This window comes from Oncorhynchus kisutch, linkage group LG1 (genome assembly GCF_002021735.2).
Source record: "Oncorhynchus kisutch isolate 150728-3 linkage group LG1, Okis_V2, whole genome shotgun sequence".
In the NCBI taxonomy this organism is placed as follows: domain Eukaryota; kingdom Metazoa; phylum Chordata; class Actinopteri; order Salmoniformes; family Salmonidae; genus Oncorhynchus; species Oncorhynchus kisutch.
The window spans coordinates 55,105,178-55,249,356 of NC_034174.2; the positions used below are offsets into that span (position 1 = coordinate 55,105,178).

General features: G+C 42.0%; 3 protein-coding genes across 3 annotated transcripts; 2 read left to right on the forward strand and 1 right to left on the reverse strand.

The window, feature by feature from the left end:
* The first annotated feature begins 10,487 nt into the window (after window positions 1-10,487).
* LOC109891161 (serine/threonine-protein phosphatase 4 regulatory subunit 1) lies at window positions 10,488-60,995 on the forward strand. Its single transcript, XM_020483499.2, has 20 exons — window positions 10,488-10,643; window positions 11,610-11,654; window positions 12,243-12,372; window positions 13,033-13,139; window positions 13,467-13,609; window positions 17,038-17,184; window positions 17,940-18,047; window positions 18,591-18,656; window positions 19,167-19,325; window positions 19,543-19,667; window positions 19,829-20,301; window positions 33,062-33,369; window positions 35,487-35,576; window positions 45,150-45,335; window positions 49,808-49,969; window positions 52,059-52,159; window positions 56,353-56,473; window positions 57,239-57,373; window positions 57,967-58,108; window positions 58,830-60,995. Exons 1-20 carry the CDS (start codon window positions 10,637-10,639, stop codon window positions 58,973-58,975), a joined length of 2,901 nt encoding a protein of 966 aa, XP_020339088.2. The 5' UTR covers window positions 10,488-10,636; the 3' UTR covers window positions 58,976-60,995.
* Window positions 60,996-96,359: 35,364 nt separating this feature from the next.
* ccndbp1 (cyclin D-type binding-protein 1) lies at window positions 96,360-114,270 on the reverse strand. The gene is made up of 11 exons (XM_020483466.2): window positions 114,068-114,270; window positions 113,673-113,732; window positions 113,446-113,525; window positions 112,932-113,013; window positions 111,630-111,726; window positions 108,669-108,742; window positions 106,298-106,374; window positions 105,611-105,864; window positions 99,275-99,335; window positions 98,900-98,946; window positions 96,360-97,059 (listed from the first exon to the last, which is right to left on the reverse strand). Exons 1-11 carry the CDS (start codon window positions 114,153-114,155, stop codon window positions 96,951-96,953), a joined length of 1,029 nt encoding a protein of 342 aa, XP_020339055.1. The 5' UTR covers window positions 114,156-114,270; the 3' UTR covers window positions 96,360-96,950.
* A 20,123-nt stretch (window positions 114,271-134,393) lies between these two features.
* pck1 (phosphoenolpyruvate carboxykinase 1 (soluble)) lies at window positions 134,394-138,836 on the forward strand. The gene is made up of 8 exons (XM_020483458.2): window positions 134,394-134,510; window positions 134,997-135,259; window positions 135,619-135,803; window positions 136,055-136,258; window positions 136,442-136,629; window positions 136,814-137,201; window positions 137,341-137,568; window positions 137,713-138,836. The coding sequence occupies exons 2-8, from the start codon at window positions 135,036-135,038 to the stop codon at window positions 138,171-138,173; spliced, it is 1,878 nt and encodes a 625-aa protein (XP_020339047.1). The 5' UTR covers window positions 134,394-134,510; window positions 134,997-135,035; the 3' UTR covers window positions 138,174-138,836.
* Window positions 138,837-144,179: the final 5,343 nt, after the last annotated feature.

Sequence of the window (144,179 nt, forward strand, 5' to 3'; positions counted from 1 at the left end):
AACACAGTTACCTCAGGAAAAGCACACATTCCGTGCAATTACAGTTGTTACTGGCCCCGAGACTACCGGAGGGAGTCCAATTTGGGATACTTGGCAGATGGCGGGAACTGGATGCTGCCTCTGACTGGCTAGCGCTGTGTAGCTTGCTGCAGTTCAGCCAGTACCTGACAGCATAGACAGTCTTGTGTGGTCCCTCGCAAAAGTGTGCCCTGGGAGCATTTTGCAGCGAGAGCTAGACCAGACAGCTCTGGCCACCCTGGAGCTGTAAAAAAGCATCCCTTATTTTGCTAAGCGTGTGCAGGTTAATTACTGAAATTATGAGCATGGCACCCAATGAAAGGTGTCTGTCCGTGCCAGGGAATGCAGAGCGAGGGGAACCCAGCTTCTTCCCGGAGGGGCATCAGATTGTGTAGGAGCCTAATCACAACTCTTTCTCATTCCATCTCCATCAGCTGCTCCTAAATCTCTCAACCAAACTCCACTAACTGTTAACTTCTTTGGGACTGGGGGGCAGTATTGAGTAGCTTGGATAAAAAGGTGCCCAGAGTAAACTGCCTGCTACTCAGTCCTAAAATCTAGAATATGCATATAATTAGTAGATTTGGATAGAAAACACTCTGAAGCTTATAAAACTGTTTGAATGATGTATGTGAGTATAACAGAACTCATGTGGCAGGCAATAACCTGAGAAAGAATCCAACCAGGAAGTGAGAAATCTGAGGTTTGTGGTTTTTCAAGTCATTGCCTATCGAATACATAGTGTCTATAGAACCTTGTTTGATGCTTCTACTGTGAAGGAGGGGGGAATGAGAGCTGAATGAGTCATGGGTCTGCCAGAGTGGCATGAGCTGATCATGCACGCTCACGTGAGAGCGACCTGCTTTCTATCGCATTTCTACAGACAAAGGAATTCTCCGGATGAAACATTATTGAAGATTTATGTTAAAAACATCCTAAAGATTGATTCTATACTTCGTTTGACATGTTTCTACGAACTGTAATATGACTTTTCATCTGAACTTTCACCTGGACTTGCCCGCGGGTCGTGAGTTTGAATTGTGTACTAAACGCGCGAACAAAAAGGAGGTATTTGGACATAAATTATGGACTTTATTGAACAAATCAAACATTTATTGTGGAACTGGGATTCCTGGGAGTGCATTCTGATTATGATCATCAAAGGTAAGTGAATATTTATAATGCTATTTCTGACTTCTGTTGACTCCACAATATTGGGGATATCTGTATGGTTTGTTTTCTTGTCTGAGCGCTGTACTCAGATTATTGCATGGTGTGCATTTTCGGTAAAGCTTTTTTGAAATCTGACACAGCGGTTGCATTAAGGATAAGTTTATCTAAAGTTCCATGCATAACACTTGTATTTTCATCAACATTTATGATTATTTCTGTAAATTGATGTGGCTCTCTTCAAAATCACCAGATGTTTTGGAAGGAAAACATTACTGAACATAACGCGGCAATGTAAACTGAGATTTTTTAACTATAAATATGAACTTTATCGAACAAACCATACATGTATTGTGTAACATGAAGTCCTATGAGTGTCATCTGATGAAGATCATCAAAGGTTAGTGATTAATTTGATCTCTATTTCTGCTTTTTGTGACTCCTCTCTATGGCTGGAAAAAATGGCTGTGTTTTTCTGTGACCTAACAATCGTTTGGTGTGCTTTCGTCGTAAAGCCTTTTTGAAATCGGAGACTGTGGCTGGATTTACAACAAGTTTATCTTTAAAATGGTGTGAAATACTTGTATGTTTGAGGAATTTTCATTATGGGATTTCTGTTGTTTTGAATTTGGCGCTGTTGTTTTGAATTTTTCTGTTGTTTTGAATCCTGCACGTTCACTGGCTGTGTTGAGGTGGGACGCTTGCAACCCGAATATCCCAGAGAGGTTAATATGCCAACTGGTTCTGATGTCCACAACTTCTCAAGAAGTGATCAACTTAGAAATACAGCTGCTGCCACTTACAATAAAGGAAAACTGCCAGAAATGTTGCTACCTTTTCGCTCACAGCCAGTTAGACTGGGAGAGACAGAGTGTTTGTGTGTGTGAAAGAAAGAAAGAAAGAGTCCCAGTTCATTCCCTACCCCTTCCTCTTGGCCCTACCCTTTTAAGACTGTAGCTCTGTAAACCTAAGCAATGTGGTGTAGGCTCTACCACTACCCTGAATAGACCTATCCAGAGAGAGAAAGAGTGAGAGAGGAAGAGAAGCTGGCAGGGACAGTGGCAGTGGATCAGTCGGGACTGGGGAGCAGGCAGAGACAGCTCGGGTTTCATCAGTCTGTCTTATCTTAAACAAAGCTTCATTTCATTTTACCTCAACGCCATGGCCCCGGGCAAGCTCAGAGAACAGAAGACAAACACGGTTTTATCTCACCCCTCTCCAGAGGACAACAGAGGGGAATAGACCATTGTACTAGCAGGAGATTGTAGATGAAAGGCACACACAAAATAATAACAGGACAGGATAATGAGCGGTACTGTTTAAAGCCTACAACTAGCCTGGTCCCAGATCTATTTGTGCTGTCTTGCCAAGAAATTTGCCTCAAGGACCCATAAAGTCTGCCATGATGGATTTTCCGCGATTTGGAATTTTGTGAAAAACACTTAAATGACATCTCCTCTGGAACCACTGGGACAATCTTGGTGAACATTGACATATGGCATCTATGGACCAAGGTCTCTAAGCGCAAATTTTCCAAGACTAGTATGTCAAAAAACATTAATATGGGCGTGGTCTGGCACATTAATGCATATAAATCAGACACAGATATTTGTATTGTAGATACACATGTTCCAAACACTGTCAAAACTCAACATATGCAAGCACATTCAGATCCACCACATGGTGGCACTAAAACTGGCATATGTTTATATAGATCTGTTTGACTCAGAGTGATGAAATTCGGCACACATGCTAAGGGGTATGAGTCAAGCTAATCTGTAAAGTATGGAAAAAATCATTGGGTTATTGAGACCATATTGTTTGAGCAAGAGTCTTGAAGATGTGCATCCATAGATGCTATGGAGAAGAAGAGATTTAAAGTAGTCAACATCATTGAAAATAGTCCAGAATATGCATATGCATATGCATATATGCATGACCTGTTTAATTTTGAGTTGTGATATTTGGCATGTGTGGTAAGGAGTACAGAATTACAGTGCCTTACAAAAGCATTCACCCCTACGAGTTTTTCCTATTTTGTTGCATTACAACCTGTAATTTAAATTTATTTTTTATTTGGATTTCATTTAATGGACATACACAAATATGTCCAAATTGGTGAGGTGAAATTTAAAAAATTACTTGTTTAAAATGTTTTTACAAATAAATTTAAAAACGGAAAAGTGCATATGTATTTATCCCCTTTCCTATGAAGCTCCTAAATAAGATCTGATCTAATTAGTATCACATGATCTGTCACATGATCTCAGTATAAATATATATACACACATACATATATATATACAAACATACACACACACGTGTGTATATATTTATACCTGAGATCATGTGACAGATCATGTGATACTAATTATTTGACTTCTGAAGGTAATTGGTTGCACCAGATCTTATTTAGGAGCTTCATTTATATACATATACACACACCTGTTCTGAAAGGCCCCAAAGTCTGCAACACCACTAAGCAAGGGGCACCACCAAGCAAGCGGCACTATGAAGACCAAGGAACTCTCCAAACAGGTCAGGGACAAAGTTGTGGAGAAGTACAGATCAGGGTTGGGTTATAAAAAGATATCCTAAACTTTGAACATCCCACAGAGCACCATTAAATCCATAATTTAAAAAAATGGAAAGAATATGACACCACAACAAACCTGCCAAGAGAGGGCCGCCCACCAAAACTCACAGACCAGGCAAGGAGGGCATTAATCAGAGAGGCAACAAAGAGACCAAAGATTACCCTGAAGGAGCAGCAAAGCGCCACAGCAGAGATTTGAGTATCTGTCCATAGGACCACTTTAAGTCATACACTCCACAGAGCTGGGCTTTACGGAAGTTTCCAGAAAAAAATAAGCAAACATGTTTGGTGTTCACCAAAAGGCATGTGGGAGACTCCCCAAACATATGGAAGAAGGTACTCTGGTCAAATGAGACTAAAATTGAGCTTTCTGGCCATCAAGGAAAACGATGTCTGGCGCAAATCCAACACCTCTCATCACCCCGAGAACAACATCCCCACGGTGAAGCATGGTGGGGGCAGCATCATGCTGTGGGGAAGTTTTTCGTCGGCAGGGACTGGGAAACTTGTCAGAATTTAAGGAATGCTGGATGGTGCTAAATACAGGGAAATTGTTGCGGGAAATCTGTTTCAGTCTTCTAGAGATTTGAGACTTGGACAGAAGTTCACCTTCCAGCAGGACAATGACCCTAAGCATACTGCTAAAGCAACACTCGAGTGGTTTAAGGGGAAACATTTACATGTCTTGGAATGGCCTAGTCAAAGCCCAGACCTCAATCCAATTGAGGATCTGTGGTATAACTTAAAGAATGCTGTACACCAGCGGAACCCATCCAACTTGAAGGAGCTGGAGCAGTTTTGCCTTGAAGAATGGGCAAAAATCCCAGTGGCTAGATGTGCCAAGTTTATAGAGACATACCCCAAGAGACTTGCAGCTGTAATTGCGGCAAAAGGTGGCTCTACAAAGTATTGACTTTTTTTTGGGGGGGGGGGTAAATAGTTATGCACGTTCAAGTAGTTTTTCTGTCTTATTTGTTTGTTTCACAAGAAAAAATATTTTGCATCTTCAAAGTGGTAAGCATGTTGTGTAAATCAAATGATACAAGCCACCCCAAAAATCTATTTTAATTCCAGGTTCTAAGGCAACAAAATAGGAAAACTGCCAAGCAAGCCACTGTAGCTCCTCCTATGTGTGAAATTTGTCCTGGCACAGTGGGCCCCCAGCATTGCTGCTTGCAGCTATATTTTTGTATACTTATTTTATAAATCCTTAGCCCCTCCTATGAAGGCATAGAACACCTTCATTGTTCCCCACTGTGTTTGGGTTAGTAATAATTTGTAGAGTGGCTCTATTTGCCTAGAGCATGCATTTATTTCACTGTTATGAATGTCTAAAGACTCCGTATGTTCTTCTGAAATATGAACACAGAAATACTGGACATTTTGAACTCTTATTATGGCGGCATGGTCTTTTTTTCTGGCCTTGGACCCCTCGTTCCCTTCCCGGTCCTGGTCTTAACTCAGTCTCGTCTCCCCCCCCTCTTCCAGTCTTGGTGTTGACTCAGACTCAACTTGCTCCGTTCTTAGTCTTGAATCGGTCTCGCTTCAGGTGGTCTCGAACACAACACTGGCTAGCTCTAATTGGCTGTATCTGCACGAAAACTCAGATATTTTTAATCCTATAGCTTGTTCTCCATCTTCTTTTTAAATAGTGAGACAACATGTTTTCAACACTTTTATTTCCATGACTCAAAACTCATTTTCTCATGCTCGCTCTCCTCTCACTGCAGCAGACATATCGTGAGCAATATGTTTGGAACATAAAATTGCAATACAATCGCAGTATTGTATCTCTATACATACACTGTGCCTTCAGAAAGTATTCATACCCCTTGACTTTTTCTACATTTTGTCAGGATACAACCTGAATTAAGATTAAATTTAGATTTTTGGTCACTGGCATACACACAATACCCCATAATGTCAAATTGAAATTATGTTTAGACATTTTTACAAATTAATTAAAAATTTGGAAACTGAAATGTATTGAGTCAATAAATATTCAAGCCCTTTGTTAGGGCAAGCCTAATTAAGTTTAGAAGTAAAAATGTGCTTAACAAGTCACATAATGAGTTGCATGGACTCACTCTGCACCTATTGGCAAAGCATTTAAAAAAGCAGACATTGAATATCCCTTTGACCATGTTGAAGTTATTAATTACACTTTGGATGGTGTATCAAAACACCTAGTCACTACAAAGATACAGGCGTCCTTCCTAACTCAGCTGCAGGAGAGGAAGGAAACCGCTCAGAGATATCAACATGAGGCCAATGGTGACTTTAAAACAGTTAGAGTTTAATGGCTGTGAAAGGAGAAATTGACAGAGTGAAAAGAAGGAAGCCTGTGCAGAATAAAAAATATTCCAAAACATGCATCCTGTTTGCAACAAGCACTACAGTAATACTGCAAAAAATGTGGCAAAGCAATACACTTTTTTGTGCTGATTACAAAGGGTTGTGTGTGGGGCAAATACAATACAATACATTACTCAATACCACTCTCCATATTTTCAAGCATAGTGGTGCCTGCATCATGTTATGGTATGCTTGTAATCGTTAAGTACTGGGGAGTTTTTCAAGATAAAAAATAAAGAAAATGGAGCTGAGTACAGGCAAAAATCCTAGAGGAAAACCTGGTTCAGTCTGCTTTCCACCAAACATTGGGAGAATAAATCACCTTTCAGCAGGACAATAACCTAAAACACAAGGCCAAACCTACACAAAAGTTGCTTACCAAGAAGCCAGGGCATGTTCCTGAGTAGCCGAGTTACAGTTTTGACTTAAATCTACTAGATGATTTATGGCAACATCTGAAAATGGTTGTCTAGCAACAATCAATTTGACAGAGCTTGAAGAATTTTGAAAAGAATGGGCAAATGATACACAATCCAGGTGTGGAAAGCTCTATAGAGACTTACCCAGAAAGACTCACAGCTGTAAGCATTGCTAAAGTTGCTTCTACAATGTATTGACTCAGGGGTTTGAATACTTACAGTACCAGTCAAAAGTTTGGACACACCTACTCATTCAAGATTTTCTTAATTTTTACTATTTTCTACATTGTAGAATAATAATGAAGACATTAAAACTATGAAATAACACATATTGTGGTAACCCCCCCAAAAATTCAACAAATCAAAATATATGTTATATTTGAGATTCTTCAAAGTAGCCATCCTTTGCCTTGATGACAGCTTTGTACACCCTTAAAATTCTCTCAACCAGCTCCATGAGGTAGTCACCTGGAATGCATTTCAATTAACAGGTGTGCCTTGTAAAAGGTTTTTGTGGAATTTCTTTCCTTCTTAATGCATTTGAGCCAATCCGTTGTGTTGTGACAAGGTAGGGGTGATATAGGGAAGGTAGCCCTATTTGGTAAAAGACCAAGTCCCTATTATGGCAAGAACCGCTCAAATAAGCAAAGAGAAACAACAGTCCATCATTACTTTCAGACATGAAGGTCAGTCAATGCGGAACATTTCAAGGACTTTGAAAGTTTATTCAAGTGCTTTCGCAAAAACCATCAAGAACTACGATGAAACTGGCTCTAATGAGGACCGCCACAGAAAAGGAAGACCCAGAGTTACCTCTGCTGCAGAGGATAACTTCATTAGAGTTACCAGACTCAAAAATTGCATCCCAAATAAATGCTTCACTAAGTTCAAGTAACAGGAATATCTCAACATCAACTGCTCAGAGGAGACTGTGTGAATCAGGCCTTCATGGTCGAATTGCTGCAAAGAAACCACTACTAAAGGACACCAATAATAAGAAGAGATTTACTTGGGCCAAGAAACACGAGCAATGGACATCAGACCGGTGGAAATCTGTTCTTTGGTCTGATGAGTCAAAATGTGAGATTTTTGGTTCCAACCGCCATGTCTTTGTGAGACGCAGAGTAGGTAAACGGATGATCTCCGCATGTGTGGTTCCCACTGTGAAGTATGGAGGAGGAGGTATGATGGTGCTTTGCTGGTGACACTGTCTGTGATTTATTTAGAATTCAAGGCACACTTAACCAGCATGGCTACCACAGCATTCTGCAGCGATATGCCATCCCATCTGGTTTGCGCTTAGTGGGACTATCATTTGTTTTTCAACAGGACAATGACCCAACACACACCTTCAGGCTGTGTAAGGGCTATTTGACCAAGAAGGAGAGTGATGAAGTGCTGCATCAGATGACATGGCCTCCACAATCACCTGACCTCAACCCATTTGAGATGGTTTGGGAAGAGTTGGACCGCAGATTGAAGGAAAAGCAGCCAACAAGTGCTCAATATATGTGGGAACTCCTTCAAGACTGTTGGAAAAGCATTCCAGGTGAACCTGGTTGAGAGAATTCCAAAAGTGTGCAAAGCTGTCATCAAGGCAAAGGGTGGCTACTTTGAAAAATCTCAAATATGTTTTGATTTGTTGTAACACTTTTTTTGTTACTTCATGATTCCGTATGTATTATTACATAGTTTTGATGTTTTCACTATTATTCTACAATGTAGACAATAGTAACAATAAAAGAAAACCCTTGAATGAGTAGATGTGTCGAAACTTTTGACTAGTACTGTAGTATTGGTTTCAGGTTAGGAGTCAATTTTGACAGAATTAATTTAAATATTTCATGACTTCTACTTGAACATAAAGCCTTTATTTGAGACACTTCAGTCAGTTTCAAAGTAAAGTGAGTTCAATTTAGCTAGTGCACAAAACTTTTAGCAAGCAAGATGGAGGCTTCTGTCACTTGTCACTTGACATACTGTAATCTCGGTTACCCAAAGGCAAAATGATGTTGCCAAAGTTAGTTATTTCCTGTTTTACTACTGGGGGGGAATGCCGTTAACAATAGAGGGAAATAGTAACGGCGTACTTTTTTTGGGCACCAACTCCGTCATGGTTCATTGGACAAAGCCTACAGGGACAATAATGGCATTTTTTGAGAAACTTTGAAAATAAGGTCTGTGGTAAACACAGGCATAGGAGATCATATACGTTTTGTTCCATGAGATAATCTTCATCAGCTAACTTCACTGTGAATTTTGAAGAATTGATGTAATAATAAAAAAAATCAAATCAAATGTATTTATATAGCCCTTTTTACATCAGCTGATATCTCAAAGTACTGTACATAGATTCAGCCTAAAACCCCAAACAGCAAGCAATACAGGTGTAGAAGCACAGTGGCTAGGAAAAACTCCCTAGAAAGGCCAAAACCTAGGAAGAAACCTAGAGAGGAACCAGGCTATGAGGGGTGGCCAGTCCTCTTCTGGCTGTGCCGGGTGGAGATTATAACAGAATGGCCAAGATGTTCAAATGTTCATAAATGACCAGCATGGTCAAATAATAATAATCACAGTAGTTGTCGAGGGTGCAGCAAGTCAGCACCTCAGGAGTAAATGTCAGTTGGCTTTTCATAGCTGATCATTAAGAGTATCTCTACCGCTCCTGCTGTCTCTAGAGTTGAAAACAGCAGGTCTGGGACAGGTAGCACATCCGGTGAACAAAAACAAATAGCTCATAAAGGCTTCATAATTCATAAAGGTCATGTTAACTGAATTATATTATCTTGTAGAACAAAATGTATAAGATCTCGAAAGCCTGATCTCATAACTTATTTTCGGCGTTTAACCCAAAACCCTATTCTTTCCCCATTAAGTTTCCACATTAATGGCTAAATGAACCAGAGGTAAGTAATTTCAAGTTTTTGGGACTACAAGCTGGAGAGTTCTATTATGTTTACCTTTGTTCAAAGGAAGGAAGCAAAGTATCCTCCCTTGCAAATGCAAACTCTAGGCCAAACCCTTCCCATCCACTAATTTCACCCATGTTTATCAAAAAGCTAATTTTTGTTTTCATTAATTGTTATGATACAGACAATCTTTACTTTTGGTTATGGAATCTGTTTACATCACAGGAGGCTGCTGAGGGGAGGACAGCTCATAATAATGGCTGGAATGGCGCGAATTGAATGGCATCAAACACATGGAAACCATGTGTTTTTGTGTTGGATGTATTTGATAGCGTTCCACTACAGCCATTATCACGAGCCCATCCTCCTCAATAAAAGGTTCCACCAACCTTCTGTGATCCACACATGCGTTTGAAAATCACCGCACCAGTTCACGCACCGCCTTAGAACCCCACTGAAGAAGACGCATCGCCTTCGCCCAATCCTTATAGTCCAAATAATCAATGACGAAATCCCCAAACCAGGAACTACTGCTGCTCGTAATCACATAATTCTACGTGAGTTTTGAAAGAGTCTCGTTGTTTCACCTGTCCACGAGAGATTAGACATATTGCAATCTGAATGAACAGAGAATCGATAGTTCAGTCACATGAATACAAATACGTTTGGCTTACCCCAAGAAGGCACATTTTTAACTCTCTGCGCCATATCGATCTCCAAATTAATAGAACGTTAATGAACATTCCAACCACGTGACTGATTGCTAGCTAGCAGATGTTTCAGTTACTGGCAAATAACTTAACTTCATCAAATAACATACCGCTCGAAACAAATACAAAGTAAGTCCTCAACTTGGGAACGTTAAAACTCATTGATATAATTTGCCATATGTTGATTAATGTAGCTAAGAAGGTATAAAATAGTACCGCATCGACTCCATCTTGAACTACGATCCAATGTGTCACGTGACAGTTATGTTTATTTTTGGTTTGGAAATATAGCAATGAAGCCATTATGTTCGTTGCAATAATCATGAAGTAGATTCCGTCACAAATAAAATTATTGTTGATGAACACACACAAAAAAAACATCAGGAAGTACTTTCAGGAAGTAGTTTTGCTTACGTTGAGTGACAGCCCACACGGTAGCTCGTCGAGCAGATAATCAAGATGGCAGGTAATGTGGCTGTCATAATAACATCTATTCGAAACTTGAACAAAATAGTTGTTGTAAAAATAAGTATTTTCTGAAAAGTTTCATGTATTGGCATGTCATTTCTGGTTGTGTGTGTTGTTTTCGATCAATTACAAAACCTTGGCAGCAAGCTGGGTTTTTAAGCGAAAATGCTAGCTCGTTAGCTATAGCTAACTGTTAGCTAATGTCGGCTAACTCTGCTTTCTAGCTAGCCAGTTCTAGTATTTCTAACTATATGTTTGTTGTTGACAACACTAACACTGTAAATGTTGTTTCTAGGTATTGGTTGTAGCTATAATGTATTTTGTATTCGGTCTAGCTACTAGCTAGGTAGGTAGCCGATGTTAGCTAACCTTAGTTAAATATGTCAGGTAGATTTGCTTTCAAGCCTAAGCTAGTTAGCTACGTTAGCCGGTTGACCTAGCAAGCTAGCCTCTACGCCGATATCTTTGCATACCAAATCCAGCTCAAAACCAAAACAAAGACCTATAGTAACGTTAGCTAGCAAGTTACCTTGTGATTTGGCAACCTTATATACAGTAGCTTGCTAGCAATGTTAACGTGTGTTCGATCATTTCCTTGGCTGAAACAGCATAAACAAGAGTTGTTATGGGACGGATTTGTTTTTTAGTTTAGTTATAGAATTAGCCCAGAAATGTCCCTATGTTATATTTTGGCAGCTAGCCACTGCACTCTGTGGTCTTACTTATTACCACTGGATTAGGCTAAAGTTAGCTAGCTAGATGTCTCCTTGGCTTCAACCAAATCAAATGTATTAACTAGCTAACGTTAGATCATTGAGGCACTTGGCCATTTTCTCCTACATAGTAACAGTTGACGTATTAGCCAACCCTCTGATCCCCAGGGAGCGATGTAACTATATGATGACTGACGGTATGTTGATAACATATTTGTAAAAGCAGTACTCTACACCATTCCATTTTGCAGGTCTGTCTTTATATTTTGAAGATAGTCATGATGATTTGGATGACTGTGAGTATTCCCCCTCCATCAATATGTTTCAAACGCCATGTTCAATTCTTGTGTAGTTCATGTAGAAAGAGTTACTGAGACTAGGAAACATATGATGCAGGCTGTTCTGACACCTTCCACAGTTTGAAGCTTTTAGGGAGCCTGCAGTTTCTGGTTGACCCTTTTCATCCACATGAAGTGTAACACTTAACAGTCACCCCCTAATATTATATGTCAGATGCCTCCCCCTGGGTTCAGGCGAGCTATTATTAGCAATATAGACCATATATTCCTCTTGTTTAGGGCAATTAAACATCATACTAGACCCCCTTACGCAGGGCTTTCACATAGCCTACCAATTTTGTAACTGAAATAGACAGTGGTCACTTTTTCACTTGCTTACTCCGGTTAAAAGTCTTACTACTTGTGCCCGGATCACTTCAAAGCTCACTTATACCAATATGATAATTGCAACCCAGAGCTTATTTTGACAGCAGTGGTTCCTTGTTTAAATTAATGTGCTTACTTTCCTGATCTCCTCACTCACTAACTCAATCTCGAACAATTCTGATTGATTGATTCTGAATTTGTGATTTTCAACCTGGACAGTTGGGTTCGATGACTATGGATCAGAGTGTGACGGAATTCGGATCACAGCTTTCCTGGATGCAGGGCAGGACAATCTCACCCCCCTGGGGAGACTAGAAAAATATGCCTTCAGTGAAAACGTCTTCAACAGGTAAGACTGAATATGATGACTCACTTGGATACATGCCACAGGGAAGCAATAGGAAATATTTAGAGATAATGTGATGTTCAAGATGACTGCCATTTGTTTTTGCAATGTTTGACCGCAATACAGTGTTGACTGAAAAGTTCTGGTTCTATGTGTTCTTGTGAATTCAACAGACCTGCGTTCATGGCTTGGCATGGCAAGAATGTAACAAATTATGTCGGGGCGTTAATGAATGGGCTGAGTGAAGGCCGGGCATTCGGTACTGCCAGGTCTCTCACTCACACTGCATCAAGACATGAACTTGTTAGGGACCACTCTTGTTAAGACGGGCCTGGTTTGACCTAAGTGTTTCTGATGTGGGTTCTTGCTTTCTGCCCATTGAAAGATAAAAGCTTGCCAGATGCCCTCAGTGGTTTTAAAGACCTCAGTGTGCTTTTGGCATAGCTTGTGCACATCGCCTCTGCAAACCTTTAACAGCACCTCATCAACAGCCCTCCATTGCCCCCAGTTGAATTCAACTCATGGAAAGGTTGTTTTCATGCTCTGCTTGTTGAGTTCAAGTCCTCAGTCGGGTGATTTCCAAGTTTGTCAGTTATGGGCCATTATGCTGCTTTGGCTAGATGTTGGCACAGACATTAACTTGGGGCTTGTGTTGCTTTCTAGGCAGATCGTGGCACGCGGGCTGCTTGATGTGCTTCGAGAGTTCAGTGAGAATGAGAATGACTTTATTAGTGTCATGGAGACAGTTGCCCGAATGTCAGAAGACGGAGGTAGATGTTTTTTTTTTTATCTGTCCCTCATATTATCTCATTATTTTACAATTATGTCATTTGTTTGTGAGATTGGGGTCAATTCCATTCCAATTGCGGTCACTGGAATTGGACATGGAAGGTTAGCTATCAATTGGAGTGCAATTGAATCATTTAATTGACATTTACATGTCTGATTTGATCCCCAAATTGACATATATGTGCAATTGACCCTAAACCCCTAATACAAAATAAATTGTATTGTTAGGACTTTTTTTATGCATGTTTGTGATCATCATCTCCCTATGTGTGTGTCTGTGTCATCTTCGTGCATGTGCATGTCCTCAGAGCCCACAGTGCGCGCCGAGCTGATGGAGCAGGTGCCCAACATCGCCATGTTCCTGCACGAGAGCCAGCCCAACTTCCCAGCAGCCTTCTCCAGATACCTAGTGCCCATCGTGGTGCGCTATCTCACAGACCCCAATAACCAGGTAGGACCAAATGACTCTCACTCTAACTGCAAACGATGGACCACAACGAAATGTTGATATTATCTTAAGCAGTTAAGACATTTCTGGATCCCTGTTCCTGTCATTTGTGTTTTTGGATTATAAAGGTGGATTGTTAGGGCTAAATGTAATTCCACAAGTTAAACGCAACATGCAAGAATATCAAAGATTTTACAGAATTACAGTTCATATGAGGAAATCAGTCAAAATGAAATGCATTCATAAGGCCTTAATCTATGGATTTCACATGACTGGGAATACAGATCAGCATCTGCAAATAATACCTTTTTTTCACTATTGGTTTGAGTAAGCATTCCACTGTAAGGTCTACACCTGTTGTATTCGGCGCACGTGACAAATTAACTTTGAGTTGATCTGTTGGTCACAAATACCCTAAAAGTAAAGGGTCTCAGGATCTCGTCACGGTATTTCTGTGCATTCAAATTGACATCGATAAAATGCATTTGTTTGTTTTCCATAGCTTATGCCTGCCCTTATCATAACCACACAGCCACCATGGAGCACTCTGTTCACAATGTTGGATATACTGCCAAATAATCTAAAATGATGTTGGAGGAGGGTTATGGTAGAGAAATGAATGTTCAATACTCTGGCAACAGCTCTTGTGGTCATTCCTGCAGTCAGCATGTCAATTGCACACTCCCTCAAAACTTGAGACATCTTTGGCATTTGCACATTTTAGAGTGGCCGTTTATTGTCCCCAGCACAAGGGTAATGATCATGCTGTTTAATCAGCTTCTTGATATGCCACACCTGTCAGGTGGATGGATTAACTTGGCAAAGGAGTAATGTTCACTAACAGGGATGTAAACAAATTTATGCACAACATTTGAGCAAAATAAGCTTTTTGTGCGTATGGAGAATTTCTGGCATCTTTTTGTTCAGCTCATGAAACATGGGACCAACACTTTATATTTTTTTCAGTGTAGTTAATGTTCGTTTTAACTTGTTAGCATTTAGCAAACAGTGTCTGGCATTTTGCTATTAGTTTGTGCTAATTTTGTTAGCATTATAGTAATAGAGGCCCAATGGTTCTTTTAGCTCCCCTTGTGTGCTATGCCACTGCACTGAAGATAGGAAACACTGTCACCACTGATAAATCCACCATAATTGAGAATTTCAATAAGCATTTTTCTACGGCTGGCCATGCTTTCCACCTGGCTACTCCTACCCCGGACAACAGCACTGCACCCCCAACAGCAACTCGCCCAAGCCTTCCCCATTTCTCCTTCTCCCAAATCCATTCAGCTGATGTTCTGAAAGAGCTGCAAAATCTGGACCCCTACAAATCAGCCGGGCTAGACAATCTGGACCCTTTCTTTCTAAAATTATCTGCCGAAATTGTTGCCACCCCTATTACTAGCCTGTTCAACCTCTCTTTCGTGTCGTCTGAGATTCCCAAAGATTGGAAAGCAGCTGCGGTCATCCCCCTCTTCAAAGGGGGGGACACTCTTGACCCAAACTGCTACAGACCTATATCTATCCTACCGTGCCTTTCTAAGGTCTTCGAAAGCCAAGTCAACAAACAGATTACCGACCATTTCGAATCTCACCATACCTTCTCTGCTATGCAATCTGGTTTCAGAGCTGGTCATGGGTGCACCTCAGCCACGCTCAAGGTCCTAAACGATATCTTAACCGCCATCGATAAGAAACATTACTGTGCAGCCGTATTCATTGATCTGGCCAAGGCTTTCGACTCTGTCAATCACCATATCCTCATCGGCAGACTCGACAGCCTTGGTTTCTCAAATGATTGCCTCGCCTGGTTCACCAACTACTTCTCTGATAGAGTTCAGTGTGTCAAGTCGGAGGGTCTGCTGTCCGGACCTCTGGCAGTCTCTATGGGGGTGCCACAGGGTTCAATTCTTGGACCGACTCTCTTCTCTGTATACATCAATGAGGTCGCTCTTGCTGCTGGTGAGTCCCTGATCCACCTCTACGCAGACGACACCATTCTGTATACTTCCGGCCCTTCTTTGGACACTGTGTTAACAACCCTCCAGGCAAGCTTCAATGCCATACAACTCTCCTTCCGTGGCCTCCAATTGCTCTTAAATACAAGTAAAACTAAATGCATGCTCTTCAACCGATCGCTACCTGCACCTACCCGCCTGTCCAACATCACTACTCTGGACGGCTCTGACTTAGAATACGTGGACAACTACAAATACTTAGGTGTCTGGTTAGACTGTAAACTCTCCTTCCAGACCCATATCAAACATCTCCAATCCAAAGTTAAATCTAGAATTGGCTTCCTATTTCGCAACAAAGCATCCTTCACTCATGCTGCCAAACATACCCTTGTAAAACTGACCATCCTACCAATCCTCGACTTTGGCGATGTCATTTACAAAATAGCCTCCAATACCCTACTCAACAAATTGGATGCAGTCTATCACAGTGCAATCCGTTTTATCACCAAAGCCCCATATACTACCCACCATTGCGACCTGTACGCTCTCGTTGGCTGGCCCTCGCTTCATACTCGTCGCCAAACCCACTGGCTCCATGTCATCTACAAGACCCTGCTAGGTAAAGTCCCCCCTTATCTCAGCTCGCTGGTCACCATAGCATCTCCCACCTGTAGCACACGCTCCAGCAGGTATATCTCTCTAGTCACCCCCAAGACCAATTCTTTCTTTGGCCGCCTCTCCTTCCAGTTCTCTGCTGCCAATGACTGGAACGAACTACAAAAATCTCTGAAACTGGAAACACTTATCTCCCTCACTAGCTTTAAGCACCAACTGTCAGAGCAGCTCACAGATTACTGCACCTGTACATAGCCCACCTAAAATTTAGCCCAAACAACTACCTCTTTCCCAACTGTATTTAATTTTTATTTATTTATTTATTTTGCTCCTTTGCACCCCATTATTTTTTTATTTCTACTTTGCACATTCTTCCATTGCAAAACTACCATTCCAGTATTTTACTTGCTATACTGTATTTACTTTGCCATCATGGCCTTTTTTTGCCTTTACCTCCCTTCTCACCTCATTTGCTCACATTGTATATAGATTTGTTTATACTGCATTATTGACTGTATGTTTGTTTTTACTCCATGTGTAACTCTGTGTCGTTTTATCTGTCGAACTGCTTTGCTTTATCTTGGCCAGGTCGCAATTGTAAATGAGAACTTGTTCTCAACTTGCCTACCTGGTTAAATAAAGGTAAAATAAAATAAATAAATAAAATGCCGGTAATACCGTAAATGCTGGAATAAGAGAACGACGGAATGACAATATGAAAATCTGCATACAGTCCAAGCCTAGAAACAAATGTGTGCAGTACAATAACCGCTAGCCCAGAACTGTCTGGATTTCCAGGCTCAACAAACACTTTATTGTAAAGATGTCTGTACTGACAGATGTCGTCTTTTCCCTAAGGTGCGGAAGACCAGTCAGGCGGCCCTGCTAGTGCTGTTAGAGCAGGGGCTCATCTGCAAGGGCGACATGGAGACCAAAGTGTGTCCTGTTTTACTAGACCTCACCGAACCCAGCAGCGACGATGACTACAAGATAGAGGCCGTCGCGGTAATATTGCTTTGGGTTTATTGATTCAAGCTCACATTTTGATTTAGTTCACTGAAACTGAAGAAATGCAGAATTTACTTTAATTAAATGTAATGTAAAATGCACTCGGAGCGCAACCAGAACCACTAATCTTGCCTGTATCCATTGATCATTGTTTGTAATCCCTGTTTGTCTTTATGTCCTGTAGTCTGTTACCATGTTTTTCTTTAAGTGTGTGTTTTTTCCCCCTAACTTTGATAAAGATATACCGAGCAAAAAGACATACAGGGTATAAAGATGAAAGATTAGTGGTTCTGAGCCATAATACCAAAAACAAATGTAAAAACAAAAAGGATATAGGCTGATCTCAAGAAAGAGGATAGTTGTTAGTGGACCCTAGCCAAAATATTTAGGTCAATATGAGATCAATACAGCTGCAGTGGATGGGCAGTGGCTAGACAAGGGTGCATTAATCCATGGTCACTAGCAGTACCATATGTGTTATAGAGGCTTTTATTTTTTTTGTAACCTTGACAGGTGCAATAGTGTTGTTTTTTTAGAACCAAGCAATGTGCGTCCTTTATGCTTAGAACCATAGGGTGAAGTTGACACTAAATGCTGATCTTTGGTCAGTTTTAGTAATTTCCCACTAATGGTTAAGGTTAGGATTGGGGAAGGGAGATCTGTACCTAGGGAAAACTTCATCCTCGAGCCCCTGTGGATTCCGTTACAATAGCATTGATTCCCGTGTCCTCTTCTCTCTCCTTGTTCTGTAGATCATGTGTAAGCTGGTAACCATGCTGAGCAAAGACACAGTGGAGCACCTGCTGCTGCTGCGCTTCTGTGAGCTGTGCAGTGATGCCAGGCTCTTCCAAGTCCGCAAGGTGAACACACACACACTTCTCTGTATCCAACTTGAACCCGCAGAAAACATGCTCCCACATTACATCACACTTTTGACAATAAACATTGCACACTGTTTATGGTAGTCGACAAAGGATTGTGTTTCCCATCTCGATTCATCCAACATTTTTCACAAACTGAATCATTGCAGTTGCCCAAGAATGTGATTCAGTATGAAGGCCTACAGTAATGTTGTTTTCTGTTTGGAATTTTAATCCTCTCGTGAAGTTGGTGCCAGTTGGGAAGTTGTATTTGGGTGTAGGGAAGTTGTATTTGGGTGTAGGAAAGGGAGGATTTTATTTGAACCCCTGTGGATTTCCCTGAGTTTGTGATGCCTGTAAATGTGCCTCAAAGACTGTCCCCCAATGATGCCCACTTTGTACTGTTGTATTGGAATAAGACTGACATGCATAAACATTTTATTGGATAAAACATTCAGCAAAAAATGTCTGGTACTCCAGAATTTGTGAGCCACAAAAAGGTTACATGAACAACTTTTTTTTATTATTACTCTTTTCCTTCAGGTTTGTGCAGCCAATTTCGGAGAGTTCTGTTCCATTGTGGGTCAGGATGCCACAGAGAAACTACTGGTGAGAAACATTTGAAAAAAATGTCACTAGAATGTTTGTTTATTTCCTCCTCACAATCTCAAAGATATGTACATGTCTATCATTACACAACATACTGTTGTGGTATTGGTCGTAAATTACTAGTGGTTTTACCGCCATTGTGTTTTTCACATTCCTTAAAGGAAAATTCCACCCAAAAAACTATCTTGGTATTTGTTTCATTAGCCCATTGTTGACCATAGTCCCAAAATGTTTTTCTTACGTTAACAATAGGCTAATGAAACCAATACCAAGAGTTTTCCTTTAACATATGTTCATTGGGACACATCATAGCAAAAAGTTAACAGCTAAAATATATTTGAATTTCACTCTGTTGTAGTTAGGGAAGTGGGGTATATTCATTAAGAGCCTAATGGAAGCCAACTGGATGAAACTGGGAGGGATCTACCTGAATTGGACTGATGAGAAACTTGTTTGCTACAGTCTCCACTAATGAATACATCCCTGGTAATCATTATCTTTTGTCACCAGATGTCCAAGTTCTTTGACCTGTGCTCGGATAGCCTGTGGGGCATCCGGAAGGCGTGTGCAGAGTGCTTCATGATCGTCTCCAACTCCACCTCCCCAGGAGTGCGACGCACTAAACTGTCCCCCCTCTTCATCAGCCTCATCAGTGACCAGTCTCGCTGGGTAAGAGCCTACGCCAGATGCACACATATAAACACCATACTATTCTGGTGATGTTTGTATGAAACATATTTTCTGCGAGAATGGCCTTAAATTACAATGATAAGTAATTCTCTTGATAATGAATTGATGGTGAACATCATAGAGATGCATATTAATTATGTGTGTGTTACTATGTACTATTCAATGATGTGGTAAACATACTCTCTTGACCCTCCAGGTGCGCCAGGCTGCCTTTCAGTCTCTGGGACGCTTCATCTCCACCTTTGCCAACCCCTCCAGCACAGGCCTCTACTTCAAAGAGGACGGCACACTACTGGAGGTCCCCAGGTGTCCCTTTGACAGGTTAGGGTTAGGGTTTGACTCGGGGGGCCGAAAACAATATTCAAAATGGACCATATTAGTCAAATGTAACAAAACTTGTTGTGAATTTTTTTATGTATAAAACAATGTTTGTAATTGAAAAGGAAAATTAAGAGGGCTCTCTGGTTGGCTCTCTGTTGCAGAGATTCCCCCCTCAGTATCGAGTCCTCCATGCGCTGCTCCTTCAACGGCCCCACAGAGAGACCCTCGCACCCACCCATCAACCAAGATGGCCGCTCCACCCCAACTCTAGAATGCATGTCCGGGGGAGACCGCGGGAGCGACTCCACACACACTCCTCCCCGAGGCCGACACGAAGTCCAGGAACGCAACAACAACCCTCCCACAAACAACGAGGAGACGGAACAAACGGACGAGAATTTTAACTCTTTCCACTACTGGAGGCCTCCGTTACCGGATATCAGCGAGGAGCTGGAGATGTTGAAGGACCAGGTTCCTCTGCAGAACCAGACGGCGGGAATTAAAGAGGGAGAGAAGGAGGAGATGGTGGTGCTAGAGGACGGGGAGATGGCTAGTCTGAAGCCAGTCACCAGCTCTCAGATCCAGAAGGTGTTGGACTGCCTCCAGCCCCACATGGATGACCCCGATGCACAAGGTGAGGGTTGAGGAAAGCATCTTTTCAAAGGTTTTTAATAAAGTAATTTTTTCATTATAATTGGTGCATAATTAAGAACAAAGTGTTGAATGGTGACACAATGGGCTGGATATCATCCACAATCACAGCATTATTTGACTCAGTGATCTTATTGGAACTGACAGCAATTTAGCAACATAAAATCATATACACCCCCAGGAAGAATGACGCCTTTAAATAATTTGAAGCAAGCACTTCAATATTGACATTTTCAGGTTTTCATACTGTCATCGATTGTTTAGAAATGACGTAGAATAAGGCATTTTTGAAAATTCTATAGCAATAGAGTGGGAGAGCGGCCGTGCGATTGGACAGTTGATAGACACTGCAGTAAATAAAAACCAGGACTGGACTCTACACAGACCTATATGCAAATAAGCCATACAGGCCTACCATCATTCTCTTTGAACTGGACTGCGTGTTTACGGGTAGCAGTAGCAACAGCGCGACTTTAGATCGTTAGAGAGCATTTGCCAAAAGCCACAAAATAAACCTGAAAGGATTTCTGCAAATATGTATATACCACAGGAGTCCTCCTACATTTGAGACAAGGCTGAGTTTAGCCCACAAATCTCCACCGCGCGAGCCCAAGGGGACGTAACACCGGACAGGAAGATCACGTCGGTGACTCAACCCACTCAAGTGACGCACCCCTCCTAGGGACGGCATGGAAGAGCAATAGTAAGCCAATGAGGCAGAATTCCAGTGGAGAGAGGAGCCGGCCAGGCAGAGACAGCAAGGGCACTTCGTTGCTCCAGTTCCTTGCCGTTCACTTTTTCATCCCTGGGCCAGACTACACTCAATCGTAAGACTCACTGAAGAGATGAGTCTTCAATAAAGACTTAAAGGTCGAGACCGAGTCTGCGTCTCTCACATGGATAGGCAGAACATTCCATAAAAATTGAGCTCTATAGGGGTTATAGGAGAAAACCCTGCCTCCAGCTGTTTGCTTAGAAATTCTAGGGACAATAAGGAGGCCTGCGTCTTGTGACCGTAGCGTACCTGTAGGTATGTATGGTAAGACCAAATCGGAGCGATGGGTAGTAGCAAGCCCATTTAATGCTTTGTAGGTTAGCAGTAAAACCTTGAAATCAGCCCTTGCCTTAACAGCACTGGTGTACAATAGTTTGAAGTCGGAAGTTTACATACACTTAAGTTGGAGTCATCAAAACTACTTTTTCAACCACTCCACAAATTTCGTTTAGGACATCTACTTTGCATGACACAAGTAGTTTTTCCAACCATTGTCTAGACCGATTATTTCACTGTATCACAATTCCAGTGGATCAGAAGTTTACATACACTAAGTTGACTGTGCCTTTAAACCGCTTGGAAAATTCCAGAAAATTATGTCATGGCTTTAGATGCATCTGATAGGCTAATTGACATCATTTGAGTCAATTGGAGGTGTACCTGTGGATGTATTTCAAGGCCTACCTTCAAACTCAGTGCCTCTTTGCTTGACATCATAGGAAAATCAAAAGAAATCAGCCCAGGAAGACCCCAGGGGAAAAAATGTAGACCTCCACAAGTCTGGTTCATCCTTGGGAGCCATTTCCAAATGCCTGAAGGTACCACGTTCATCTGTACAAATAAAAGTTTGCAAGTATAAACACCATGGGACCACGCATCCACCATACCACTCAGGAAGGAGATTGTTCATCTCTAGGAGACAGAACACTACTTTGGTGCGAAAGGTGCAAATAAATCCCAGAACAACAGCAAAGGACCATGTGAAGATGCTGGAGGAAACGGGTACAAAAGTATCTATATCCACAGTAAAACAAGTCCTATATTGACATAACCTGAAAGGCCGCAACGCAAGGAAGAAGCCACTGCTCCAAAATCGCCATAAAAAAGCCAGACTACAGTTTGTAACTGGGGACAAAGATCGTACTTTTTGGAGAAATGTCCTCTGGTCTGATGAAACAAAAATATAACTGTTTGGCCATGATGACCATTGTTATGTTTGGAGGAAAAAGGGGGGTGCTTGCAAGCCAAAGAACACCATCCCAACCGTGAAGCACGGGGGTGGCAGCATCATGTTGTGTGGGTGCTTTGCTGCTGGAGGGACTGGTGCACAAAAAAGATGGCATCATGAGTTGGAAAATTATGTGGATATATTGAAGCACATCTCAAGACATCAGTCAGGAAGTTAAAGCTTGGTTGCTAATGGGTCTTCCAAATGGACAATGACCCCAAGCATACTTCCAAAGTTGTGGCAAAATGGCCTAAGGACAACAACGTCAATGTATTGGATTGGCCATCACAAAGCCCTGACCTCAAGCCTATAGAAATTGTGGGCAAAACTGAATACGCATGTGCGAGCAAGGAGGCCTACAAACCTGACTCAGTTACAGCAGCTCTGTCAGGAGGAATGGGCCACAATTCACCCAATTTATTGTGGGAAGCTTGTGGAAGGCTACCCAAAACATTTGACCCATGTTAAACAATTTAAAGGCAATGCTACCAAATACTAATTGAGTGTATGTAAACTTCTGACCCACTGGGAATTTGATGAAAGAAAAATGCTGAAAATAAATCACTCTTATTCTGACATTTCACATTCTTAAAATAAAGTGGTGATCCTAACTGACCTAAAACTGCATTTTTACTAGGATTAAATGTCAGGAATTGTGAAACACTTACACCGTAGCCAAATAAGCTGAGTTTATGTAAACCTCCGACTTCAACTGTATATTTATTTTTTGGGGTTCTAGTCAGGATTCTTGCAGCCGTATTTATTTAGTGCTTTATCCGGGTAGCCGGAGAGTATAGCATTGCAGTAGTCTAATCTAGAAATGACAAAAACATGGATGAACTTTTCTGCATAATTTTGACCAAACGTTTGATTTTTGCAATGTTATGAAGACAGAAAAAAGCTGCCCTTGAAATTTTCTTGATATGTTTTCGTCAAAAGAGAGATTAGGGTCCAGAGTAACGCGGAAGTCCTTGTAGTTTTATTTGAGACGACTGTACAACCTTCAAAATTAATTGTCAGATCCAACAGCAGACCTCTGTTTTGTCCGAGTTTAAATGTAGAACATTTGCCGCCATCCACTTCCTTAAGTCTGAAACACAGGCTCCCAGGCTAGGCAATTTTGGGGCTTCACCATGTTTCATCGAAATGTACAGCTGTGTATCGTCCGCATAGCAGTGAAAGTTGACCTTGTGTTTCCGAATGACATCACCAAGAGGTAGAACATATTGTGAAAACAGTATTACCACTAAATGGAACCTTGAGGAACGCCGACACGTACTATTGATTTGTCAGAAGACAAGCCATCCAGAGACTAACTGACATCTTTGCGACAGATAAGATCTAAACCAGGCAAGAACTTGTCCGTGTAGACTAATTTGGGATCTCTCCAATGTGGTGATCGATGGTCAAAAGCAGCACTAATGTCTGGAGCACGAGCACAGATATAGAGCCTTGGTATGACACCATGAAAAGGTTATTTACCGCCTTCGAGTGTAGTCTCAGTGCTATGATGGGCTCTAAAACCAGACTGAAGCATTTTGTATACAATGTCTTCAGGAAGGCAGTGAGTTGTTTTTTGTGAACTTTTTTGTAAAATATTTGAAAGGGATGGGAAATTCGAAGGTACGTTTTTGTTTTTTAACATTTTCCAGGTCACGGTTTGGCCTTTTCAAGAGAGGCCTTATTACTGCCACTTTTAGTGAGTTTGGTACACATCATGTGGGTAGGGAGCCATTTATTATGTTCCACATAGGAGGGCCAACCACAGGAAGTAGCTCTTTCAGTAGTTCGGCTGGAATAGGGTCCAGTATACAGCCTGAGGATTTATAGGCCATTGCCATTTTCATGAATGTGTCGAGATCTAGGATAAAACAATTAGTGTCTCCATTGATCCTAGGTCCTGGCAGTTTTGTGCAGCCTCAGGATAACCGAGCTTTGGAGAGGTATGCAGATTCAAAGAGTAGCCCTTAATTTGCTTTCTAATGATCATTAACTTTTCATCAAAGAAGTTAATGAGTTCATCACTGCTGGAGTGAAAGCTTCCCTCTCATTGAATGCTGCTTTTTAGTTCAGTTTGCGACAGTATTGAATAGACATTTTTGATTGTTCTTATTCTCCTCAATTCGTTTGGAAAAATATGATCGAGCAGCCGTGAGGGCTTTGATATTGCACGGTACTGGTCTTGCCAAGCTAGTCGGTAGACTTCCAGTTTGGTGGAGCGCCATTTCCGTTCAGATTTTCTGGATGCCTGCTTCGGGGCTCGGGTATTTTCTGTATAATTTTTAGGGGTGCGACTGCATCTAGGGTATTACGCAAGGTTAAATTTAGATCCTCGGTTAGGTGGTTTACCAATATTTGTACGTCCTTGGGTCTGGAAGGGCATCTATGAATCTTTGGGTTGTCCGAGAATTCATACCACGGCTTTTGATAATCCTTGGTTGGGGTCTGAGCAGATTATTTGTTGCGATTGCAAACATAATAAGATGGGGGTCCGATAGTCCAGATTATGAGGAAAAACATTATGAGCCACTATTTATTCCACTGGACAAAACTAGACCAGGGTATGACTGTGACAATGAGTAGGTCCAGAGACATGTTGGACAAAACCCACGGTGATGGCTCCGAAAGCCTTTTGGAGTGGGTCTGTGGACTTTTCCATGTGAATAATAAGGTCACCAAAATGTGAATTATCTGCCATGACTACAAGGTCCGATTAGCAATTCAGGGAACTCCGTGTGGAACGATGTATACGGCCCAGGAGGCCGGTAAACAGTAGCTATAAAAAGTGATTAAGTAGGCTGCGTAGTTTGACTAGAAGCTCAAGACGAAAACGCAGTATTCTTTGGAGGGGTAAATTAAAATGTGCAACACCTCTGCCTTTGCGTGATGTGTGGGGGATGGTCACTCGTGTAACCAGGAGGAGAGGCCTAATTTAACACAGTAAATTCATCAGGTTTGAGCCATGTTTTAGTGAGGCCAATCACATCAGGTTTATGATTAGTTTATTGACTGACTGCCTTGGAAGTGAGGGATCAAACATTAAGTAGCCCTATTTTGAGATGTGAGATCACTCTTTCAATTATGACAGGAATGGAGGTAATTTATTCCAGTGAGATTGCTAAAGCAAACACCATCATGTTTAGTTTTGCTCAACCTAAATCAAGCCACAGACTGTCTCAATGGTCAGCTGAGCTGACTACACTGACTGTGCTAGTGGCAGACTCCACTAAGCTGGCTGGCTAACAGCCTGCACCCTCTCTCATTGTGGAGCTAGAGGGGTTAGAGCCCTGTCTATGTTCATAGATAAGATGAGAGCACCCCTCCAGCTAGGATGGAATCCGTCACTCCTCAGTATGCCAGGTCCTGTTTGTGGGTGAGTCCTAGAAAGGGGGCCAATTATCTACAAATTCTATCTTTTTGGGAGGGGCAGAAAACAGTTTAACCAGCTGTTGAGTTGAGACTCTGCTGTTAAGCTCATCACTCCCCCTAACTGGGAGTGGACCAGAGACAGTTACTTGATGCCGACATCTTTCTAGCTAATTTACACTCTAGAGCCATGTTGCGCTTGGTGACCTCTGACTGTTTCATCCTAACATCGTTGGTGCCGACGTGGAAAACAATATCCCTATAATCTCTACACTTGCCTGTTTTAGCCTTAGCCAGCACCATCTTGGGGTTAGCCTTTACGTTGGTAGCCCTGCACAATGTGTATGATTTCTGGATGATTATTTTTAAGTCTAATATTGCAGGTAATGGAGTCACCAATGACTAGGGTTTTCAATTTGTCAGAGCTAATGGTGGGACGACTGAGAAGGTTCGGTCTCTGACTCGTTGCTTAGTGGGGAGAACCTGTTGAGCGACACCGGTTGAGTATACCAACAGCATTTCCTTCCAGAAGCCTTGAGAAAATTGTCCGGCTGCAGGGATTTTGCAGGGGATTTATACTACTGTCTGTACTTACTAGTGGCACAGATGCTATTTCATCCTTTCCTACACTGAAATTGCCATTGCTTAACGATTGCATCTGAAGCTGTGCTTGCAACACAGCTATCCTCACTGTAAGGTGATAGTTGTCATGTATGTTATGAGTTCAGCGACTGCAATTAGATGTTAATGTTACTACTTAGGTTTTTCTGCTGGTGGAGGTCCTATAGAACCATGTCCAGATAAAGCGTCCGAGGTAAAAACCGAAAAGTTTGGCAGATAGCCAAGTCACAACAAACAACACAGCAGCACGGAGACAAGTCCGGAAGTGTTGGCCAGAACGAGATGAGGTAAAATCTACTGAGTGAACAGTAGATGAACCCTCAAACTTTTTTAGCTTATAGTTGGCTGTCAAAATTGGACTGATCAACGTTGTGGAAAAGTAGCCTGCTCGCCCTTCTGCAGCTTGCCTGCTAATGCATACTTGTATCAAGCCACATTTTGGCAACTGAATGAGAACTTGCCAGCCTACCCTCCCATTTGATCGATGCCAAATACATTTGATTGACAACTAAGAGATATGTTACCTGTGGATAACAGTCCAAGTGTAGCATAGCTAGCTAAGTGATTCACATTTCTTACTAGTGGAACGAACCGGCTCATAGCCCGTAACAAAGAGAGACAATGTGGAGATCAAGGAATAAAACATGAACTAAAGTAAACTATATACAATAAACAATGGTGTGTGTGTAGTGTAAGTGAGTGGTTGTGTGCATAGTTGGTGAGGGGTGTTGAGGTGCCAAAAAAGCCACAAACTGCCGCAACCAAAAATAAGTGTCTGCATGGAGAGTCTCTTCAATGAATGGGGGAAGGTGTGCTTATCCACGGGACACACCTGAGGCCAGGTGTCCCATTTCGCTGACGACCCTCCCAGCTCCATCCACCAACATCCTAATAAGGAAAGCAAGGCAAACAAACAAAATACTGCTCTGGTTAACACTCTAACTGCCCCAGCCAACCTCGTCCTCTCCAGACCTCAGCAACCTTTGCGCACAGGAAGCAACCTTTTAAGAGTAAAGAATAACGAGGACAGCAGGGAACAAGACAATAAAAAAATAAACAGTGGTCTGTCATGTGGATGACACGCGTGCTCGGGGGCCACGCATATGAGAATGCGTGTCCACCGATCAATAGGACCAGATGCGTTCAGGAACAGGGTGCACGAGAGAGCAAGTCAGCAAAGACATTATCAGACCCCCTGCACATCGAGATGGAATGCCTGTAAAAAACAAACACTATCTCCTTGTCCTCGGGTTAGGACACATCATAAACCTCAAGGTAAGAGGGTTATGGTCTGTGTAGACCACAATAGGTACTACACCCGAGCTGATGGTTAAACTTCTTGGAAAATAAACTAACAGGCCTCGCAACACCAGACACATCTGCTTGCAGCAGGACTGCACCTGCCCCCACGTGACTCGCATCCACCTGCAAGGTGAATGACAAATCCATGCGAGGCGCAGCCAGCACCGGAGTTGAGGTAAGCAACCTCTTTGCATCCTCAAAAGCCTGTTGACAGAGGGGAGACCAGACGTAAACCGCATTAGTTGCTCCCCTGACAGATTTGTTGAAACATATGGTAGAGAAGTTCCTATAGAAACCACGGTAATAACCAATCATTCCCAAGAAAAGAATCACTTCCTTTTTAGTAGTTGGTGGTGGAAAAGCATCAATAGCTACCACTTTAGCCCGAACAGAATACACTTCACCCTGCCCAACCACCTTACTCACATTTAGCCAGATCGATAGTGAGGCGACCCGCAGCCAGGCAGTCGAACAAGGCTTGAATACGGGACAGATGCTCCTCCCAGCTATCTGCGTAAACCATTATCTAGTCCAGAAACCAGCACAACCCTGTTCATAAGGTGTTGAAAAGAGGCATGTACATTACGCAGGCCAAAATTCATAACTGAATAAGAGTACAGACTGGAGGGGGTAGTAAAGGCAGAGATTTCACGTGCCTACTCATCGGTGGCACCTGCCAATAGCCCTTTAACAGGTCAAACTTGCTCAAACTTTGTTTCTCCGACCTGATCAATGCAGTCCTCCATCCGAGGAAGAGGAAATGAATCTGGCTTAGTGACACTGTTTACCTTACGATAGTCCGTACAACATCTGTTTGTCCCATCCGGTTTACTGACCAAGATACAGGGAGACGCCCAGCTTGAGAAAGAAGGCTCTGCAATATCACTCTCCAGCATGTATCTGATCTCAGCATCAAAACGATGCAGTTTCTCTGAAGAAACTATAGAACCGCTGACGGATGGGGTCAGCGTCCCCAACGTCAATATCGTGTTCTATTAAGTTAGGTGTATCAGGAAACTCAGAATCAGACCGACCAACTCGTCTCGCCTATCAGCAGGTAGATGAGTGAGAAGGCTGTCCAAAGCATCCAGTGACTCTGACTTTTTCAATCTACCTTGCAGTAGGTCAGGCCCGGGCAAAGGCCGGCCCGGGGCCGTATGCGGCCGGTGACCTGATTCAATATGGCCCGCGAAATCATGCGCACATCCAAAGTTTTGAAACATGAATTTGTTCAAATTAAATGCCCAATGACTACTCGCCTTTGTAATTGAACTCTCACTGCTTGTTGGACATTTATTTTGAAGGCATGTATAAATAACTGCACGAGGAGACTGACTGACAGGCTGACACATGTTACAAATAGCTAGCTAGCTAGAAATTGCTCAAATGATTTTAAAGGAAAGTAGACAATGGGGAATGTAGGGTGTTCCTGCAAGAGTGGACATTGAAATATTAGCTTAGTGTGCAAAGAGAGCATCACTGTTTTGAAGACTGCAACTTGTCCCGACACTTCCAGACAAAGCATGCCTAGAAATATAGGAATGTCTTCTGAGCAGAGGGTGAGTCCATCGAAAGAGTTGCTTTCTCAGTTGCAAAAGCAGCAAGGACTTTTCACAGAACTGCATTCAGCAAATAACAGAATTGTGAGAGCTAGCTATGTACTGTCCCACAAAATTGCTAAACATAGCAAGCCATTCGCTGAGGACAAATTCATTAAAGAATGTTTAATTGACTCTGCAGCAGTACTTTGCCCCAACGAGCTGTTTGAAAATGTTTCCCTTTCAAGACAAACAGTGATACTGCATGTTGAGGACATTGCAGAGAATATTGATATTCATGAAATCACAAGTGAAATATAGCGAAACACAGCTTAGCCTTTTGTTAATCACCCTGTCGTCTCAGATTTTGAAATTATGCTTTATAGCGATAGCAAGACAAGCGTTTATGTAAGTTTATCGATAGCCTAGCATAGCATTATGTCCAGCTAGCAGCAGGAAGCTTGGTCACGGAAATCAGAAAAGCAATCTTTTTTTGATGATCTTCGGATGTTTTCACTGACGAGACTCCCAGTTAGACAGCAAATGTTCCTTTTGTTCCATAAAGATCATTTTTATACCCAAAATACCTCTGTTTGTTCTTCACGTTATGTTCAGAAATCCACCGGAAATAGCAGTCACGACAACGCCGAAAAAAATCTAAATTATATCCATAATATCGACAAACATGGCCAACTTTTTTTTATAATCGATCCTCAAGGTGTTTTTCAAATATCTATTCGATAATATATCAACCGGGACAGTTGGCTTTTCAGTAGGACCGGGAGGAAAAATGTCTACTTCTCTCTATTACGTAAGAATCACTCTGAGAGCCATCAGCTGGCCACTTACGCAATGTATTAGTTTACGCTCATTCTTCAACATAAAGGCGTGAAACTACGTCTAAAGGCTGTAGACACCTAACGGAAGACATAGAAAAAGGAATCTGGTTGATATCCCTTTCAATGGGCAATAGGGATGCATAGAAAGACAGGGGTTTCAAAATAAGGGTCACTTCCTGATTGGATTTTTCTCAGGATTTCACCTTCAATATCAGTTCTGTTATACTCACAGACAATATTTTTAGAGTTTTGGAAACTTGAGTGTTTTCTATCCTAAGCTGTCAATTATACGCATATTCTAGCATCTGGTCCTGAGAAATCAGCAGTTTACTTTGGGAACGTTATTTTTCCAAAAATAAAAATAGTGCCCCCTAGCTTCAAGAGGTTAAACTGAAAACTCTCGTGCAAACTCAACATGAGTCTAACAGATTTTTTTTAAGGTTCTATATCGTTGGCGGTAAGCCTCAGGAACAAATTCATAAATCTGTAACAGCCATTTTAACCTTATCATAGCTGACACTGTCGGCTACACCAAGAGCTGAAAATGATTCCTGCCCTTTACCTGTCAACACACTGCAACATTTAAAGTACGATCAGAATCAGGCCAACTCCTAGTGTCAGCAACATGCTCAACCAACGAAAATAACATCTCAGGATCCTTATAAAATTTTGGCAACAACCGTAACTTTACAACATTATGAAAATTGTCCGGAGCACTAACAAGAGAGAAGCGACCCCCTAGGTAAATCTTGGTCACCTTCCTGGAGCAAACTCTCCTGAGTTAGTACACTCCAAATCCTGTTTAAATTCCAATTCCTTTTCATACTTAACACGATCATGCTCACTATCATGCTCCAGCTTAACACAATCATGCTCTAGCTGTAACAGAAGCAGTTCTTTCTGCTGTTAAAAAGACTACTAGGGCTAACAGTCGGAGGGGACATTCTAACAAGACGGTGAGGTGGCATGTCCTCGGCAGAGGCTGCCCCAGTGGCAACTTCTTGTATACCCCTCTCCATAAAATTGTCCTTCAATATCAACCAAACATAATGTTTTTAGACGTTTATCACTAATTTCAACCTGGTAGTGTTCAGCGATCTTCCAACAGCTGTTTTAGTACATTATTTTAAGTTCCTCTGTTGGAACGCAAATGAACTACATTAGACGCCATAGTCACAAGTAACTACTAAAAATAATCTCGCTCTTCGCCTCTGCTGAACAGACCAGACCACAACAAGAGAAACGCAAATCCCACAATAACTCAACCCTAGTCTTTGTGCGGATTCGTGGTGGATTACGCACTGTACCGCGCTGGCATGGGAAATAAAACAGCACGCTGGCGGATTCCCCCCAAGCCACAGATGTACCCCCGAGACAACTGCTAAAATAACCATGCCCAATGTATTCTAAAGTGAAACCTGTCACTAAGCCTAACAGCGGAAAAGTAAGGCTCTAGCTCCGGGTAGCAAATGGCACTACGCTACCCAAATCTCCCACTGAGGTACACAGCAGATTGTACTCACCTCCTTGGACCGATGTCCCAACAGCAGGTAGAGCAAGAGTTTCCAGCCTGGGCAGGGGCCTGGAAACTAACCAATGTTACACTCTCCAACGCAGCACACAACCAGCCACCCACTGCTGTGGAAAGTTTAACAAAGGCAACCAACACTGGGCCTACCAAACAGCGCAACAAAATGTTTTGTTTTACAAAAGATGCAAACAAAGCACCTAGCTCCAGTTTTTCTCACAAACAAAATACACTTACCAGTTAGCTTAACAACACTAGTATTTTGCCTACTGGCATACTTTTTCATGCAGCGCACCATGTGATGTCGTCACCGGACTACTAAAGTCACTGATGTGTCTGCAAGGCACTATACCAAACACTTAAGACAATGCAGTGAATACCAACCAGTGCGCATCCCAAATAGCATTAACCCATCATAATGCAACAAAAAAAAACTATCCACCAAAATGTCTAGGAACCAACCTTATAATCCCGGACGAGCCCCCACAACTGGCTGGTAGCCCATAACACAGAGGGTGACAACAAGGAGATCAAGGAATAACAACACATATTTATTAACTGAAGTTAACTACATACAATTAACAATGTGTGTAGTCAGTAGTGTAAGTGAGTGGTTGCATGCATAGTTGGTGATAAGGAGGGGTGTTTGTGAGGTGCCAAAACAAACAAGCCACAAACTGCCACAACCAAAAATAACAGTGTGTCTGCGTGGAGAGTGTCTCCTCAATGAATGGTGATAGGTGTATTTATCCACGCGGCACACCTGAGCCCAGGTGTGTCCCATTTCGCGGTCTATCCTCCCAGCTCCGCCCACCGACATCCTATTAAGGAAAACGAGCAAAGAGAGAATTTGGCTGACACAGTGGGAGGGTTGCCACACCAGCTAACCAAATAACACTTGCATCTCTAGCTTTAGCCACCGATAAACGATATAGGGGATAAAGTCGACCACTCGCTAGCTTAGCTAGCTAATGTTAGGCTCTGTGTTTCTAGCTTGCTAAATAAATAATGATAAATTGATTAAACTAGCCTATTTGCCATATGATTAACTCGTGGTCATTCCCCATGCTAGTTTGATTGTATTGACATTTCCAGCCTTAGTTACATTTGTCTGTTTTTGTGCAAAACATTGAGTCATTGAAACTAAAACAGTGCATTCTGAAGGGCTGGAGGCAGCACAAATGTACTCTGCCAGCTGTGATTTACAACCTGATAGCAATATTTGTTGGACATCCAAGAAAGGTATTGGTGAATTAACTATATTAATCATGCGTTGAACTGCATCCATCTATACTGCCAACAAAGCATTATTTTACCCCATTTGACATTTTTGTCAAATATAACTTACTTTATTACCTCTTATGAAGTTGGTTTTGTAGCATAAACTGGGAATTTTATAGTTTTGCCTAATATTATGATTGTCTGTTTGTCTCTTATCTGCAAAGTAGTTAAAACGCTGTCAGTTCCACTTTAATAGTCTTTGACCTGTGTATTCAAGACCATGAATTTGTGTCTTTGTGTCTGTCTTTCCGTATGTGTCTCCCAGCCCAAGTGCAGGTGCTCTCAGCTGCCCTGAAGGCTGCCCAGCAGGAGAGACAGTCAGAGGATACAGAGGGTCAGTCAGAGAGCCAGCCTCCAGAGGATGGGAATGGGGAACCAGATGAGGAGTTCTCCCAGAACGAAGGGACCGCAGAGGAGAAACAGACACCTAACGAGCCTCCCCAGCAGACCACAGATTCGGCACCCATAGAGGAACTGAAAGAGACCGAAGTGGAGTCGGAGCCTCCGGTGTCTCCGGAATCATCCCCCGACTCGCCTGTCCTAGTACGGGACGACTCGGACCACAGCAGTGTGGTGAGTAGGAATGTGCAGCTCTCCTTACAAGCATGATTCAATACACATCTAGATACATGGGCTTCGATACATTTACTTTTAGCTTGAAGGGATTTGATTAGTGGAATGAATCGATGCAATGCACTAACAAATGTTGAATGAACACATTCATTTTCCATTCTAAATTAATATCTGATACTGATGGAGCTGAGCGTGCGCGCATGTGTGCACAGAGTGGGGTGCCTCATAAGGATCCACAGAAGGCGAATGGGAAATCTGACGTTACCGTCAATATTATTAGCCAAAGTACAATCATTGGACAATAAATTAGATGAGGTACGATTATGAATATCCTCCGAACGGGACATCAAAAACTAACATCTTATGTGTCACGGAATTGTGACTGAATGATGACATGGATATTCAGCTAGCAGGATATACGCTGCACTGGCTAGATAGAACAGCACTGGGAGAAAAATAAGACGAGGGGGGGGGGCGGTATGTGCATATTTGTAAACAACAGCTGGTGCGCATTCACTGTAAGGTCTACCTACACCTGTTGGATCCCGCGCACGTGACAAATACACTTTGATTTGATTTAAAGTATTCAACCCCCTGTGTCAATTCATGTTAGAATCGCCTTTGGCAGCGATTACAGCTGTACGTCTTTCTGGGTAAGTTGCAACGAGCTTTACACACCTGGATTGTACAATATTTTCACTTTATTTTTATAATTCCTCAAGCTCTGTCAAGTTGGTTGTTGATCAAGTCTTGCCATAGATTTTCAAGCTGATAAAAGTCCAAACACTCAGGCACATTTAATGTCGTCTTGGTAAGCAACTCCAGTGTATTTGCGGCCTTGTGTTTAGGTTTTAGTCCTGCTGAAAGGTGAATTTTTCTCCCAGTGACTGTTGGAAAGCAGACTGAACCAGGTTTTCCTCTAGGATTTTGCCTGTGCTTGGCTCTAATCATTAATATTTTTTTATCCCCCCCCCCAAATGATCTAGTCCTTTTATTTAACCTTTTATTTAACTTGGCAAGTCAGTTAAGAACAAATTCGTATTTACAATGACGGCCAAACCCAGAAGGCGCTGGGCCAATTGTGCGCTGCCCTATGTGCGCCGCCCGTGCCAATGACAAGCATACCTATAACATGATGCAGCAATCACCATGCTTGAAAATATGAAGAGTGCTACTCTGTTATATGTTGTATTGGATTTGCCCTAAACAGAACACTTTGTATTCAGGGCATAAAGTGAATTTTACTTTAGTGCCTTATTGCAAACAGGATTCATGTTTAGGAATATTTGTATTCTTTACGGGCTTCCTCCTTTTCACTCTTTCATTTTAGGTTAGTATTTTGGTGTAACACCATGTTGATCCATCTTAAATTTTCTCCTATCGCAACCATTTATCTACTGTTGTCATGTCACCATTGGCCTCATGGTGAAATCCCTGAGCGGTTTCCTTCCTCTCCAGCAACGGAGTTAGGAAGTGTCTTTGTAGTGACTGGGTTTATTAATACACCATCCATAGTGTAATTAATAACTTCACCATTTAATGGCTACTTTTTTTGTTGTTGACCCATCTACCATTAGGTGCACTTCTTTGTGAGGCATTGTAAAACATCCCATGTCATTTTAGTTGAATCAGTGTTTGAAATTCACTGCTCGATTGGGGTATAGAGAGAAGGTAGTCATTCAGAATGAATGTTAAACCCTATTGCACACAGTGACTCCATGCAAATTATTATGTGACTTGTTAAGCACATTTTTACTCCTTAACTTATTTAGGCTTGCCATAACAAAGGGATTTAATACTTATTGACTCAAGACATTTCCATTTTTAATTAATTTGAAAAATGTCTTCCACTTTGACATTATGGGGTATTATGTTTAGGCCAGTGACCCAATTCTCTTTTTAAATTCAGGCTGTAACACAACAAATTGGAATAAGTCGAGGTGTGCGACTACTTTCTGAAGGCACTGTATCTCCGTATATGAGTTCATCTCTGCTAATTGTCTATATGTCTGTGTGTGTTAGCTGACTTTGTGGTTTGTGTCCTAGATGACTGGTATGTTTGTATGTGTGCTAGCTGACTGATATGTCAAACTGTGTGTCCTCCCTGTTTTGGATAGGAGTCGGAGCTGATCGAGAGTGTGGAGGAAGAGGGGAGGGAGGACTCGGCTCCCAACCAGCTGTGTGAGGAGGAGAAGTCCATGGTCCAGGTCAGTTCTACCAAACACTTTCTAAGCCTTTCTACTTTACATATTGTACATACATCGAGGGGACATTTATTAACATGTATGATTCAGTCAAGTCTGGAGTACAACTACCTTTAAGCTGCCATACGTTTTGTCTGAGAATAGTTAAAGCGATCCAATGTCCAATGAATTGCGATTGACAAGATCTAGGGCCAGTTTTCTGATACCAGATTTAGCTTGGACTAAAATGCATGCTCAATGGAGAAGCTTATGCCCAGTGCAGATCTAACAGCTGACATAAGGAGAGATGTTGCGAGACCAATGTTTTAAAATGTTTAGTTGTAGAACAACTGACTAGAGAAGTGTGGTTGAGCCTGGTTCCACTGTCACGCGGAAGCACAATGTATATATTTATGCAGGTTCTTTAAAAGTTGCTAGCTACTTTTAGCAAGGTGTTTAACAAACAGGTTTCATGAATTACATGCAGCCACTGTCTGGGTCACTAGAAAACACATCACCAGCCTCCTGCTCACAAGCCCAGTGCCTAGAGGAGCTGAAGAGAGGATCATCAAGCTAGGATAGCAACAACAACAAAAAACCTTACTCTTCAATATTGTGATGGGAAATGCATAGCACAAATAATTAGGTTTTGCTGGATATTATTCATCCCGATCAAACAATTTTTTTTTTTACATGGGCAATACATTGACGATAATACACTGCTCAAAAAAATAAAGGGAACACTTAAACAACACAATGTAACTCCAAGTCAATCACACTTCTGTGAAAACAAACTGTCCACTTAGGAAGCAACACTGATTGACAATAAATTTCACATGCTGTTGTGCAAATGGAATAGAGAACAGGTGGAAATTATAGGCAATTAGCAAGACACCCCCAATAAAGGAGAGGTTGTGCAGGTGGTGACCACAGACCACTTCTCAGTTCCTATGCTTCCTGGCTGATGTTTTGGTCACTTTTGAATGATGGCGGTGCTTTCACTCTAGTGGTAGCATGAGACGGAGTCTACAACCCACACCAGTGGCTCAGGTAGTGCAGCTCATCCATAATGACACATCAATGCGAGCTGTGGCAAGAAGGTTTGCTGTGTCTGTCAGCGTAGTGTCCAGAGCATGGAGGCGCTACCAGGAGACAGGCCAGTACATCAGGAGACGTGGAGGAGGCCGTAGGAGGGCAACAACCCAGCAGCAGGACCGCTACCTTCGCCTTTGCATTTGCCAGAGAACACCAAGATTGGCAAATTCGCCACTGGCGCCCTGTGCTCTTCACTGATGAAAGCAGGTTCACACTGAGCACATGTGACAGTCTGGAGACACCGTGGAGAACGTTCTTCTGCCTGCAACATCCTCCAGCATGACCGGTTTGGCGGTGGGTCAGTCATGGTGTGGGGTGGCATTTCTTTGGGGGGCCGCACAGCCCTCCATGTGCTCGCCAGAGGTAGCCTGACTGCCATTAGGTACCAAGATGAGATCCTCAGACCCCTTGTGAGACCATATGCTGGTGCGGTTGGCCCTGGGTTCCTCCTAATGCAAGACAATGCTAGACCTCATGTGGCTGGAGTGTGTCAGCAGTTCCTGCAAGAGGAAGGCATTGATGCTATGGACTGGCCCGCCCGTTCCCCAGACCTGAATCCAATTGAGTACATCTGGGACATCATGTCCCGCTCCATCCACCAACGCCACGTTGCACCACAGACTGTCCATGTGTTGGAGGATGCTTTAGTCCAGGTCTGGGAGGAGATCCCTCAGGAGACCATCCGCCACCTCATCAGGAGCATGCCCAGGCGTTGTAGGGAGGTCATACAGGCACGTGGAGGCCACACACACTACCGAGCCTAATTTTGACTTGTTTTAAGGACATTACATCAAAGTTGGATCAGCCTGTAGTGTGGTTTTCCACTTTAATTTTGAGTGTGACTCCAAATCCAGACCTCCATGGGTTGATAATTTTGATTTCCATTGATCATTTTTGTGTGATTTTGTTGTCAGCACATTCAACTATGTAAAGAAAAAAGTATTTAATAACTTGTTGTGTTTGGAGGACAAAGAATGCTGAGTTGCACACCATACCTACTGTGAAGCATGGGGTGGGGACATCATGCTTTGGGGCTGTTTTTCTGCAAAGGGACCAGGACGACTGATCCGTGTAAAGGAAAGAATGAATGGGGCCATGTATCGTGAGATTTTGAGTGAAAACCTCCTTCCATCAGCAAGGGCATTGAAGATGAAACGTGGCTGGGTCTTTCAGCATGACAATTATCCCAACACACAGGGGATTCAGAAGCATTTCAAGGTCCTGGAGTGGCCTAGCCAGTCTCCAGATCTCAACCCCATAGAAAATCTTTGGAGGGAGTTGAAAGTCCGTGTTGCCCAGCAACAGCCCCAAAACATCACTGCTCTAGAGGAGATCTGCATGGAGGAATGGGCCAAAATACCAGCAACCGTGTGTGAATACCTTGTGAAGACTTACAGAAAATGTTTGACCTCTGTCATTGCCAACGAAGGGTATATAACAAAGTATTGAGAAACTTTTGTTATTGACCAAATACTTATTTTCCACCATATTTTGCTAATAAATTCATAAAAAACCCTACAATGTGATTTTCTGGAATTGTTTTTCTCATTTTGTTGAAGTGTACCTATGATGAAAATTACTGGCCTCGTCTTTTTAAGTGGCAGAACTTGCACAATTGGTGGCTGACTAAATACTTTTTTGCCCCACTATATACAAAAAATGCACTGAAACCAAAATACCTTTTAGTTTTGGTGATCGTCTCGGCTCTGGGTCATTTTCAAGTCCTCTGGTGGTTACAGTCTAACTTTGGAATGGGTAGCACCATAGAAAGAAGCTTTCTTGATAAACCGTCCATTTCGTCTGTTCTCTTTGGTGGCAAATTCTTTTTTTTAGATAAACAACTCATTTTTGAATGGTAACTGTGTTACCTGTAGTTGTGAAGCTGGGGGAGAAGTACAACAAAAATGTAGTTTTGAAAGTCTTTTTTTACATTTATTTTATTAACCTCTCTTGGGTAGGAGGCAGTATTTTCACCTCCGAATGAAAAGTGTGCCCAAAGTAAATTGCCTTCTACTCAGGCCCAGAAGCTAGGATATGCATATAATTGGTAGAGTTGGATAGAATCAAATCTAATTTATTTATAAGGCCCTTTTTACATCAGCTGATATCTCAAAGTGATGTACAGAAACCCAGCCTAAAACCCCAAACGGCAAGCAATGCAGGTGTTGAAGCACGTTGGCTACTCCCTAGAAAGGCCAAAACCTAGGAAGAAACCTAGAGAGGAACGAGACTGAGAGGTGGCCAGTCCTCTTCTGGCTGTGCCGGGTAGAAAACACTCTAAAGTTTCCAAACGGTTAAAATAATGTCTGTGAGTAACAGAACTGATATGGCAGGCGAAAAGCTGAGAAAAATCCATCCCGGAAGTGGAATTATTTTCATGTGGCTGTTTTTCAACTCCATGCCTATAGAGAATACAATGGGTTAGGAATCAGATTGCAGTTCCTATGGCTTCCACTAGATGTCAACAGTCTTTAGACATGGTTTCAGGCTTTTATTTTGAAAAGAGACGAGTAAAAAGCCATTTTGGTCAGAGGACAGAGGAAGTATGCAGACCTGATTTGGGTGCACTCACGTTTGTTATTTTTCCTTTCTATTAAAAACCGTATTGTCCGGTTAAAATATTATTGATTATAAAGATAATAAACAACCTGAGGATTAATTCTAAACATCGTTTGACATGTTTCAATGAACTTTACCGGTACTTTTAGTATGTATTTGTCTGCCTGTTGTGACCGCCTTGGAGCCATTGGATTACTGAACAAAACGCGCCAACAAAACTGAGTTTTTGGGACATAAAGAGGGACTTTATTGAACAAAACAGACATTGACTGTGTAAATGGGAGTCTTGTGAGTGCAACCATATGACGATCATCAAAGGTAAGTGGTTAATTTTATCGTTATTTCTAACTTTAGTGACTCCTCTACTTGGCTGATAAATGTTTGTATGTCCTGCACGCACAGGTGATACAGGTGCCCTTCCTAATGCCGTTGCTGTAAAGGAAGGAAACTGCTCACGAACATGACTGTTGTTTTGCTCTAGGACGCCCACAAGCCTCATAAGACTTGTCTGAAGGTAGCCTGTTACCAGTTTAAAACATTTATGGAAGTGTATATATAGATGTCATTTAGTGCCAATTTTTTTTTGTTAAATATGAGTCAAAAAATAATAATCATCCTCATCTTTCTTATATCTGATAGAGGACAGGGCCCGGTTGCACAAAATATCTTAAGTATATTTTCCCTTGACGTTTGCTGAGCTTTAAGTCAGTTGCACAACACATTTTAAGACAAATTTCCACCTTTTAATTAAGTGAAAAAGTGCTTCATTCAGTATAGATATCAAAGTAAACAGAATTTGTGGAGGTAAATACTGTAGCTAAACGATGAAAGGTCACAATCCATGGCTACAAAGCTTGCTTTCTAGCTAGCTGCCTACTCTGTGCTAGCGTGACATGCTAAAAAGTAATAGAAAAAAGTTGAGAAAAAATAACTACAATGTTTTATCTAATGAATCAATTTGTTTCTCCTGTCTTAAACGTAGAAGTTCTATTTTGCGATCTCAAAATAAATGTGATCTCTTTGAATGAATGTGTCTCCATGTATGAATCTGTTGTTCAATGCATTTCTATGGGCTAATAGCAGTAAGGCAACATTCTATGTTTCATTTTTTGATACCTAAAGGGGTCCTAAAATTAAAAATAAAATAGCTAAATGATCCTCGGTATGACCATCCAAAAACGATTCCATATGCTAGCTTAATAGAACTCTTAAGGATTAATATGATTTTTAAATGACTTCCTGATCTCTGCACCCCACACATACAATTATCTGTAAGGTCCCTGAGTCGAGCAGGGAATTTCAAGCACAGATTCAACCACAAAGACCAAGGAGGTTTTCCAATGGTTCGCAAAGAAGGGCACCTGGTCGATGGGTAAAAAGAAAAAAGCAGACATTGAATATCCCTTTGAGCATGGTGCAGATACTGTATTTCTTACACTTTGGATGGTGTATCAAAACACCCAGTCACTACATGGATACAGGCCCCTTCCTAACTCAGTTGCCGGAGAGGAAAGAAACCGCTCAGGGATTACACCATGAAGCTAATGGTGGCTTTAAAATCAAATCAAATCAAATCAAATGTATTTATATAGCCCTTCGTACATCAGCTGATATCTCAAAGTGCTGTACAGAAACCCAGCCTAAAACCCCAAACAGCAAGCAATGCAGGTGTAGAAGCACGGTGGCTAGGAAAAACTCCCTAGAAAGGCCAATACCTAGGAAGAAACCTAGAGAGGAACCAGGCTATGTGGGGTGGCCAGTCCTCTTCTGGCTGTGCCGGGTGGAGATTATAACAGAACATGGCCAAGATGTTCAAATGTTCATAAATGACCAGCATGGTCGAATAATAATAAGGCAGAACAGTTGAAACTAGAGCAGCAGCACAGTCAGGTGGAAGTTGAAACTGGAGCAGCAGTATGGCCAGGTGGACTGGGGACAGCAAGGAGTCATCATGTCAGGTAGTCCTGGGGCATGGTCCTAGGGCTCAGGTCCTCCGAGAGAGAGAAAGAAAGAGAGAAGGAGAGAATTAGAGAACGCACACTTAGATTCACACAGGACACCGAATAGGACAGGAGAAGTACTCCAGATATAACAAACTGACCCCAGCCCCCCGACACATAAACTACTGCAGCATAAATACTGGAGGCTGAGACAGGAGGGGTCAGGAGACACTGTGGCCCCATCCGAGGACACCCCCGGACAGGGCCAAACAGGAAGGATATAACCCCACCCACTTTGCCAAAGCACAGCCCCCACACCACTAGAGGGATATCTTCAACCACCAACTTACCATCCTGAGACAAGGCTGAGTATAGCCCACAAAGATCTCCGCCCCACGGCACAACCCAAGGGGGGGGGGGCGCCAACCCAGACAGGATGACCACAACAGTGAATCAACCCACTCAGGTGACGCACCCCCTCCAGGGACGGCATGAGAGAGCCCCAGCAAGCCAGTGACTCAGCCCCTGTAATAGGGTTAGAGGCAGAGAATCCCAGTGGAAAGAGGGGAACCGGCCAGGCAGAGACAGCAAGGGCGGTTCGTTGCTCCAGAGCCTTTCCGTTCACCTTCCCACTCCTGGGCCAGACTACACTCAATCATATGACCCACTGAAGAGATGAGTCTTCAGTAAAGACTTAAAGGTTGAGACCGAGTTTGCGTCTCTGACATGGGTAGGCAGACCGTTCCATAAAAATGGAGCTCTATAGGAGAAAGCCCTGCCTCCAGCTGTTTGCTTAGAAATTCTAGGGACAATTAGGAGGCCTGCGTCTTGTGACCGTAGCGTACGTGTAGGTATGTACGGCAGGACCAAATCAGAGAGATAGGTAGGAGCAAGCCCATGTAATGCGTTGTAGGTTAGCAGTAAAACCTTGAAATCAGCCCTTGCTTTGACAGGAAGCCAGTGTAGAGAGGCTAGCACTGGAGTAATATGATCAAATTTTTTGGTTCTAGTCAGGATTCTAGCAGCCGTATTTAGCACTAACTGAAGTTTATTTAGTGCTTTATCCGGGTAGCCGGAAAATAGAGCATTGCAGTAGTCTAACCTAGAAGTGACAAAAGCATGGATTAATTTTTCTGCATCATTTTTGGACAGAAAGTTTCTGATTTTTGCAATGTTACGTAGATGGAAAAAAGCTGTCCTCGAAATGGTCTTGATATGTTCTTCAAAAGAGAGATCAGGGTCCAGAGTAACGCCGAGGTCCTTCACAGTTTTATTTGAGACGACTGTACAACCATTAAGATTAATTGTCAGATTCAACAGAAGATCTCTTTGTTTCTTGGGACCTAGAACAAGCATCTCTGTTTTGTCCGAGTTTAATAGTAGAAAGTTTGCAGCCATCCACTTCCTTATGTCTGAAACACATGCTTCTAGCGAGGGCAATTTTGGGGCTTCACCATGTTTCATTGAAATGTACAGCTGTGTGTCATCCGCATAGCAGTGAAAGTTAACATTATGTTTTCGAATAACATCCCCAAGAGGTAAAATATATAGTGAAAACAATCGTGGTCCTAAAACGGAACCTTGAGGAACACCGAAATGTACAGTTGATTTGTCAGAGGACAAACCATTCACAGAGACAAACTGATATCTTTCCGACAGATAAGATCTAAACCAGGCCAGAACATGTCCGTGTAGACCAATTTGGGTTTCCAATCTCTCCAAAAGAATGTGGTGATCGATGGTATCAAAGCAGCACTAAGGTCTAGGAGCACGAGGACAGATGCAGAGCCTCGGTCCGATGCCATTAAAATGTCATTTACCACCTTCACAAGTGCCGTCTCAGTGCTATGATGGGGTCTAAAACCAGACTGAAGCATTTCGTATACATTGTTTGTCTTCAGGAAGGCAGTGAGTTGCTGCGCAACAGCCTTCTCTAAAATTTTTGAGAGGAATGGAAGATTCGATATAGGCCGATAGTTTTTTATATTTTCTGGGTCAAGGTTTGGCTTTTTCAAGAGAGGCTTTATTACTGCCACTTTTAGTGAGTTTGGTACACATCCAGTGGATAGAGAGCCGTTTATTATGTTCAACATAGGAGGGCCAAGCACAGGAAGCAGCTCTTTCAGTAGTTTAGTTGGAATAGGGTCCAGTATGCAGCTTGAAGGTTTAGAGGCCATGATTATTTTCATCATTGTGTCAAGAAATACAGTACTAAAACACTTAGAGCGTCTCTCTTGATCCTAGGTCCTGGCAGAGTTGTGCAGACTCAGGACAACTGAGGTTTGGAGGAATACGCAGGTTTAAAGAGGAGTCCGTAATTTGCTTTCTAATAATCATAATCTTTTCCTCAAAGAAGTTCATGAATTTATCACTGCTAAAGTGAAAGTCATCCTCTCTTGGGGAATGCTGCTTTTTAGTTAGCTTTGCGACAGTATTAAAAAGGAATTTCGGATTGTTCTTATTTTCCTCAATTAAGTTAGAAAAATAGGATGATCGAGCAGCTATAGTTTAATAACTGTGATAGGAAATAACTGAGGATGGATCAATATTGTAGTTACAATATTGGGGGATCCTAATAAAATACCAAATACTCCACAATACTAATAAAAATGTGAAAAGAAGCCTGTACAGAATAAAAATATTCCAAAACATGCATCATGTTTGCAACAAGGCATAGAAATTAACTTTTTGTTCTGAATATACAACGCATTGTGTTGGATTTTCCCCAAACATAACACATCACTGTGTACCACTCTTCATATTTTCAATCATGGTGGTGGCTGCATCATGTTGTGTTTGTGTGTATGCTTGTCATCGGCAAGGACTAGGGAGGTTTTTAGGTTAAAAAGAACGGAATAGAGCTAAGCACACACAAATCCTAGAGGAAAACCTGGTTCGGTCTGCTTTCCAACACACTGGGAGACATTCACCTTTCAGCAGGACATTAACCTAAAACACAAGGCCAATTATACAATAATATACACTTGGAGTTGCTTCCCAGGATACCATTGAATTTTCCTAAGTGGCTAAGTTACAGTGTTGACTTAAATCAGCTTGAAAATCTATGGCAGGACTTGAAAATGGCTGTCTAGCAAGGCCAACAACCTACATGACGGAGCTTCAATCCAGGTGTGCAAAGCTCTTAGAGACTAAAGGTGTCTGTCCGCCTGTTTCCCAGCCGAAACCTTTTGGGAGAGTTTGTGCATATATTATGACAACATTTACATTTTTGACTTTGGCTAGTTTTTTGGGTGGGGGATGTTCGGGCACATAAAACATTCTCTGGAGGCAATCACAGTAGGTGATTGGTCAACAGTAGGGATTCTTCAATAAAGTCTTGTCATTCAATGAGAGATGACTCTTTTTTATTTTTTTATTTTTATTGAAAAATACTGCACCAAACTTACTTAAATGTAAAATTTGTTGTATACTTAACACTGATATATCTTGATTAGATATCTTTTTTATTTTATGTCGATTGTTGACAAAATGACGACAAACACAACAAAGTGTGGAAAAGAGAAGTGGTGTGTGGTGAGTTTAGAAACAAATAATACTTTTTCAAAAGTTTTATGTATGTGTAATTGTAATAAAAAATGTAAAAAAGCTAGGACAGCTCACCGCAGCTTAACCCCTCAGAAATTGATAGTTGGCTGTCAGCTTGACTTAAACACTTAACTGTAGCGCACTGTTCTCTGATTGGCTAAACGGACTGTCTCCCCTCAAGTCTTTAGCTAAGATTTGACATGTTGCATTTTGGAAACTCCTCCAGCAGCCGACATGAGATGTCCTAAAACTACACCATTCAGATCAAGCAAACTTTGTTCTAAATCTGCATAAAACTGTCTCGGCTGTTAAATGTGAACCGGGCTTTAGTCTGTGTCCGGGAAACCAAACCAGCCTCCTGACATTTTCTACTGACCGCTGCTGTTGCCATGGCTATGATATTGACAGGTTTTAACCACTCCTCTTACTCTTGTCCCCCCCCCCCCCTCCTCTCCAGAATGTGATTCCCCAGCAGCTGCTGGACCAGTACCTTTCCATGACGGACCCGGCACGGGCCCAGACGGTGGACACAGAGATTGCCAAGCACTGTGCTTTCAGCCTGCCCGGCGTAGCCCTCACCCTGGGCCAACAGAACTGGCACTGCCTCAAGGACACCTACGAGACCCTCGCCACTGACGTACAGGTGTGTGCTTTTTGGGGGCACTCCCATATCTTTATTTTGGGCTATACAGGTGGGGCCCTGACCGGGGTTGTGTTCATTAAGCACCAAAACTGACTGAAACAAGAAGGGTACAATTTCTTGTTCAATAAGAAACACAATTTTTTTTAAATACACGTTTTCAGTTGCGTGCCCTAATGAACATAACACAGGACACTGGGTTCTAAAGGCACTGACAGTGGACGGGGTGACCCATTCATTTTCGATGAAGCCTATGCAGGGGTGCAATTATTTCGAAGCGGAGTGGTCAGTGGTGCGTGTCCCTATACCAGTCTGCTGTTCCCACATGCTTCAAGAGGGCCACCATTGTTCCTGTTCCCAAGAAAGCTAAGGTAACTGAGCTAAACGACTACCGCCCCGTAGCACTCACATCCGTCATCATGAAGTGCTTTGAGAGACTAGTCAAGGACCATATCACCTCCACCCTACCTGACACCCTTGACCCACTCCAATTTGCTTACCGCCCAAATAGGTCCACAGACGATGCAATCTCAACCACACTGCACACTGCACACTGCCCTAACCCATCTGGACAAGAGGAATACCTATGTGAGAATGCTGTTCATCGACTACAGCTCGGCATTCAACACCATAGTACCCTCCAAGCTCGTCATCAAGCTCGAGACCCTGGGTCTCGACCCCGCCCTGTGCAACTGGGTACTGGACTTCCTGACGGGCCGCCCCCAGGTGGTGAGGGTAGGCAACAACATCTCCTCCCCGCTGATCCTCAACACTGGGGCCCCACAAGGGTGCGTTCTGAGCCCTCTCCTGTACTCCCTGTTCACCCACGACTGCGTGGCCACGCACGCCTCCAACTCAATCATCAAGTTTGCGGACGACACAACAGTGGTAGGCTTGATTACCAACAACGACGAGACGGCCTACAGGGAGGAGGTGAGGGCCCTCGGAGTGTGGTGTCAGGAAAATAACCTCACACTCAACGTCAACAAAACTAAGGAGATGATTGTGGACTTCAGGAAACAGCAGAGGGAACACCCCCCCCCATCCACATCGATGGAACAGTAGTGGAGAGGGTAGCAAGTTTTAAGTTCCTCGGCATACACATCACAGACAAACTGAATTGGTCCACTCACACAGACAGCATTCGGAGGAAGGCGCAGCAGCGCCTCTTCAACCTCAGGAGGCTGAAGAAATTCGGCTTGTCACCAAAAGCACTCACAAACTTCTACAGATGCACAATCGAGAGCATCCTGGCGGGCTGTATCACCGCCTGGTATGGCAACTGCACCGCCCTCAACCGTAAGGCTCTCCAGAGGGTAGTGAGGTCTGCACAACGCATCACCGGGGGCAAACTACCTGCCCTCCAGGACACCTACACCACCCGATGCTACAGGAAGGCCATAAAGATCATCAAGGACATCAACCACCCGAGCCACTGCCTGTTCACCCCGCTGTCATCCAGAAGGCGAGGTCAGTACAGGTGCATCAAAGCTGGGACCGAGAGACTGAAAAACAGCTTCTATCTCAAGGCCATCAGACTGTTAAACAGCCACCACTAACATTGAGTGGCTACTGCCAACACACTGTCAATGCCACTGACTCTACTCCAGCCACTTTAATCATGGGAATTGATGGGAAATGATGTAAATATATCACTAGCCACTTTAAACAATGCTACCTTATATAATGTTACTTACCCTACATTATTCATCTCATATGCATACGTAGATACTGTACTCTATATCATCGACTGCATCCTTATGTAATACATGTATCACTAGCCACTTTAACTATGCCACTTGGTTTACATACTCATCTCATATGTATATACTGTACTCGATATCATCTACTGTATCTTGCCTATGCTGCTCTGTACCATCACTCATTCATATATCCTTATGTACATATTCTTTATCCCCTTACATTGTGTATAAGACAGTAGTTTTTTTGGGAATTGTTAGTTAGATTACTTGTTCGTTATTACTGCATTGTCGGAACTAGAAGCACAAGCATTTCGCTACACTCGCATTAACATCTGCTAACCATGTGTATGTAACAAATAAATTTGATTTGATTTGGTTTGATTTGATTTGATTTGCCTATGAAAATAATAGGATTATATCAAATAGGAGGTGGAGAAAATAGGATTCTGCTCTATTTTTAAAGCTGTTGTTATTGAACAATCACAGTAGAAAGCGTAGCCTGCGTGATGATACGTCAGAACGTACCTGTACTTCTAACAGCAGGACCAGCTAACTTGCCCGCTAGCTAGCTGGCTAACACTATCAGTTTACAGAGTCACGTTTAACAATAAAACATTTAAAAATGTTTTCTAATCCATTTTTGATTTATAATTAGTGTTGCATGTAAATACAGTTGAAGTCGTAAGTTTACACATATGTTGGAGTCATTAAAACTTGGAACATTTCCAGAAAATGAGGCCTACCTTCAAACTCAGTGCCTCTTTGCTTGACATCATGGGAAGATCAAAAAAAATTATAGACCTCCACAAGTCTGGTTCATCCTAGGGAGCAATTTCCAAACGGCTGAAGGTACCACGATCATCTGTACAAATAAAAGTTTGCAAGTATAAACACCATGGGACCACGCATCCGCCATACCACTCAGGAAGGAGATGTGTTCTGTCTCCTAGAGATGAAAATACTTTGGTGCGAAAAGTGCAAATCAATCCCAGAACAACAGCAAAGGACCTTGTGAAGATGCTGGAGGAAACGGGTACAAAAGTATCTATATCCACAGTAAAACGAGTGCTATATTGACATAACCTGAAAAGCCGCTCAGCAAGGAAGAAGCCACTGCTCCAAAACTGCCATAAAAAAGACAGACTACGGGTTGCAACTGCACATGGGGACAAAGACCGTACTTTTTGGAAAATGTCTTCTGGTCTGATGAAACAAAAATAGATCTGTTTGGCCATAATGACCATGGTTCTGTTTGGAGGAAAAAGGGGGAGGCTTGCAAGCCGAAGAACACCATCTCAACCGTGAAGCACGGGGGTGGCAGCATTATGTTGTGGGGGGTGCTTTTCTGCAAGAGGGACTGGTGCACTTCACAAAATAGATGGCATTATGTGGATATATTGAAGCAACATCTCAAGACATCAGTCAGGAAGTTAGAGCTTGGTAGCAAATGGGACTTCCAAATGAACAATGACACCAAGCATACTTCCAAAGTTGTGGCAAAATGGCTTAAGGACAACAAAGTCAAGGTATTGCAGTGGCCATCACAAAGCCCTGACCTCAAGCCTATAGAACATTTGTGGGCAGAACTGAAAAAGCTTGTGTGAGCAAGGAGGCCTACAAACTTGACTCAGTTACACCAGCTCTGTCAGGAGGAATTGGCCAAAATTCACCCAACTTGTGGGAAGGCTACCTGAAACTTTTGACCCAAGTTAAACAATTGAAAGGCAATGCTACCAAGTACTAATTGAGTGTATGTAAACTTCTGACCCACTGGGAATGTGATGAAAGAAATTAAAGCTTATTCTGACTTTTCACATTCTTAAAATAAAGTGGTGATCCTAACTGACCTAAGATGGGGAGTTTTTACTCGGATTATATGTCAGGAATTGTGAAAAACTGACTTTAAATGTATTTAGCTATGGTGTATGTAAACTTCCGACTTCAACTGTAGCTCGTCTATTTTGTTATCCATTGATTAAACGTTGTCTAACAGATTACACACTCGCCGTCGGATCCTTACACGGCCCCCCGACCTATGTCGTTGATATCTCCGTCTCTTTCCCATGCGGATAACAGAGATTTGGACCTTGTCGGGTGTCTGAAGTAAATCCTTTGCGTCTGACTTGTTAAAGAAAAAATCTTAGTCCAGTTCGAGGTGAGTAATAGCTGTCCTGATGTCCAGAAGCTCTTTTCGGTCATAAGAGACGGTGGCAGAAACATTATGTACAAAATAAATTACAAGTAATGCAAAAAAACACCCACAATAGCACAATTGGTTAAGAGTCCGTAAAACTGCAGCCATCTCCTCCGGCGCCATTCTTTTAATGGTTACTGCTTGGTTTCCAACAAAAATAAATACAGATTTTTAAACATTTATCAGACAGTGAGGTGTGAAAGTGAACAACACACCATGTGTTGACATAATCTCATCATTAGAGATTGATGCACTGATACCCAGTATGTATGTTGCTATGCAAATGACAAGTTCAGTGACTGCTTGGTAACCGCGCTCATGATGTAATATGGAGTTATTAGTTTGCAACCAATACAGCTTGTCATTTTCACTTAAAGCTTAACTTCAATTACTTTTGTGAAGAATAGTGGATCGTTAGATTCATTATTCAATGAGTGGTATTGCAGCTTGGCTGTGTTAGTCTGTGTAGTCATTGACCGAGGCATATCAGCCATTTCCTTTTTTACTCCCTGACATGTGGAAAAGTTTTGGTGTAGGGCCAACCTGATCTTCTGTCTTTATATTCATTACCACTACAGTGGAAGGTGCGCCGTACGCTGGCGTTCTCCATACACGAGCTGGCGGTGATCCTAGGAGACCAGCTTACGGCGGCCGACCTGGTGCCCATCTTCAACGGCTTCCTCAAGGACCTGGATGAGGTGCGCATCGGCGTGCTCAAACACCTCTATGACTTCCTTAAGGTGAGACCACCATACATGTAACAAGCAAACTGTGAACCGACTCAAAATCATCTATCTACATGTTGGTCCACTAACTGTGCTGTTTTACTAGCCTGGTCCTAGATCTGTTTGTGCTCTTGCCAACGCCATTCCTCATTGTCAAGCCAAACATTGACAATGAGTTAGTATGGTAGCACAAACAGACTGGAACTTTTAGCTGCCACATAGTTAATCTACATTGGATTTATACTGAACCAAAAATAAACTCAACAATTTCAAACATTTTACTGAGTGTACAGCTCATATAATGTTTTTTTTTTTTTTTTAACAAGGTAAGTTGACAGAACACATTTGTCATTTACAGCAGCAACCTGGGGAATAGTTACAGGGGAGATGAGTGATAAATTAGCCAATTGTAAGCTGGGGATGATTTGGTGACCAGATTGGGAATTTAGCCATGACACCAGGGTTAGCACCCCTACTCTTACGATAAATGCCATGAGATCTTTAGTGACCACAGAGAGTCAAGACACACGTTTAATGTCCCATCCAATAGACTGCACCCTGCAATGGGATATTTTTTAGACCAGAGGAAAGGGTGCCTCCTACTGTTCCTCCAACACCACTTCCAGCAGCATCTGGTCTCCCATCTAGGGACTGACCAGGACCAACCCTGCTTAGCTTCAGAAGCAAGCCAGCAGTGGGATGCAGGGTGGTATGCTAATGGAATATAAGGAAATCAGTCAATTGAAATACATTCATTAGACCCTAAACTATGGATTTCACATGACTGGAAATACAGGTATGCAGCTGTTAGTCACAGATACCATTTAAAAAGTAGGGGTGTGACCACATTTGCCACATGCAGCACGACACATCTCCTTCACACAGAGTTGATCAGGCCTGTGTAATGTTGTCCCATTCCTCTTCAATGGTTGTGCGAAGTTGCTGGATGTTGGCTGGAACTGGAACACGCTGTCATAAACATTGATCCAGAGCATCCCAAACATGCTCAATGAGTGACATGTCTGGTAAGTATGCAGGCCATGTAAGAACTGGGACATTTTCATCTTCCATTAATTGTGTACAGATCTTTGCGACATGGGGCTGTGTATTATCATCCTGAAACATGAGGTAATGGCGGCAGATGAATGGTACAACAATGGGCCGCAGGATCTCGTCATTTTATTTCAGTGCATTTTAAATCGCCATCGATAAAATGCTATTTTGTCCGTAGCTTATGCCTGTCCATACCATAACCCCACCGCCACCATGGGGCATTCTGTTCACAACGTTGACATCGGCAAACCGCTCGCCTACATCACACCAGTTGGCCGTACTGCCAAATTCTTTAAAACAATGTTAGATGTAGAGAAATGAACATTCAATTCTCTGGCAACAGTTCTGGTTGACATTCCTGTAGCCAGCATACCAATTTCACACTCCCTCAAAACTTGATACATCTGTGGCATTGTGTTGTGTGACAAAACTGCACATTTTAAAGTGGTATTTTACCCATCAGAAGGTGCACCTGTGTAATGATCATGCTGTTTAATCAGCTTCTTAATATACCACACCTGTCAAGTGGATGGATTATCTTGGCAAAGGAGAAATGCTCACTAACAGGGATGCAAACAAATTTGTTCATGTAATTTGAGAGAAATAAGCTTTTTGTGCGTATGGAACATTTCAGAAACATCTCATGAAACATGAGACCTACAATTTACATGTTGCGTTTTATATTTTTGTTCAGTGTAGATTTAGATGGCTATCTGATGCACTGCATGATAGTCACCTATTATGTGAGGAATTTGTAGAATGCTGCCTGACTTGACCTGTGTACTGGGTTTATACGGTTGTCACAACAGATTGTCTTTCACAATAACAATGTGGTTGGTCTAGAGGTGGAGAGACCTTTTGTATTTGTGTCTCTTCACTCTTAAACTGGTTGCCTCCATTTCTTTTGATAAATGTGCCTTTTGTCACTAATAAAAGAGAATGTGTTGTCCAGGGGTTTTGTAACAATGAATACTGCTCACTTTGGTGAGACATGATAACTTGGATCTGTGGTAATTTCAGCTGTCTGTATCTTCTGTCTTGTCTGTGGCAGTTACTCCATGCTGAGAAGAGGAGAGAGTACCTGTACCAGCTGCAGGAGTTCATGGTGACAGACAACAGCCGCAACTGGAGGTTTAGATACGAGCTGGCCGAGTAAGTCTCCGGTTAATTTAGATCAGGGCCAATCTTTGTCATTCATTTAGGATTGAGTCCTCCATATTTCTCTCTAGAGGGCCCACTTGCCACAAGTCTCTGATGGCATGCACCATTTTAGTAGTCAACTTGCATGGGCCTTTCAATGGCTTAGGGAGGGATCACAGCGTTCCATCCAGCTGCGTCCTCAGAGAATGCGCAGACCAGCTGGCAGGAGTGTGTACGGACATATTCATGTTACTTTCCCTAACAAGAGAAAAAATGTTGCTCAAACAGAAGGGGGAACTGAGTCACTGACAACAACCAAAACAAAACAGGTGGTGTTTTAGGAGGGGTTCTGAAAGACAGTTATGTGGGTGTCCACTTAACTAGCCACCACTCCTGGAACCTAAAAGACACCCACCATGAGCACCTACTGAATTTGCCCAAGAAGTGGCAATCAAACTAAAAACCCACACCAATCGTAGACAGGAAGCAAACCAAAAAGGTGGCGCAAAACGAAAATCAGGGAAATAAGATAAAGGAATGTTTATTGAGAAATCACAAATAGGGAGAGCCAACTAAAGGTGTTAACCCTCTGCATCTACACTATACAGTGCATTCGGAAAGTATTCACTCTTTTTCACTTTTTCCACATTTTGTTATGTTACAGCCTTATTCTGAAATGGATTCAATTATGTATTTCCCCTTCATCAATCTACACACTACTCCATAATGACGACGCAGTATTCAGACCTTTCGCTATGAGACTCAAAATGGAGCTCAGGTGCATCATGTTTATTTAGATTGATCATCCTTGATGTTCCTACAACTTGATTGGAGTCCACCTGTGGTAAATTCAATTCATTGGACATTATTTGGAAAGGCACACATCTGTCTATATAAGGTCCCACAGTTGACAGTGTGTCAGAGCAAAAACCAAGCCATGGGGTCGACGGAATCGTCCGCAGACCGCCAAGACAGGATTGTGTTGCACATATCTGGTGAAGAGTACCAAAAAATGTCAGCAGCATTGAAGGTCCCCAAGAACACAGTGGCCTCCAATCATTCTTAAATGGAAGAAGTTTGGATCCACCGAGACTCTTCCAAGAGCTGGCCGCCCAGCCAAACTGAGCATTCGGAGGACAAGGGCATTGGTCAGGGAGGTGACCAAGAACCCAATGGTCACCATGGCAGAGCTCCAGAGTTCCTCTGTGGAGATGGGAGAACCTTCCAGAAGGACAACCATCTCTGCAGCACTCCTCCAATCAGGCCACCAACAGGACAACGACCCTAAGCACACACCCTTAAAAAGTCATATGATTCTTGAATAGTTTCCAAATGCACTGTAAATGCAGCAGCAATACCACCCTGCATCCCACTGCTGGCTTGCTTCTGAAGCTAAGCAGGGTTGGTCCTGTTCCATCCCTGGATGGGAGACCAGTTTCTGCTGGAAGTGGTGTTGGAATGCCGGTAGGAGCACCCGTTCCTCTGGTCTACAAAAAGATCTCAGGGCAGTGATTAGAGACATTGCCCCGTGTAGAGTGCCATCTTAAACACGTTTCCTGACTCGCTGTGGTTTCTAAAGATCCCATGGCATTTATCGTAACAGTAGGGGTGTTAACCCCGGTGTTCTGGCTAAATTCCCATTCTGGGCTTAACACCATCATGGACACCTAATCATCCCCAGCTTACAATTGGCTCATTCATCCCCCCCTCCTCTCCCATGTAACGATTCCCCAGGTCGTTTTGTGTAAATGAGAATGTGTTCGCAGTCAACTTAGCTGGTAAAATAATAATAAAATAATAAAAAATCCACTTTGATATTTTGTGTAGGACAGTGACAGTGACCAGAAATATAAATGTAATCAATTTTAAATTCAGGCTGTAACAACAACAAATTGTGGAAAAAGTCAAGGGGTGTGAATACTTTCTGAAGGCATGTTTACATACTGTTTTACCCACTTTATATGTATATACTGTATGGCTCATCCTATATACAGTTGAATTTGGGAAGTTTACATAGACTTATGTTGGAGTCATTAAAACTACTTTTTCAACCACTCCACAATTTTTTTTGTCAACAAACTATAGTTTTGGCAAGTCGGTTAGGAAGTCTACTTTGTGCATGACACAAGTCATTTTTCCAACAATTCTTTACAGACAGATTATTTCACTTATAATTCACTGTATCACAATTCCAGTGGGTTAGAAGTTTACATACACTTAAGTTGACTGTTCCTTTAAACAGCTTAGAACATTTCAGAAAATGATGTCATGGCTTTAGAAGCTTCTGATAGGCTAATTGACATAATTTGAGTCAATTGGAGGTGTCTACCTGTGGATGTATTTCAATGCCTATCTTCAAACTCTGTGCCTCTTTGCTTGACATCATTGGAAAATCAAAAGAAATCAGCCAAGACCTCAAGTCTGGTTCATCCTGGGGAACGATTTCCAAACACCTGAAGGTACCACGGTCATCTGTACTAACAATAGTACACAAGTATAAACACCATGGGACCACGCAGCCATCATACCGCTCAGGAAGGAGACACGTTCTGTCTCCGAGAGATGAGCGTACTTTGGTGCGAAAAGTGCAAATCAATTCCAGAACAACAGCAAAGGACCTTGTGAAGATGCTGGAGGAAACGGCTACAAAAGTATATATATGCACAGTAAAACGAGTCCTATATCGACATAACCTGAAAGGCCACTCAGCAAGGAAGAAGCCACTGCTCCAAAACTGCCATAACAAAGCCAGACTAGTTTGCAACTGCACATGTGGACAAAGATTGTACTTTTTGGAGAAATGTCCTCTAGTCTGATGAAACAAAAATAGAACTGTTTGGCCATAATGACCATTGTTATGTCTGGAAGAAAAGGGGGAGGCTTGCAAGCCAAAGAACACCATCCCAACCATGAAGCATGGGGGTGGCAGCATTATGTTGTGGGGGTGCTTTGCTGCAGGAGGGACTGGTGCACTTCACAAAAAAGATGGCATCATGAGGTAGGGAAATTATGTGGATATATTGAAGAAACATCTCAAGACATCAGTTAAAGTTAAAGCTTGGTCGCAAATGGGTCTTCCAAATGAACAATGACACCAAGCATACTTCCAAAGTTGTGGCAAAATGGCTTAAGGACAACAAAGTCAAGGTATTGGAGTGGCCATCACAAAACCCTGACCTCAATCTCACAAATTTGTGAGCAGAACTGAAAAAGCTTGTGTGAGCAAGGAGGCCTACAAACCTGCCTTAGTTACACCAGCTCTGTCAGGAGGAATGGGCCAAAATTCACCCAACTTATTGTGGGAAGCTTGTGGAAGGCTAACCAAAACGTTTGACCCAAGTTAAGCAATTGAAAGGCAATGCTACCAAATACTAATTGAGTGTATGTAAACTTCTGACCCACTGGGAATGTGATGAAAGAAATACAAGCTGAAATAAATCACTCCCTCTACTATATTATTCTGACATTACACATTCTTAAAATAAAGTGGTGATCCTAACTGACCTAAGACAGGGAATTTTTACTAGGATTAAATGTCAGGAATTGTGAAGAACTGAGTTTAAATGTATTTGGCTAAACTGCAGACTTCAACTGTAACTACTGCTGTACACACCTTTTCTATTCATATACTGTCTATACACACCATTTATTTATATTCCGGACTCTGATATCGCTCTCTCTGATTTATAGTTTTTTTGGGGGGGGGATTGTGTGTGTGTGTGTGTGTATTGATATTGTATTGTTGGAGTTAGAAACCTAAGCAGTTAGCTGCACCCGTAACAACATCTGCAAATCTGTATACGCAGCCAATGAATTATACTCCTTAGCAGCAGGCGTATGGCAGTAAATCACTAACCTAATTTTTTTTTGAAAACTGACTACTTTTAAAATGGAGAGCCCTCCATCGTGCCTGCCTGATCCCGTAACTGATAGTACTCTTTCCCACTCCATTGCACATTGTCAAGCCAAACATGAAAATGAATGAGTGACAAGGACTTGGTATGATAGCACAAACAGACGGGTAACCTGGCGACATTCATGCTGTCACAAAAGCAGTCAATGGAAATGATGGCAGGTGCGCCATCTAACTTTGTGCTCCCAAAACATATAGCAATATTGTTGGGCCTCTTTTGTGGAATGAAAAGGATGACCCCTATACATTAGAGCCCGTGTGTGTGTATGAATTTCTCCATATGTGTCCACAGGCAGCTTATCCTGATCATAGAGTTGTACAGCCACTACGATGTGTATGACTACCTCAGACAAATAGCATTGACCCTTTGCTCAGACAAAGTGTCGGAAGTTCGGTGGATCTCTTACAAGCTGGTAGGCATACCGTTATGTTCTTGTGTTATTGAAACTGTAACTGTTGAATGATCATGATCAGTTTCTTTTTTTTATTGAACAACTTAAAGTAGTAATTGTGCTGAATGATATGAGGTGTGAGTATGTCTGTATTGTGTCAATTGGGATATTTCTGATGTTGCAAACTTCTGTGGAAGTAGACCGTTATTATCTCTTAATGCAGTGGCCTGCCTGCCTGCCTTTAGAATGGAAAGCACCAAAACGTTGCTTGTGTCCCAAATGGCACCATAGTATTCCCTATAGACGGGATAGCGGACATGTGTTGTTGTGATTCTGGATGGCCAGATAACTAGCAACAATGAGAAGAAGCTGCCATGTGGGGAATCGTAGGTGGCTCGTTTCGGTTAGTTTGATCTTGTTCTTGATACCATGCCTTGTTTTGAGGTATTTTGACTGATGTCATATCTATGCTAATATGGCCAAAATTCGCTGGCTAGTTAACCAATAACTAATGATGTATTCGAGAGACAAGTGCTCAGTGTGCAAATGTATTTGTTTTCAATAGACAAAATATAGTTTACATATTGTCAACAATCTAAGCCAACCCTGTCTGTTTTGCCCCATAGTTGCACACGCGTCGGTTTTGTTGCTAAACAACCATCCCGTCTATAATGCAGTACTTTTGACCAGGGCCCATTAGGCTCTGGTCAAAAGTATTGTACTGTATAGGGATTAAGGTGCCATTTGGGACGAGCCTCTGTCTCATCTTTGTCTCGTCCATCCTAGGTGGTGGAGATCTTACAGAAGATGTATGCATGTGGAGCCCATGACCTGGGCCTGAACTTCATCAACGAGCTCATCGTCCGCTTCTGCCACTGTCCCAAGTGGGTGGGCCGCCAGGCCTTTGCCTTTATCTGCCAGGTCAGGACAATGTTTTGTTCACGAAATGTCAATATATGTACAAACACTATTTCCAATAGCTGCTGCGTTCAGAATTATTATAATTTTTTTTTTTTTGTGAAATTGCGTCAGCTGTGCTTGCCATAGCACTATTCTGAAAGAATGCAGGTGTGAAGATTGTATGGCCATGGTTGACTGCTGGGTCATGTTCATTAGGCACCAAATGGAAATAAACTGACTGTAACAGGGAGGGACTACCTAGAGCGGGGGTGTCCAACCCTGTTCCTGGAGAGCTACCGTCCTGTAGGTTTTTGTTCCAACCTGTTGTAACTAACCTGGTTCAGCGTATCAACCAGTTAATTATTATAATCAGATGTGGTAGATCAGGGTTGGAGTGTGAACCTACAGGATGGTAGCTCTCCAGAAACAGGGTTGGAGAGCCCTGACCTAGAGTAGTCCAATAAGAAACTCTAATATTGTTTTCCATTGGAAAATAGTCAAACAAACTATTTAGCATTCCCTAATGAATACGACCCTGCTCTCCATGTGTCATCTGTCTTGTCTCTCTTATTTAAGTTGGTTTGTATTAACTCATTCTCCGCTGTGTTCCCCAGGCCATAGTGGAAGAGGACTGTATGCCAATGGACCAGTTTGCCCAGCACCTCCTCCCCAGTCTACTCAGCCTATCGTCGGACCCAGTCGCCAACGTTCGTGTGCTGGTGGCCAAAGCACTGCGTCAGAGTGTAATGGAGAAAGGTAAAGACTGGGTGGTGTAGGATGAAGTTGCCCCTAGATGCTGATATGTGGTCAGTTAAGCATTTTCCCAACTAATGGTTCAGTTAGGGCTGGGGGATGGGAAGCTAATCCTAGATCTGTACCTAGGTAGCCATCTATGCACCCAAGAATAAAATACATATTTATTTGCCCCCGAGAGGGAATATGTCTTGTACATTTTTAAGCATTGGCTATATAAAAACCAATGGCACACATTCAAGCTATTGCTTGACAAACTCCTGGGTATAAGCTAAAGACGGCTAAATTGGACACTGATGCTAGTTGTAGTACGTTGTCTTTCCCAGTGCAACAAATGCATTTCTCGTGGCATAGTGGTGTTTTGGCTCCTCCCAAAATGTGTGATACAGTATTTTCCATTATCCAAACGAGCAAACCACTTAGAATATTGTTTTCCCTCTCTCTTCTGTCGACTATTTGCTCCCTTCATTTTGTTGGTAATGTTTTCCCTCTTTTCCTCATTGTTCCTCTTTTTTTTCCATTCTTCATATTTCCCAATTTTCCTACGTTCGTTCTTATATTCCTTTTTAATTATGCAAAGTGTGTTGTGACCATAGAAATATAATTACTCATTGATGGCCTCATTGATTTGAATTGAATGGGGGTACACGTTCTATTTCTAGGGTTGTGAAGCATGTAAAATGCGCTTTAAATAAATGCTGACTTTACCTGGCTCTCTCTGCAGCGTACTTTAAAGAGCCAGGCAGTGCCTACTCAGATGAGCTGGAGGAGACTGTGATGGCCCTGCAGGCGGACAAGGACCGAGACGTACGCTTCTTTGCCAGCCAGGATCCCAACATGGCCCTTATGGACACGGCTGCCTTAATCTAGACCAAGCCAGCCAGCTCCGCGCGCACAAAACAACTATCACCAGCAGCACTGATACCACTCAAACATACATGCATATACTTACATACATACAATCATTCATGTTCTCTCTCTCAAACATACACACACACAATCATACATGCACACTCATGTGAATACTGACATCTATCATACATACATGCATGCTCACCAACACACACACACACGTACAGATGCACATACCCAAGTGTTTGCACATACACATCATGTGAAACAAGCACTCTAATCTCTGGGACTCCTCCCATTAGAGAACAATGAACAGGGATGGGGGGCTAGATGGAGCCCACTGTAGTAGCAAACAGTGTGACGCATCTTCCGGGACTCAAATTCTGCTCCTACCCACATTAGCATCCTAAGACTGAGACCCTGTAATCACAGACCACTTGTCGCTAAACCCGACAAGCATTCTCTCTCTCCAAAGCTAATAGTACATTTGTGATAATTGTGTGTTTGATTTCTATTTCCCGCTTTTCTCTGTGGATTTCTAAACAACTACAAAACGACAACTGACAACCTGATTATTCTGATGTGCGCTTAAACTCAGGGGGACTCGGTCTGAAAACGGCAACTAGTTAAGCTAAACCAGCCACTGCAAAATGGCGTTGGATCCCAGGTGGAAATTAACCCACTGAGCGGCTCGGCTCTTGTCCCATCGTCGCTTCACCTCCACCCCTCCGTGTCCAGGCGGCTCTCTCAGGTCCTTTTGACTCATCTCGGTTTATCTCTCTTTCTTCCTCTCTCTTCATCTTGTCTTCATGGGCCACTGTAACCACTACTGCTCAGGAGAAGGAACAACTGCATCACTCGGCACTCCTAAGTCATATTGGACACTTTATTGGCAGAACAAAAGATCATAATGAACTCATGGCTTCTTCCCCCTCTGTGTTTTACCATGCCAATAATGTGTCCCAATTTTGGCAGAGACCAATGAAATACCTCTGTCCGGACATGGCTTAGGACAGTTTTGTCGTGGAAGTGGAGTTTGGGGCTTTTAGAATTGGGTGCAATGTTTTACAATGTTGCAGATATAAATATAATGTATGGACAGACATGAGAAAAATGCTTACACAATGCATCACAATCTGTACATTATATAAGGTTGCTGTCCCTGAAAAAGCCCCTGGTGTCAGCTGGACTTGCAAGTCCTTGGCTGCATCCCAAATGACTTGCAGAAAAAGAGAATTGATAGCACAATGTTGGGTATGCATGTGTTTTTTTCAATGGTCGAAAAGGTTAAAGCCCTGTGAAGCGCTCCCCCTTATCCACTTCCACTTTGTGGATTCCAATCCCATTTTGGTCGACACCATGATAGCAAATTTATGGTCAAATGGTAGCTTTTTCGGTAAGTCGGACCACTGACCACAATTGTACAGTATAGGAATGGTTGTGCACCCAAGGTTTGTGTTCCAAGATGCTCTGACCGTTATGTACGTTCGAGAAGAAGTAACTTCCAAACATTGGCAAGCATTGTATAGCTCAACCAATGGAGCCAGTTTTTTTGAGGACCCAAGGCCAGTTTTAGGGGTTTCTGTAGAGACATGAGTGTGAATATAATGGGAGCAGTCACCAAGTCACTTTTGTAGTAGTTTGAATCTATTTTTTTTTCTCTCCTGTGTTCATGGCAACTAATTTTTGACCATAGACACGACTTGAGAACTTAAACTGATTTTGGTGTGGCGTGCATCACACGCCTCTCTTCCATGTTATGGAATAGTTCACTGCGCTATCGCAGTAGCCTACCTAACTCATCTCATCTGTCTGCAATTTGTGCCCATCTTGTTTTTTTTATGTGGTAGAACTGTTAATATATGCATTTTATGAAATGTATTTTTATTTTCAATTATGTACCATTGTTCAAAGATTTTATATCCTAACTTTGCAATTCAACCTTTGTAATATTCAATGGTTTCTTTTAAAGACGTTTTATGTATTGTTATTTTTAGTATTCTGTAATTAAAATGATAATATAAATCAGAAAAATCAAGATGTGGAATGTGTAGCCTGACTCCAAACTAACCTTGGAAAAACAACAAATGAGTGTTACAGCATTCTGTCACACCTGCGACACATTTTTTATAGGCCTACTTTTTGCGTTTTATATTCTATGTTCTGACCGTAATATTGCAGCTATTTTCAGATCAATATAACTAAACATAGTAAGAATCAGTTGACCTTAAAACATTAATGTTTTTCAACTATGAGGCTGTGTTATTGTTGCGCATCCACAAAATGGATGAGGGGTGTGATTGCGGCTTGCAATTCAAGGCATTCTTGCTGTTGGGCGTTTCTGCATCTGCAAGAACCCCCTCTATACTTCTGTATGCTGGTAAAGTGGAACGTACCAACGTGTTCTAAACAGCTCTGGGGTGACAAAAAAAACGTTGCCCTGTCTTCAACTATCTACATTTTGGCTGCTTTGCTACCACTTGTGCAATCTTCCTGATGTTTTCATTATTTAGTTTTTTCTAAGGACACAAACGGAGGCAGTGAGAAGCTATTCAAGTACATATTTATGTAAAACAAATATTGCATTAGCTACAGTAGTGTGAATGCTAACTCAAATTAGCTGCTAGCATAGGTAGCTAACGTTGGCTAGCTAAGCCCAAGTTAAAATACCGCTCCATTGCCACACAGAACAAAAATATTTCAATTTTAGGACATCCCTACCCTAAACCCTAACTTTAACCCCTATCCTTACCGTAACCATTTTAAATGTCAACTTGAGGTAATGTCTGAGTTGGGATGTCCCAATGATCCCGGATAACAAGAACCCTGAAACCAAGCTGTGCGCCTCCTCAGACTTTTGAGAATAGATTGTCAGCCTCTGCCAATATCCGTGCAGGTGAAGCACGCCTCCGTTTCATGCAGCGTGCCAGAACAGTTCTTCCACTGTCGGGAGAAATGGTAACGCTTGTCGTGCTGCCGCGGCGCTCCCTCACTTTATTGGAGCTGCTAAAACTATTTCTGTAAAATGTATTCAAACAAATATGTAATTACTACAACAATTCTATTAAAACATTATAGAATGACAAACCAAATAAATAGCCTATGGATAGCAGCCTAGAGAAATTGTGGTTTCTTCCCTGGTGGTGGTGAGAATGATGAACTGTAGGCTGTGTGCTGACTGTGTATGCACATCAGAAGCTTGGCCACTTTGGCCAATCAGAGCGTTGAAAATGATCACCCCTAAGTAATGGCTGGGCCACTCTAGGACATTGAGACTTGTCTCTAAACCACTCCTGTGTTGTCTTGGCTATGTGCTTAGGGTTGTCGTCCTGTTGGAAGGTAAACCTTAGCCCCGGTCCTGAGCGCTCTGGAGCAGGTTTTCATCAAGCTCTGTCAGTGAATATCGGGCTCTTGGTCACCTCCCTGACCAGGGCCCTTCTCCCCCAATTGTTCAGTTTGGCTGGGTGGTCAGGTCTAGGAAGAGTCTTGTTGGTTCCAAACTTCTTCCATTTAATTAAGGACGATGGAGGCCACTGTGTTTTTTGGGATCTTCAATACTGCAGAATTATTTGTATGTGCCTCGACACAAACCTGTCTCGGAACTCTATGGACAATTCATTCAACCTCATGGCTTGGTTTCTGCTCTGACATGCACTATCAACTTGGTACTCAATGTAGGTTCTGAATGAAATTTGAAAATACGTATTTTCCAGACTTTGAAATCAGGTTCATTTTCAGTTCTGAATGAAAGTTGAAAGGGCCAAAATCAAGTCCAGAAAGGAATAAATATGAACCAAACAAAGACGTCTATTGACGTGAAAATCAAGGCTGGTCCAGACTGCACCAAAAAAAGACATTCAGTCCAGACAGGATCAAAAAAAGATGTCGAAAAGGCATATGGCCTACAGTGTCACCCGCAATGGAATTTTATGAATGCCCATCAATGTGGTAGGCCCACTGTTTGTTTAACAGGCTGTTGGATTGGCTTTATTAGTCCTGATTCCTGTGACTTATCAATTTGTCTCTGAATAATAAGCCTTCCAACTTTATCACAGTTGCAAATGCAGAAGTATTTCCCCCCCAAAAAAATTAAGGATACAAACTTCATCCACTGATCATGACAATTTAACCCACGAGATGAAACTCCTGGACAGCAGTTGTGAGTAGCCCGATTGTCCATTCCATATTGTCCATTTTACTTTGACCTGTCCTGTTTTTAGGATATGTTTGTTAACATGTCAATGCATTTTTTGTTGTTGATTGGGCGCTATTTAGGTTAGGCTATTTGAGAAACCTGATGAAAAAAAGTTTGTCTCATTGTCATATATTCTATCTCCAGCCTGTGGGCTACAGAAAAGGCCACATACTCTTTCTACCATATGTTATTTCTGCTACATGATTCATGTTAGATAATTTTTTTGACAGAATGTTGATGATACATCTCTCCAACAGCACCCTGGAGAGGCCCGCTGGGAATGGACAAGATCATTATTTTGTGTCCCTGCCTTTGACAAAGTGGGCACTGCATATCACAGGGTGGCATCGGTGCACGCCTAAAAAGCCCATACGCCACTGGTTGAGTGAAATTGTCATTGTTTTTGGACAGAATTATGTGAGGTTTTTGTGTTGTTTGAGAATCGTCTTGGTCAGTTTAGCTCAGAAAATGCTGCCCTTGTCAATCTGCCGCCTAACCCTGCCTAATGAGTGGTCCCGGCCCTAGTGGTAGGTAGCATAAACGTACCACATGAAACATATCGATTTGCATTAGTATATGTATCAAAAGTCCCAATGCAAAGTTACCTCACTTTTTTTCACTATAATGTAAACTATAATGTAAAGCAAATCATTTGCACTCATGACAACTGGTGTTTTAAATACATTTTTCAGCCAACTTACAAGTAAATACTTTGAATTTGTTATAAATCAACTTGCAAGGTTGCATTAGCACTGAGTCAGCAAGTTGCTGTCAACACCTAGCTTACAGCTACATTTAAAGTAAAACAAAGTTTTGGAAACACAATGCCATCTAACCAGTTATCAACGAATGTTAACTGCATATAGCTATCTTAGCCAGCAAGCTAGCCAGCCAACGTTGGCTTTGTAGCCAATTAGCTATTAGTCTGGCCAGCCTACCCAACCACCATGGCTATGGTCTGCAAGCTTACAGCCCAACTACTGGAAACCAGCTAGAACACAACCCGCGATTAAAAGCAGAGAGAGAACAGAGACTTACAGATTGATAGTTGAGGCCCGTCTGACAGTAAACTTTGAAAAGAAAGCAGGCGGACTACGCTGCCAAAGCGAGGGGGAGGTGTGATCTTCACCGGGCAGAAATCCAAAATAGATACATGTCAGTCAGCTAACGATAGTTAACGCACTTTTGTACATCGTACTGTTCCATACATTTGACCTTACTTCCAGATCAACTGTAATATGAATACCATTGTGAAGAATAATTTCTCCCCTTTCCAACAAAATCAATGATGAGACCTTCATGCTGCCGGGTATGATTTTCTTTAATTTTGAGCCCACGGCAAAAAGGCACCAGAGCCTGCCGAGCTAATGCGTTTCCACTAGATAGCACAGCCACAGAGTCCATGAATAGCATGAGATGTGGCTAACGTTAGCCAGCTTTAGTTAGCTATCGAGCTAGTATACGAACTAGATCCTCCATATGATGTTGAGAAATAGTGCATTGTGGGTATCCGGAAATAAGTTAATAAATATGTAGTTAATAACCAAAAAACATAACTATGTTTGAACTTATAGGTAACCAGATCGTGACTACAATGTGTTACATTGGTGAGTAAAAACTCATGCTTCCTACCCTTTAATAAAGGCATGTCTGCAGGGGACCAGGCCGCAGTCTGAGTACGAGTGAGAGAGCTGGCCAGAGCCTCTCACTCTGGGATTTGGAGACATTTATATCCTGTACCAACACTTCTCCATCCCGTGTGCCTCCACCATCAATGGCTTTTGGGACTTTTTTCACAGTAAGGGAGAACGTGCCACACAAGCTGAAACCACTGCTTAACTGTACATATTTCATTCCCTGCAGCGTGGCAGTGTGAGAAGGGGTTTAGCCCCATTAACCTTATCACGCCAACATGATCTAGGATCCAAATTCACTGTCTGTCTGCCTTGATGATCATTAAATTCCACTGACCCCGGACTCCCTCTTGAGCAATGGAACCCAGAATGATATGTGACCACTTGGCTTACAGCGACACAGTTCTGCATAGGACACCCAAACCAGAGAGACCACTGCAAAGCCCAAGGAGCCTTATGCGCTCTGAAAGTTGCTGTAGCCCTGGTTGGGATATTTACCCTATATTGGCTATTGGATGAGATGCAGGGCCCGTTCCAGCTTGGTATGTCAGGGTGGTAAATTGGAAATGTGAATTGGGCCAAGTTGGAGGTAATCATTTATTGCAATTCTACTGTCATGACTGGCCTGTTCGGGTCAGGTTACTGTGGATCACAGTTCTACAGAGACATCTCTCATCCCTGGAGAGGGATTGATGAGGGGGGGGGGGGTGTTTATGACACCTAATGCCCATTGTAAATATAAAGGCAAGCAGACAAATCCTTTGTCCTCTCAATGTGGAGGATTGGGATGTATGGTGTGCCTATGGAGAATCTACCTCAGAATGGTAACATGCTATAAATGGAACTGGGGACATTATATTTCATCAGCCAAAATGGTGGTAGCAATGATAGAATATGAAAATGAATGTCATTTTTGTTATGTTATTAAAAGTTATAACGAAAACATTAACAGAGTTTTCATAAAATGTACATGATGTTTTATCTAGGTAGAAAATATCCAGATAAAAGAGAATGTTTTTGTAACAATGAACTATGATTTTTGTTGTCTAATGAGATCGTAGTACATTGTGATACCTTGCCTCGTAACTAGATACGCCCCAGAGAACTTGCCATAATGACGGAAACGCCCCTTTGTGACCCGGGGGTATAAAACATGTGAGTTAAGAATTGACATATCAGACTAAAACGGACCACAGCTGCAGCGTGATCTAAAATAGAGTCGCAAACTCACAAACGCAAAACGAGGAGGACAAAACAAAAAACAAACAAGGCTACGGTTGATTACTGTATCTAAGATGCATCAATCTGACCGAGCTCTAGAGTTCATCTGTGAAGATGGGAGAACGTTCCAGAAAGAAAACCATCTCCGCAGCACTCCACCAATCAGGCCTTTATGGTAGAGTGGCCAGACGAAAGCCACTCACTAAAATGCACGACAGCCTACATGGAGTTTTCCAACAGGCACCTAAAAACTCTCAGATCATGAGAAACCAAGAGTGAACTATTTGGCCTGAATGCCAAGCGTCACGTCTGGAGGAAACCTGGCACCATCCCTACGGTGAAGCATGGTGGTGGCAGAATTATGTTGTGGGGATGTTTTTCAGCAGTAGTGACTGGGAGACTAGTCAGGATCGAGGGAAAGATTAAGCAAAGTACAGAGAGATCCTTGATGAAAACCTCCTCCATAGCGCTCAGGACCTCAGACTGGGGGCGAAGGTTCACCTTCCAAAGGGACAACGACCCTAAGCACACAGCCAAGACAACGCAGGAGTGGCTTCGGGACAAGTCTCTAAATGTCCTTGAGTGCCCCAGCCAGAGCCCAGACTTGAACCCGATCCAACATCTCTGGAAAGACCTGAAAATAGCTGTGCAGCGACACTCCCAATCCAACCTGACAGAGCTTGAGGATCTGCAGAGAAGAATGGGAGAAACTTTGAGGCACCATAGATCACGCAAGAGGATTGGAGAGCTCCAATGCCCGTGGTAACATACGTAACCTTCGTTATGTAGCACTATATTGGAACACTCCAACATGGTATTACAATACCAAATTAAATGCTGTAGTAATAGTGTCCTCAATCCAAAGTGAGAGTGTTTCGATAGGCTCTTCCCCAGAACTCTGGTTAGGCCGGGGGATAACACTCCTCTTGTCTGCACCCATTTGGAAAACATTCAGCTCTCACTGAAATAGCATGAAGTTCACCAGCCCTCGAAGTAGACATAATAGTAAACAGGAATGCCACCTTCATGGATAGGTGCTTCAAAAACGTTAATCCCAGGGGCTCGAAGGGTGGATTAGCAAGTGCTGACAGCACCACATCAAGGTTCCAGTTTGGCACCGAATGGGCCTTCGCTGGACGCAGATTTCTAATTCTCTTCATAATCTTGGAAAGCAATGGGTGGCCACCCATGGGTCCCTCCGGACCATGGTCATGGCAAGCCGAAATTGAATACACTCTCAAAGTAGGTGCTCCTAGGCCCACATCAAGCAGTGATTGTAAAAAGTGTAAAACTGTTTGTACATCACACGTATTGGGGGCAACATTATGACCCTCGCACCAAGTACAGAATATGCCCATTTTAATGGCGTATTGTTGGAGAAAAGCCTGGCATTCTGCAACGTGTTCACCACATTGTCCTGGATGCCTAGACTTGCCCATTTGACGCCTCTTAAGCCCAAAGCTGGAGGTGGCACAGGTCCAGATGCCAGAGCGTCCCCCGAGCCTGAGAGAGCAGGTCGGGTCTCTGTGGCAGCTGCCATGGGGTCCCAGAGAGGAGGGACAACATGAGGCTGTACCATGGTCATCTCGGCCAGTATGGGGTTATCAGGAGTAGCCGGTGTCCTTTAAAACTGACCCTGTCTAGCGTAGCTGTGATCAGGGGAAATGGTGGGAACGCATAAAGTATCGTTGCCAGCCAATCATGACCGAGGGCATCCAAACGCAGAGGGCCTGAAGGGTCCGACATCGAGAATGAGCTAGGACAATCACTGTTCTCCTGAGATGCAAACAGGTCCACCTGCGCTCTCCCGAACCTTTCCCACAGCTGTAACACCACCTGAGGGTCTAGACTCCAGTCCCCCTCCAGCGAGCCATTTCTCGAAAGCATGTCCACTACCCAGTTCAAGACCCCGGGAATGTGTGCTGTCCGCAGCAACGGTAAGCGGGTCTGAGCTCACAAGAGCCCCACGGCACCTCCACAAAATGGCTCGGATCTCAGTCCCCCCGATGAATAATATACGCCACTGCCGTGGTATTGTCTGATCTGACCAGGACATGCTTCCCCTCCAAGTAGGGCAGTAACTGTTGGGAGTGCCTGGCGAACCGCCCTGAGCCCCAGCACATTGATGTGCTTGCCACTCTATGGGGGGCTACAGCATCCACTCGCTGCCATGCCTCTGAACACTGCCCCCCAACTTGCTAGCGAGGCATCGGTGCACACTAGCTCCCTGCGGTGGACTCTCTCCTACAGGAAGGAGTGAGAGTGACATTTCAAAACGATTGTAGAATAAAAAGGCACGGCCCAGGTCTGGCCTACTTACTGCACAAAGGTATGGCTGAGATCCCGCCTAGGTCCCCGGTACAGAGGTGGGCCAGATGCAGGCTGCCACACAGACCTTATATGGATTTACATTAAACCAGCTACTCCACAAGTTAAAGGGGAATTTCACCCTGGTGGAATCTGGGCTTGTTGTCATCATTTCTGAGGCATTTCTAGGACAGTGAGATGTGTTTCACACATAATTGCCCAGGAGGAAGGCAGGTCAGGGATTCACGCACTGCATGATACACCCTATGATGGCTTCCAGTGTATTGATGAGGAAAGGGGGTGAGATAAAAAAATACATGTGATCTTGCTTTGTGCCATTTCGAAGGCTCTATCTGTTTTTGTGGGTTTAGATATGGTTGTCCTTGTTTGATAGGAACATAGCTGAAAGACGTCTAATGGCTCTATCAGCGGATTCATTGCTATATATACAAGCAGACAAAAAAAATATTCTCTGAAAGACTACAAGTTGTGATGGGCAGTGCTTCGTGCTCTGGCCCACGTCCCTCAATGCAGACTTTAAAAAAAAAAGGAGGCAGACACTAACAACAATCCTTTGGATAAAACCGAATGAACTGACAAAACGCAATGGCTTCAACTGAGTCCTCTCATTAACACGATATTTTGTGCTGCTGCTATGTTGTTGCTACCATGTTGTTGTCATGTTGTGTTGCTACCATGCTGTGTTGTCATGTGTTGCTGCCTTGCTATGTTGTTGTCGTAGGTCTCTCTTTATGTAGTGTTGTCTCTCTTGTGGTGATGTGTGTTTTGTCCTATATTTTTATTTTTAATCCCAGGCCCCGTCCCAGCAGAAGGCCTTTTGGTAGGCCGTCATTGTAAATAAGAATTTGTTCTTAACTCGAATCAAATCAAATGTATTTATATAGCCTTTTTTACATCAGCTGATATCTCAAAGTGCTGTACAGAAACCCAGCCTAAAACCCCAAACAGCAAGCAATGCAGGTGTAGAATCACGGTGGCTAGGAAACTCCCTAAGAAAGGCCATTTAACTATTTAACTTTCCTAGTTAAATAGAATAAAAATGACGGAGCATCTATTAGCTACATGGTGACATTCAACCATACATGTTTCAACCAGAATATATAATTGGATTTAGCTAATGTTAGAAACTCAGCTACAGCTGATATTAGCACCAAGAGGGCAGATGACAAATACGCTGCCTAGCTAAGGAAGTTATTTTTCCTGCAAGCCTCCGAGCTAGCTATGTACCTTTTTTAGTTTATCTACTGAAACCCATATTGTGTATTAAAGTGGGAGGGAAATTGTTCTGTTTGCTAACTAGCTTAGTTAGCTAAACAACTACTGGTAGTCATATCTATGACTAAAAATAGAAGAGGTTTTACAAATTGGAGCTCTTTTGTAAGGCTAGCTACTAAACAAAAAGATATAACGTTACAACCAGCCACCTAAAGCTAGGTTCACCAGTAAATGTCTGACTGGAGCTGGCTAGCTAGTTAACCTGGTGCCTACTAATTTGTTATGCGCCATGCCTCACATTTGTAACTTGTTAGCAAATATGTGGAACATAAGCAACAGTACATTTTACTAGCTAGCTATGTAACATAATTGATGAGGGTTGACATTGGTTATGATTATGACCTTGGATACATTTCAATCTCACAAAATTATAGGCATGACGCAAGATAGGATTCCAAACAGATGGAAATAACAAGTATTGCATATCCAGCAAGCTAGCTAGCTAAGTCTACGAGCAAACATCTAGGAGAAACAATAATACAACAATTTACTGTTGTAAATCTCTACAACTGAAGCTGGTTTTACTATAAAACAATTGCTGAAGCATCCCTGACAGGCATGGCTGTAGGTAGTGGTGGAAAAAGTACTCAATTGTCATACTTGAGTAAAAGTAAAGATGCCTCAATAGAAATTGACTCTAGTGAAATTGAAAGTCACCCAGTAAAATACCACTTGAGTAAAAGTCAAAGTATTTGGTTTTAAATATACTTAAGTATAAAAAGTAAAAGTATAAATAATTTCAAGTTCTTTATATTGAGCAAACCAGACAGTACAATTATTTTTTTTATTGACGGATAGCAGGGGCACACTCCAACATTCAGACATAATTGACAAATGAAGCATTTGTGTTTAGTGAGTCTGCCAGATCAGAGGCAGTAGGGATGAACAGGGAAGTTCTCTTGATAAGTGTGTGAATTGGACCATTTTCCTGTGAAAATGAAAGTATAAAGTACATTATTTATATTAGGCTAGATATTATTGTAAATATTATCTCTGTGCCTGTGCACATGTATGCATGTTCAACTAGACTACCCTAATGTTGGTGATATGCTGGGGCACGGTTCAACTGTTGTTCAAACTGTACAATGGAGTATATTTTTTGTAGTTGTCTTACATTCCAATACCGTGGTGCCTGGGCTTCTTCCTGGATTGGATTCTAGATACAGAATTCCCTTGCCTGTGTGTATCATTGTAGCAGAACTGTATCCCTGTCGAGGGATTAGACATTATGCTGGATTTCAAGCAGGTGACTCATGAGGAACTGGATGGCAGTTTTGTCATGACAACACACCTCCCACAGCTTTGCAAGTATTCCCTGAATTTACTATTTTTCTTTGGAATGCCAATTTCATAATGACCACCTCTCCCATGTGCTGATCACCCGTTCTCTTAGCTACAGATGATGTGATTTCACCAAAAACAAATGTTCAGCTGGAGAAGCTGAAACTCATGCTTATGACGATGAGCTTGTCCTGTCTGCGGTGAGTCTGCCGAACGCTGGGACAGGACAGCCCCCACTCCGACATCTGAAGCATCGGCCTCCACCACAAACTGGCGGGACGGGTCAGGGTGAACTAAGATGGGAGCTGTGGTGAAACGGTGTTTGAGATTCCGGAACGCCCGGTCAGCAGCTGGGGAACACGTGAACGGAACCTTGGGAGAGATGAGTGCAGACAGGAGGGAAGCCAGGGAGCTGTAACCCCGGATAAAGCGGCAATAAAGTTGGCGAATCCCAGGAAACTTTGCAGCTGTACCTTGGACGTAGGCTGTGGCCAATCCACCACCACTCTCACCTTCCGGGGATCCATCTGTACACTCCCTGCACAGTGATGATGTAACCCAGGAAGGGGATGGTGAAGCGATGGATTTCGCACTGTCCTGCTTTCACAAAAAGCTGGTTCTCCAGGAGGCATTGGAGAACCTGTCGGACATGGAGCACGTGTTCTTGGGCAAAGCGGGAGAAGACAAGGTTGTCATCGAGGTAGACTAAGACGAACGGGTTCAACATGTCAAGGAGAACATCATTAACCAGAGCCTGGAACACAGCTGGGGAGTTGATAAGGTCAAATGACATGACCAGATACTCGTAGTGACCGCTGGCTGTGTTGAAGGCAGTCTTCCACTCGTCCCCTTCCCGTATCTGCACCAGGTGGTAGGCATTCCGTAGGTCTAGCTTGGAGAACACGGTGGCCCCCTGGAGTAGCTCGAAGGCCGAGGAGATGAGTGGTAGCGGGTAGCGGTTCTTCACCATGATGTCGTTGAGGCCCCGGTAGTCGATGCCGGTGGGGGAGGCAGAAGGACAGATGAAACCTGCAGCTAGGGAGTCCTCAATGTAGGTCTCCATAGTCTTGGTCTCCGGACCCGACAGAGAGTAAAGTTGTCCCCGGGGCAGAGTGGTGCCTGGGAGAAGGTCTATCTCACAGTCAGGGTCGGTGCGGCGGAAGCGAAGTGGCCCGGGCTTAACTGAACACCTCCCGGAGGTCCTGGTACTCCGTGGGAATGGCGGAGAGGTCCGGGGCAACTTCCGAGCCCACAGGAAGATGTCCCGGGGCAGGCTGCGCTGACTTCAGACAATGGGCTTGTTAGAATGGACTCCAGCCCATAATGGCACCAGCAGTCCAGTCTATGATGGGATTGTGTTGCTGGAACCAAGAGAATCCCAATACCACGGTAACCTGAGGGACTTAAATCAGCATTAATTGGATTGCCTCGCAATAGTTCCCTGACACTCGTATGTTGATGGGAGTGGTATTGTGAGTGACCCGGCCTATACAGCGCCCGTCCAGCACTCTTACGTCCATGGGAATGGAGAGAGGCTGAGTGGGGATGCCCAGCTTGGATGCCAGGGTAGCGTCCAAAATACTCTCATCGGCCCCAGAGTCGAACGAGTCCCCAGAGTGATTTCGATTGGTTCCCCCACAGCAGGGTGGCATGGAAAGGGGTGCGAGTAAGGGTAAAGAAAAAGTTATCCCCTTCTTGATGAGCCTGGATTTTTAATGGGCAGGCTACAAAATGTCCCATTGCTTAACAATATAGACAGCTCTGGGTGTGGAGTCGGCGTAAGCGCTCAGCCGGAGTCAATCTAGCTCTGTCCAGGTGCCTGGTCTCCGAAGGAGGCGAGTCGGCAGCCCTCGGTGACTCCCCGAGAGAACTCGGGTGACGTTGGTTTCACTCGGACATGTAGACTTCGGGGGACTCTGGGATTCTTCGGAGGGAAGGTAGGAATCGAGGGCAACAGGGCACAGATTCCCTCTCCCTTCTATCCAGATGGTCAAGGCTTACAGGGAGTCAAGGTCCATGGGCAGCTCCCGGGCTGCAAGCTCATCTTTGACCACCTCCGATAATCAGTGAAGGAACCTGTCGAACAATGCTTCCGGGATCCAGGAACTCTCAGCCGCCAACATGCGAAAATCCACCGCGTAATCTGCAACACTACGATAGTTTTGACATAGCTGGAGCAGCTTACGAGCAGCCTCTCTCCCAGACAACGGAGAATCAAAAACCTTCCGAACCTCCGCCACAAACTCCTCTAGACTGAGGCAGATGGCGGACTGTTGCCCCCACACTGCCGTAGCCCAGGCGAGTGCCCTCCCGGACATCAGCATTATTATATACTCTATCCTTGAGCGGTCCGAGGGGAACTAAGAAGGCTGCATCTCGAAAATGAGGGAGCACTGGGAGAGAAAAGCCCGACAGGTTCCAGAATCTCCAGCATAGAACTCATGAGGTAAGCGGGGTTCTCGGAACACTGGGGTAGGCTGGGTGATTACGAGTGTGACCCGCTGCCTAGTGGGGAATCCTCAGAATTGCTCCAGCAAAGTCTCAAATGCCTGGTCATGGAGTCTGCCAGAGTATGGAGTCTCTCCGTAAGACATTGCAGTAATTCATCGTGTCGTCTAATGGTGGCTCCTTGCAGGGAGACAGCATTGTGGAGCTGGTCTGAGTCTGCTGGGTCGGTCATGGCCAGTTCGTACTATCACGTTTTAGGGAAGAACCAGATTCAGACCGTACCTTCTCCACTATGCAATCTCGTTTCTGAGCTGGTAATGGGTGCACCTCAGCCATGCTCAAGGTCCTAAATGATATCATAACTGCCATCGATAAAAGACAATACTGTGCAGCTCTCTTCATCGACCTGGCCAAGGCATTCGACTCTGTCAATCATCGCATTCTTATTGGCAGACTCAATAGCCTTGGTTTCTCAAATGACTGCCTCGCTGGTTCACCCACTACTTCGCAGATAGAGTTCAGTGTGTCAAATCGGGGGGCCTGTTGTCCGGACCTCTGGCAGTCTCCATGGGGGTGCCACCCGGGTTCAATTCTCGGGCCGACCCTTTTCTCTGTATAAATCAATGATGTTGCTCTTGCTGCTGGGGATTCTCTGATTCACCTCTACGCAGACGACACCATTCTGTATACATCTGGCCCTTCTTTGGAGACTGTGTTAACAAACCTCCAAACGAGCTTCAATGCCATACAACACTCCTTCCGTGGCCTCCAACTGCTTTTAAATGCTATTAAAACTAAATGCATGCTCTTCAACCGATCGCTGCCCGCACCCGCCTGCCCGACTAGCATCACTACTCTGGACAGTTCTGACGTAGAATATGTTGAACTACAAATACCTAGGTATCTGGTTAGACTGTAAACTCTCCTTCCAGACTCACGTTAAGCATCTCCAATCCAAAATTAAATCTAGAATCGGCTTCCTATTTTGCAACAAAGCATCCTTCATTCATCCTGTCAAACACTCTCGTAAAACTGACTATCCTACCGATTCTTGACTTCGGCGATGTCATTTACAAAATAGCATCCAACACTCTATTCAGCAAACTGGATGTAGTCTATCACAGTGCCATCCGTTTTGTCAAAAAAGCCCCATATACTTCCCACCACTGCGACCTGTATGCTCTCGTTAACTGGCCCTCGCTACATATTCGTCGCCAAACCGACTGGCTCTTTACCAAGTCTTTGCTAGGTAAAGTCCCGCCTTATCTCAGCTCACTGGTCACCATAGCAACACCCACCTGTAGCACGCGCTCCAGCATTTATATTTCACTGGTCATCCCCAAAGCTAACACTTTCTTTGGCTGCTTTTCCGTCCAGTTCTCTGCTGCCAATGACTGGAACGAATTGCAAAAATCACTGAAGCTGGAGACTTATCTCCCTCTCTTTAAGCATCAGCTGTCAGAGCAGCTTACCGATGGCTGTTTAGCACACCCAACTACCTCATCCCCATATTGTTATTTATTTTTGCATTTTGCACCCCAGTATCTCTACTTGCACATCCATCACTCTAGTGTTAATGCTAAATTGAAATTATTTTGCATCTATTTATTGTCTTACCTCCCTAATCTTCTACATTTGCACACACTGTACATATAGATTTTTCTATTGTGTTATTGACTGTACCTTTGTTTATGTGTAACTCTGTGCTGTTGTTTTTGTCGCACTGCTTTGCTTTATCTTGGCCAGGTTGCAGTTGTACACCGTGCATCTACACCTGCATTGCTTGCTGTTTGGGGTTTTAGGCTGGGTTTCTGTACAGCACTTTGAGATATCAGCTGATGTACGAAGGGCTATATAAATACATTTGATTTGTAAATAAGAACTTGTTCTCAACCAGCATACCTGGTTAAATAAAGGTGAAATCATTTTTTTTTTTTATGAAACCGGTCAAACCTCAAAATTCTACCTAGTGTTAATAGGGTTAATGTATATTTTCCAAGCTGCTGGAAGGAGAGACAGGAAAGATGTCTATCCTCAGCGTCGGATGGACACATCCTCCCCATCTCTACCCCCAGTAGATCGCACATACCATCCCTCACTCCATACCATTCTCCACCCTCAAAATACACCCCTCTTCCCAAGTCCATCATGGCGCAGGTGCCTCCGCACCCCTGGCTCCTCCCCTCTCCCTCCTTTCCAGTCTGCTGATTGCTGCAACCGCCGTTTCATGCCATTTCATGACCGACTACTTCGCTCTCGGATGCTTCTGGACGGCAGCTGATGAACAAGAGCACAAATGGTTGCAAATTTGTGAAAATGCAGTTGCAACAGGGTGAATGGAATACTGTAAAATGTAATCTTTCAAAACGAGTTTTAGATACAAAGTTGAATGAGACTTACCAGTATCAGTTTGAAATCAGCCCCCTGTAGTTTGATTTCTACTCGTCAAAACCAGTATGTAGGGGATCTACTTTCAGGCGTTTATGTTATACCTGCTATTTTAGGTTAACGTTAACGCTACCATGATTATGCATTATGGTTCATTATGAATTAATTGTGAATGATCAACAGTGAGGAAGTTACAGAGGGACAAAGAGCATATCCCTCCCAAAAAATGTAAACAAACCATACTAATATCCCTTGTCATTGGTAATGGTGAGAGGTTAGCATGTGTTGTAGCTTCTGACTTTCTCACTCATCATTATTCATACCTAATTTTTCTTAATCATGACATTATCATGATTTAGAAGTGTTCAGAAACATCTTAATTTATATACTCACTTAAAAATAAAATTAGTAGTCATCATTCAGTTCAATGGGCAAAACATAACATAACCCAAAACAAACTGCAAAAGTCTAACGAGTGTGTAGTCACAAGCTTAATGTAGTCATTGCGTGCCAGAAATATTGGACTATTAAACTTTGAGTGAATTTGTCCAAATATGTATGAGTTCTTCAAATAGGGTTACTATACTGAACAAAAATAAAAACGCAACAATTTCTAAGATTTGACTGAGTTACAGTTCATATAAGGAAATCAGTCAATTAAAATGAATTCATCGGGCCCTAATTTATGGATTTCACATGACTGGGCAAAGGCGCAGCCATGGGTGGGCCTGGGGAGCTGTTGGCAGCCAGGCCCTCCTACTGGGGAGCCAGGCCCATCCAATCAGAATGAGTTTTTCCCCACAAAAGGGCTTTATTACAGACAGAAATACTCAGTCAGGCGATCCCGCAGGTGAAGAAGCTGGCTGTGGAGGTCCTGGGCTGGTGTGGTTACACGTGGTCTGCGGTTGTGAGGCCGTTTGGAGGCACTGCCAAATTCTCTAAACGACGTTGGAGGTGGCTTATGGTAGAGAAATTAATATTCAATTATCTGGCAACAGTTTTGATGGACATTCCTGCAGTCAGCCTGCCAATTGCACGCTCCCTCAAAACTTGAGACGTCTGTGGTGTTGTGTGACAAAACTGCACATTTCAGAGTGCCTTTTATTGTCCCCCAGCACAAGGTGCACCTGTGTGATGATCATGCTGTTTAATCAGCTTATTGATATACCACATCTCGGCAAGAAGAAATGCTCACTAACAGGGATGTAAAAAATTTGTGCCCCAAATTTGAGAGAAATAAGCTTTTTATGCATATGGAAAATGTTGGATCTTTAATTTTAGCTCATGAAACATGGGACCAACACTTTACATGTTGCCTTTGTTTTTCTTCAGAATAGATATCTAAAGTGCTTTCATATGTATATAGTGGATATGTACAAATTAATATGATATTTGAGGCTCTCTTTCCCCAATTGATAGTACAATGTACTACACACAAACACTACCAAAAGTATGTGGACACCTGCTTGTCGAACATCTCATTCCAAAATCATGGGTTTGGAGTTTGTTCCCCCTTTGCTGCTACAACAGCCTCCACTCTTCTGGGAAGGCTTTCCACTAGATGTTGGAACATTGCTGTGGGGACTTTCTTCTGTTAAGCCACAAGCATTAGTGAGGTCGGGCACTAATCGGCATTCCAATTCATCCCAAAGGTGTTCGATGGAGTTGAGGTCAGGGCTTTGTACAGGCCAGTCTAGTTCTTTCACACCGATCCCGACAAACCATTTATGTATGGATCTTGCTTTATGTACAGGGGGCTTTGTCATACTGAAACAAGAAAGGGCCTTCCCAAAATTGTTGCCACAAAGTTGGAAGCACAAAATCATCTAGAATGTCATTTTTTGTTATAACGTTAAGATTTCCCTACAGTGGAACTAAGGGACCTAGCTCGAACCATGAAAAACAGCCCTAGACCATTATTCCTCCTCAACCAAACTTTACAGTTAGCACAATGCATTCGGGCAGGTAGTGTTTTCCTGGCATCCGCCAAACCAAGATTCGTCCATCGGACTGCCAGATGGTGAAGCGTGATTCATCACTCCAAAGAACTGCTTCAGAGTCCAATGACGGTGAGCTTTACACAACTCCAGCTGACGCATGGCTTTGCGCATGGTGATCTTAGGCTTGTGTGTGGCTGCTAGGCCATGGAAACCCATTTCGTGAAGCTCTCGACAAACAGTTATTGTACTGATGTTTCTTCCAGAGGCAGTTTGGAACTCGTTAGTGAGTGTTGCAACTGAGGACAGACGATTTTTACACGCTACATGCTTCAGCTACTTCGCAGCTGAGCATTTGTTACTCTTAGACGTTTCCACAATAACAGCACTTGCAGTTGCCTGGGGCAGCTCTTGCAGGGCAGAAATTTGACGAACTGACTTTTTGAAAAGTTGGCATCCTATGACGGTGCCACGTTGAAAGTCACTGAGCTCTTCAGTAAGTCCATTCTACTGCCAATGTTTGTCTTTGGAAATTGCATGGGTGTGTGCTCGATTTTACACACCTGTCAGCAACGGGTGTGGCTGAAATAGCTGAATCTACTCATTTGAAAGTGTGTCCACAGGTGCATATCTGTAATCCCAGTCATGTGAAATCCATAGTGTTAGGTTCTAATTTTGAGTAAATAACTCAGACACTAGAGAAGCTTAAACAAGTTGAATTCTTCCCAAAGGGTCGATACAGCTGTAAGTAAAATCAAATCAAATTTATTTGTCACATACACATGGTTAGCAGATGTTAATGCGAGTGTAGCGAAATGCTTGTCCATCTAGTTCCGACAATGCAGTAATAACCAACGAGTAATCTAACCTAACAATTCCAAAACTACTACCTTATACACACAAGTGTAAAGGGATAAAGAATATGTACATAAAGATATGAATGAGTGATAGTACAGAACAGTCAGACACAGACATGGCTTCCCCCGTGGTAGTATACATACCCCACTTGGGGTGGAGTCTCCTCCTTATCGCTACACACTGCATCATTATTGCTAAGCAGGGAGCTAAGTGATATGAGCCTTCAACGGTTTCTCCCCTTATCAGTACTGCCACATGCAATCGTTTCCCTGCACTCAACACATTCCAAACTTAGTTGCACCCACTATATACCTTCCTCCTATAACACTTAACTACTGGTGTAGACCCTCTAAACCTTACCACTCCATCAGTGACATGAATAAGTATATTTCATATTCTCAGAACCCAACAATAGATTAGGACCTAATGAATGTATTTCAATTGACTGATTTACTTATATGAACTTTAACTCAGTAAAATCATAGAAATTGTTGCATGTTGCGTTTATATTTTTGTTCAGTGTAGTTAGATTGCATCATATCACCTTTCAAAATGAATTATCAACTAATATATCATGTTGAACATCAGTGTGTTTTAATATATGCACAGGTGTGATAGTTGTGTCAATTAATCACAATGCAAGCCTACTCCATTAGAAAAAAACATTAGCAGTACTAATGCAATATTAGCTTCATAGTGAAACACCACTATTCTGACTATTAATCATTCTTAAACAGTCAGTAAGAACTTATTTACCTTAAAAAAATCATAGCCTGTATGATATCATGCATGCAAGCTTACCTGTCATGTCCACAGCGATTGATGTATTCAATGTGATATGGCTTAGAGGAAAAACATAGAATAGTACACATATTGCATGCAGTCATATATAGAGAGACAAAAAAAAGAACCACCAGCAACAAAAATGGTAATAGCAATACTGTATTTCTAATACTGAAGACTTGCTGTTACCTCCTTATTTGACGTGATGTGTAGACCTATACTATACTTTATTATACTGCACATCATAGTATCTAAACAACAGTCATTACAACCTGTTAACCTTATTAACGTCACTATTCAATTTTTTATTATTAACAAATTACATAATTTATTTTAAACAAAATTACTTTTCACTATATCAAAATCAAATACAATTTTATTTGTCAGGCCTCCCGAGGGGCGCAGTGGTCTAAGACACTGCATCGCAGTGCTAGCCGTGCCAGTAGAGATTCTGGGTTCGAGTCCAGACTCTTTTGCAACCGGGAGACCCATGGGACGGGGCACCAGCGTCGTCTGGGTTAGGGGAGGATTTGGCTGGCAGGGATGTCCTTGTTCCATCGCGCACTAGCGACTCCTGTGGCGGGCCATGGCGCAGTGCACGCTGACACGGTCGCCAGGTGTACGGTGTTTCCTCCAACACATTGGTGCGGCTGGCTTCTGGTTTAAGTGGGCATTTTGTCAAGAAGCAGTGCGGGCTGTGCGACCTTCGCCTCTCCCGAGTCCGTACGGGAGTTGCAGCGATGAGACAAGACTGTAACTACCAATTGGATATTGGGGCGGAAAAGGGGTAAAAAAAAAACATGTATTAGATATTATATATTTGTTAATACATGTAAATATTATATATTATATATTTGTTGCATGCTTCGTAAACAACTTGGCTATATACACAGGGTATCAGCACTGAGTTGATGTGCATGGTTACGAGATGTTTGAGATAGATATGTACATATATACATGGGTAGAGTGACTCGGCAACAGGATAAATAAGCACTAGCAGCAGTGTATATTGTTGGTTAAGGGCTTGTAAGTAAGTATTTCACTGTAAGGTCTACACCTGTTGTATTCGGGGCATGTAACAAATACAATTTGAATAGATTTGATTTGAAAAGGGGCTCAATGCAGATAGTACGGGTAGCTATTTGATGAACTATTTAGCAGTCTTGTGGGTTGGGGGTAGAAGCTGTTCAGGTTCCTGTTGGTTCCTGACTTGGTGCATCGGTACCACTTCATGTGCGGTATCAGAGAGAACAGTCTATGACTTGGGTGGCTGGAGTCTTTGACAATTTTTAGATCCTTCCTCTGACACTGCCTGGTATAGAGGCCCTGGATGGCCGTACGCACTACCCTCTGTAGCAGCTTGCGGTCAGATGCCAAGCAGTTGCCATACCAAGTGATGATGCAGCCAGTCAAGATACTCTCAATGGTACAGCTGTAGACCTTCTTGAGGATCTTTTTCAGCCTCTTGAGGGGGAAAACATGTTGTCGTGCCTTCTTCACGACTATGTTGGTGTGTGGACTATGTTAATTCCTAGGTGATGGGGATACCTAGGAACTTGATGCTCTCGACCCGCTCCACTACAGTCCCATCGATGTGGATTGCTCAGCCCTCCGTTTCCTGTAGTCCACGATCAGCTGACGTTGAGGGAAAGGTTGCTCCCTGGCACCACACTGCCAGGTCACTGACCTCTTCCCTGTAGGATGTCTCATAGTCTTCGGTGATCAGGCCTACCACCGTCGTATCGTCAGCAAACTTAATGATGGTGTTGGAGTCATGTGCCGCCATGCAGTTGTGGGTGAACAGGGAGTACAGGAGGGTACTAAGCACGCACCCATGAGGGGCGGTAGTGTGATACGAGGCAATAGTCATTTAGACAGGTTACCTTTGCATTCTTGGCCACAGGGACATTGGTGGTCTGCTTGAAACATGTAGGTATTACAGACTGGGTCAGGGAGAAGTTGAATATGTCAGAGAAGACACTTCTGTGCATGCTCTGACTACACGTACTGGTAATCCTTCTGGCCTTGTGAATATTAAAAGTCTTACAATGCCTATCTAGAGCTAGATCACACAGTCGTCCAGAACAGTTGGTGCTCTCATGCATGGTTCATTGTTGCTTGCTTCGAAGCGAGCATACACGGCTGGTTTACCTATGAAATCTGGGATAGTTTGCAAGCCCTGCCACATCCAACAAGCGTCTTTATGGTGGGGGGGAGATTATCATACTGATCAAACTGGATTTTGTAATAAATTAGTAATTAAAGAAAAGAGAAACAAAGGAAGGTGGCCCTACACTCCCAACTCCCCATTCCATTCCCCCAGCCCAACACGTCTCCGTTCAACTCCCTGCATTTGCCAAAGGGAGGGTGAGGGAGAGCCTTGTATGTGTTTCTGTTGTGAAGTAAAGGTGATCAAGAGTTTTGTCACCTCTACTTGCACAGGTGACATAAATGAGGTAAAACAGATGTCAGTTTCCCTGCATTAAAATCACTAAAGCCACACGAAGCGCCGACTCTGCATGTGCATTTTCTTATTTGCTTAGTCTTAGTGCCAGCATCGAAAATATAGATGAAAACTCTCTTGGTCAATAGTATGGTATGCAGCTTATCATGAGGTATTCTAACTCTGCCGTGCAAAACCTTGAGACTTCTTTAACATTAGAGATTGTGCACAAGCTGTTGTTATCAAAAGAGACACACCCCTCCCCCTTACCAGAGGCTGCTGTCCGGTCTAGATGATGCATGGAATAACCAGAGAGATGTACCAGTCAAAAGTTTGGACACGCCTACTCATTCCAAGGTTTTCTTTATTTTTACTATTTGAGAATCTCATTCTGGATAATGTCTCTGCACTCAATTTAGGAATTATTTCCCCCTGCCATAAATCCATGTTCGAATGGTGCTGTTTACAACAGCAACAAAAATATGGATTTATGGAAGAGTGGACATTTTTTTCTAAAATTGAGTGTGAACTTCCCCATTAATGTCTATCACTGACGTATGACTGAAATAATCAAAATTATGTTTTCTATTAGTGTACTTTAGGATCACCACCTCTGAACCTCAAGATGGCGCTCAATACCTTTTTCTGCCATTCTAACACCTGAATATGTTTATTTTTGAACCATTCCATTGTAGATTTTGCTTTATGTTTTGGATCATTGTCTTGTTGGAAGACAAATCTCCGTCCCAGTCTCAGGTCTTTTGCAGACTCCATCAGGTTTTCTTCCAGAATGGTCCTGTATTTGGCTCCATCCATCAATTTTAACCATCTTCCCTGTCCCTGCTGAAGAAAAGCAGGCCCAAACCATGATGCTGCCACCACCGTGTTTGACAGTGGGGATGGCGTGTTCAGGGTGATGAGCTGTGTTGCTTTTACGCCAAACATAACGTTTTGCATTGTTGCCAAAAAGTTCAATTTTGGTTTCATCTGACCAGAGCACCTTCTTCCACATGTTTGGTGTGTCTCCCAGGTGGCTTGTGGCAAACTTTAAACAACACTTTTTATGGATATCTTTAAGAAATGGCTTTCTTCTTGCCACTCTTCCATAAAGGCCAGATTTGTGCAATATACGACTGATTGTTGTCCTATGGACAGAGTCTCCCACCTCAGCTATAGATCTCTGCAGTTCATCCAGAGTGATCATGGGCCTCTTGGCTGCATCTCTGATCAGTCTTCTCCTTGTATGAGCTGAAAGTTTAGAGGGACGGCCAGGTCTTGGTAGATTTGCAGTGGTCTGATACTCCTTCCATTTCAATATTATCGCTTGCACAGTGCTCCTTGGGATGTTTAAAGCTTGGGAAATCTTTTTGTATCCAAATCCGGCTTTAAACTTCTTCACAACAGTATCTCGGACCTGCCTGGTGTGTTCCTTGTTCTTCATGATGCTCTCTGCGCTTTTAACGGACCTCTGAGACTATCACAGTGCAGGTGCATTTATACGGAGACTTGATTACACACAGGTGGATTGTATTTATCATCATTAGTCATTTAGGTCAACATTGGATCATTCAGAGATCCTCACTGAACTTCTGGAGAGAGTTTGCTGCACTGAAAGTAAAGCGGCGGAATAATTTTGCACGCCCAATTTTTCCATTTTTGATTTGTTAAAAATGTTTGAAATATCCAATAAATGTCGTTCCACTTCATGATTGTGTCCCACTTGTTCACAAAAAAATACAGTTTTATATCTTTATGTTTGAAGCCTGAAATGTGGCAAAAGGTCGCAAAGTTCAAGGGGGCCGAATACTTTCGCAAGGCACTGTATGATACATTTAGTGTTGAGGAACCCAAACTTGAGTATATTTCCCCCACGAAAATGTCATTAAGTTAAATGTAGATGTAAGTGATAAAATTGTGTGAAATACATTTTCAACATTTAAGCTGTATTTTGTCACAATAACCAGGTTTCCAATCCAACCTTTTTATGCACGTAAAGTACATGCCGGATAAACAAAAATGTATGACAGGCCTGATGGAAACAGCAAATTTGTCATAAACTTTCCAAATGTCGACAAAACAAAATACGCTAGACAAGGTAGGATCTTTTTGTCTCTAAAATTAATTATGAAAACGCTCTTATGTGCAAATATTGATATAATAACCATCATATTGAAGTAAACTTGAAGTCACACGATGACATGTTGTGTGGTCCTCCGACTATGACTCGGGGAATGTTTATTAGGCTACAGATGTAAATAAATGATGATGAACTTCACAGGGTGGTGAAAGTGCAAGGTGATGATCTTGATGCTCCTTTCCAATAAATATCGAGGATCCAGTTCTCTGCTGCCAATGACTGGAACGAATTGCAAAAATCACTGAAGCTGGAGACTTATATCTCCCTCTCTACCTTTAAGCATCTGCTGTCAGAGCAGCTTACCGATCTCTGTACCTGTACACAGCCAATCTGTAAATAGCACACCCAACTTCCTCATCCCCATATTGTTATTTATCTTCTTGCTCTTTTGTATCTCTACTTGCACATCATCATCTGCACATCTATCACTCCAGTGTTAATGCTCAATTGTAATTATTTCACCTCTATGGCCTATTTATTGCCTTACCTCCCTAATCTTCTACATTTGCACACACTGTACATACATTTTTATATTGTGTTATTGACTGTACTTTTGTTTATGTGTAACTCTGTGTTGTTGTTTTTGTCGCAATGCTTTGCTTTATCTTGGCCAGGTCAGAGTTGTAAATGAGAACTTGTTCTCAACTGGCCTACCTGGTTAAATAATGGTGAAATAAAATAAAATGTAAAAACAAATCTGGTGACATGATGATTGATGCTTGGCTGCTGTTTGACAAATGAAAATAATCTCACTCTTTTCATTACAGACAGAATCTCAAAACGCTTGTTAAGCAAAATAAACGAGCAATTTAAAAAGAAATATAAAACAGTAGCTAGATCAAGTCTGTTTGAGTGCTTCTTGAAGCCTTCAGATGATGGACAGCCGCAGTCATGAGAGGATCTGATGATCTGGAAGGATCTGATGATCTGATAGTCAGCAGAGGTGGGGACCGGAGTTGGTGGCAGGGCGTCTCAGCCTTTTTCCAGCTCTTCTTTACTGGGACTCTGTGATGAACTCCTCACAGAGTACAGTCCACTCCTTACTTCAGAAGTACCCCCTAAACAATGAAAAAGCTGGCCCCCTGTCAACTCTGTATGCATAGCCTCCTCTTGGGTCACCATTGTTGAAAAACAACCCAAAGGTGTTGTAATGGAACATACACCTGCGAGCTAGCATCAGCTAGCTTATTGGCCTTGCTGATTTTCATCAAGATACAGGCAGGATTCCAATTCATGATATCAATACTTGATCTCTGACCTCTGAGACTAACACAGTGCAGGTGCATTTATACGGAGACTTGATTACACACAGGTGGATTGTATTTATCATCATTAGTCATTTAGGTCAACATTGGATCATTCAGAGATCCTCACTGAACTTCACTGAAGTTTGCTGCACTGAAAGTAAAGGGGCTGAATAATTTTGCACGCCCAATTTTTCAGTTTTTGATTTGTTAAAAAAGTTTGAAATATCCAATAAATGTCGTTCCACTTCATGATTGTGTCCCACTTGTTGTTGATTCTTCACAAAAAAATACAGTTTTATATCTTTATGTTTGAAGCCTGAAATGTGGCAAAAGGTCGCAAAGTTCAAGGGGGCCGAATACTTTCGCAAGGCACTGTATATCATGTTAAGTGACAGAGGGTCATATAGTACAGTGACTGGGCAAATGGGTGACATGAAAAACTAATACTGAGTATGGTAAAGGTGTAGAATGTTACACCAATAAAGATTAAAATATTGTGGATGTTCTGTTCATTTAATGATTTCTGACAGCTGTCATTTTAATGTTTTTTTATTATATTTTTTTTACTAAGCCTTAAACAAAACGTTTTTAAAAGGCCTGTACAGTATATTGCAGAGACCTATATACTATTTAAAGATATGGGCAGATCAGCAAATTATGTTATAGCAGGACATAACATGCGGATTTGTTCCTGTGTCTGTACATATTTTGTATACAGTTACACTGTAGTTCATGATAAAATGTTATCAGTACAACCTTCCATTTTTGGATACTTCCTGCTGTTTAGGGCCCTTAATTTCCTCACTGTCATAAAAAAAAAGTTTTAACTTGAATTAAATGTCATGGGCTACTCTGCAAAAAAAGTGTAAAAATAGATTGCTTTTTCATACTGTCCCAAGGTTCTCTTTCAGCTATTTTTATGCATATTGTGCATGCATTAACTTCTTGGATATAGGGGGCGCTCTTTTAATTTATGGATAAAAAGAACGCCCGTTTTAAGCGCAATATTTTGTCACGAAAAGATGCTCGACTATGCATATAATTGGCAGCTTTGGAAAGAAAACACTCTGACGTTTCCAAAACTGCAAAGATATTATCTGTGAGTGCCACAGAACTCATGCTACAGGCGAAACCAAGATGAAACTTCAACCAGGAAATGGGCAGAATTTTTGAGGCTCTGTTTTCCATTGTCTCCTTATATGGCTGTGAATGCGCCGGGAATGAGCCTGCCCTTCCTATCGTTTCTCCAAGGTGTCTGCAGCATTGTGACGTATTTGTAGGCATATCATTGGAAGATTGGCCATAAGAGACTACATTTACCAGGGGTCCGCCCGGTGTCCTTTGTCTAAATTGGTGCCTAATCTACAAGCAGTCATCCAGTGATTGAGAGGAGAGAGGAGGCTTTCAACGAACGATATATCATGAAGAGATATGTGAAAAACACCTTGAGGATTGATTCTAAACAACGTTTACCATGTTTCAGTCGATATTATGGAGTTAATTTGGAAAAAAGTTTGGCGTTTTGATGACTGATTTTTCAGGTTTTTTTGGTAGCCAAACGTGACGCACCAAACGGAGTGATTTCTCCTAAACAAATAATCTTTCAGGAAAAACTGAGCATTTGCTATCTAACTGAGAGTCTCCTCATTGAAAACATCTGAAGTTCTTCAAAGGTAAATGATTTTTTGAATGATTTTCTGTTTTTTGTGAAAATGTTGCCTGCTGATGCTAACGCTAAATGCTACGCTAGCTGTTACACAAATGCTTGTTTTGCTATGGTTGAGAAGCATATTTTGAAAATCTGAGATGACAGTGTTGTTAACAAAAGGCTAAGCTTGAGAGCTAGCATATTAATTTCATTTCATTTGCGATTTTCATGAATAGTTAACGTTGCGTTATGGTAATGAGCTTGAGGCTGTATTCACGATCCCGGATCCGGGATGGCTCGACGCAAGAAGTTTTAAGCATGATGAAAGGCGAAATGTTTCTCATTCCAATGGTCTCAACCAACCTGACTGACAACCTGTTTCTGCTTTGTTGCTGTCAGGCAAAACTTTGACAAATATTAGGCAAGACAATAGAGGTCGACCGATTATGATTTTTCAGCGCCGATACCGATTATTGGAGAACCAAATAAAAGCCGATGCCGATTAATTGGCCGATTTAAAAAAATGTATTTGTAATAATGACAATTACAACAATACTGAATGAACACTTATTATAAATTAATATAATACATCAATAAAAATCCATTTAGCCTCAAGTAAATAATGAAACATGTTCAATTTGGTTTAAATAATGCAAAAACAAAGTGTAAAATGCAATATGTGCCATGTAAAAAAGCTAACGTTTAAGTCCCTTGCTCAGAACATGAGAACATATGAAAGTTGGTGGTTCCTTTTAACATGAGACTTCAATATTCCAAGGTAAAGGTTTTAGGTTGTAGTTAATATAGTATTTATAGGACTATTTCTCTCTATACCATTTGTATTTCATATACCTTTGACTATTGGATGTTCTTATAGGCACTTTAGTATTGCCAGTGTAACAGTATAGCTTCCGTCCCTCTCCTCGCCCCTACCTGGGCTCGAACCAGGAACATATCGACAACAGCCACCCTCGAAACATCGTTACCCATGCAGAGCAAGGGGAACAACTACTCCAAGAAACACTATTAGCGTGCACCCCGCTAACTAGCTAGCCATTTGACATCGGTTACACCAGCCTAATCTCGGGAGTTGATCGGCTTGAAGTCATAAACAGCGCAATGCTTGAAGCACAACGAAGAGCTGCTGGCAAAACGCATGAAAGTGCTGTTCGAATGAATGCTTACGAGCCTGCTGCTGCCTACCATCAAACAGTCAGACTGCTCTATCTAATATTAAATCATATCACAATAACACACAGAAATACGTGCCTTAGGTCATTAATATGGTCGAATCCGGAAACTATCATTATCAAAACATTTTATTATTTCAGTGAAATAATATTTTATCTAACGGGTAGCATCCCTAAGTCTAAATATTCCTGTTACATTGTACAACCTTCAATATTATGGCATAATTACGTAAAATTCTCGCAACGAGCCAGGCTGCCCAAACTGTTGCATATACCCTGACTCTGCGTGCAATGAATGCAAGAGAAGTGACACAATTTCATCTGGTTAATATTGCCTGCTAACCTGGATTTCTTTTAGCTAAATATGCAGGTTTAAAAATATATACTTCTGTGTATTGATTTAAGGCAGGCATTGGTGTTTATGGTTAGGTACAGTCGTGCAACGATTGGGCTTTTTTCGCAAATGTGCTTTTGTTAAATCATCCCCCTGCGTTGCATCGATTATATGCAACGCAGGACACGCTAGATAACTACACATGGTTGATGATATTACTAGTTTAACAAGTGATTATGATTGATTGATTGTTTTTATAAGATAGGTTTAATGCGAGCTAGCAACTTACCTTGGCTACTTACTGCATTCACGTAACAGGCAGGCTCCTGTGGAGCCTCTTGTGGAGTGCAATGAGAGGCAGGTGGTTAGAGCGTTGGAATCCCGGAGCTGACAAGGTAAAAATCTGTCGTTCTGCCCCTGAACAAGGCAGTTAACCCACCATTCCTAGGCCGTTACTGAAAATAAGAAAGTGTCCTTAACTGACTTGCCTAGTTAAATAAAGGTGTAAAAAAAGTTTTCCAAAAATACAGATTTCCAATTGTTATGGAAACTTGAAATCCGCCCTAATTAAAGCGGTCGACCTCTACAAGACAATGACAAGAACAGATTGATGTCCACAATGCACATTTTATGTGTTTGCAGACCACATTCATGTTAAACATTGCATTTGTTGGCTCAATCAGAAATTACCTTTAAATGGTGCATTGTCCAAATCATCAATCGGATTGAATCCAGACCTACATTTTATGATCAGGAGGACAATATAGAATCAGTATTTTGGCTAAGGGATACCTTTCAATTATATGCAGGATAAATGTCAGAAAAGCAGGAATTCATGATCAATTTCTACTTTGGTAGTTGCGACAAAAAAAAAGCCTATCTTTTTATTAATTTTCTTTTTTGAAGACTTTGGTAAAGTGGAGCTCCACTGTGAGAAGAACAACAAAGCCCACAACACCAATGACATCTCAGTGGTCCTTCCTGGTCACCTTTGACCTCCATGGCCCCTTCAGGCCCCCTGTGTTGACCATGGAGACAGGTAGTAGCAAGCTCTGCTATACTATATATAGTATTGCTGAGATCTAAGTAACACGGACAGAAAATACGGTTTATTTTTGGACAGATAGTACCTCACCATTTCATCCATTTTTGAAAGTTTTCCATTTCGTGCCTGCTGAGCACAACCTTAAACTAATCCCCCACCTCCATCCAGGGCCCCAGCTTTCAGAAACGTTGGGGAGCAAGTCCGTGTTTGGGCTCCCTGAGGCCGTGGGAAGTGTCAGTCACCTTAAGTGTAACCAGCCCAGCAAACACCCCAGTGGGAGAGTACAGCCTGTATTTAAAGACAGGGGCCACTGCCACAGAGGGCACCACCCTGTAATGGTTTTACTATTTAATACATTTGCAAAAATAAAAAATAAACTGTCTTTGCTTGGTCATTATGGGGTATTGTGTGTAGCTTGATGAGCAAAAAAAAACTTTCATCCATTTTAGAATAAGGCTGTAACGGTAACAAAAATGTTGAAAAAGTCAAAGGGTCTGAATACTTTCCAAATGCATTGTAAGTAAAGTTTTACAGTATTAGCACGTTCAATGTAGATTCCCCACTGAGCATGGTTTTTAGTCCAAGGCTTAAATCAGGTCCGGGAAAACAGCCCTTAACTTACATTTTTAGAAACAAAACAGATTCTTAAGGAAACGTTATCATTTCAACATTATTTTCCTTGCCCAGATCAGCGCTAACGATGACAGAGGTGTCCTGATGGGGCGGTGGGATGGTCAGTACATTGGTGGCATATCTCCCACTCACTGGAACGGCAGTGTAGAGGTACTAAGGTGTTTGGCTCAAATATGGCGGCCATCCAGTCAAGTATGGCCAGTGTTGGGTGTTCGCAGGTGTAATGTGCACAGGTAGGCCAATCACTGTCTCTAAACCCTCTAGACATAGACATATCTGACAGTCAACTACTTTTGAATCTGATCCCATAAGGCCCATGATAATGTATGGTAAGTGCTATATGAGGTCATTATGGCTACAATTGAGGTGTCAATTGGATAAGGTTTTAAAGACTGTTGTGTTTCTGGTCAGGACATACCATGTGTGGATGGAGACTGCCTGATCTCTCTGGAGACTCCTTATGACGGCTGGCAAGCTGTAGCCTCCACCCCACAGAAGAAAAGCACTGGTACGGTCCAACTTCCATATCATCTCACGCTAACACACTCCTGGGGTATTTTGTGTTATTATTGCGCAGATTGACCTCAAGCTTGTACTGAAAAGCAACCACTGTGTGACTCAGATACTACTAATCCATGTCAACACTCAGGTCATAAGATACACTGTCATCCCATCCTTCCAGATAGACCGAATTGAAAGAACAGGAGATCCGTCCTAACCAAGGTAGAGTGACAATGTCGCCTGAACTCTTATGAGTAGGCCATTGGGAAACTCTTCTCAAAACCACATTACAGCTATTAACTTTTAGAAATCTTTGTCAACATCCTGGGTTTGACGCATGCATCAATCTCAATGATTTATTATGACAAAAAGGTGGTGTATTTCAGGAGGGCAAATAGTTAAGGTCTTGAAAAGGTCACTAACGTTGTCCTGTGACCTCCACAGTATGTTGGCCTGTGATGCCATGACATTGAAATACATCATCTGTGGACAGATCTGACTATCCCCATCTCCTTCTGTGTACGTTGAGCACATGCTGGAGAACAACAGCATCAAGGTTTTGGCTGTGGTCACAGACAAGGTCAATAGTGAGAAAGTGTACATCACAGAGAAAGACATTGCGCTAGAGAGGCCTTCCCTCGCCATCAAAGAGTACAGTCCCGACATTTTGTAATTTCGCAATCTGTCAGATCCTTCAGCCACTCCAATAACTTCCCTAGAACAACAACATTCTCTAAGTGACATTATGGAACAAGCCCCAAGGCTCTTTACATACTCTTAGGTAACCATTTTAATTTGTAGGTGGCAAACATTCTAGTAGCGAGAAAAACAATTTGCAAGGGAAATAAACGGTTGGCCTGTGAATAAAGTTGTTGCGAGACTGAAAAGACTGAAAATCAAAATAGTGTGTTAGACTGTCATCTGAACAGTTGATCTAGTAAATACCATTCCAATATCAGTAACACCCACTAGATAAATGGTTTATTCAGTGTGAGTTTATTCAGTACTTCAAAAAAGTCGCAGGTGAAAGACATTGATTTATCCCGGACCAGGGCTTAAATACTTGAAAATGGCGCTATAGGAGATTGGCGTGCGGGCACCCTGATGAAATTACGGTGGCGAATGAATAAATCACCTCTATTCTCTGTTCTATTGCTGAATGTGCAATCACTAGAGAATAAACTGGACAAGTTCCATTCGAGACTATCCTATCCACAGGACATTAAGAACTAATACACTATGCTTCTCTGGACATGGCTAATATACATCTAGCTGGTTTTTCTATGCATCGGCAAGACAAAACTGGTTAGTTTGGAGTCTGGTAAGATCGAGGGGGGGGGGGGGGGTCCCTTAACAGCTGGTGCGCGATCTCTAATATTAAGGAAGTCTCAAGGTTCTTTTCGCCTGAGTTAGAATACCTCATGATACGCTGTAGAACATAGATGCTAAAACCTTTTATGTAGCTGTCTATTTACCACCAAACTGATGCGGTCATTAAGACCGAACTCAACGGGCTGTTGAGTGGAGGCAACGCTCCTAATGGCCAATAATTTTTATCAGCATGTCACCTGTGCAACTAGAGGGATAAAAACTATAGATCACCTTTACTCCGCATACAAAGCTGTCCCCACCCTCCATTTGGCAAATCGGACCATAACTCTATCCTCCTGATAAGCAAAAACTCAAACAGGAAGTACAAATGAAGCGCCAAATATGGAAGTGGTCCGATGAATGGGATGCTAAGCTACAGGCCTGTTTTGCTAGCACAGACTGGAATATGCTAAGGGATTCATCTGATGGCATTTAGTTCAGCACTACCAGTCTGTAATACCTGTAATACCTACATGTTTCAAGCAAACCACCATAGTTCGTGTGCCTACAATTGCCAAAGGTAACCTGTATAAATGACTAGCACTCACATCTGTAGCCATCAAAGGCTAGTCATGGCTCACATCTACACCATCATCCAAAAAACCATGGATCCACCCCAATTCGCATACCGGCCCAACAGACCGACAGATGACTCAATCGCTATTGCACTCCACACTGCCTTTTCCCACTTGGACAAAAGGAACACTTGCATGAGAATGCTGTTCGTTGACTGCAGCTCAACACTATAGTGCCTGTTGGAGAATAATGAGAATTAGGTGGTAACATAGGTAAGATGTTTTATATTCATCACATGTTTGTAAGTTACTTCTCATCAGAATGTGTTTGTATAATACTGTGGCAGGGTTGCAGTATCTGTTCTATGTCAAGACTAAGTTGTTTGGGCCGGGGAGAGGTCACGCGTGTATCTCTTGGCTCCACAATGTCTGTGTGCCAGTCAGTGTGTCTCTGTGATCTTGTCAAGATAGGATGGATTTGATATATGCCTGTTGATATGGAGAATTGGTTGTATCTAAATGACAATTTTGATATATATCATAGGGTGGGGGTAATGTCTTGGTACCATTTTGTACCAAGGACAAAATAAGAGCTTTGTTTAGGAGAACAAACTGAACGATAATTTATAGCCAACTCTGTCTGGCTAGGGGATACTCCTCTCTGAAGTAAAGTATTTTCTTTGTGTAAGTTCCTAAGACCTGTGGTTTGTCATGTCGTCTAGGGGGGGGGGGGGGGGGGGGGGGTGGATCTTTGCTATTAAAGGATCTCAGTTGCAATGTAGAGGGGGCTCTCAGAGAATTTATTGATAGACACTGAATTGATCTGAGAGTCACAGGGTTGTGATACAGCTCATATAATTAAAGATGGACTTTGATAACTAACTCTGACTTGGTGGTGGTTTGCGCTCATGATTTGGTAAATAGAGGAAATTTCCACGACATGCCCTCCAAGCTCATCACAATTCTGACTTGTGCTCGGATTTCTTCGCTCATAAAAGCCTGGGTTTTCAATTGAAAGTGTGGGTTCACAGCTCCAATTTAGATGTTGGCCATTACTGAGACGTGGTTAAAGAAGAGTGCTTTAAATGTTGATCTTAACCTTTCTCGGCAAGATAGATCGTTAACAAGGATCATCTTCAGCGCTCGGTTGTCTCCACCAAGTCTGTCCAAACAATTTGATTTGCTGGTTTTAAGCATTAAACTTTTAAATAGCTCTTTGTTGACTGTTGTTGGATGCTATTGTCCTCCATCAGAATCAGCCTATACCTTACCTCCAAACACCCAGAAAGCGCTACTTTCCTCAATGTTATCCACAAATAATCCTGATAGGTATCAGTCTGGTGTTTTATGTAATGACCTTAGTGATCACTGTTTTACAGCCTGTGTTCGTAATGGCTGCTCAGTGAACGGACCTGTCAGACGCTTTAATGAGCAAGACTTCATGAACAGGCCTCTGTAAAATGGTATAGAATCAGCTTGAAGTGGGGGAGATAAAGCTGACCCTTTATCAGGTCTATTTCTATTTTGCCCTGTTTATCAAAAGTGTAGGAAAAACTTGTCAATAATCAACTGATTGGCTTTCTTGATGTCTATAGTATTCTCTCTGGTATGCAATCTGGTTATGGATGTGTCACTGAAACCTTAAAAAGGTCCTCAATGTCACCGCCATTGCCCTTGATTCTAAGCAATGTTGTGCTGATATTTTTATTGATTTGGCCAAAGCTTTTGATACAGTGGGACAGCTAAGGAGTATTGGTGTCTCTGAGGGGTCTTTGCGCTGGCTTGCTAACTATCCCTGGAAGAGTGCAGTGTATAAAGTCAGAAAATATGTTGTCTCAGCCACTGCCTGTATTCACCAAGGGAATACCCCAAGGCTTGAACCTCGGCCCCACGCTTTCAATTTACGTCAACAACATAGCTCAAGCAGTAGGAAGCTCGCTCATCATTTATATGCAGGTGATAGTCTTATACTCAGCTGGCCCCTTCCCTGTATTTTGTGTTAAACGCTCTACAAACAAGCTTTCTCTGCCCTTAACCTTGTTCTGAATATCTCCAAAACAAAGGTCATGTGGTTTGGTAAGAAGAATGCCCCTTCCACAGATGTTACCTCTGAGGGTTTAGAGCTTGAAGTAGTCACCTCATACAAGTACTTGGGAGTATGGCTAGACGGTACACTGTCCTTCTCTCAGCACATATCCTACCTTCTTGCCCTTTGTGCTGTTGTCTGTGCCCAATATTTGTACCATGTTTTGTCCAGCTACCATGTGTTGCTATGTTGTGTTGTCGTCTTAGGTCTCTTGTCGTGATGCGTTTTGTCCTATATTTTTAATCCCAGCCGGTCCCTGCAGGAGGTCTTTTGGTAGGCCGTCATTGTAAATAAGAATTTGCTCAACTGACTTGCCTAGTTAAATAAAGTGACTATTTACCATAGAGATCCTATTAAACGACTAATTCTATGCTATTTGCCGTTTTACAAAAGTAATATTTGAATGGTTTGGTTGACAATGGAATCAAAAACATTTAAAGGAGTTGTACCTACTGCTTGGATAGTACCATCTGAGCCACTGGCTTAATTCTGTTCTTTAATTTAGATTTTTGTTTGAGATGGCCTGAATCAAAAATATTTATTATTAACTTGTAGATTCCATTTCAAATCAACCAAAGCTTGAAACTCTAGGCCTATATATGATCTATTTTTAGTGTAAACCTGGATTGAATTTTAAATGTTAATTACTTCGGACTAAATGGCATCCATCACTGATGCTAGACGATTGATAAAGTAAATTTACATTTAACTTGCTCTGTTGAACCTACCCTTTGGAATAACTTCAATAGCAACAGTGAATCTATTAAGTGGAGATTCCTCAAATCATTCTCACAATAGCACATTGGTAATAGTCAGTGACAATATCAAAGCTAAATAGTGCTGGGCTTAGTTAAATCCATGGATGGGACACTGAAGGAATAGCTGAAGAGAAACTCTCCAGTAGGAGGTGCTGCACACCATTTCTTTCCTTAACGTGGAAACTACATTGAAGATCTGACGTTGTTTCAAAAAGGTACACATAGAAACCTTGTAGAAAATTGGTTACCATGACAATCACGGATGAAATGTTACCCTCAACAGTTTACTTTCAAATCCAATGTATTTGCTACAGATTCTACATCACAATACATTGACAAATTGTGTTGATTTAACCAGTTTGTGCCCAGTGGGATGTGACACTTCTCTGCTGGCTTTACGAACTAGGTTTCAGTTTGTCATAAAACCTAAATATCCACGTGGAACCAATTTAGCTCTTAATCGTGGAAACCCAGAACTAAAGTCTCACGGAATTGCCTCAGATGCTTGATTAGGTTCTGGCGGGAGAAATACTAGCGGAAATACTAGCGAAGTCTTCACCCCTCTAAACAGAAACGGTCAGCCAACACCCCCCCCCCCCCCCCCCCCCCCCACTTCCCAAAACTTCCCGCTTGAAATCCCTTCCCCCACTTTCAGAACTACCTTCACACAATCCTTATGTCTAAATAACCAGTGACAGAAAACCAAAACACCTGAACTACGATTGCTCATTAGTTGTCATATCTCAATCTTTTGACAGACTTGACGATACCATTTATGTAGTCTGCCCATGAGAGATTATTGAGCTCTTGGCTAAACTTGAAAGGATATGCATTCATCCATGGATTGGTCATGTGGCTAATGCTTTGAGTTCTCTCATCTGTGATATTTTACACACAACCTTGTGTGTGTTTGTAGTTTAGAAGTCTAAAACTGTTTTGGAGGTATAATTTGTACACGTTTCAGATTTTCTCTGCTAAAACCAGGGCATCAGGTACGTGTGCAGGTGCCCTTCACTCCAAAGAAGCTAGTGGCCAATTCACAGATATTAAGGCAAGCTGCAATGTGACCGGTGTCTACAGGCAGAGACCGTAAAGCCCTCGTGAAGAATAACGAGAACCACTTCTGAAAAAGAAATGTAATCCTGCTCATGTTTGAGTGCAAGGCGAGTTACTTTTATTTTGTATTTACAAAAGTGCCGGTCATTGTCATTTAATAAAATCATATTTTATAGCATGGTCTTCATTGTTGAACAATATTCAGCAAAAATTCTAATTTCCAAAAAGTGGGCAGCAGAAGTACACAGAAATCGCTTTCCCTCAATGTATAATACTGTAGTTTGACTGTGTACAAATTCTATGCAAACGGCATCTTGTTATTGTTCTTTGCAAAGTCAAGCCTGTTGATTAAAGATCTACAAACAGACTTATGCCACTGCAAAACATCCAGCTAGATGAGTGGTAAAGCCAAAATTAATCTATAAATATTTATACACACATGAAGCAAGATTTTTAGGTTTTGCAAATATGTCTGTCTTAATGATGTATAGAGTGTGTACACAAGGGGGAAGTAAACAAACTTGTGTAACATTCAACAAAGTCCATTGAGCTCAGGGTCAGAGAGGATGGCCCCAGTCCTCTTCACACATGTGCACACACCGTCCCTTTCTCCATAAACGTGTACACACACACACACACCTTTTGTCTCCATTCACCTCACGCACACCCTCCACTCATCATCTAGCTGGAGCCTTGAATCAGAGCTTTGATCTTCTGTAGGTTGTGATCCAGGGCCCCATTCAGAAACTGCACCCAGTTCAGGTCTGCTTCTAAACACACGTGACTCACCCTGAGGGAGGAGGACAAGAAGGCTGTGTCAAAGTAGAGTACACTAAAAAGCAATAATTTTCTTCCTTCCCTCATTCATCCACTTATCAAATCCTTTCAGACTGGTCCCCTTGATGAAAACGAATAATATTGAGACAGAGAGTTTAAGTGAGATGTGATGTAAAGAGCAACTTAAGTCATTATTTCTCTCATGAAAGTGTGATGGCTGGCTTCCTCCCTACAACTATGATGCATCAGAAACTTGTGGCCCTTGGTAGACTGTAGCTCATCCGCTACCATTGTACAGTCGTGGCCAAATGTTTTGAAAATGACATTCATTTTCACAAAGTCTGCTGCCTCAGTTTGTATGATGGGATTTTGCGAATACTCTAGAATGTTATGAAGAGTGATCAGATGAATTGCAAAGTCCCTCTTTGCCATGCAAATGAACAGAATCCCCCAAAAACATTTCCACTACATTTCAGCACTGCCAAAAAAGGTTACAGCTGACAATCTGTCAACCATCCTCTGTCAACCATGGTTACCTACAAGGAAACACGTGCAGTCATCATTGCTTTGCACAAAAAGGGCTTCACAGGCAAGGATATTGCTGCAAGTAAGATTGCATCTAAATCAACCATTTATCGGATCATCAAGAACTTCAAGGAGAGCAGTTCAATTGTTGTGAAGAAGGCTTCAGGGCACCCAAGTTCAGCAAGCACCAGGACCATCTCCTAAAGTTGATTCAGCTGCGGGATCGGGGCACCACCAGTACAGAGCTTGCTCAGGAATGGCAGCAGGCAGGTGTGAGTGTATCTGCACGCACAGTGAGGCAAAGACTTTGAGGATGGCCTGGTTTCAAGAAGGGCAGCAAAGAAGCCAATTCTCTCCAGGAAAAACATCAAGGACAGACTGATATTCTGCAAAAGGTACAAGGATTGGACTGCTGAGGACTAGGGTCAAGTCATTTTCTCTGATGAATCCCCTTTCCGATTGTTTGGGGCATCCGGAAAAAAGCTTGTCCGGAGAAGACAAGGTGAGCGCTACCATCAGTTCTGTGTCATGCCAACAGTAAAGAGACCATTCATGTGTGGGGTTGCGTCTCAGCCAAAGGAGTGGGCTCACTCACAATTTCACCTAAGACACAGCCATGAATAAAGAATGGTACCAACACATCCTCCGAGAGCAACTTCTCCCAACCATCCAGGAACAGTTTGAAGACGAACAATGCTTTTTCCAACATGATGGAGCACCTTGCCATAAGGCAAATGTGATAACAAAGTGGCTCAGGGAACAAAACATTGATATTTTGGGTCCATGGCAGGAAACTCCCCACACCTTAATCCCATTGAAAACTTGTGGTCAATCCTCAAGAGGTGGGTGGACAAACACAAACCCACAAATTCTGAAACTCCAAGCATTGATTTTGCAAGAACGGGCTGCCATCAGTCAGAATGTGGCCCAGAAGTTAATTGACAGCATGCCAGGGCAGATTGCAGAGGTCTTGAAAAAGAAGGGTCATCACTGAAAATATTGATTCTTTGCATCAACTTCATGTAATTGTCAATAAAAGCCTTTGACACTAATGAAATGCTTGTAATTATACTTCAGTATTCCATAGTAACATCTGAGAAAAATATCTAAAGACACTGAAGCAGAAAACTTTGTGGAAATTAATGTGTAATTCTCAAAACCTTTGGCCACAGCTGTACTGTCTGACATTAGAAGCCAGTTCTATCAGGTATTTTCTTAAGAATAATTTATAGATAAGCCCTGCCAAGTGGATGTTTCAGTAGCCAACAGGTAAAAACATAACACTGTCTGCGTGGCTCACACAGACAAACAGGCCCTTCTATACACACCTGATGATATCCAACACTTTCTTTAGCACCAAGGTCAGTTTACATGCCTGGAACGAAGACAGAGAGCATTTGGAAGAAACATCATAAAAGTAAATGTTGCTTTAACAATTACAAGCCATCCCAAACATACTTAAACAGAAAATAAATTAAGTGTATGTATACAACATGCCAAGTTGCCTGTCTCCTCATCTATTGTTTCAACTACTTCAACAAAGCCTTTCAATAAGGAAATCCTAATAGCATTAACAAAGTAAAACATTTAAATCATGTTATTATTCATTTGGAGCCACCACTTCCAATTAAACAGCACAACTTTCTGAGGTACAATCACTTAATTATATACACTGTCTGACACAAATGATCCAAGTGCCTTACATTTTGATCCACTCCCGAGTAATCCATGGGTGGGTAGAGACTGAGTACCAGGTCATCAACACTGGAAGCACACAGAGAGAGTCAGAGGTCAACCCCATAAACAAGCGTTGGTTCCTGAGTTAAGCGTATTGCAAAGATTACTAGATCGATCATATACTGTGACCTCGTCCCCAAAGTCAGTGTCTGGTGGGGGCACTATATACAGTTTGGCTAATGATGCACAAGCATGAGAACAAACTATTCTCAGGCATTACATGAGCATATCTGGCATTCAGTGTAGTTGTATCAACCTGCTTCCTAATTGTGCACCAATTAGCTACCAATGTGCACTTTTTATTTAAAAATGACTTTTGCTGCTTCATGTACTTGATGACAAGGGCAACCATTTATTAAACTTCTGCAGAGTAATGCCAAAACCCAGTTTCCTTGAATGTTGCTGTGTCTATGGTTGCAAAATTCCAGAAATTCACTCAATTCCCAGAAATCCTGCTCATTGGACTCTAGATTACTTGCTCATGATTCTGGCAATATTCCAACCGGCATTTCTGGAAAACAGTGGAATTTTGGGAAAGTTACCACCGCTCCTGCACTTTTCATTTCTCTTATATATAGCTCCGTCAACAGCCCCCGGATCTAGTCTCTTGAGCGATGCATGTCATTTTTAGCTGACAGTACAGTCTGATTGTAGTGGGACACTAGCTACACCATTGCATTCAGAAGAAACTACTCATTTGATTTGGTAGACATATTTTATGCCACAAACAGCTTGTCTGTACTTGTTTTGGAGTATAAGTATATGGAGTAGGCAGCCAAATGGAAAAAATAGCCAGCCAGGGAGTTCCGGGCTGGGGGGGGGGTGTAATTGGATTCCATCTGAAATAAACAGCAAAATTATTGAATACTTGAATTACTTTACCTCCCAGATTGGTCAAATTTGTTGTGTTATTGAGTAGAAAGACATGACATTACAATTATTGAACATTTATTAATTCAGAGTCTCGAACCCTGTTCGAGGGCTATCCTCCTGTAAGTTTTCGCTCCAACCCCAGTTGTAACTAACCTGGTTCAGTTTATCAACCAGCTAATTATTAGAATCAGGTGTCCGAGATTAGGGTTGGAGTGAAAACCTACAGGACCATAGGTCTCCAGGAACAGGGTTGGAGAGCCCTAGTTCAGGCACAAAGTTGGTAAGGTTCCAGACCTGTCAAATCTTTGGTTGGGACTTTGAGGGAAGACGGTAGATAATTAATCTAGTCGGAAAAACTAGTCTACTGTTTCGACTTAGTTTGTGGCAAAAATGTAAGAAAACATTTGTTTTCTGTCAAGTAAACATGGATTCCCTGTTGAGAAACAGAATTGCAGAAAATGTGTTAAAAATGCAAACCCCCCGCCAGATTGTAGAAAAGTGGGTGTGGACAAATCCAGGCGCCCATTAACTACAATTATGATTGAAGAATGAAGCAGGTGTTAAACATGGGCTTTGCTGCACAGAAAGCAGCAGTTAACTGCATTGTTGACACTAATCAAAATCAGTAGGCCTATATCAATAGAAACTCGGCAAAAAAAAAAGTTTGTTCCCCAGAAAACTTAACATGTGTAAATATTTGTATGAACATAAGATTCAACAAGAGACAAACTGAACAAGTTCCAGACATGTGACAGAAATTGTATAATGTGTCCCTGAACAAAGGGAGGGGGGGCACTTTGAGATATCAGATGATGTAAAAAGGGCTTTCTAAAAATAAAAAAAATTGATTTGGATGTGGCCACAAGCTGCGTTAAGTACTGCAGTGCATCTCCTCGTGGACTGCACTAGATTTGCCAGTTCTTGCTGTGAGATGTTACCCCACTCTTCCACCAAGGCACCTGCACGTTCCCAGACATTTCTGGTGGTATGAACCTAGCACTCACCCTCCGATCCAACAGCTCCCAGACGTGCTCAATGGGATTGAGATCCGGGCTGCGTGAACGTTGTCATTGCAAGCAATCTCAACGCAGTGCGTTACAGGGAAGACATCCTCCTCCCTCATGTGGTGCCCTCCCTGCAGGCTCATCCTGAGATGACCCTCCAGCATGTTCTGTGCGTGACTTCCTGCAAGACAGGAATGTCAGTGTTCTGCCATGGCCAGTGAAGAGCCCAGATCTCAATCCCATTGAGCACGTCCAGCAACGGTGGGTTTGTGCCCATAGGCGAAGTTGTTGCCGATGATGTCTGGTGAGGACCTGCCTTACACAGGCCTACAAGCCCTCAGTTCAGCCTCTCTCAGTCTATTGCGGACAGTCACCAGTGGAGGGATTGTGCATCCCTGGTGTAACTCGGGCAGTTGTTGTTGCCATCCTGTACCTGTCCCGCAGGTGTGATGTTCGGATGTACCGATCCTGTGCAGGTGTTGTTACACGTGGTCTGCCACTGCGAGGACGATCGGCTGTCCGTCCTGCCTCCCCTGTAGCGCTGTCTAAGCGTCTCAGTACGGACATTGTAATTTATTGCCCTGGCCACATCTGCAGTCCTCATGCCTCCTTGCAGCATGCCTAAGGCACGTTCACGCAGATGAGCAGGGACCCTGGGCATCTTTCTTTGTGTTTTTCAGAGTCAGGACACTAAGAAGGCCTTTGTACTAAGTTTTCATAACTGTGACATTAATTGCCTACCGTCTGTAAGCGTCTTAACGACCGTTCCACAGGTGCATGTTCATTAACTTCTTGGTGACGGGGCAGTATTTTCACATCCGGATGAAATGCATGCCCAAATTCAACTGCCTGCTACTCATCCCCAGAAGATAAGATATGCATATTATTAGTAGTTTTGAATAGAAAACACTCTGAAGTTTCTAAAACTGTTTGAATCATGTTTGAGTATAACAGAACTTATTTAGCAGGCTCCCCGAGGACAAACCATTCAGATTTTACATTTTTCTTTTGAGGTCACTCTTTTCAATGGGTTTTCATTGGGAATCCAGATTTTTAAGGGACCTTCTTGCAGTTCCTACCGCTTCCATTGGATGTCAAGTCTTTAGAAATTGGTCGAGGTTTTTCCTTTGTGTAATGAAGAAGTACGGCTGTTCAGAACGAGGGTAACTTGAAGTGTACTGTTAGAGGCGCGTGACCAGAAAGCCAAATAAATGGAGATTTTGGATATATACCAACGGAATTAATCGAACAAAAGGACCATTGTGATGTTTATGGGACATATTAGAGTGCCAACAAAAGAAGCTCGTCAAAGTTAAGGCATGAATGATATTTTTATTTCAGCGTTTTGTGTCATGCCTGCAGGGTTGAAATATGCTTATTTTTGTTTGGGGTGCTATCCTCAGATAATAGCATCTTTTGCTTTCGCCGAAAAGCCTTATTGAAATCTGACATGTTGGCTGGATTCACAACAAGTGTAGCTTTAATTTGCTATCATGTGGGATTTAATGAAAGTTAGATTTTTATGGTAATTTATTTGAATTTGGTGCTCTGCATTTTCCCTGGCTTTTGTCACGAAAAGATGCTTGACTATGCATATAATTGACAGCTTTGGAAAGAAAGCACTCTGACGTTTCCAAAACTGCAAAGATATTATCTGTGAGTGCCACAGAACTGATGCTACAGGCGAAACCAAGATGAAATTTCAAACAGGAAATGCCCCAGATTTTGAAGGCGCTGTGTTCCAATGTCTCCTTATATGGCTGTGAATGCGCCAGGAATGAGCTTACACTTTCTGTCGTTTCCCAAAGGTGTTTGCAGCATTGTGACGTATTTGTAGGCATATCATTGGAAGATTGACCATAAGAGACTACATTTACCAGGTGCTCGCTTGGTGTCCTCCGTTGAAATTATTGCGTAATCTCCAGCTGCGTGTATTTTTCCATTTGCTTCAGAGGAGAAACCAAACTGCCACGAATGATTTATCATCGAATAGATATGTGAAAAACACCTTGAGGATTGATTCTAAACGTTTGCCATGTTTGTCGATATTATGGAGTTAATTTGGAAAAAAGTTTGGCGTTGTACTGACTGAATTTTCGGGGGGTTTTCTTAGCCAAATGTGATGAACAAAACAGAGCGATTTCTCCTACACAAATAATATTTTTGGAAAAACTGAACATTTGCTATCTGAGAGTCTCCTCATTGAAAACATCAAAAGTTCTTCAAAGGTAAATGATTTTATTTGAATGCTTTTCTTGTTTTTGTGAAAATGTTGCCTGCTGAATGCTAGGCTTAATGCTATGCTAGCTATCAATACTCTTACACAAATGCTTGTGTAGCTATGGTTGAAAAGCATATTTTGAAAATCTGAGATGACAGTGTTGTTAACAAAAGGCTAAGCTTGTGAGTGAATATATTTCTTTCATTAGCGATTTTCATGAATAGTTAATGTTGCGTTATGGTAATGAGCTTGAGGCTATGATTACGCTCCCGGATACGGGATTGCTCGACGCAAGAAGTTAACTTGGGTCAAACGTTTTGGGAAGCCAAGCTTCCACAAGCTTCCCACAATAGGCTGGGTGAATTTAGGCCCATTCCTCCCGACAAAGCTGGTGTAACTGAGTCAAGTTTGTAGTCCTCCTTACTCACACATGCTTATTCAGTTCTGCCCACATATTTTCTATGGGATTAAGTGATGGCCACTCCAACACCTCAACTCTGTTGTCCTTAAGCCATATTGCCACATATTTGGAAGTATGCTTGGTGTCCTTGTCCATTTGGAAGACCCATTTGGAACCAAGCTTTAACCTCCTGACTGATGTCTTGAGATGTTGCTTCAATATATCCACATAATTATTCTTCCTCATGAAGCCATCTATTTTGTGAAGTGCACCAGTCCCTCCTGCAGCAAAGCACCCCCACAACATAATGCTGCCACACCCGTGCTTCACAGTTGGGATGGTGTTCTTCGGCTTGCAAGCCTCCCCCTTTTTCCTCCAAACATAATGATGGTTATTATAGCCAAACAGTTATACTTTTGTTTCATCAGACCAGAGAACATTTCTCCAAAAAGTAAGATTTTTGTCCACATGTGCAGTTGCAAACCGTAGTCTGGTTTATTTATGGCGGTTTTGGAGCAGTGACTTCTTCCTTGCTGAGCGGCCTTTCGGGTTATGTCGATATTGGACTCGTTTTGCTGGATATAGATACTTTTGTACCGGTTTCCTCCAGCATCTTCACAAGGTCCTTTGCTGTTGTTCTGGGATTAATTTGCACTTTTCTCACCAAAGTATGTTCAATCTCTAGGAGACAGAACGTGTCTCCTTTCTGAAAGGTATGACGGCTGCGTGGACCCATGGTGTTTATACTTAAGTACTATTGTTTGTACAGAGGAACATGGTACCTTCACGCATTTGGAAATTGCTCCCAACGATGAACCAGAATTGGAGGCCTACACTTTTTTTTCTGAGGTCTTGGCTGATTTCTTTTGGTTTTCCCATGATGTCAGCAAAGAGGCACGGAGTTTGAAGGTAGGCCTTGAAATATATCCTTAGGTCCACCTCCAATTAACTCAAATTATGTCAATTAGCCTATCAGAAGCTTCTAAAGCCATGACATCATTTTCTGGAAGTTTCCAAGTTGTTTAATTAAAGGCACAGTCAACTTAGTGTATGTAAACTTCTGACTCACTGGAATTGTGATAGTGAATAAGTTAAATAATCTGTCTGTAAACAATTGTTGGAAAAATTACCAAATTACCATTCAGTTATGCACTCGGCAACACACACTTCGGAGTGTGGGGTCGACGGTTTCATTATTGCAATAATTAATCGATATTGAATAAAGTTGATTGTTATAAGAAATGACAGTCTCACTTGATTAGAATATTCCACAACATACAGGCGACATACAAACATAACTCTGTGGTGAGTGTAATTCAACCATTCTCTAATGGATGATTCATATGATGAGGGTGAATCAACTAGGCTAGGGGTACAGTACAGTACTTCTGACTAGTGCATTAGACTAGAATTGTTGTCTAAGTGAAATACTCTATAAAGTACTTTTCAGCAAGTGTTTTTATGGCATGTCAACGCATACTAGGTGTGGTAAAGTTACAAGCTAGAAATTGCACTGTACACTATTTTGTCCTGTCACACCAAAATGGAATAACTTGTTCTCAGACTAGCTTTTACTAGCATTCTAGCTGAGAGAAACACCCTTAGTAACAAACCAAAGTACTAAAGAGCTGTTTTGATGACACCTTCAAGGTCATCTGCCGAAGACCAAAATCAACCCTCTAACCTAGCTCTACACCCTAATAAGCACTTATGTAGACTAAACTGCCTTAACTTATCCATCCCTTTAAATGCATGGGTGAGGAAAGAGCTAGGAGTGGATTTGGAATTGACCATCCTCTTTTACCTGGGGCTGATCTCCTTGCTGATATCGGCCAGGTCGTCCAGCTGCGCCACAGTCTCTGGCATGCTTACGTTGCCATTAGCCTTGACGGCGGACAACAGCTTCCTCAGGCAGGCAGCAGATGCTTTCATCAGGCCCTGGCAGGGCGCCATGAGCTGGCGGTCCTCCTCGGACCAGTATGTGTCCTGGTTGCCCCGCGAGTCCTGGTCCTCGTCATCCAACACATCACTGAATGGGTCCTGGCTCTCAGCCTGTGCCTAGTGGGAGGGAGAGGGGATTTGAGCATATGTCACAATTATTGTTCCTTTCTCCGAAAGTGTGCACGTGTTCACTTCCTTTCACTGATTTAAAAGGAAATGACTGGTACAAGACATATGGTGGAAACTCCCTTCAGCATCCACAAATCCAATACTTTGTAATGAATGAGTGTACACTTCAGGAGAATTAAAACATATATATTATTGGAACACACCCAAGCGAACAAGTATAGGATACAAAAGGGACATATGGAGACAGACAACACGGCAACATAAGGTGACATTACATTTTCAGCTCAATGAAAATGCTAATGTATTCATGGAAAATGTGTACAGCCATTTATATTAAGTTAACTATAAAAGGGTTATTTTCCTGAAGAAAATGTGGTGAGAAGTGAAATGAAGCCATCATTGGTGAAAGAGTAAAGGGCACCTGTTCCATCTCCTCTATGGCATCCTTTACCACCCCGATATAGGAGGCCAAGACCCCCAGCACTGCTGCCCGGTTATCTGCATGGACAAACACGACAGGCACAGACATGCTCTATGGTTTTCTTAACAATCAGATTGTAGAAAGGGCTGTATAAAACACCAGCAGTTGCATGTCTAACCATGTATATTTATGGCTCTGGGCCAGACATTATATACACTACAGATTTTCTTTTACAGGAATATACTGTATTAACATGAGAATGTACACAGTTGGGGATTGCTTTGGCATAGTTTTTCCTTGTACATAAAACACTTGATTACTTGGGTGCCAATCAAAATGTATCATCCTTTTCTTACACAGCTTATCTTTGTCAGAAAAATATGTTCTAGAATAGAGCCAAGTATTATGAAATGTTTGGTTTTCGCCCATTTCCCCAAAAAAGCACCTGGCTGATCTTGGAAGAATGTTCCATGGACAGAGGAGTCAAATAACTTTTTGGACAAAATGGGTCCCATTATGCCTGCAGAAAACCAAACACTACATTCCTCAGTAAGAACCTTATACCAAAGGTCAAGCACAGTGGTGGTAGTGTGATGCTTTGAGGATGCTTTGCTGCCTCAGGACATGGGCGACTTGCCTTGATAGAAGGAACCATGAATTTTGCTCTGAATCAGATAATTCTAAGGGAGAATTTCAGGCCATCCGTATGGGAGCTGAAGCGCAGCAAAACAATGATCCCAAACACACAATAAAGTCCACATGAAAATGTCTAAAAAGCAAGAAATTTGAGGTTTTGGAATGGCCCAGTCAAAGTCCAGACCTAATCTCAATTGAGATGTGCAGGACTTGAAACGAGAAGTTCATGCTTGAAAACCCACAAATGTCACCGTGTTAAAGCAGTTCTGCATGGAAGAATGGGCCAAAATTCCTCCACAGCAATGCGAGACTGACCCACAACTACAGAAAGCATTTGGTTGGAGTCATTGCAGCTAAAGCTGGCACAAACAGTTAAGAGTAAGGGGGGGTAACTACTTTTTCACACTGGGGCATTGGGTGTTAGATAACTTTGTTTATGAAATAAGTAAGTAATCGTTATTTGTTCACTCAGGTTCCCTTTATCTAATATTAGGTTTTGGTTGACGACCTGATAACATTCAGATTCAAAAAGAGGAAATTAGAAAGGGGGAAAATACTTTTTCACAGCACTGTATACTTAAATGCCTCATGAGCTTTGATCAACCCAAAATATCAGCTTGTTTGACGCCAATGTTTGTAAACAATGTAAATGTAAACAAACGGTTTAGCCTCAAAATACGTTTAAAACAGTACTTAAAATAGTCCTTCCTTCCATAGCTCTGTCTATGAATTTGAAAAGTGTTACATTTCTCCAGGCCCATCCCCTTTTAACTAAAACAGATGCAGGGTGGCCACTTCGTTATTGCTACAATTAAGGATTCTTGCTTTAAAAGAGCCCTGTACTACAAATGTAAGTTGAGGAGTTAGCGAACTTTGAGTTCTATTTAGGATAACCGGTACCATGAAATTGGCTCACCTTTTATACAGGTACATTTCTATGGCAACAAATCATTCAGATCTAACCTGCTCCGGGGTAGGCTAACTACATTTAACCTGAATGAAGTGTCAAGAGGCGCAAGTTGAGGACCAATGAAATCAGATTCCCTCCCTCTTACAAAGATTGCGTCATCATCCACTTGATTTGCGGAAGAGTGATTAAATATTTATTAAATCAAATGCATTTTTGTGTGTTAAAAATAGTAATGTTAAAATACCTATCACATTACACATTTAGTAATGACAAATGCATTGGCAACTTCACACAGTAAAACTTTAGTGGGGAAGAAAGCTGCTTGTGCATTGATAACCACACCAAAGTAATAAAATAAAGACGGCACTTCTAAAAGTAAATTTCACACGATAGCCTGCTGAATTTGCAAAACTTCTTAATTGATGTTTCAACATCGTCTTACTGAAGAGTTCGTCGTTCGACTAGCAAGGTGTGACATACACACGCAGTTACAAGTCTGCTAGAGTTAGCGGCAGGCAGACGAGCAATTTCCACTGTCGTAGTACGTATGAAGCCTGAGCTGGAATGGAAGGTAACTGAAACTGGCTAGCTTTAGAAAACCCTGAATAGATCTAGCTTGCTTCGTAGTATACTTTTCTGGACATGGAGGCTCAGGGCTGCGTTCAGCAGGGCAAACCGTTGTGGAACATTCAGATAGAAATAGACACGTATTGTTCACACAATCTGACAGGTACAGTAAGCAATCACGCCAGCTCTATTCATGTCATTTTTATCTGCAACATTCAGTACATGCTGAACTAGATGGATTCTGTAAAGTTTACTCACCTCTTGGTAAGTGTGCAAACTGGTCACACGCTGACCACACCCCACCTGTAGATTGGAGCTGTTCCTGTGATAAACTAAATAAAAAAGCTTGAGTAAGTATTGTAGGTCCTTCAATAAAACTGTATAATTCTCCTGTCTGACACACTAGCTAGGATTCCATCCAATTGGCGACAGATTTTCATGCAAAAATCTGCATTAAAACAATACGTACATTTTTCACCAGAGATGTTTCTATGAAATTGACTTGTGCGGATAAAAGGCTGTGTGTGATGACTTAATGCACATTAAAAATAACTTTTGTGAAATTCTCATGTACCGAATAAAAAAATACAAGTTAAGATGGTTCAATCGCATTTTCAACTCTACGAATGGTTTTGTCACAAAAACTGTTGCGTTATATAACAAATGTGCCCACTCCCGTATTTGCACATGCGCTCTGGTCAACAGCCCGCAGATACAGTGGAGGTAGGCTAGCCTAAATGATTAAGAGCGAGATTATTTTTGTCAAATGGCAGCCAAGCATCCATCGTCATGTCACCAGAACAGAACCCTCAATATTTATTGGAAAAGAGCATCACAAGCTCATCACCGTGCACTTTCACCACCCTGTGAAGTTCATAACTTATTTTATCTGTTGCCTAATAAACCACATGCTTTCCCAAGTAGTAGTGGGAGGACCACAACATATCATTGTGTGATTTGCGCATAAAAAGCTGTTTCCAATCGCCATTTCACGCATAATTAATTTTACTGACACAAGATTCCACCATGTTGAACAAACAAATTGTGTTTCGGCATTTATGAAATTGTACTGACATTTCCTTTTTCCATCACCCCAGCGTTGACTTTCCCATGTGTCAGGTAATTAATCTGCATTGAACTGTTTGGATCGAAACCTGCTAGTTGACATGCTAAAAAAGCAAAGTTCACCCAAGTTATTCCCAAACATTTTTATAGAAAAGCCAACGATAAAGGCCTGCGTAATTTTTTATTTTATTGTGTTGCACCGTTGGTGGTAGCCAGACCTGATTCAGAAGTCCTGCGCACCGCACCGGGTAGGCAAAGTGTTCCCATTTTGGACGATTTCATTTTTCTTTAAAGACAAACTTCGCCAACCCAGCATACTGGGAGATCTGTGGCTAAGTGTACATACTGCGCTGGCCAATCGGATAGCTCAAATCACTGTGCCTACAAGCTTCCACGACCTGGCCAGAGCAAAGTTTGGTACCAGCCTAAGAATATCAAACTTTTAAAACCATGACCAGAGACAGTCAAAGAATACAGCAAAGAGTTTGTTTTTATGAGTTCATGTTTAAGTTTTTAATCAACACTATTACAAAACACACTTCTCCCACCTCAGCTGCAATGAGTAGCCAAGTATATCGATATCCCTGCGTTTGTATTCATTATTAGCAGCTCGTCATGTCCTTTTTAGTATTGAGGAATATTTAACTTTCTCTGGTCATAGTAACAACATGAATTTGTGCATGAGGCAGATGCAGAGCGACTCAAGGATTTCCATCAGGTGGAAGACTGGGTCCCCTCTCTGGTAAGTCCCACCGGATGAAAGGAAGGAGAGAGCAGGGACCACGAGCAGCCTCTGCTGCTCTATCCCTCCTTCCGCAGATACTAATGCCTTGTTCAAAACAAATGGGAACTCAAAAACGGTCATCCAACTTGGCATTCCAAGTCGGAAACTCTGGGCTCTTTCTAGAGCAGTTGTCTTCAAAGCATGACCATCAGTCCAGTAAAATAAAAAAGCTAATTATTTCAATTTATGTTCAGCTGTACCTTGCAATTGCTACACCAACTGATCTATTTTGCATCAAAGCTCAAGTTCTGAAATAATATGGTCTGAGAATAACAATATTGTCAGGTCAGACATATAGCCAAAATGCTATAATAATATTAGGCCTACTGCACAAACCTCATTCCTACAAAACTGTTTTTACTAGGGTAATGTTTTTTTTTACATGACAAAAAAATGTCTCAGTATATAGATCTCAGCTTGCTTTTTGACTGTGAAAGTGATCTTGACTCATTTCTAAGTGACCCCAAACTTAAGAACGGTATTGGATGTTGTAGGCAAATTTAGAATAACGACCACTGTCCGTCAAAAAACGTAGTATTTTGTTGTTGCGACCGTCGAGCTTGGCATGTCTCCCAGGCCTGTCTCCCAGGCCTGTCTCCCAGGCCTGTCTCCCAGGCCTGTCTCCCAGGCCTGTCTCCCAGGCCTTCGATTCCGACAACGCATTACGGCCTGATCCCTCCACCTCTATCGAGCTAAATGAGGGCATGAAAACTGTCACTGGGTGCATATTACCTACAGCGATACACATGCCTTAGTAACAAAATTATTGTTTGTGCAACTAAGCTTGAAGCAGCCTCCTCAACTCCTTCAACTTCAAAACTGATTGACTGCCTGTCGGTCCACCAGCTTTGACAGCATTTGGGTAAAGCTGGAGGAACGACAGGCAATCAAGCAATGAATCAGGCCGTCATTCATTGCAGCTGAGGTGGGAGAAGTTGGCTGCAAAGACTACAAGTTGAAGGCAATTGCCAAAGAAGAAACATTTCGCTTGACAGAGCTTCAAGTAAGATTTCTTAAATAAGTTGTCAATGACATTTTCTGAAAGTATTAACTGTGGGTTGAATGAATACATGCGAGAAAAACAATTGGGAACCTTTTCCTTTAAGACTCTGCATCAATTCTACTAAGGACACAACTAAGGTCACCCTGAAAAATAGTTATTTTATTGTTGATGTTTTGTATCCGACTAAATATCGGCATAAAATTACTCTGTTCAATTCCAAACTCCTGCACTCCAAATGTAGGCAATAACAAATCCTACACAGTAAATAGCCATGTAAAAAAAGGTTTAGTTTAAATTCTAACTAATAACTAGCCTCAACATTAATGCATATCAACGTAGATTGTTTCAAGGCTGTGGGCAGTGTTACCTCTGTAGTGGCGAACTGACAATGACATCCACCAGTTGCACAATGCCATCTAGCACCTCAGCTGTGGCATCTCTCACCAGTCTCCTCAATGTGATACCTACACAAGGCGTAGGAGAGAATTTTAAGACAACTAGCTTCCGTAGAGTACAACTAAAAACCAATAGGGTGTATCAGTTAGTTTTTTGGGGGGCGGCATATTCAGGGATTAAAGCAACAACAAAACATGACTGAAAGTTAAGTCAATCTGAGATTGATTTTCTGAGGCCAGGTTAACCACCCCTTTCATGTAAAAAAAAAAAGTAATGACCATCATGCTTGTAGAGAAAGAGGGTAATTTTGTACATGTATTAAACTGCGAGTTTGACCAATTCCAGTCCCCTTACATAGGATCCTCTCCGGGATCATGTTTATGTACAAGGACTGAGAACACTTTTTACACAAATTAAATGTTTCTGACGCCATCTAAAATAGAACTTGCACCTCCAGAAATGATCCCAATAACATATTGGTAAAAATGATATAATTTTAATATATTGGACCATGTGCCTATTATCATATACATCATTAGCAATAAGCACTATAAGCTATAGCCCAACTGATGCAGCATAGTGGCTATAAATACATAGGCTGAAGAATGGGGTTTGTCCTTCTGCATTTACCTATTGGACACAACATACTACTACATACTACATACTAATGATTATTATTATTTACTCTAGAATTTTTGGGGACTTATATTATAAAGCATTTCATTGCCCTTGTTAGACACCATTGTCCCTTTATTAAGAGTGAGCCTTGAGAGGAATATTAATCTTGCATAGAACACACAAGCCGACTAGGTAAAAAGGTAAACTATTCTACTATGGGGTTGTCTGATTTTGTTTTAATAACATGGCAAAAATAGTACCACTGTAAAATTACACCCTGAGTGATAAAGTATAGGCTTTGAAACACTGTTTGAGTTGAGGGCTGCGTTAGTGCATATTATAGACTATTTAATTTCCTTCATCTGAATATCTGAGTGTCAGCAACAATCATGCATGCCAGTTCAAATCACAGAGCATAACAGAGAAAATAAAATATTGTAGAATACATTTGGGGATTTATTTCATAGGACAGACATGATTCTGTAATCTTCAGTCCCCCCCCCCCCCTCTACACTGACCTCAGAACTTTTACCACCGCATATTATGTTGACTTCAAGCAATCCGAGTTGATCAGATTGATCAGGGTAATAATTCCAACTAGGTATGCATATATCAGTCCTACATGCAGACACTTTCTGCATTTTCTGTAGCTTACCATGGCTTTTGGGCAACCAGTAATACACAGTGGATAGTGCCAAAACGCTCTTCTGGATGGATTCAGCAAACTTCTCACCATCCTGATGAGGAGGAAGAAGTGGAAACATTTACTAATGACAAAATGTTTACTAGCATTATGGTTATAACTTAATTAAAATGTAACTTCAACCCCATGTTTTAGAGACGACGGGGAATGCAGCAGCAAAGTGTAAGAAGGATTGAGGGGGGATTGGTTAAGGTTTCAGACTTTCAGTTTTGGGATTTGTTTGACGTGTTTTAATCTACAGTTTGAGGCATGGACGATTGGGAGACTGACTGCCGTGGTCTTCCATGCCTGACTGCAGTGCCTGTCAGCAATCCCCCTGTCGCTGGTGGCAGCTTCCAAGTAGTTTGTGTCAATATTTTGGGCCAATAATTATGCATGAGGGATGATGACAACTATTGTACACTTGCGTAACAGTCACCAAGGAGAACCATATTACTTAGCTAAACATTTGTAAACTCAGTTTTACCTCTTGTGTTGGCAAGGGAGGCTTAGAGAAGGCAAGGCTGAGTTTAGTGGCTTCCTGTGAGGCTGCTTTCACTGCTTGCACTGGAGATTGGAGGGTTAGCGTTATTCACAGCTTTTTTAAATTTATCACCGAAGCCTTAGAAAGATAAGCTAAGGAAATATTACAGGAAATGGCAGTGCAATTGAGTCACACATCTTTGTTGTGTGTTAAAGAAAGCAAAACTCAACTCAGCGTATCCCAGAAGTTTGACAGGTTGAACACCCCATTGGACTCGTTGGACTCCCCATCTGAAGAAAAAACAAACAACGTTACAAACAATTTCTGATTATGCTAATTAGCTAGCTACTTATATAATTAATTATAGCTTTAGCAACCGTGAGCTAGCTAGGAAGACTTGAGAAGCTAAAACACCCCATCCTTAATTAACTCCCTCAGAAGGCACGCCATGTTTACTATCTGCATCAAAAAGGTGTTGTTAACGTTAGCGAAGCTAGCCTCCTAGCTAACGTTACCACCATGTTGCTAGCTAACAACAGCTATCACATGGCTCTAGATTGAAGCAAGTTATCTAAATGGGAAACATATCAATACAAAAAGCTGGTAACACCATTCACATAGCTACCCTTTACTCGGTCTCGAACACACTGGACCGAGTTTAGGAGATTCCGTAAAGGTACCGACACGTCCGCACAAGAATTATCAGCACTCATGGCACCATGTACACACGCACAACTTCATGCTATTCTGGAACAACTATTAGTTAGAACATTTTTGTAATGGCAGTCGGAAGAAAATAAATGACACACCATCATAGCTCGGTTTGTGACTCCACCTTGGGGCAGTCTCATGTTACTGCAATCAGATTAGTTTCTTTCACTAACAGTAAACCAACAAATTAATTCAGATATGCCGAATTTCTCTGAAGTTCTGTCAATTAAAAAAAACAAATGGTGGTGCTCCAATAAACATTTTGATGAACCAGATAACAATAAACGTAATTCAAATGAACAGTTGTGTCAAATATGTTTATAATCCAAGATAGACCACGGCCTTGTCGTTTCAAATCGGAGCAAATTAATCAGTGGGCAGAGCCAATTACTCGCTAGCGAGATCCTATTGCCGCGTTCTAGCATATATTTGCATATTTCGGTTAGTACTTCATACATGAGTAAAAGTAAAGATACCTTAATAGAACATGACCCAAGTAAAAGTCACCCAGTAAAATACTACTTTAGTAAAAGTCTTAAGTATTGTGTTAAATATACGTAAGTATCAAAAGTAAACATAATTGCTAAAATATACTTAAAAGAAAAATCCACCCAAAACCACTCATTCCTGTCCACATATTAGTGTTACATAACATTTTTGTGAACAAATGTTTAATTCTTTCGTAAGGTTGGTAGCAACACGTGGAAATCTGTTGCAGCTCAAATCGACTACAAAGTCCACAATGCAATGCTCTCTAGGGTATGGCTGGCTAGCTAGCTAGCAAACGTAGCTACACACAACAATACAAAAGTCAATAACAGCATCTGAAGTAGCTAGTAAAATCACCTAAACAAGCTGCGCTATCAATTTAGGAGTCTACAATACCCCAATGTTCGACCTGCAGTACAGATCATTGTGCCTCATAGAGTGGAGTCTGGCATTCGTACCGCACAATGCAATGCACTCTGGACTGAAGAGGCAGACAAATAGGAGAAATGTGTTTGACCCTCTTGTTATTAAAAATAAAACATTCTCGAGGTAGGAACCAATGCCTCCTTCGAGATAAGACAACCTATTGTAATTGTATTGCAAGCATTGAAAATGTATTTTAGAAGTTTTCACGATCTAAATCTCGTATTCCTATATTTTATTTGAAAAAAATATTAACAACAAATCAATACAAAAATGAAATGGGGAACAAAAGTATATAAAGAATATGGGCTAGGGGGTACAATATCACATTACATAAGGACATTAAGAGACATACACACATTTGTCATTCTAACAGTATTTAATTGTCTTAAAATATTGTTCAATTTCTTTTTGTACGGTAATACAATGTGGTGTTTTGTTTGTAAATGTACATTTGTGAATATGAAATTTGGCAAAAAGAATAATGAAATGAATTACATAACAATGTTCTACTTATTTCTATCAAAAGTAAATCATCCAAGCAGCACATCTCTCTATAACAGTGTAAAATCTTCATAAATGTGTTCAATTATAAATCTACTTACACGAATAAAATGCCAAAAAAAGATGCAACCGTGTTGTTTCTGGGTGGTCATTACAAAAGGTTAAATATATATATATATATATGTTATGTGCCACACTGTCACGTTCTGACCTTAGTTCTGTTATTATATCTTTGTTTTAGTATGGACGAAAACCCTTACAGAAACACCCACCAACCAAGGACCAAGCAGTGTGGTAACGGGCAGCAGCAGCAGGACTCCTGGTCATGGGAGGAGATACTTGACGGCAATGGACCCTGGGCACAGGCTGGGGAATATCACCGCCTCAAGGCAGAGCTGGAGGCAGCGAAAGCTGAGCGGCGGCGATATGAGGAGGCAGCGCGACAGGCACGAGAGGCAGCCCCCCCAAAAAATTTGGGCACACGGGGAGTGGGGAAGAGTCAGGTTGGAGACCTGAGCCCACTCCTCGTGCTTATCGGAAGAAGCGCCGTACTGGTCAGGCACTGTATTATGCGGTCAAACGCACTGTGCCGCCAGTACGCGCTCATAGCCCGGTGGGCTATAGGCCAGCCCCCCGCAAGTGCCATGCGAGAGTAGGTATCCAGCCAGGGCGTGTTGTGCCAGCCCAGCGTGTTTGGTCTCCAGTACGCCGTTTCGGTCCAGGATATCCTGCGCTGCGTGCTGTGTCTCCAAAGCTCTGGGAGGGTGCAGTGTGTTCTATGCCTGCGCTCCTCCCATGCCGGGCGAATGTGGGTATTGAGCCGAAGGGAGAGGGGCGAGTGGTATGCACCAGAGCTCCAGTGCTTACCCACAGCCCGGTTCAACCTGTGCCTGCACTCAGGAGGGTCCGGGCTAAAGTGGGCATCCAGCCTGGAGGAGTGGTGCCAAGGCTGCGCACCAAAGCTCCAGTGCTCCCCCACAGCCCGGTCCATCCGGTGCCTCCTCCATGCCCCAGGCCTCCTGTAGGTCTCCACATGCACCAGGCTGTCTCTCTGTCTCCTCCCTACAGGTGCTCCCGCCTGTCCAGCACTGCCAGAGCCTTCCTCCTGCCCAGCGCTGCCGGAGTCTCCCGCCTCTCCGACGCTGCCGGAGTCTCCCGCCTGTCTGGCGCTGCCGGAGTCTCCCGGGAGTCTCCCGCCTGTCCGGCGCTGCCAGAATCTCCCGTCCATTCGGGACCCGTGGCTTGGGTCCCCAGTCCGAGGTCGGCGGCGAGGGTCGCCGCTCTAAAGAGGCCACGGAGGCGGGCTAAGAGGCGGACAAGGACTATGGTGAAGTGGGGTCCACGTCCCGCGCCAGAGCCGCCACCGCGGTCAGACACCCACCCAGACCCTCCCCTATAGGTTCAGGTTTTGCTGCCGGAGTCCGCACCTTTGGGGGGGGTACTGTCACGTTCTGACCTTAGCTCTGTTTTTATATCTTTGTTTTAGTATTGTCAGGGCGTGAGTTGGGTGGGCAGTCTATGTTTGTTTTTCTATGTTGGTTTTTGAGTTCGGCCTAGTATGGTTCTCAATCAGAGGCAGCTGTCAAATTGTTGTCCCTGATTGAGAATCATACTTAGGTAGCCTGGGTTTCACTTTTGGGTTGTGGGTGTTTGTTTTCCGTGTGAGTGTTTGGTCCCCACGGTACTGTTTTCGGTTTTGTATATTCACGTCATCGGTTGTTGTTTTGTTCGAGTGTTCTATTGTCTTTATTAAAAAAACATTATGGATACTTACCACTCTGCGCATTGGTCCTCCGATCCTTCATACTACTCCTCTTCGTCAGATAGATCCATTCCAATAAGGCATGACATAAGGTATAGATCCTGTTGAAACAAGGCTGGTATAGCTCTATTGTTGTTGAATGGACTAAAAGAAAAACAAATGTTTCCTACTGATGAGTCAACGGGGTTAATTGTAGGTATGTTCTGAGGGTCAGGTCTTGACACACATGGCATCTAAAACAATTGCAAAATCTTTAGGTGTTACAGGGATCTTGTAAAGTGATAAGAATTCCTTATAATTAAGTAAAAGACGGGTATTTAAAAGTTGGCTAACCAAATAGGATATTATTTCGGAACCAATATTCTAAAAACAAAGTATTTTTATACAATATGTCCTGATTATTCCATATATGTAATTGTGTCGAGAAAAATTATGCTTATAAATTAAGGACCATGACAAGAGAACCTGCCAATGAAAAGTAGAGAGTCCTGCGATGATCCATGGCCCGGAGCCTCCTGCAATGATCCATGGCCCGGAGCCTCCGGCGACGATCCACGGTCCCGAGCCTCCGGAACGATCCAGGGTCCGGTTCCATGGAAGTGGGGTGATCAGCGAGCGGAGCGGGGTCTACGTCCCGAACCGGAGCCGCGACCAAGGCTAGATGCCCACCCTGACCCTCCCCCATGGGAGGGAACCATACCCTGATTGGGAACCATACCCTCCCCATTCTATTTGGTTAGGTTGGGGTGTGATTTGTGTGGGCATTCTTTGTTGGCCGGGTATGGTTCCCAATCAGAGGCAGCTGTCTATTGTTGTCTCTGATTGGGGATCATACTTAGGCAGCCTTTTTTCCACCTTTAGTTTGCGGGATCTTGTTTGTGTGTAGTTGTATTTAGTTGTTTTTTCGGTGTCATTTAAATAAAATAAAAATGTACGCCTACCACGCTGCACCTTGGTCCAATCCATCTCTAAACGAATGATATTGTTGTTGGATTTAATTTTAACAGCTAACATTTCGATGGCAATAATAAATAGATATGCCGATAGTGGACAACCTTGTTTCACTCCTCTTGACAGTTTAAAACTTTCTGAGATGTAGACATTATTTACTATTTTACATCTAGGGTTACTATACATAACTTTAACCCAGTTTTTTCTAAGAGATTCTCCAAAATTGAAATATTCTACGCATTTATATATAAACTCCAGTCATACTTTATCAAAAGCCTTCAGGTAAAAAAAAACTATCTGATTAGGATGAATAATATTGTCAAATGGCGTGCGTACTGGGAGGGGAGTCAGGTGCAGGAGAGCAGAGAGTTGTGAACAGGCGCACACTTTATTTAGGCAGGAGAAACCAACAGACGGACGCCACTACGTCAACCTCCAGCCAATGCAAAAGTGCAAACAGTCACAATAAGATTGTATAAACACAAGAAGATACTTTGAAATAAAATACGGACTAAACGCATACCAGTAAAGCACGTCAACATAGACACAACACAAAATCTCACACAAAGACATGGGGGGGAACAGAGAAATAAATACATGTGTGATTGGGGAATGAAAACCAGGTGTGCAGGGAACAAGACAAAATAAATTGATAAATAAAAAATGGAGTGGCGATGGCTAGGATGATGATGGTGATGTCGACCGCCGAACGCCGCCTGAACAAGGAGGGGCCTACTTCGGGGGAAGTCGTGACAAGTATCTGACAATACCTTTTTAATTCTATGCGCCAAGCATTTAGTTTTTTTGCATTACAACACTGAAGTGTAAGAGGCCTCCAATTTTTTTAAATGGACTGGATCTTTATATATACCACTTGGATCCTGTTTCAGTAATAATGAAATCAGACCTTGTTGCGTGTCCGATAATCTACAGCTTATATAGTGGTAGATTGGTTAAAACATGCTCATAATGGTCCCCTGAGTTCAAAAAAAGTTTGATATTCTTCCACTGGTATGCCACCCAGCCCTGGTGTTTTCCCAGCCTTTATCATGTTCGTCATAACGAGGAGACCAAGGCGCAGCATGATATGAATGCATTCTTCTTTATTTAAATGAAGAACACTAAACTAACTAACAAAATAACAAAACAAACGTGAAGTTATAACACGAGTGCTGACATGCAACTACACATAGACAATAACCCACAAAACCAAAATGGAAAATGGCAACCTAAATAGGATCCCCAATCAGAGACAACGATAAACAGCTGTCTCTGATTGGGAACCAATTCAGGCCACCATAGACCTACATATACCTAGACATACTAAAACCCCATAGATATACAAAAACACCTAGACAATTCAAAAACTAAACCAACCACCCTTGTTACACCCTGACCTAACCAAAATAGTAAAGAAAACAAAGATAACTAAGGTCAGGGCGTGACAGCCTTAAAGGCTTTAATTGCATCAAGAAGTTCCTCCTTCTGTAATTTGGCCTTCACATGAGTATTCCTGTACAGAATTTTACATTATTAATAGGGAAAAAATCCATGCAATTTGCTTCGGTTAGTGGAGATGGAGGAGACTGAAACGAAAACATATGCTTCAAGTACTTTACTTTCCCTTTCAAAATATCATTCAGTGACTCATGCGTGACTCCATTTGTAACAAGTTTCAATATATCCTTGTGCTTGTCCTTGTGCTTGTCTCCACCCCCCTCCAGGTGTCACCCATCTTCTCCACTTATCCCCTGGGTATTTATACCTGTTTTCTGTCTTGTTTGCCAAGTCAACCAGCAGTTTTCTCTGAGCTCCTGTTTTTCCCAGTGTCTTTTTCTTTTCCTCCTGGTTTTGACCCTTGCCTGTCCTGACTCTGAGCCCGCCTACCTGACCACTCTGCCTGCCCCTGACCTCGAGCCTGCCTGCTGCCCTGTACCGTTTTGGACTCTGCCCTGACTATGAACGCTTGCCTGTCTCCGACCTGCCTTTTGTTTATCCCTTGGATTTGGATTATAATAAATACCAGAACTCAAACCATCTGCCTCCTGTGTCTGCATCTGGGTCTCGCCTTTTGTCGTAATATTGTCAATACTATAACTGCAAACCAACATGAGGTTAAGGCCATCAAAAGTAAAGACATGATGAGGAATAAAGTTCCACATAGAAGTGGGTCTTCTTATGAATTGTTTTATCCAATTAATCTTAAAAGTATTATTTAAGGTAGTAAACTCCAGAAAATTCAGCCCACCATACTCATAAGTGTTCATTTCAACAATTTTCCTAATGTAATTGGTACGGTTCTCCACAGAATGTTGAAAGCATCTGTTCTCTCTTTGCTTATTTTATCAACAAGATATAAAGAAATAGCTGCATATGTTAGTCTAGAGATACCTTCAGCCTTGGTTATTAGGACTCTGCCCTTTTAAAGATTAACTTAACTTCCAGTGTTGTGAGAGCGGCTTTCTCAATGCTATGTCATACCGGCTGAATTTCTGCCTGCTTGAACAGCAATATCTCAGATGCACATTAAAACATGAATTGACCCAGGAAATCGATAGAACATTGCTCAGAGTGTCAAGGCTGTGGGTAACTGGTAAAGGAGTCAGGCACAGGAGAGCTGAGATGCGTGGACAAGGTATTTAATTCAAGAAAACACCAATATAAACACAATACTATGGTGCTGGAAAAATACCGGTACCACGAAATAAACGGGCGTAATAACAAAACCAGGCAGCAATATACTAGCCGTCAGATACAGCCTTACAATAAAACAAACACGCACACAAACATGGGGGAAACCAGAGGGTTACATAATGAACATGTAATTGGGAAATTGAAACCAGGTGTGTAAAAAACAAAGACAAAACAAATGGAAAATGGAAAGTGGATCGGTGATGGCTAGAAGGCCGGTGACGTCGACCGCCGCTCGACCAAGGAGAGGGACCGACTCCGGGGGAAGTCGTGACACAGAGATGCACAAAAACAATAACATTCAAAATGGGTGAATCTTTACTTTAAGTATCAAAAGTAAAAGTATTAAAACATCTAATTCCTTATATTAAGCAAACCAGACAGCACACCTTCTGTATTTTTTTTCTTTCAATTTACGGATAGCCAGGGGCACCCTCCAACACTCAGACATCATTTGTGTGTTTAGTGAGTCCATCAGATCAGAGAAAGTACAGATGACCAGGGATGTTCTCATGATAAGTGTGTGAATTGGACCCTTTTCCTGTCCTGCTAACCATTCAAAATGTAATGACTACTTTTGGGTGTACATAAATTTTTTAAGGAATGTAGTAAATTATCAGTTGTAAAAAATATAAATAGTAAAGTAAAGATACCCAACCAAAAATTACTGAAGTAGTACTTTAAAGTATTTTACTAAAGTACTTCACACCAATGACTCCTAAACAACACCATTTTTAAAAACGGTTAGTAACAGATTCTAGTTTTGGGAACAGGAAACGGTATTGAGATCAAATGTTTCATCGATGAGAAAATGTGCAGAATGTCGGCCAAAATCCATCTCGCTCCATCTTCTCCCACTGCAGGCCAGTGGGCTTCTCTCATCGCCATATTTGGTGGTGAGAGGAAATGTCAACCGGATGCTTCAGATGTCTACATCCGGTGAAACATGTAGCTCATTGTTCTATCTGTGGTTGTGTCTTTCAGGAGTTCTACCTGAAGCTTCATGAAGACTTTTTTTACTTTTTATTTGACCTTTATCAGGCATCATGGGCAATTAAACATAAAATGATGTAGTTTAAAGAGAGTTTTACTTTGACAATTGAAATTACTTAGGCTATTTGAAAATAGTAGAATATTATATTCATGCTATCGTAACGGATTGCATGTAACGTTCACATGTTGCACAGTATCAACCTTCATCATTAACTTTCCACACCATCGATCATCACAATACAACACTTTCATGTGTCTCCCTTACATATTTGTAAATATAGATATGTAAGTAATATTATTAGTATCCCAGGCTTTTAAGACTAAGACTGAACTTGGCATAACCAGAGGTGATGCTTTTGTGAGCTGCAAAGCCCAGACCTACGTCATCGCTGACACTTGACACTTTGACTCCAGCCTTCTATCAAAGGGCATGTTTGCTGTTTGAGGTGCTCTTCCATGACGTACATGCTCAATACCTCACTTCTGTCCAGTTACACAAACTCAAACTCTCAGGTCAAAAAAAACGTGTTTTAATAGCAAAACACCCTCAAGGTGTTTGTTTAACCTGTGGAACAAAGAGATAATAGACACAGAGATTCTCAAAGAACAGTTAATGTTTACTGCTGCACTTCAAATTCAAGCCCATATACTTCTCCTGGATATCTTTACTTTGCAGAGTCCGTAAAGTTCTTCAACCATAAACTTTAGGAGGAAAATAATTTACGGAGATGATATGGATAACAGGTACTTTATGTAATAAACAAATAACTAAAAGCACTGCATTGAATACTGTTGGACGTTCCTCTGCAATGTTTGTTCTTGTTGCAATGATGATGTGAAATCATTGATGTTGATGATAGGTGAAAGAAAAAGCTGGATTTTTTATGTGAATTCAGAATCAGTTTGTAAAGAGATGATCAAACAGTCAAGAGATTATTTGTTTATATATGATATATATATGTTATATTGTAGGCCTACTTGATGTACACCATACACAGTATTGCTAGTGTGGTTGTGTATGGGTCACTCTTACTTTTAAGCAAAAAAGTTAATTTTTGGTCATGTTACAATCCACAGTCTAAATTTGACTTGGGTTAAAAATGTTGACACCTAAAAAGAAGAAGAAAACTATGCTTCCAGCACACAAACAATACATAATCGCCTCCCCACCACTAAACTTGCTGACCGTTTGCAAGAATCAGTTAACTTATCAGTAGTTGTTGAGCAACGTAGTCATGAAACCCATCCGGTTAACTTATTATCAGCTGTTTATGTTCTATCTGTAACACTGTAACAAGGATGAGTAAGGTAATGTCCCTTTCCGACAGATAACAATAGGGTTCTTTGTTTTTAGCGTAGCCTATTTTCTTGTTTGCACAGCATTGTGAGTTTGAAATAAATACGTTGTGTAGGTTTTAATGTCAGATAACTGTTTCTGGAAATCTAATGTCAACATGTACATGTAGTGGAGCAGCTGAGATGAAATTTCTAGAACAATTGTTTGTTTTGTGATAAAATCATCAAATTTGGCAGATGTAGATTTAGATGTCATGAAAAGATTTAGATATCAGGCTATCACAGATTTGGCTCATGGAGGGTGTGGCACCCATTTGACAAAATAAAGGTCAAACAAAATAAATAAACGTTTAATAAAATAAACACTTCCAGGAAGGAGCAGCATTACCCTTCATGCACAGGACTGACAGGAATGACTCCTAGTCAAATGTTTTTAAATGATGGAATGTTTTGATGGTATGTGAAGAAGACAATGGCACTGCACTAGCTAAAGCATGGGAGCTGCAAGATAACGACACCGATACATTTCACTTAGCACATGCTGCAAATATTGTTAATTTGTAACAGAGTCAGATTGTGTCAGAGAAACTTACCCACAGCTTTAAATGGCGCAAGTGAATAGTATCCTTTTCAGTGTCACAACTGGTACATTGTCAAGCAGGGTGGTCATGTGTGTTGGTGAGACAGAGGGTACTATATCAAGTACTGTAGGGTAACGATGTTGTGAGTGAGGAAGTAATACTGCTAAAAGCAGCACATTGACACCTGTTGTAGTGGTGCCGTAAAGACCCAGATTAATTCATCTACATCTGTGCCAAATTTGGTACTCATATCAACAAATATTATGTTAAGCCACATAAATAATATGACAGACTCATTTTCTTTAATTTTAGAATAAATCAACTTCATTTTCAGACTTGTCATGGGGCATAGTTTTCTCGAGATACTGACTTGTTAGCATTTTGTGATATGTACAATTTACCTAGTTGACATCAAATCATGGTAATGACTCCGGTACCATAAATGCCAAGAATAATCATCTTTAATCATGATGCAATTGGTGCAGAATAAATATACAAAATGTCTGGTTACCACATTTGTTTGTTTTTAATTGTGAACAATTTGATTGATCCACATTAGCTGTACAGGCAACATTTCCCTATTTTATTTATTCCGACCAAAATCATACTTTTTAACAAGAATAGGCCCAACGGCAGGGCACTGATGCAAAAACAGGCACATCTGTGTGAATAATCTGGGTTATAAAACATATACAGATTTTTATACTGTACTTGATGTTAAACATAAAACTCTCTCAGATATTCACTCAGATAGTTTGCCTACCAATTCCTTTGAAATATATATAAAATAAATATTTATATCAATATAAAATAAATGTATCATCTACTATTCTTAAAACATATATTATCCTAAAAAGAAATTGTTCAGCTGTTGTCTAGCCTAGTGTATCTTCTCAAGATTGACAAGATGCCTAAATTTATCAAGCCTTTTTTTCATTACGTCGAGAGCTTCAAGTTCCTCGGTGTCCACATCATTAAGGACCTATAATGGTCCAAACACACCAGAACAGTTGTTAAGAGGGCACGGCACGAAGAAGTTACAGGTCTGTGAGAGCCAGAAATCTTGCTTGTTTGTTGGTGACCAAATACTTATTTTCCACCATAATTTGCAAATAAATTCATAAAAAATCCTACAATGTGATTTTCTGGAATTTTTTTCTCATTTTGTCTGTCATAGTTGAAGTGTACCTATGATGAAAATTACAGGCCTCTCTCATCTTTTTAAGTGGGAGAACTTGCACAATTGGTGGCTGACTAAATACTTTTTTGCCCCACTGTATGTGTGTGTTGGACTGTGTCGAGTCATGTGAGTGTGCATAGAGACAGTGCAAAAATAACCAATAAATACAAGGGTCAACTCTGGTAGTCCGTGTAGCCATTTTGTTAGCTATTTATCAGTCTTATGGCTTGGGGATAGAAGCTGTTCAGGAGCCTGTTCGTGTCAGACTTGATGCACTTGCCATGTTGAAGCAAAGAGAACATTCTATGGTTTGGGTGGCAGGAGTCTTTAACAATTTTTCAGACCTTCCTGATATTTTAAAAATGTATTTCTCCTTTATTTAACCAGGTAGGCCAGTTGAGAACAAGTTCTCATTTACAACTGCGACCTGGCCAAGATAAAGCAAAGCAGTTCCACAAAAACAACAACACAGAGTAACATGTGGGATAAACAAATGTACAGTCAATAACACAATAGAAACATCTATATACAGTGTGTGCACATGTAGTAAGATTAGGGGAGTAAGGCAATAAATATGCCATAGTGGCAAAATAATGACAATTTAGCATTAACACTGGAGTGATAGACGTGCAGATGATGATGTGCAAGTAGTGATACCAGGATGCAAAAGAGCAATAACAATATGGGGATGAGGTAGTTCGGTGGGCAATTTACAGATGGGCTGTGTACAGTTTCAGTGATCGGTAAGCTGCTCTGACAGCTGATGCTTAAAGTTAGTGAGTGAGATATACAGTGGGGAGAACAAGTATTTGATACACTGCCGATTTTGCAGGTTTTCCTACTTACAAAGCATGTAGAGGTCTGTAATTTTTATCATAGGTACACTTAAACTGTGTAAAATCGTCAGTGTATCAACTACTTGTTCTCCCCACTGTAAGTCTCCAGCTTCAGTGATTTTTGCAATTCGTTCCACTCATTGGCAGTAGAGAACTGGAAGGAAAGGCAGCCAAAGCAGGTGTTGGCTTTGGGGATGACCAGTAAAATATACCTGCTGGAGCACGTGCTACGGGTGGGTGTTGCTATGGTGACCAGTGAGCTAAGATAAGGCGGGGCTTTACCTAGCAAAGACTTATAGATGACCTAGAGCCAGTGGGTTTGGCGACTAATATGAAGCGAGGGCCAGCCCACGAGAGCATACAGGTCGCAGTGATCGGTAGTATATTGGGCTTTGGTGACAAAACGGATGGCACTGTGATAGACTACATCCAATTTACTGAGTAGAGTGTTGGAGGCTATTTTGTAAATGACTTTCGCCAAAGTCAAAGATAGTCAGTTTTACGAGGGTATGTTTAGCAGCATGGGTGCTATAAATTCACAGACAACACAAAGATTCCTTGATGTCCTTCCAGATTCCCTCTGTCTACCCAAGGACGCCAGAGGACAAAAATCAGTTAATCACCTAACTGAGGAACTCAATTTAACCTTGCGCAATACCCTAGATGCAGTTGCACCCCTAAAAACTAAAAACATTTCTCATAAGAAACTAGCTCCCTGGTACACAGAAAATACCCGAGCTCTGAAGCAAGCTTCCAGAAAATTGGAACGGAAATGGCGCCACACCAAACTGGAAGTCTTCCGACTTAGCTTGGAACCGTGCAGTACCGAAGAGCCCTTACTGCTGCTCGATCATCCTATTTTTCTAACTTAATTGAGGAAAATAAGAACAATCCGAACTAAAAAGCAGCATTCCCCCAAGAGAGGATGGCTTTCACTTTAGCAGTGATAAATTCATGAACTTCTTTGAGGAAAAGATTATGATTATTAGAAAGCAAATTACAGTTTTAAATCTGCATATTCCAAATTACTCTTTAAATCTGCGTATTCCTTCAAAGCTCAGTTGTCCTGAGTCTGCACAACGCTGCCAGGACCTAGGATCAAGAGAGACGCTCTAAGTGTTTTAGTACTGTATTTCTTGACACAATGATGAAAATAATCATGGCCTCTAAACCTTCAAGCTGCATACTGGACCCTATTCCAACTAAACTACTGAAAGAGCTGCTTCCTGTGCTTGGTCCTCCTATGTTGAACATAATAAACGGCTCTCTATCCACCGGATGTGTACCAAACTCACTAAAAGTGGCAGTAATAAAGCCTCTCTTGAAAAAGTCAAACCTTGACCCAGAAAAAAAAATAATAATTTGGCCTATATCGAATCTTCCATTCCTCTCAAAAATTGTAGAAAAGGCTATTGCGCAGCAACTCACTGCCTTCCTGAAGACAAACAATGTGTACGAAATGCTTCAGTCTGGATTTAGACCCCATCATAGCACTGAGACTGCACTTGTGAAGGTGGTAAATCACATTTTAATGGCATCAGACCGAGGCTCTGCATCTGTCCTCGTGCTCCTAGACCTTGGTGCTGCTTTTGATACCATCGATCACCACATTCTTTTGGAGAGATTGGAAACCCAAATTGGTCTACACGGACAAGTTCTGGCCTGGTTTAGATCTTATCTGTCGGAAAGATATCAGTTTGTCTCTGTGAATGGTTTGTCCTCTGACAAATCAACTGTAAATTTCGATGTTCCTCAAGGTTCCGTTTTAGGACCACTATTGTTTTCACTATATATTTTACCTCTTGGGGATGTCATTCGAAAACATAATGTTAACTTTCACTGCTATGCGGATGACACACAGCTGTACATTTCAATGAAACATGGTGAAGCCCCAAAATTGCCCTTGCTAGAAGCATGTGTTTCAGACATAAGGAAGTGGATGGCTGCAAACTTTCTACTTTTAAATTCGGACAAAACAGAGATGCTTGTTCTAGGTCCCAAGAAACAAAGAGATCTTCTGTTGAATATGACAATGAATCTTAATGGTTGTACAGTCGTCTCAAATAAAACTGTAAAGGACCTCGGCGTTACTCTGGACCCTGATCTCTCTTTTGAAGAGCATATCAAGACCATTTCAAGGACAGCTTTTTTCCATCAACGTAACATTGTAAAATTCAAAAACTTTCTGTCCAAAAATTATGCAGAAAAATCAATCCATGCTTTTGTCACTGCTAGGTTAGACTACTGCAATGCTCTACTTTCCGGCTACCCGGATAAAGCACTAAATAAACTTCAGTTAGTGCTAAATACGGCTGCTAGAATCCTGACTAGAACCCAAAAATTTGATCATATTACTCCAGTGCTAGCCTCCCTACACTGGCTTCTTGTCAAAGCAAGGGCTGATTTCAAGATTTTACTGCTAACCTACAAAGCATTACATGGGCTTGCTCCTACCTATCTCTCTGATTCGGTCCTGCCGTACATACCTACACGTACGCTACGGTCACAAGACGCAGGCCTCCTAATTGTCCCTAGAATTTCTAAGCAAACAGCTGGAGGCAGGGCTTTCTCCTATAGAGCTCAATTTTTATGGAACGGTCTGCCTACCCATGTCAGAGACGCAAACTCGGTCTCAACCTTTAAGTCTTTACTGAAGACTCATCTCTTCAGTGGGTCATATGATTGAGTGTAGTCTAGCCCAGGAGTGTGAAGGTGAACGGAAAGGCTCTGGAGCAACGAACCGCCCTTGCTGTCTCAGCCTGGCCGGTTCCCCTCTTTCCACTGGGATTCTCTGCCTCTAACCCTATTACAGGGGCTGAGTCACTGGCTTACTGGGGCTCTCTCATGCTGTCCCTGGAAGGGGTGTGTCACCTGAGTGGGTTGATTCACTGATGTGGTCATCCTGTCTGGGTTGGCGCCTCCAGTATTTATGCTGCAGTAGTTTATGTGTCGGGGGGCTAGGGTCAGTTTCTTATATCTGGAGTACTTCTCCTGTCCTATTCGGTGTCCTGTGTGAATCTAAGTGTGCGTTCTCTAATTCTTTCCTTCTCTCTTTCTTTCTCTCTCTCAGAGGACCTGAGCCCTAGGACCATGCCCCAGGACTACCTGACATGATGACTCCTTGCTGTCCCCAGTCCACCTGGCTGTGCTGCTGCTCCAGTTTCAACTGTTCTGCCTTACTATTATTCGACCATGCTGGTCATATATGAACATTTGAACATCTTGGCCATGTTCTGTTATAATCTCCACCCCACATAGCCTGGTTCCTCTCTAGGTTTCTTCCTATGTTTTGGCCTTTCTATGGAGTTTTTCCTAGCCACCGTGCTTCTACACCTGCATTGTTTGCTGTTTTGGGTTTTAAGCTGGGTTTCTGTACAGCACTTGGAGATATCAGCTGATGTACGAAGGGCTATATAAATACATTTGATTTGATTTGATTTGAGTGAAGGAGGCTTTTTTGCCGACATAGGAAGCCGATTCTAGATTTAATTTTGGATTGGAGATGCTTAATGATATAGAGGTCCTGGATGGCAGGGAGCTCTACACCAGTGATGTACTGGGCTGTCCGCACCACCCTCTGTAGTGCCATGCAATCAAGGTTTGTGATGTTACCATACCAAGCTGCACCATTGAGAGAATCTTGACTGGCTGCATCACTGCCTGGGTATGGTAACAGCACAGCCCTCGACCACTTGGCGCTATAGAGGGTAGTGGGTACGACCCAGTACTCCAGAACTTCTATACCAGGCAGTGTCAGAGGAAGGCCCTAAAAAGACTCAGGCAGCCAAGTCTACACTGTTCTCTCTGCTACCGCACAGCATGAGGTACCGGAGCGCCAAGTCTGGGACCAAGAAGGCCCCTGAACAGCTTTTACCCCCAAGCCATAAGAATGCTGAGCAGGGAATCAAATGGCTACCCAGACTATCTGCATTGACCTCCTTTTTTTGCACTGACGCTCTTGCCCACACACACTCTCTACACACACACACATATACACACACACATATATACACACACAAGCCTAGTGGTTAGAGAGTTGGGCCAGTAACCGAAAGGTTGCTAGATCGAATCCCCGAGCTGACAAGGTAAAAATGTGTCGTTCTGCCCCTGAACAAGGCAGTTAACCCACTGTTCCTAGGCCGTCATTGTAAATAAGAATTTATTCTTAAATGACTTGCCTATAAGTACATTTTTTTAAATTGACAGCACATATTCACATACGCTACTGCTACTGTTTATCTTTCCTGATTGCCTACACGCTTACAATGTTTTTTGTTATAGAACCAAAAAGGTTTCTATTGCTTGATTCATATATGAAACTCCTAAAAGTTCTATAGGGAACCCTTGTATAGGGTTCTTTGACCAGAGCCCTAGAGGTTCTTCTTCACTGAACCAAAATGGTTCCATATAGAACCCTGCATGGTGCCATTTATGACGTATGGCTATTACTATTAAATAGTCATATGTTGAGCTAAGAATATACACTGAACAAAAATATAAACGCAACGTGCAACAATTGTAAAGATTTTACTGTTACAGTTCATATAAGGAAATCAGTCTATTGAAATAAATGAATTACTCCCTAATCTATGGTTTTCACATGACTGCAAATACAGATATGCATCTTTTGGATCATAGATACCTAAAAGAAAAATAGTTCATCAGTCTGTTGACTATGGCCTGTGGAATGTTATCCCATCGACCCAGAGTATCCCAAACATGCTCAATGGGTGACGTGTCTGGTGAGTATGCAGACCATAGAAGAAACGGGACATTTTCAGCTTCCAGGAATTGTGTACAGATCCTTGCGACATGAGTCTGTGCATTATCATGCTGAAACGTGAGATGATGGCGGTGGATGAATGGTACAACAATGGGCCTCAGGATTTCGTCACAGTATCTCTGGGCATTCAAATTGACATCAATAAATTGCAATTGTGTTTCTTTTTATGTGTTCTATTTACAGCTTATAACCACTGGTATAGGCTATGTGTGTGCACTGCTGAGGCCCTTTGGAGGCTTGACCACTTTGGCCAATCAGAACGTAGAAAATAAATCCAATTTCACAGTGTGTCTGACTTGATGTTTATAAAACTCCATGGACTAACTCCCTCTTGTGCAGTGGAACCCAGAACTAGTCTATTCAGACCCCTTGACTTTTTCCACATTTTGATACATTACAGCCTTATTCTAAAATGTATTAAATAGTTGTTTTCCCTCATCAATCTACAAACAATACCACATAATGACATTTAGAAAAGTTGCCAAAATAAATAAATAACGGAAATATCACATTTACATAGGTATACAGGCCGTTTACTCAGTACTTTGTTGAATCACATTTGGCAACGATTACAGCCTTGAGTCCTCTTGGGTATGAGCTTGGCAGACCTGTATTTGGGGAGTTTCTCCCATTCTTCTCTGCAGATCCTCTAGAGCTGCACAGCTATTTTCAGGTCACACCAGAGATGTTTGATCGGGTTCAAGTCCAGGCTCTGGCTTGGTCACTCAAGGACATTCAGAGATTTGTCCCAAAGCCACTCCTGCGTTGTCTTGGCTGTGTGCGTAGGGTCGTTGTACTGATGGAAGGTGAACCTTCACCCCATTCTGAGGTCCTGAGTGTTCTGGAGCAGTTTTTCATCAAAGATCTCTCTGTACTTGCTCCGTTCATCTTTCCCTCATTCCTGACTAGTCTGCCAGTCCCTGCTGGTGAAAAACATCCCCACAGCATGATGCTGCCACCACCATGCTTCACCGTTTTGGCTGGTGCCAGATTTCCTCTAGATGTGATGCTTGGTGATCACGCCAAAGAGTTCAATCTTTGTTTCATCTGACCAGAGAATCTTGTTTTTCATGGTCTGAAAGTCCTTTAGATGCCTTTTGGCCAACTCTAAGCGGGCTGTCATGTGCCTTTTACTGAGGAGTGGCTTCCCATCTGGCCACTACCATAAAGACCTGATTGGTGGAGTGCTGCAGATATGGTTGTCCTTCTGGAAGGTTCTCCCATCTCCACAGACAAACTCTGGAGCTCTGAGTGACCATTGGGTTCTTGGTCACCTCCCTGACCAAGGCCCTACTCCCCAGATTGCTCAGTTTGGATGGGCAGCCAGCTTTAGGAAGAGTCTTGGCGGTTCCAAAGCTTTTCCATTTAAGAATGGAGGCCACTGTGTTCTTGGAGACCTTCAATGCTGCAGAAATTTTTTGGTATCCTTCTCCAAATATGTGCCTTGTACAGGTGGACTACAATCAAGTTGTAGAAACATCAAGGATGATCAATCGAAACAGAATGCACCTGAGCACAATTTCGAGTATCATAGCAAAGGGTCTGAATACTTATATAAATAAGTATTTTTGTCATTTAATTTTAGTAAATTTGATAAATATTCTAAAAACCTGTTTTCGCTTTGTCATTATTGGTTATTGTGTGTAGATTGATGAGGAAAAAATGTATTTAATCCATTTTATACTAAGGCTGTATGTAACATAACACAATGTGGAAAAAGTCGAGGGGTATGAATACTTTCAGAATGCACTGTATTTGGAATTTACATTCGGCTATAGCATACAAATAGCTATACCACATAGTTGTAAGCTTATTAGGCTATACTGCAAATTATTGTTATTTGTTCCTGAACTGTCTGAATGGCAGCACTGTCCTTCAGCACCACAAGTTTGTTCAACTTCTTTAACACCATCCCATCCTTTCAGTACCACAAAGGGAGCTCCAATTGCTAAAACTCTCATTAAGATCTGTTGCCTACGCCTAATAGTCATACTCATCACTTAATACTATTATTACAAGTAGAAGATTTGTGCTTCTTTAGTAAAGTTAGATCAAAGCTGAATCAATGTCTCGCAAGATAACATAATGATTCATTTGCATTTTACATAACAGAACCGATTATAATACCATAGCATAGTCAGCCTATAACATTACTGAATATCTAAATGCATATCCCCATAAAACTGATTGAGATCAAGCAATTGATTGGCATAGAGATGCAGTTTGGACATTTCATTGGTAAAACATGAAGCATTATCATATAAGATTGACAGTGATGATGGCTTATTTTGAAATTTGGTAGACGATGCCTAACTTGGTGTTTGAGGATATTAAAAATCTAACATTTTCTTTAGTCAATGTGTGTGGGCATAGGCAGAAGTTGCAATTGGAGGATGCCTTCTATGCATATTCTATAATGATAGGCTATTCAACGGTCAGTGCAAACTTTGATTGTGGAAATCATGACATCATAAGCTCCCTCACCTAAACAAATAGCACTATACCACTGGACATATCCCATAATAAAAAATAACATTTATTTTGTAAAATGTTGAATTAAAGTAGCCTAGCTTTTTCTGTTTAGCTAGCTAAGCTAGCAAGTTTACAAACGTGCTCAAATTCTAATAACATTTCAACTTTATTTACCTACCCGTAGCATGGTGAAGTTATTACACTTTGGATGGTGTATCAATACACCCATCAATTCAAAGATACAGGCATCTTTTCTGAGGAAGGAAACCACTCAGGGACATTTGTGACTTTAAAACAGTTACAGAGTTGAATGGCTGTGGTTCAACAATATTGTAGTTACTCCACAATACTAACCTAAATGACAGAGTGAAAAGAAGGAAGCCTGTACAGAATACAAATATTCCAAAACATACATCCTGTTTGCAATAAGGCACTAAAGTGAAACTACAAAAAATGTGGGAAAGAAATGACATTTTTGTCATGAAAGTTTTTGTCATGAACGTACAAAACGTTCTGTTTAGGGAAAATCCAGCACAATACATTACTGAGTACCACTCTTCATATTTTCAAGTATGGTGGTGGCTGCATCATGTTATGGGTATGTTTGTCATTGGCAAGACTAGGGAGTTTTTTAGGAGAAAAAGAAAAAGAATAGAGCTAAGCACATGAAATTCTAAAAGAAACCTGGTTCAGTCTGCTTTCCAACAGACAATTTTTGTTATTTTTTTAACTCTGCATTGTTGGGAAAGGGCTCGTAAATAAGCATTTCATGGTAAAGTCTACACCTGTTGTATTTGGGGCATGTGAATTATTTTTTTTTTTAAATGTTTTATATTTACATCCACAATTCTAAGTTACATTTATTTTGACATGTCAAAAATATGCAGAATTATTAGAACTTCAAGGATCGGCAAATTCCTTTATAGTCTTGCAGTGTCAGCATTTAGATCATTGTCCATCTTTGGCGTGCCTCCAAAATGTGCCAATAGCAAGAGTCAGATGACGCTCAGAGCGAAACTGTTGAATCACTTGCAATATGGATCAAAGTTCAACTCTTGAGAGATGCACGGTTGTGTGCAACTATCCCTTTGAAAGAACAAGATGCTCAGTTGAATGATTAACTCCCCCAACTACGTATTTTCTTAGGATTAATGATTCACTGAGGATTGAGAGCTGAACATAAGGTATTATAAGTTCATGCAAATAACTTTGAGGACGGGCCACCTTTGGTCATCCCTTCCCCCAAAACATTCCCAAAGTATAAAAAGACAGACTTCTCCTAACTGGATACAATTCAAGAACAGCTCATCAGGGAACAACAAAGCATCAAAACCTCATCATCAAGACTAAGCTGATGAGGCAAATCTAACTCCTTCTTTATAACAAAGAAGAAAAGGTACTGCAATATTATACATAATATTTTTTGTAGGATTTCATTATCCTGTTTCCATGCATTTCATTTGTGAAGAGACGTGGTGCAAGGAGATGTTGTCATCTTGTTTTGCTACAAAATAGTTCTATTAGTTTTAGAATAACATTTTTATTAAAATGCAAACATATGTAAAATAAATATTCCACTTATAAAATGTTATATATCTGTTTATTAATATTATGAAATCTCTATTCAGGACCATGGTTTCATAATCTACATTGTTCTCTGAATACATATGAGGAAATTAAAAATCATACTTCATTGTAACATTATGGAATTGTAATCCTACCATTGAACAGATAAAAATGAATCTTGGACAATGTTTTCCTGACAAACACTCAATACCAGTCGTTTTGTGGTGTGTGGCTTATTTGGCAACTGTACACCAACCTGAAAGTTCAAACTGACCATTTTTTTCAACATATCCCTTCTCCATCCTTCCCTCTCTAGTTCTCCAGTGACATCCACTTCCAGCCAACAGAACCAACCATGCCTCCTCAGCTGCAGTCCCAGAACAAGGCAGGCATCCGGGTTGTCCAGGGGGACCTGGGTGCACTGAGCCCGGCCGTCAAGGAGTTTGTAGAGACTAACATCAACCTGTGTCAGCCCGAATCACTGCACATCTGTGACGGCTCTGAAGAGGAGAACCACACCATCCTGGCCAAACTGGAGGAGCAGGGCATGATCAAGAAGCTGACCAAATATGAGAACTGGTAGGTCACCTCACCATTCAGTTTCAGTGAATAGATGTCATGTTGATAACTGTGGTTGTGTAGTGTGCTGGTCTGAGCATGATGAAGAGGCAGACGAAGTTTAAGACCTGTTATAATATTTAATGGATGTTGCAAATGTTGCTCTAGTATTATAATGGCATTGACCACATATATACAAGGATATATATGACATGATTTGATATTTTTTCTAATAACTTATGGGCTGACCACTCCACATATAGTTATAGCTACAGCCTCCATTTCAAACTTGGAAAAACAATGTGACAATGGTGAGTGGTGGCGGTGGCAATATTTCGAGTCTTGATCCAATGGTCTGTTTCTTTTCTTCTCTCCTTCAGCTGGCTGGCCCGGACAGACCCCAGAGACGTGGCCCGCGTGGAGAGCAAGACGGTCATCGTGACCCAGGAGAAGAGGGACACGGTTCCGTCTCCACGAGTAGGTGGCATCAGCCAGCTTGGGCGCTGGATGTCTCAGGAGGAGTTGGACAAGGCTATGGACCTGCGCTTCCCAGGCTGCATGAAAGGTACAGTCTAAAATCAACTGGGATGTTTTGCTGTATTACTGGTACATTGACACAAAACAATGTTAAGACTGAGAGTAGCATTATCTTCTCTTGTATTTACATGTTAATGATGATTACCGATTATATTATTGGGAGCATATTTATATGATGACTATCTTTATTTATTTTTACACAATGCTTTACCAGAAGAACATACACTAGCTGCACCATCACCATGAGTCCTAAAATCACTTCTGTTCACTTTATTTTAGGTTGTACTATGTACGTGATCCCCTACAGCATGGGGCCTGTGGGCTCTCCCCTGTCTAAGATCGGAGTGGAGCTGACTGACTCACCTTATGTGGTGGCCAGTATGAGGGTGATGACCCGCATGGGCAAGGCTGTGCTGACCGCACTGGGAAACAGAGACTTTGTGCGCTGCCTTCACTCTGTGGGCTGCCCCCTGCCACTCAAAAGTAAGTCAGGCACAAGGGTATGCTTTCAACATGCATGGAAAACTCTGAAAAAGAAGAAACAAATTACATTATTTTTCTGTTCAATGCCGGTTATATTTAGATGTAAAATGAATGTAAGAATAAAGTACTACAATACTACCATTATCCATTCAAATCCAAGATCTCGCTCTCTCTCTCTCTCAGAGCCCCTGGTCAATAACTGGCCATGCAACCCTGAGCTCACCCTGATCGCCCACATTCCTGACCGTAGAACAATTGTGTCCTTTGGCAGTGGCTACGGAGGGAACTCCCTGTTGGGAAAGAAATGCTTTGCACTCCGCATTGCCTCCCGCATCGCCATGGAGGAGGGCTGGCTGGCCGAACACATGCTGGTAAGGGCATAGTAACAATAAACATAACCCAATAAGTGCATAGTGTACCGTGAGAACAGCTGAGGTGCACAAGTACCGTATGATTCCACTTGATTGTTTTAATTCCACATTGCAAAAAATCTATAATTTGTCAGTTACTTCTGGAATGGAAATGTAAAATGCACTATTCTTTGTTGTTGTTCAGATCCTGGGCATTACTAACCCTGCTGGTCAAAAGAAGTATATTGCAGCTGCGTTCCCCAGTGCCTGTGGCAAAACCAACCTGGCCATGCTCAGTCCCACACTCCCCGGCTGGAAGGTGGAGTGTGTTGGGGACGACATCGCCTGGATGAAGTTCGATGACGAAGGCAACCTGAGAGCCATTAACCCAGAGAATGGCTTCTTTGGTGTGGCACCTGGAACCTCAGCAAAGACCAACCCCAATGCCATGGAAACCATTTGCAAAAACACCATCTTCACCAATGTGGCCGAGACTAGCGATGGTGGTGTCTACTGGGAGGGCATGGACCAGGAACTCCCTGAGGGAGTCACGGTGACCTCCTGGAAGAACAACCCCTGGACATCCCAGGATGGTAAGTCTCCGCAAAGCTGGTCATCACTAGGCTGGCTGTTCCCCACAAGGCTGGTTCTTCATTAAACACACTTCTTGAAACACACTTCCCTTGTTTTGTATACTGATGTTTTCTCCGCTCTTGTTTTGTCTTCCCATAGGAGAGCCCTGCGCACATCCCAACTCCCGCTTCTGCACTCCAGCTAGTCAGTGTCCCATCATTGACCCCCAGTGGGAGTCCCCTGAGGGTGTCCCAATTGAAGCAATCATCTTTGGGGGACGTAGACCTGAAGGTGTCCCCCTGGTTTACGAGGCCTTTAGCTGGCAACACGGAGTGTTTGTCGGAGCTTCCATGAGATCAGAAGCCACAGCTGCCGCAGAGCACCAAGGTAAGTCAAACTCCCAAGTGTAACCTGCTGCATTGATGACTAAAGCAACTTTTAGAAACTTATGTCAAGACGACAGCGGAAATGACATGGAGCTGAATTGAAGAATGATATTTACCAAACTCTCTTCTTCTTCCAATCCGCTAGGCAAGTTGATCATGAATGACCCCTTCGCCATGCGGCCCTTCTTCGGCTACAACTTTGGCCGTTACCTGTCCCACTGGCTGAGCATGGCCGGGCGGCCCAACGCCAAGCTGCCGAAGATCTTTCACGTCAACTGGTTCCGCAAGAGCCAGTCCGGCAGCTTCCTGTGGCCTGGCTTCGGGGACAACATCCGTGTGCTGGAGTGGATGTTCCGCAGGTTGGATGGAGAAGCCGGAGCCATGCCCTCCGCCGTGGGCTACCTGCCCTGCAAGGGCTCCCTGAACCTGGAGGGCCTGGGGGAGAACCAGGTGAACCTGGAGGAGCTGTTTAGTCTGTCTAAGGACTTCTGGCAAAAGGAGGTGGAGGATATTAGGGCCTACTTTGACATCCAGGTTAATGACGATCTTCCCAATGAGGTGGCCAAGCAGCTAGAGTGTCTTGAGCACAGGGTGAGGCAGATGTAGGGAGAGATAGAGACAGAGAGCGATAAAGAGAAATGTGGCACTTCTGAGCCCAAAAGCCCTTAGACCTCTACAGACGAGAGAATAGAGATCATTCTAGAATATTTAACTGAGCTAGTTAGCTATTTTCAAAAGACACTTTAGAAACCTGCTGTGTAGAGAACTTTAATTTTCCTCAAAGTTGTTTTCTAATTCTCTTGTAAAACAGAAATCCTCCACTGTTAGCATATTTACCTAGTTAAAATAGAGGTGAATTACACTTGAATAAGATTAGCGATGAATTTAAGAATATCTGGGAACAGTCTTTGTAGTCCCAATTGATCAGTTGCTCATCTCGGTTTTCAAAGCATATGATGCAGTCCAAACAACTGATGTCTGTGTTATTTAACAATAACTTATTTATGCACAATAGCCAAAGCCATATGTTTATATGGTAATTCCATGTTGGTACAGCGGGTTAGAGGTGAACATTGCTGTACCATGGACCCAACCACCTACATGTATTTCACCCCTACACATCTCAAATGTGTGTAGGTCTTCACTGTTTCTGTTTTGTTATGTCCTAATTTATTTTTGTACTCTATCGTATTGCCTTGTTGTTTCTTTTTTGTAATCTGAAATCTCAAAAGGAAGACAACAATAAACTTTATTTAAACTTTAAATTCACTTATGATTCTTCTGGTTTTTACATGTGGGATTTCTTATGATAGAAGTGGTTGAAGTATGACTGTCTTGCCTGATTTATACGGTGGGATTATATGCATGGTAATGATAACTACAAGAGCATGTACTGGAACAAAACCCTACTGTACCTCACACACAAATCCCAAAACAATTAATCATGACCCAAAATCTAATTCTCCTGCCACAAGATAGTAAATTAGAAGTTTATACTGGGTGCATGCTGGGTGGACAACTGAGCAAGAGGACAAGTACATTAGAGTGACTAGTTTGAGAAAGCGACGCCTCCTCCATGGCGTCTCTTAGACGGCCAGCATCCCGGAGAAGCCTCTTCACTATTGACACTGAGAGTGGTGTTTTCCAGGTACTATTTAATGAAGTTACCAGTTGAGGACTTGTGAGGCATCTGTTTCTCAAGCTAGACACTCTAATGTACTCTGTATGTAGATATTGCATAAAAAAATCTGCCGTTTCCAGCTACAATAGTCATTTACAATGTTAACAATGTCTACACTGTATTTCTGATCAATCTGATGATATTTTAATGGACAAAAAAATGCTTTTCTTTCTAAAAACAAGGACATTTCTACGTGACCCCAAACTTTTGAACGTAGTGTATATATCATTTATAAATCAAAAAATGGATGTGGCAACTACAGATCTATCAAAAGTGTGCAAGTTTGAGCATTTGTCCATTAGGCCTATGGATTATTTTTTTTTATCAGCATGAATTAGGTTGAGCAATAAAAGCCCCACTTTCCAGCTTACTCTCCAGATCCCAATCACCGGAATTCTAATCGCCTGGGGCCGGATTCACAAAACTTTCCTAAGAAGAAATTTCTTCTTAACTGCTATTTTTTCCTTATTAGAAAGTTAAGCAAAGTTGCTATTCCTCAATAATGTTATTGGAAATGTTCTTAAGGTTTTTCCAAAAATTTTTCCTAAGAAAAAAGTCAAGAAGAAATGGGATTCTTGAAAATAATGCTTTAGGATTTCTTCTTGGAAATTTACTCAGCTTTAGGACAGCTAAACCCTCTTGAGACGAATTAATACTTTTGTAAACATGAACGTTTTCTTACACCACAGACACAGTTGGTTACCGGATATTTAAATACAGCACGAAAACAAATTAAACGCCTATTATCTAGCTAGCTAGTAATTAACAATATATTACAATATTCTAGAAGTGTTAAATAGCTAGCGTTATCTCGTCAATTTGCAAAGAAGAACTTGGTTAACTTAGCTAATGTCGTTAGCTATGTTGTTGGCTATAAGGTCGGGACGCGTTGGCTAGCTAAGATAGCTACCTAATTTACCGGTTGCTCAGTCTCTCTACCATCATCTCTCCTATCATGGACAACACCTTCAACTCCAGCTGGTCCACATTAATGGTCTCTTAGCAGCCGACATGATGTCGGACAACAGATTTTTTACGGCGTCACTGTCCTTTGCCATACCCCCAAAGGCAAAGACAGACTCCGCCACTCTCGCCATCCTCTCCTATTGGTGTCTACCAAGTCTCCCCAACAGCAACCCTTTCCTGGCTGCTATTTCCTCCACCAACACTTCAAGCTCTTGTTAACGGAAGTTTTTAATTGTGCTTTCCTTGGTTATCCATTTTTTATTTTGATGTACAGTAGCTAACGTTAGTCTGGCTATAATATGTGTGTGTATAACGGGTCTGGGGAGCCCTTTATAAAACATTTTTATTCTCGAGACATAAAGCAAAAAAATAGATGTAATAAAATGTAAATATCAACACGTTATTATAGTGGGCCAAATCCTATCATGAGAGTCACAGGCATATTTATTCATTTCATGCACGTCACTAATGTCAATGCCACATAAGAAGATATTTACGAAGTTCCTAAGAAAACTACGAATCCCTAAGAACATTTTGAGGAATTGCATTTACGAACTATCTTCTGAACTTCTTATTTTTTTTGTCTTTAGCAGCTTCTTCTTGTTTTTGTAAGTAATGTTTTGTGAATCCGGCTCCAGTTCTCACACCTGCATGTCATCATCCCACACTATTTAGTTCAGTTCCTTGCACCCCATCACTGTGAGGTATTGTTTGTTTTTAGACACTTATTCGGAGCTCTGGTTTTTCCCGTCCATCTCTCCTCCCGTTGATGATAGTTTTTGCCTGCCTGCCTCACTCACAATGCCTTTTGCCTACTCCCTGCCTGTACTGTTGCCATTTTTGGACCTACCGTGTATGACCTGCCTGCCCCTGGACACAGCTACCTGCCTCCTATGGTCCCTTTCAATAAACACCTGATGTCCACTGTGCTTGAAACCAGCTTTTTTTGTAATCCCTTACATGTAATATATGGCGTGTAATCCGTTACTCCCCAACCCTGCGAATCAAATGAAATCAAAGTTTATTTGTCATGTATGCCGAATACAACAGTGAAATGCTTACATTCAAGCCCTAACCAATAGTGCAATTTAAGTAAAAAATTGTTATTAGGTAAACAATGGATAAGTAAAGAGAAAAAGAAGAAGTAAAATGACTGAAAATAACAGTAGCGAGGCTATATACAGGTGTTAGCGGTACAGAGTCAATGTGCGGGGGCACCGGTTAGTTGGGTTAATTGAGGCAATATGTACATGTAGGTATAGTTAAAGTGACTATGCATATATTATAAAAATAGAGTAGCAGCTGGTTTCAAATGCACACTTTATTACATGCAAATCTGTGATGTGGACAGTCTTGTCATTATGGCCCCATCCACAGCAATTACATACAGTGCCTTCAGAAAGTATTCACACCGTTTTAAAGCCTGCATTTGAAATGGATTACATTTAGATTGTGTTTCACTGATCTACAGACAATACCCCATCCCATAATGTGAAAGTGGAATTTTGTTTGTAGAACATTTTAGAAATTCATAAAAAAAAAATGTAAGCTGAAGTGTCTTGAGGCAATAAGCATTCAGCCCCTTTGTTATGGCAATCCTAAATAAATTCAGGGGTAAAGATGTTGCACGGACTCATTCCATGTTCAATAATATTGGTTAACATGATTTTTAAATAACTACTCCATAGCTGTACTCCACACATACTGTACAATTATTTTTAAGGTCCCTCACACGAGTAGTGAATTTCAAGCACAAATTCGACCACAAACAACATAGAGGTTTTCAATGCCTCGCAAGGAAGGGCACTGATTGGTAGCAGACACTGAATATCCCTTTAAGCATGGTGAAATTATGAATTAGGCTTTGGATGGTGTATCAATACACCCAGTCACTACAAAGATACAGGCGTCCATCCAAAACTCAGTTGCTGGAGAGGAAGGAAACTGCTCAGGGACTTCACCATGAAGGCAATGGTGACTTTTACACCCATTCCAAAATGGTCATATGAGTAGACCTGTCAGCATCTACAGGTTAACTAGTCTTACTGGTTGAACTGGAAACCGTTTAATAAATTAACATAACTGGTTCAGTTTTTGGTTCAGCTATGCTTAACTGACAAGCCAACCGTCTACTTCTCAAAGCACAGGTCAGTGCTGCTATTTCTTAGAATCCCTGGCTATCCATGGACAGATCTGACCTCTCTCACTCTTGCATTAAAATTCAGAAGCAAGAGGAGTCACGCTTGTGGCATAGCAAAGAAAAAGTCAGTAAAAGTGAAGAATATTTAGGCATGTCTCGCCAGTGTCTTCAACTTTTATTTATTTAATGTTGATAGTCGGTGATTTGGGCCATTTTTTACGTAAAAGAAAACTAGCTAGCTACCATTGCTAAGAGTAAATTCAACTCAATGGGGAATGTCTCGAGGAGACTGGCTAAAAGTTCCACTAATGCAATGCCAACGTGATCAGAGTCATCACACGACAAGTGTGGCATACTTTCCAGTAACCTAGCCTCTTCTTTCGAGTGCTAGCTAACCATTCAAATCAAATTAAATCTAATTGCATTTGTCACATCCGCCGAATACAACAGGTGTAGACCTGACAGTGAAACGCTTACTTAAAACTGCATTGTTGGTTAAGGGCTTGTAAGCAAAATACCTAAACAAAAAAGAAAGAAAAGTAATAAATGATTAAAAAGCAGCAGTATAGGCTATAGTGCAATAGAGATTGTATCATCTGTGGATCTGTTGGGGCAGTATACAAATTGGAGTGGGTCTAGGGTTTCTAGGATAAAGGTGTTGATGTGAGCCATGACCAGCCTTTCAAAGCACTTCATGGGTACAGGCGTGAGTGCTACGGGTCGGTAGTCATTTAGGCAGGTTACTTTAGTGTTCTTGGGCACAGGGACTATGGTGGTCTGCTTGAAACATGTTGGTATTACAGAAAACTGGCAGTGTGGTGCCAGGATAATAACCTCTCCCTGATCGTGGACTACAGGAAAAGGCGGGCCGAAACAGACCCCCATTAACATTGACAGGGCTGTAGTGGAGCGGGTCGAGAGTCCACATCACCAACGAACTATCATGGTCCAAACACACCAAGACAGTTGGGAAGAGTGCACGACAAAACCTTTTCTCCCTCAAAAAAGATTTGGCCTGGGTCCCCAGATCCTCAAAAAGTTCTACAGCTGCACCATCGAGAGCATCCTGACAGGTTGCATCACCACCTGGTATGGCAACTGCTCGGTAACTGACTATTCTGCCAGCCTGCCGTCCTGTGCCTGCCCTGACCCCGAGCCTGCCTGCCTGTCCTGTACCTGCTTGACTCTGACCTGATGACAAACCCCTGCCTGTCCTCAACCTGCCCTTTGCCTGCCCTGTGTTTACAATAAATAATCTGAGAACTGTACTATCCGCCACCTGTGTCTGCATCTGGGTCATATCCTGAGTCATGATAGTACCAAAACAAGTGATCTAAGAACTCTTGAAAATCTGCAGAGCGGAGATGGTTGTATCCTCATATATTTAACATTCTATTGGTTGCAAGAATTTTGTATAATAATTGAAATGGAAAAATTATACGTTTTGAATCCGATGTCATTTTGTGTATGTTCATACACCATGTGCCATGGAATCAGTACATTGAAAATCTCCTCAGAACCTATATGGCATCTGTCATTTTTATAAATCTTTAAGTGAAACTGGTATACTTTTTTATCACAAATTTATGTAGCTAATGCAACAGATAAGTTCCTTACCTTCTCTCCTTTCCATTTGCCTCTTCCATTTTTGCCATAATGCTGCAATCAGTTGGTTGTAATTTTGGTTAGAGCAGACAATTCCATACATTTTTGGTAACTGCATGTGTGCCATAACTCTACCAGTCCTATTTATGATATCATTAACAAAGATTATACCAATTCTTTAATATTTTTCCAAAATAGTTCTTCAAAATCAATTACTATA

Bases quoted from the DNA above. Each gene is read 5' to 3' on its own strand.
- LOC109891161 (XM_020483499.2), top strand. The intron at 19,326-19,542 runs GTAAGAGCCTAC...TTGACCCTCCAG, and splicing joins TCAGTGACCAGTCTCGCTGG to GTGCGCCAGGCTGCCTTTCA. The intron at 58,109-58,829 runs GTAAAGACTGGG...CTCTCTCTGCAG, and splicing joins TCAGAGTGTAATGGAGAAAG to CGTACTTTAAAGAGCCAGGC.
- ccndbp1 (XM_020483466.2), bottom strand. From the start codon at position 114,155: ATGAGTGCTGATAATTCTTGTGCGGACGTGTCGGTACCTTTACGGAAT. The intron at 111,727-112,931 runs GTAAGCTACAGA...CGCCTTGTGTAG, and splicing joins CTGGTTGCCCAAAAGCCATG to GTATCACATTGAGGAGACTG. The intron at 108,743-111,629 runs GTAACACTGCCC...TTTTTTATTTAG, and splicing joins GTCAGTTCGCCACTACAGAG to TTTATCACAGGAACAGCTCC.
- pck1 (XM_020483458.2), top strand. From the start codon at position 135,036: ATGCCTCCTCAGCTGCAGTCCCAGAACAAGGCAGGCATCCGGGTTGTC. The intron at 135,260-135,618 runs GTAGGTCACCTC...TCTCTCCTTCAG, and splicing joins CTGACCAAATATGAGAACTG to CTGGCTGGCCCGGACAGACC. The intron at 136,259-136,441 runs GTAAGTCAGGCA...TCTCTCTCTCAG, and splicing joins CTGCCCCCTGCCACTCAAAA to AGCCCCTGGTCAATAACTGG.